At 54.2% G+C, this 137,231-nt stretch overlaps 6 protein-coding genes, 4 non-coding genes and 1 pseudogene across 17 annotated transcripts in view; 3 read left to right on the forward strand and 8 right to left on the reverse strand.

Moving 5' to 3' along the window:
• Positions 1-2,145: 2,145 nt before the first annotated feature.
• On the reverse strand, positions 2,146-57,366 carry PLXDC1 (plexin domain containing 1). Its single transcript, XM_037494295.2, has 14 exons — positions 57,270-57,366; positions 50,280-50,458; positions 32,064-32,207; positions 31,721-31,790; positions 30,992-31,114; positions 30,272-30,390; positions 29,282-29,381; positions 18,369-18,464; positions 14,163-14,244; positions 10,968-11,028; positions 9,219-9,354; positions 6,846-6,881; positions 4,750-4,910; positions 2,146-3,523 (listed from the first exon to the last, which is right to left on the reverse strand). The coding sequence occupies exons 1-14, from the start codon at positions 57,343-57,345 to the stop codon at positions 3,404-3,406; spliced, it is 1,503 nt and encodes a 500-aa protein (XP_037350192.1). The 5' UTR covers positions 57,346-57,366; the 3' UTR covers positions 2,146-3,403.
• On the forward strand, positions 32,785-32,955 carry LOC119233216 (U2 spliceosomal RNA; annotated as a pseudogene).
• LOC119233194 (small nucleolar RNA U13) lies at positions 36,291-36,394 on the reverse strand. The gene has a single exon (XR_005122341.1). It is a non-coding gene; the product is annotated as a small nucleolar RNA U13 (small nucleolar RNA).
• A 2,001-nt stretch (positions 57,367-59,367) lies between the features above and the next one.
• TRNAC-GCA (transfer RNA cysteine (anticodon GCA)) lies at positions 59,368-59,439 on the reverse strand. The gene has a single exon. It is a non-coding gene; the product is annotated as a tRNA-Cys (tRNA).
• Positions 59,440-60,122: 683 nt separating this feature from the next.
• Positions 60,123-60,194, reverse strand: TRNAC-GCA (transfer RNA cysteine (anticodon GCA)). The gene has a single exon. It is a non-coding gene; the product is annotated as a tRNA-Cys (tRNA).
• A 622-nt stretch (positions 60,195-60,816) lies between these two features.
• ARL5C (ADP ribosylation factor like GTPase 5C) lies at positions 60,817-66,763 on the reverse strand. Of its 4 annotated transcripts, none has more exons than XM_037492349.2 (6): positions 66,684-66,763; positions 66,002-66,062; positions 64,754-64,901; positions 63,355-63,438; positions 62,730-62,881; positions 60,817-61,668 (listed from the first exon to the last, which is right to left on the reverse strand). In XM_037492349.2, the coding sequence occupies exons 1-6, from the start codon at positions 66,727-66,729 to the stop codon at positions 61,620-61,622; spliced, it is 540 nt and encodes a 179-aa protein (XP_037348246.1). In that variant the 5' UTR covers positions 66,730-66,763; the 3' UTR covers positions 60,817-61,619. The 4 variants fall into 4 exon arrangements, with proteins under 4 accessions (XP_037348246.1, XP_054544858.1, XP_037348245.1 ...); XM_054688883.1 differs by having other exon boundaries at positions 63,355-63,456; XM_037492348.2 differs by lacking the exon at positions 60,817-61,668 and having other exon boundaries at positions 61,686-62,881.
• A 4,905-nt stretch (positions 66,764-71,668) lies between these two features.
• On the reverse strand, positions 71,669-88,924 carry CACNB1 (calcium voltage-gated channel auxiliary subunit beta 1). 2 transcript variants are annotated; one of them, XM_037491806.2, is made up of 14 exons: positions 88,633-88,924; positions 86,168-86,254; positions 83,207-83,326; positions 82,386-82,508; positions 81,418-81,554; positions 81,156-81,232; positions 79,795-79,814; positions 79,459-79,539; positions 78,990-79,048; positions 78,696-78,805; positions 78,402-78,553; positions 75,671-75,766; positions 75,071-75,256; positions 71,669-73,455 (listed from the first exon to the last, which is right to left on the reverse strand). In XM_037491806.2, the coding sequence occupies exons 1-14, from the start codon at positions 88,714-88,716 to the stop codon at positions 72,991-72,993; spliced, it is 1,797 nt and encodes a 598-aa protein (XP_037347703.1). In that variant the 5' UTR covers positions 88,717-88,924; the 3' UTR covers positions 71,669-72,990. The 2 variants fall into 2 exon arrangements, with proteins under 2 accessions (XP_037347703.1, XP_037347705.1); XM_037491808.2 differs by lacking the exons at positions 71,669-73,455; positions 79,795-79,814 and adding an exon at positions 80,598-80,752 and having other exon boundaries at positions 74,862-75,256; positions 88,633-88,774.
• Positions 88,925-92,670: 3,746 nt separating this feature from the next.
• RPL19 (ribosomal protein L19) lies at positions 92,671-96,671 on the forward strand. Its single transcript, XM_037491809.2, has 6 exons — positions 92,671-92,736; positions 93,504-93,610; positions 94,835-94,957; positions 95,512-95,632; positions 95,964-96,074; positions 96,428-96,671. Exons 1-6 carry the CDS (start codon positions 92,732-92,734, stop codon positions 96,549-96,551), a joined length of 591 nt encoding a protein of 196 aa, XP_037347706.1. The 5' UTR covers positions 92,671-92,731; the 3' UTR covers positions 96,552-96,671.
• Positions 96,672-101,933: 5,262 nt separating this feature from the next.
• On the reverse strand, positions 101,934-114,991 carry STAC2 (SH3 and cysteine rich domain 2). Of its 4 annotated transcripts, none has more exons than XM_037493843.2 (11): positions 114,832-114,991; positions 107,740-108,046; positions 107,287-107,384; positions 107,034-107,124; positions 105,985-106,097; positions 105,824-105,896; positions 105,674-105,735; positions 105,025-105,122; positions 104,618-104,669; positions 104,112-104,249; positions 101,934-102,282 (listed from the first exon to the last, which is right to left on the reverse strand). In XM_037493843.2, the coding sequence occupies exons 1-11, from the start codon at positions 114,919-114,921 to the stop codon at positions 102,019-102,021; spliced, it is 1,386 nt and encodes a 461-aa protein (XP_037349740.1). In that variant the 5' UTR covers positions 114,922-114,991; the 3' UTR covers positions 101,934-102,018. The 4 variants fall into 4 exon arrangements, with proteins under 4 accessions (XP_037349740.1, XP_054545418.1, XP_037349741.1 ...); XM_054689443.1 differs by lacking the exon at positions 114,832-114,991 and adding an exon at positions 112,643-112,810; XM_037493844.2 differs by having other exon boundaries at positions 102,240-103,567.
• A 2,149-nt stretch (positions 114,992-117,140) lies between these two features.
• Positions 117,141-137,231, forward strand: part of LOC119231564 (transcription factor CP2-like protein 1) — a 20,239-nt gene continuing 148 nt past the window's right edge. Inside the window, exons 1-15 of the mRNA XM_054688616.1 lie at positions 117,141-117,199; positions 127,126-127,210; positions 127,697-127,848; positions 127,921-127,994; positions 129,011-129,116; positions 129,212-129,318; positions 132,917-133,069; positions 133,300-133,657; positions 134,065-134,311; positions 134,448-134,544; positions 134,804-134,897; positions 135,287-135,377; positions 135,818-135,885; positions 136,391-136,536; positions 136,769-137,231. The exon at positions 136,769-137,231 is cut by the window's right edge and continues 148 nt beyond it. Of these exons, the coding sequence (XP_054544591.1) occupies positions 127,128-127,210; positions 127,697-127,848; positions 127,921-127,994; positions 129,011-129,116; positions 129,212-129,318; positions 132,917-133,069; positions 133,300-133,657; positions 134,065-134,311; positions 134,448-134,544; positions 134,804-134,897; positions 135,287-135,377; positions 135,818-135,885; positions 136,391-136,536; positions 136,769-136,909 (1,917 nt within the window). The 5' untranslated portion in view covers positions 117,141-117,199; positions 127,126-127,127 and the 3' untranslated portion in view covers positions 136,910-137,231. The remainder of the gene's footprint in view (positions 117,200-127,125; positions 127,211-127,696; positions 127,849-127,920; positions 127,995-129,010; positions 129,117-129,211; positions 129,319-132,916; positions 133,070-133,299; positions 133,658-134,064; positions 134,312-134,447; positions 134,545-134,803; positions 134,898-135,286; positions 135,378-135,817; positions 135,886-136,390; positions 136,537-136,768) is intronic.
• LOC119233135 (small nucleolar RNA SNORA62/SNORA6 family) lies at positions 124,032-124,196 on the reverse strand. Its single transcript, XR_005122287.1, has one exon. It is a non-coding gene; the product is annotated as a small nucleolar RNA SNORA62/SNORA6 family (small nucleolar RNA).

The following is a 137,231-nucleotide window of genomic DNA, read 5'->3' on the forward strand; positions in this document are numbered from 1 at the left end:
TGTAGGGGAGACAGAGAGAGAAGCAGAGAGACAGAGAATCTGTTCCAGGACCCAGAGAAGATTAGATACAGTTCATACAGACCAAGTGCAAACAATCTGCTATTTAAACAGTGACGTTGGCAGGCAGCTTGTGGCACTGTCTTAATTAACCCAGACTACAGATTCAGTCATTGTTTCTAGCAATAAAATGCAAATGCATGTGCACATGTATGTGTACCTAAACATAGATACTCACAAGGATACACTACAAAGGGGAGCCCTGGTAAGACATGTGAATTTAAAAGCATGTTCCATAGGACCATCAAGAGCTTCTAAAGGCCTCCCCAGTGGCACAGCAGTTGCGCGATGGGCTGTGAAGCTGCCCGCAGCCTCTGCAGTGCCGGTTTGTTCCCCGGCTGCCAGCGAGGGTCCCACATGGCGCACAGACCTCTCCTGCCGCGCCCGCTGCTCCCCTCAGCAGTGTATTTCGTCAGTCTGCCTGCTCTGCTCCCCGCTCTGGCTCTGGTGAATTCTCTCACCCTCCTGCACTCCTGACTGTACCCAGTGCTTGTATAAATAAATAAATCTTTAAGAAAAAAAAAAAAAGATCTTCTAATAGTGACAAATGGTCATTTTCAACCTCAGAATCCAGATCTGAACTGGTCTCTAGGTCAGAGGCCTGGTGGGATGAGCGGGTGAGCAGGTACCCTGACTATGGTAGGAGGGAGATGACTGGTCAGACAAGCTTGGAAACCCTACTGCTTTACCTAGGGCATTCCTAGGTGCTGGGATTGAGGGCTGGGCTCATATATGCACTCAGGTTCTAGAATCAGAAACCCCAGGGTCCTCACTGGGTAAATCTAGAGTGGCTGATCTAGGAGAACGAGGCCGTGTTCACAGATTGATCCCAGGGTTCCCTCTCGTCCTCGACTGCCACATTCCTGTTCTCGTTTTCATTTTATTTTGGTTCTCTTAGGAGTTTTGGCAACTCCTTTGGCAAAGCCCAGGAAAACAGAGCTTTCCTGAGAGTATTTTCCTGGTATAACACAGACAACTCCTAGAACCCCGTTCTATAAGTTCCTGTCACAGGGATGAGCTTTCAGGGCTCCTACGCAGCCCCCTCACCCCCGCCTCCTAGCGGTCGATACCTAAAGATGCCACATGGGGAAGGTAACTGGAGAGGCACGCATGGGCAGAGAGGGCAGAGAGGCGCGCATGATGTCAAGTGCCACTATGTCAAGTGCCACTTTGCCTCAGTCAAATTTGGGGGCTGTGCCTAAGAACCCTCTGTCTCATTCCAGCTGTTCAACCCTCTAAGTGGGTCACTCTCCTTAGCTACCTAACTAACCTGCTGCACACCTTCAAATAAAACTCTGGCTCTATCTAAGAAATGCTTGTCTCGTCAGCCACCCTAAGGAGACCTGGGAATCAGCATTTGTTCTGTAAGCAGCCTGTCTGTCCTGGGAGCCCTGGGCTACACGTTTTGGCTGGAGAAAACCAGAGGCTCTTAATCGCCTCTTAGTGACAGATCTTTAGTTGTTTTTGCTGTAAACAAACTAGGCTACCTGTTGCCAAACTACTCCTCTGCCTTCAGCCCTGCCTTCCAGGGGTCAGCTGGTCTTGCTCTGGCCAGCTGGCTGCCTGAGGCATCTCAAACTTTCTTCCTCCTCCTGCAGCGCTTACCCTTAGAGGCCTCATTGCATTGCCTCCCCTCCCTGCACCCTCGGTGTTCTTTTCCTGCGGGAATCCAGAATGGTTGGCAGGGATCCCCTGGGGAGGAGTGAGCTGGGATTTGAGAGGGGGACAGAAGGCGGCGCTGGCCTCATCGGATCTGCCCCGCTGGCTATTTCACACACATGAAAGTCATAGATGCTTTTGCAGAGCAAAAGTTCCCCTCCTACTAGCCAGGAGTGCCCGGAGCCCAGAGAATCTTCTCTCACAAAGAGGGCTCCTGACAGAACGCCAGAACCTTGAATGAGCCTAAACTGTGCTGCCTTTCTTGGTTTTAAATTCTGACCCTCCCCACAGTGCTTCCGAGTCTGGTTTATGGAGATACGTGTTTACAGCTGAGGTCCATATGTCCACCTGATTGTCATTAGATCCTCACCGAGGATAAACGACGAGAGAGTCCAGTTAATCCTGACCCCCTCCTGTCACCTCGGGGGGCCTGTGCCCCTTCACAGCAGCCTGGTGACATGCACGAAAGGGCGTGACCATGCAGAGAATGATTTAACATTTATTTGTTGCTGTTATTTTTTTACTTTGAATGAGGGTGAGTTATGGTTTTAATTTTAAATCATCTTCAGGTACAGGCCCAACTCATCCCTGGCACAGAGTCCCTTTAAAGCCAGGTGAAGATTGGGAGACTAAGTCATCTGCCCCCCAAAACTTCTGGCAGATCTGGAGAAAAGGAAGCAACTTCCCAGGTCAAGGTTTTGTGTAGCAAGTGCCTCCTTCTCATGACAGCTTCCTGCGACCTGACCCCCTCTGGCGGCTTTGCTTCTCAATGGAATCCAACTCAGGTAGCCAGAAGCCCTCTTGCCACCCAGTTGATCTTGAATGGCAATAGAATCCAGCCAGAGGGAGTAAAAACATGAATCAGGTAAGCCCTGCCTTTGGAGGTACTCACTGGCACTGACAGAAGGGCAGGCCAGTGACTAGAAGGGACCCTTAGTGTGCCATCAGTTAAAGACCCCATGGGCAGGTGAGGCTGCCCACAGCACAGCTGGCAGGTCAAGGTGGGCTCAGGTGGCACAGAGGCTGGGTGGCGGGCAGCACACATGTTCCATGCAGAAGAGTACTGGTTCTTAGCAGAATCGGCAGGTTGGGGAAGCAAAGCCTAAAAATGCAATTTTCTTTCCTCCCATTTGACTTCCCTCTCGTGACACAGGCCACTCAGTGGCTGGCGTAAGTGCGAATGCAGTCAGGCCTGTGGTTACAGATGGAGGAAACTCCTTCTCCAGACTTCCAGAGCCCAGAAGCTGTGACTAAATACCCCGAATCCATAGCCATGAGCACCAGCTCTTGAGTCTATGGAGTTTGGACTGCGCTGTCCCAATCTAGAGCTTAGTCCTCTTGTGCCATAAGCAAGGGCACTGGGTGGCCGGGAACAGAGCATCTGGCCAACTCCAGGTGGGAGGGGACCTCTGGGGTAGCTACAGAGTGGACCATCGAGAGACTCACAAGGGGGCACCTCTGGCACCAAAACAGGATGAAATTAGGTTATTGTTCCTTAAAAACTCAATATAGTTGCTTTTCTGTCCCCACCTCAGTATCAGGGTGAGCTGGCCACCCTATAGTTCTGGCAACACCAGCTACTTGCTCATCTTCCCAGCCAGGGTATGTCCCGAGGGGGCCACTTTGCTTGGACTCATCTTTTGGGGGGTCATGGGCCTTCCTACCCTCCGAGGGAGGCCTGGCGCTCTCAGCACTGCTCGGCCTCCACGAAGCCCTCCTTCTCGTGGCCCGAGGGCTCAACCTCTGTGTAGGTGGAGTGGTTGGGGTGGTTGCGGAACTTCATGGCAGGCCAGTGGTGAGGTCTCCGCTGTGGGGTAGGGGCACAGACACAAAGTCAGCAGCTAAACACACACACACACACACACACACACACGCACACACGCACACACGCACACACATACCCGCCACCACTGAGGGACAGTGCTGGCTTTTTCATAAGGACACTGGGCACGACTGTGAGGTGGTGAAGTTCAGAGCCCCCTCCCCAGAAGACCCCCTACTACGATCCTTCAACCACTGACTGGGAAACCTGCTGGGAGCCCAGGAGTTTGGAGGAAGGTCATTTTAGCCCTCGGCATGTGAGGACACAAAGGTGAGGAGCTCAGCCTCAACCGAGTGGAGCCCTGATATTGTGGAAAGTGGGGGAGTGGGTAAAAGAGGGAATGCTCTGGAACGTTCTAGAAATGCCGACAGGTCCTCATCAGAGTCATCTGGGAGCTCATTAAAATGTAGATTCCTGCCCTGCCAACACCCTTGTGGTCTGGGAACCTGCCAGGTGGTTCCAGGCAGGCTAAGGCAAGAATGACAAGACAAGGCAGGAGGGGAACCTAGGTAAAGAAGAAGGAACGAATGAGGACTCTGGGTAATGAGGCCTGAGGGGTCATGACCTATGTGGGGTGACTGGTCACAGAGGTGCCACTGCCATGCCATGAGGAAAGCCAGTGCGAAGCTAAGCGTGGAAGGCGGCCAAGAGCCGCTGAGCTGTGGCCCAGGGTGGAGGCGGCTGGCCTTGCTTCCCACTCTGCACCCCAGGGTGGCTCTTCTGGATTCTGAGGCATACAAATCCATAGCATCCTCAAATACAACTTCCAGAGAAAGCTACTCGTTAACGTTACGGTTTGTCAATTCAAATCTGAAAAATCCTCATGGCAGACAAAGAGGCAGAGACCATGGTTCGGTCATGGCTCTGCATGAGTGCTGCTGGTCAGCAGGCGTTGGCTGCACAGCCACTAAGCAGGTTCCGTGTGGCACTGCAGCCTCCTTTCCTCTGGGGGCTCTTCTCATTTCACAAATGGGGCAGGAAAAGCAGATGGACTATTCAACAGGATGGGGCTTTGGAGGGGTTCTGAGGTTCGGAGCCCTGGGGGTTAGGGAGAAAGGGAGCCGGCCAGCGTGAGACATGCCAGACGGAGAGCGGGTGGGAACAGGAGGCAGGCATGCGGCAGGTGAGGGATGAGACAGAGAGGGAAGCACCGAGGGCCAGGAAACACAATTCAGAAGCAGCGTGGCGCTGTGGCCACGTTCTACACTGACCTCGATGAGGAAGAGCGCAGCGTTGGAGGTGGGGTGGCCGTTGATGTAGATTCCAGCCAGGATGATGACCGCCACAAGAAGGACTGCCAGCACGATGCCCACAATGGTGCCCAGGTGCACTGGGGGGCCCTTGGCCTTGGGGGACAGGTTGTTTTGAAGCCCTGTGGAGAGACCTAAGTTAGGGCAGGAGAGAGAGAAGGTGGGGTGGTGGATTCCTTGGTTCTGACAAGGTCCCAGAGATGAAAGCCGACAGTTTGTTCTGGTCTACTTATCAAATACACGAGTGTGGTGCTGATGTTCTTAGCACAGTTCAGGTGGTTTTGCAAAACCACTTAAAAGTTGCCCAAATACCTAAGAAGGACCATAAAAGTTCTCTTTAATATGCATGCCACATAGTGCTTTTAAAGAATTCACAAAGGGCATGTGATGGGAAAGATTTGGGGATTTGGTATCTAGCTACTGGGGTTCAAGTCTAGGTTCTACCACTTACTAGCTGTGTGACCTAGGGGAAATTAATTAACCTCTCTGAGTCTCAGTTACCACTTCTGTAGAAACAAGGATAACAATAACTACCTGAGGAGGTTACTAAGGAGTTTAAGACATGCTAATTCAGGTCAAGTTCTGAGGACCATGACTGGTGTCTCGGATGAGAAAATATTAGCTGTTATGGTAGCAAAATGACCATGTTTTCACCTGTCACTATCACTAGATTGTGACCTCCTGGAGGCCAGGGACAGTGTCTTATTCATCATTGTGTTCCCAGCGCTTTAAAAAAGCAGACCCAGGAGCCCAATAAAAGAAATGAACTAAGACTGAAAACCAGCAGGTACTTGCTGAGAACATCCCAAGTGTTTGAAGGACAGCCCAAGGAGGAGACTGAATATTTCCATAGACCAACAAGCTGGCAGCTCCTGCAGTGCCTCCTTTCTTGTACGGCTGAGGTAATGGAAAGATGCAGAGCGGAATGATTTGCTAAGGACACAGCGCCAACCGCTATGAAGCCTGGTTGTCTGGTATTACGCAGGGTTGCTATTTGCGTCTTCTCCCTACTCTAAAGGGATGTGGGATAACGCAGCAGAGGAGATCAGCACACCTCAGAAATATGGATTCCTTTTTCTATGCTAGTGGGGACATGGGGACCAACAGCGGGTGAGGGGTTTTAATAGGGAGTCACATGCATCCCAAAGCTTTGTCTCTGTCCTCCCCTTGTCTGCAAGCAGAGTATCCCAGAGAGAAATTGTTCAGGAGAGAAATGTCCCAGGGCAGCCAGCCCAGTACCTGCTTAGTGCCTCTGTCTGTCCACAGGTGGGAGAGCTGACATGACAAGCCCCAAGCAGGGCTCCCCTGCCCTGTCATCAGCATGCAGCCTGAAGTGCCCCGATGATCTGAGGGTCAGGCCTGGGCTGATGAACTCATAGTGTAGAGCAAGGGGAACACCCCATTCATACCTGCTACAGAGGAGTATGGCTCCGTCTCTGGGGGGAGACCCCAGATAACAACCTCCCAGGCTCTGGAGTTAGAGGGCATTTCCAGCTCCCCTTTATGTTGGGAACTGGCTCAGGCAAAGGGCAGGAGAGGTAGGGCCACCTCATATCATCAGAGACACTATCCTCCCAGAGGACCCTGGGGCCAGGGTACCCCACCTTCCGGTATGCTGCAACAATTGTGGTGAGAAACTTTTGTGTACTCTCTGCCAACACAGTTTGGGCATCAAAGGAAACCTGGTATGAGACGAGTTGCTCTCACCTCTCGCTATGAGGCACGTGGGGAGGAGAAGCCCGAGACCACTAGGCAGCCCCTTCTTCCTCCTTCATTTCTTTCAGGGCCGAGAATGTTCAGGAGCAGGGAGGCCAGGGGAGGTACTAGAGGAGACTCCCAGTTGAAATGACAAATGTGCGGATGCAGAATGTTCCTTTACTCTAGGGGCCTGTGCCCAGATGCCCCCTGCCTTCCCACCCAGAAGGAGGTTTGGGGAGCTCAAGCTGCTGTTGCTCCCTATTGCCCCCACCCCACTTGGAACAAAAGCAGAGGCCAGGGGTCTGCTGCACCTCGTTGGGGTGTGTCGAACCAAGAGAGGCAGGTTGCTCCGTACTCACCTTCCCCTCCCGCATACAGGTTCACCTTGGTGTCATCTTCAGGGAGAAAGGAGAAAAGGTGCGTGGTTAGTGGAATCATGGTGGCTGTTGCTCTTTAGGTCCAGGCAGACTTTGGAAAAGCTTAGTCAACCTCCCTAGCACAGAGCGGAGAGGTGACTTGCTCAAAGTCACACAGCAGTGTGATGGTAGAAGGCGAGGGGTCTGCTTAGTTACCTCAAGGTGGAAGTAATGAAAGTAATCCAGAGTAACTCTAAACATCTGTGGACAAATTAACTGGATTTAAATCAACTTGTTTAGAATCCAGACCATTCAAGATCCACTGGAGCCCAGTCCACCACTGCCACCAACACCGTGGCCACTGCCTGCACTCAGGGGACGTTCTGGTTCAGTGCAGTGGTGAGTATTTGATTGCAGGTGCCCAGCTCTTAAAATCTAGTTCCCATAACCCCCGGTCCTCTGTGCTCCTCTGCCTGGCTGGTGCCAGGGGGGTCACCCCCTCCAGAAGCCTGTCCCCACTATCTGCTCTGCTCCCTGCCCTCCAGAGCATTGGCAGAGTGGCTGGAGCATTGTATCCCCTTTGTCTTCAGCGTCTCCCTGGACCCAAGACAAGTTTTGTGGGGTACTCTTTATCTGGCTCCCATAGCTGCCAGTCTCCCTGAGCAGCTGTCATGGTACAGGCAGGAGGGTGACTAAGTCCTCCCATCATGATGCCTTGAAAATTGGGTGTGGGGGAAGGCAGCCTTAATTTTATATATGTGAGTATGAGCCTCCCCTGGTGGCGCAGCGGTTGAGCACTGGGCTGCGAAGCTGCCCGCAGCCTCTGCAGTGCTGGTTCGATCCCCGACTGCCAGCGAGGGTCCCACATGGCGTGACAGACCTCTCCTGCCGCCCGCTGCTCCCCTCAGCAGTGTACTTCGGTCCTTCTGCCTGTTCTGTTCCCCGCTCTGACTCTGGTGAATCCTCTCACCTTCCCCTGCTTCTGACTGTACCCAGTGCTTGGATAAATAAATAATATATATAGATAGACAGATAGATAGATGGCTAGGTAGGTAGATGGATGGATGGATGGACAGAAGGATGGATGGATGGTTGGATGGATGGATAGGTAGGTAGGTAGGTAGATACATACATACATACATACATACATACATACATAGACAGACAGATAGAAGTAACTTGAACATCTTTGCCACCTCCTCCAGGACCGGGAAGACACGGAGCCATAATGTCCCCACTTTCTCTGATCTTCCCTGTTGGGGACTAGTGTGCCATAAACAGAAGTGAGACACCTTTCTGACTGGCAGGAGATGCACAGGTAATAAAACTGGCAAACAGGGCGCTCCTGACTCTGTATGGGGGAGCCTACCATGCATCATTACGTGGCAGGAGTTGAGCCGCATCCCCAGATGCAGAGGGCTGGGTTCTCCGCACCCACCACAGCTGTCTGCTGGCCCGCTCAGCTCTGTGGCTCCCCAGATGGTAAACCCCCAAGCACAGGGCTCAGGACATGCCCTCAGTAAGCACATGGGGTTAACTGAGCAGTGACTGGCCAGGGAGTTCTTCCTTCAAATGGTTCCCTTTAACAGGAAGGTGACCCTGGACTCCCCGAGGGCAAGGGGTCCCTGCATTGTTAGGAGAACTGAGCAGTGTTAATGCCCCATGACAGCAGCAGCCTGCACAGCAGTGATCCGCCCCACCATGTCACCTTTCCTATCATTCATTCACTTTCCTCTACAAGTTCCCTTCAATCAGACCCATGGGTTCCTGTTCTGGTTGTCCTGTTCTAGTCTGCTAGGCCACATTTGGAAAGACAGGGAACCCATGGAAAGAACAGTCTACCACTTAGCCTGCATGCAACCCTGAGTAACCTACTTTGTCCTACAGGCACTTCTCCGTAGTTATGAAATGGAACAGTTGCTAAATAATGTCTTAAAATATCAGCTTTTTCTTCTCTCCTCCTTTCCATTTTGCCTTTTTTACGCAAGTATCTGGCTCAGGGGAGGCAGCAAAGAGCCCACAAGTGCCCTCACCACTTCAGCTGACCCAGGGGTGAGAGCCAGAAGCAAAGTCATAAAAAAGGATTTTGCTTTCTCTCACATCTTAGTGCGTGGACTGAGTTTGTACCTGCTACAGGGTGATAAGACCCCGCAGGTCCTGTGAGGGATGATATGGAATACCAGGTATTGAGCAAGGACATTAATTTTCTAAACCTGACTCTGCTTCTCACCAGCAAGTGACCTGAGTTCTGAGCCTCAGGCCCCTCATCTGTGACAGGACAGGGAGAGCCTATCCTTGGAGATAATCCCTGTTGGGGATGGTGACTACTCAGGGCTCTTCCCTATGGGGGGCACATACCCACACCTCAGGCCTCACCTTCTGTGGTGAGGCTGTCAATGAAGAGGGAGGAGGAAGTGGTGGTGAGGTCTCCGTCAGAGGGGCCAAAGGAGCTGTCGGGGGAGGACGAGTAGTGGTCCTCATCCTGGAAGTCCTCACACGTCCTGCCCTCTGCCTGCAAGAGAGACCAGGCGGTGCCCTGAGCAGAGGCCTCGCCTGCAGGCTTGCCACACAGCAGAACCCTCAAACGGGAGGATGGAGGGGACACCAGAAAACTTAAGGTGCCAGTGTGTGGTCTAACATGGTCACACCAGAGCTGGGCCTTGAATGTCCCTAGGCCTTCCGCTCCATTCTTTAAGTGTCTTATCTTGCAGGACAGTTTCTCTGTCAACTTGTTCTCAAGGAAGGAACTGAGATGTCAGTGTTAAATATACAGAGCAGGGCATCCCCAGTGGCGTAGCGGTTGAGAGCTGGGTTGCGAAGCTGCCCACAGCCTCTGCAGCGCTGGTTCCATCCCCAGCTGCTCCCCGGCCACCGGAGGAGGGTCCCACATGGCGCGCAGACCTCTCCTGCCGCCCGCTGCTCCCCTCAGCAGTGTACTTCGGTCCTTCTGCCTGCTCTGCTCCCCGCTCTGGCTCTGGTGAATTCTCTCACCCTCCCGCGCTTCTGACTGTACCCAGTGCTTATATTATAAATAAAAATAAATAAATAAATAAATAAATTAAAAAAGAAAAAAAATATATAGAGCAAACCCAGACCCTTCTCTAAGAGCCAGCATTAGATGGGGTCTGTGGACGAGATTTTTTTAAGGCCAGAAAGACAGCTCACCTCGCCTTATAGATGAAGAGATGTTGGTGCACGCACAGAGTGGGCCTGGGGGGTACCTTTAAGTGCTGGGCCTGGCACCTTCACCATCTCACTGGCCATGAGATGCAGGTCAAATCACTTGATTTCTCTGAGCCTCAGTTTCCCCACTCTGATCAGTGGGGACACTGGTTCCCAGCCCCTAAGGTCATGTTAAGATTAACAAATGCAGGGCCTCCCTTGGCGGCGCAGCGGTTGAGCGCTGGGCTGCGAAGCTGCCTGCAGCCTCTGCAGTGCCGGCTCGATCCCCCACTGTCAGCGAGGGTCCCACATGGCGCGACAGACCTCTCCTAGCAGTGTACTTCGGTCCTTCTGCCTGTTTTGTTCCCCGCTCTGGCTCTGGTGAATCCTCTCACCCTCCCATGGTTTTGACTGTACCCAGTGCTTGTATAAATAAATAAATAAATCTTTAAAAAAAAAAAGATTAACAAATGCAGGGCAGTGGTGATGTGCTTGCGATGCAAAAGGGATGAGAGAGGAAGGGGTGGGGGTAGGGGAAGGGATGTATGGATGAAAGGATCTGTGTTAGCACAAGTGTGAGAACAAGAAGCTTCCCACCCTGTGTTAAGAAATTTCTAGAAAATTCCAGCAGTGGGAAGGCACCTATATGGCATTCTAAATGTGGCAGGAATAACCCTCCTCAATCCCAAAATGACTGCTACTACACACAGACTCCCAGAGGATCCAGCTGCAGCTGAGGTCCCAATGTTCCTTTGCAAGGACCCAGGATTCTTAATGCTGAGTCACCAGAAGTGGACCCACAGAGCCCGTAAACCACCACGGCTGGTCTAACTGCCTCTGAGCAGCCTGAGACCATCCCAGGTGGAGGGGGACTTCACCAAGATCTCTTCCTTAGAAGAGCTACTGAGAAGGGCCCGGGTATTAGTCCAGCTCTTTCCACAAGCTGGCTCCCTGAAGCCTCACCTCCTGGGCACAGCCGTAGGTCAGCCACTCTTGGCGGTAGCGATCAAAGCCACTGGAGCATCTGCAGGGAACCAGAGAGTCAGATGTGTAAGGGAATTGAGAGAGGAACCCTCCCCCCTACGACCCCCTCTGCAGTAACATCTCTCCAATGATAGTGAAGAGGGAGCTAATGTTCAAGGGGGTCAAGCTCCCCAAGATCACTGGTTAGGCGCCCTGGCAGGGGCTGTGGGATCAGGACTCGGGCCCTCCTACCCCCTCTACTCCTTATCCAGAAAGAGCGGAAGGGGTTTGTGGGGTTCCCACACTCCTCCTGACCCAGCTCCCAGGACTAAGGCCACATCTGCCTGGATACGTGTAGGGTTAGTCGGACTGCATGACCTCTTATGACCTTTAAAGTCCCTTGACTCTCAGCTGTGTGAAATGGCTGAGAATCCAGGGAATTTACACAAATGTTCTCATCTGGAAAAATCTGGCTCATCTACAGAACCCCCCTTCTTTGTGGAGGGGCCTAAAATTGGCAAGGAGTGGTAGGGCTGAAGGTGGACATCAGCAAAATTAGCCAAAACCCTTGTATGATCATTAAAGGGTAGAGGCTGGGAGAGAATAAAAACTGCTGACAAGGGGCCCAGAGGATACTGTGCAGCTCAGCCGGGCTGGAAGCTGCCAAGCGCTCCCCTGGGGAAGGGTGGGGGCACAGGATGGACCAGAGAATGTTTTCCGCAGCACCACGATCACTTTTCCATTCATCACTCTTGGTGCCAAGAATCCACCAAGCTCTCCTCCAGCCTGGGGACAGCGGTCTGGGAAGAATAACATCCCAAGCCACCAGAGCTGAGAAGGAACCCGTGGCTGGTTAACTGTCTGCACCAGCAATCGCCCTTCATCTGCCCAAGACCCAGTAGACCGAGGACCAAGGCTTTCCAGGGATTGTCCGTGTTTCCTTTCCAGATGCCTCCTCAGGCTGCAGGCTGCTCCTCCTGCAGCAGCGATGGCCAAATCAAGCCATCCACACTCCCCACTCAGGTCCTCCGGGCCCACATGTGGGGGATGGAGTATTAGGGGGGCCATTGGGAGCTGGGAACTAATGCTTCCAAGGATGGAGCCTTCAGTGTAAGTCTAAGAGCATCACCTTTGAAACCTGAGCCAGCCAACCCAGATTCAGAGGAGGAGGGCATGAGAAATGGTCACTTATTGAGCATCTCCTGAATGCAAGGCACTGCCCCAGCACCCTCATGCTACTCCTGCACATTTTCGCCAAACCCTCACAACTGTTAAGGCAAGGATTCTGACCCCCATTTCCTGGATCAAATCCTGGTGTTGAGGTCACCCTTAGACTTCAGAGTAGGCCATTAGGGGGCCATGAGGGATGAAAAGCAGATACCTGCTGTGCTAGCAGAAACTGTCTCCAATGCAGGGAGGGGAGCACTCCAGGAATGCAGCAGACAGAGCAGGGGGAGGGAGAGACCCCACGTGGTGATTTAAAGCAGCCATTGGTGGGAGAGGCCATAGTAGCCTGCCCACTGCACCTGACCTGCCATCTGCTTTTTGAGGCCCTGATGTCAGTTCTCACTTGGAGCTGAGGCTCCAGAGAGGTAGGAAGGAGGAACCTGCACTGGGGGGAGCCAGGCCTGCGGGCCTCTGAGACGGGAGGTCCCATCTCGGCCTTGCAGCTCTCTGAGGGTGCTTCTGCACCCTGTAGCTAACATAAACACAGCAAGGCCCTCCCCCATGCAGGCCAACTCTCATTAAACTGTCATAGTTTCGGGGTTTGGGCATATGCCTTTAATGGGGTGTGTCAAGGCGAGGGCTTGCTTTCATCTGCTCCATTTGGCGTGGCTCTTGTTGGCTGTGGAGTCATGTGGTGGCAGCCAGTCCCAGGATTCCAGGGCTTCTCCGAGGTTGTGTGGCTCATCTCCCCACACCTAGACACTGAAAATGCAGGAGGGTCCACAATGCAAGCTCTGGCCTCGGCAGGACAACCTGGGTTCTGTGCCACGCACGGCCTCTGAGGCTCTGAGCCTTCTGTGTGAAGGCACTTGAAGGTGCTGTTGGTATTTAAGGAGTAGGAAAACTGGGGTGTTCCTCACCTACATCTCCTTGAACCCCAGCCCATTTTACAGTAAAACAAACTGAGGGCCCAAGAGAGTGACTAAGAGCACAGCTTGTGGAAGAACACTTGGGAGGCCTGGGGGCCTCTCTCCTCCTGCCCAGCTGTGTCTTGTGTGCCAGGTGGGTGGAGGGTAAAAGCAATGGCCACTATCTCTGAGCCAGAATGTTGGAAAGGAGCTAAGGAAATACTGATAAATGCAGGACAGCTTCACAGAACTCAGGGACTCTGACTTCAAAATCGCTTTAAAGGCTCCTGGAGTTCAAGGCTTCCCACGCTCCTGGGGGCCCAAGTCTCTAGAGACATTTTTTGTTTTGCCCCCTGCCATTTATTTATGTTGGACAGAAGAACAGAGCTCTAATTCTGAGTTTAATTTGTGAGGAAATGATTGCAGAACAAAGAGTAGGAGATGAGTTGGATTTAAGAATTTTCTCCCTGAATCTGAATCTCATCCAGGGTTTTCTTTGCCTCCCAAACCAAGCAGCTTTCCTGCCCCAACTTTCCATAGGTGCCTGCAATTTCCACATCCTGGGTTTTCAGGAAACTCTGTGGCAGCCTGAGAAAGATCTCCAGGTGGTATGCTGGGGTCACAGGGCTCTCACCCAACAGCCATGGCTCTTCAGATGACCTGTGTCTCTGAGCCAGTAGATCTCATACTTGTTTCCAGCACTGTGTTAAAATACAGCTCCGGGGTTTATCTCCCAGACCCCGAGGGAGGAGCCCAGGGTGGGTCCAGGACCCTGCATGAGTGACTTGAGCTCTGGCTAACTGTGATCCTCACAGCTCTGGACCACTCTCAGAGAAACTGTCCTAGGATGAATCAACCCTTGCCAGGTGTGAGGAGGCCGCAGTAGCTGGAATCCCAAATGGCCTTCCAGAAGCCTATCATCACCACAGAGCCCCTGCATCCAGCCCCCTTGATTGGTCACAGGCCTCAGGGAGAAATGCACTTCTGTGACACACTTGTCCTAAGGGTCAGTGTGGCCAGAGACAATCTCATGGTGACAAGGAGGCCTGAGGCCGGGCAGGCCATGTGTCCCGTCACCATACTCCGCCTGCGGGACTAGGGGGTCAGTGTAGGCACAAACCTCTGCAGGACATGGCACCAGCTGCAGTTGAAGGTCAGGTCCGAGGACACGCAGGCATCACAGCTCCGATGCTGCAGGCAGGCTGCAAGACAACAGTGGCCCTCAGCAAGGCACAACTTCCCGGATGCTGGGTCCTCTCAGAAGCAGGGCGTCTGACCAGCAGGGACCTGAGTCATTGATGCCACCTTCACGAGTCCAGCCCTGCTTCCTCTCTCCCGGTGCCCTCCTTCTTCCTCCCCCCATCTCTAGGGGGTCAGGGCCTGGACTGGTGCTGGGGGTTCACCAGTGAGACCTGGTCCCTGCTTTCTTGGATCATACACTCCTGTAGGGAGACAGACACTAAACAGATCAACTAAATAGCCACATTATGATCAATGTAATGAGGTCTAAGAAAGAAAATTCCAGGGCACTAAAAGTGGGTACAACAGATCTCACCTAGTTTGGGAAGTTATACTTCTGAACTGTTTGTTGCCTGCAACTACAGGGTTGAAAAAAGGTTTTTTGTTTTTTTTTTAAAAAATGATTTATTTATTTATTTATACAAGAACTGGGGTATAGGCCAGATTCGCGGGAGGGTGAGAAGATTCACCAGAGACAGAGTGGGGAACGGAACAGGTAGACTGACGAAATACACTGCTGAGGAGAGCAGCGGGCGAGTCAGGAGGGTCTGCCGCGCCATGTGGGATGCTCGCCGGCCGTGGGATCGAACTGGCACTGCAGAAGCTGCTGACAGCTTCACAGCGCTGCGCTCAACTGTCTGTGCCACCAGGGGAGGCCCCGAAAAGAGATTTTAACATTGAAATTTATTTGACATACAACACGGTGTAAGTTTAAAGGGATCATGCAGGTTTGATGCTTTTCTGTTGCAGTAGCATTGCTACTGTAGGGTTAGCTAACTCCTCTATGGTGTCACAAAATTACTGCTTCTTAACAACTGAAATCCAGTCCCCACTGCTCTTGAGATCCAGTTTCTTAGCAGGTTTAATGTTTATAATACCCTCTTGTCTACACTCTCTGAGAAGCATTTGTTGAGCTGTTCTGGTTCGAACCCTCTCCAGTGCTAGCTGGGAGTACTCGTTCCCACTGGCATCCTGCTCCTGCCTCCTCCCCACCTCTTCCTCATCCTCCTCCTCCTCACCTCCTCCTCCTCTTCACTCAGCTCCTCCTCCTCACTCACCTTCCCAGGGAAGTCTGAGTGCTGAGTTTGTGAGGATACACAAGCAGAGAGTACACCCTCTCCCTTTCCCCTTGGAGTGAGCCACCTGCTGTGGGTGTGCTGACTCCCCTGCCCAACTAGGCTTAAGTCTCTCTTGGGAGGCTAGCAAACCTTGGGGTGTCCCAGCACTTCATTTGTTTAGGAGGGATGCTCTGGCCAACCAGCTGTAAGGACGGACCGAGACGGCACCCACAGTTGTGGCAGTGAGGCCCCCTCAGGACCCAGGACAGCACGTGTCCTTGATGATGGTCTTGTTCACCACCCACAAACCTGTCAGCTATTTGTTCACTCAGTCACCCGTTCATTCTTTGCTTCAACAAATGCTTCTGGAGCTCCCATATGACTGGGCACTGCGGCGTCTGTGGAGGGGCAGGGAGACGGGGAACGGCGGGCTCTGCCCACGGGAGCTGCAGTCTAGCAGGGAAAGCCAACACACGAATCCCACGCTAGGGACTCGGTGGAAAAAGTGAGGGGAACAGGGCGGCAGAGGGACAATGGGATGTGGGTTCTCCCTACATGGGAGGTTGAGGAAGGCCTCCGAGGAGGGGACATTGGCTAGAGATGGAGAGACAGAGGGTGGGAGGAAAGAGGAGTGACAGCTGGGACCTGCCGGGCAGGGCAGGAAGCAGAGCAGATGGTGGGGATAGGCTGCTGGAGACCACCCCACCCCCGGCACCAGCCAGGCAGAGGAGTGCAGAGGAGCAAATAGGACCAGGGGTTACTGGGGCTGGATTTTAAGAGCTGGGCACCTGCCATCAAACACTCCCCACTGCACCAAATCAAAATGACCCCTGATGCAGGCGGCTGCCACAGCGCCCTGGCATTGGTGGCAGGGAAGGACAGGCGCTCACCCGGAATAACTGCATATGCGGAGAGCAGACCAACATGCTGGTGGCAGCAGGAGGTGACGGCAATTCAGAGGAGTGAGGGCTCCTTCAGCAAATGTCACACGCATCCCCTCACTGTGTGAGTTTCATGGGCTCCACCACCCTCCATGAGGGAGGAAGCCAACATGTCCTCCGTGGACCCCAGCAAGATGGCAGCTGGGGGCCAGCCTGCAGGTGTGGCACCTCCAGTGGCTTTGGGAGGGACTGACTGGTGGATGCCCTTTGGTCTGCCAGAGCTTTGCAGGCCTGAGGGATAGCTGGAAAGCCATCAGCAGGGCATAAGCAGGACTGGCTGGCACAAGATTGAGAGCTCTCTGGTTGTCTTGCTCCTCGGTTTATCCAGAGCACCTAGTCAGAGCCCTGCACGTGGTAGGCAGCTGAATGTGTATAGATCCATAGATACATGCTCCTGTTATCCCCACTCTACACGGGAAGAAACTGAGGCTTGGAGAGAGTCACAGAGCAGGTCTGGGTTTGAATTCAGGTCTGACTGAGTCTAGAACCTGAGTTCTTATCCCTGAGGTCCCACTGGGGGTCCCTCCTGCCCCACCTCCCTCCCTCTCCCCAGCTACCTTTTGTGGCTCTGTTCTAGAAGAGGGACCAGTCATGCAGGTGATGGCTTGGAATTAGGCCACCCTCACCTCACCTAAGCTGAGGGAAGAATCTCGGCTAAGTCCTCCCCTACCAAAGATAAGGGAGAAAGCCTGGGGGTGGGGAGTGCATAGATTTCTCAGGACAAAGCTAACTATTTCCCAGGGGCTCAAATCACAGTCTCAAGTTGTGCCCTGCTCCACCAGCTGCACCCACTCCAGCACCCTTGTGGGAGCCCAGCCTGGCCATTCCCAGTGATTCTGGAGGCCTCTTTATGGACCCTGGTCAAAACCCCCTGGGAGCCTTGCAGTATTCAAAACACCCACTGACCTTTACTTCTCATCTGCATTTCAGATGTCCTGTGCTGTTAAATGCTCGCCAAATTCACTGGAGGGGTGGGAAGGGCTTAAATGTACAGACAGTGTCCCAGAAATGCAGCCCCAGGACATTTTACTTCCTCTGCTGAGGCAGCTAACCTGCCCTTGGATGTCCTTGCTCTGACATGCAGCTTTGTTCCAGGCCCAGGACGTGAGGTTTGCTCTCCCATTCCTGGAGTTCTCAGGCCCCAAGTCTCTCCTACTTAGATGGAGGGTGATGGGGGAAGGGTGGGGCTGTGATCTACTAGTTGTCCAAACCCTAGGACCCAGGGTGTCTGGGCCCTTCCCCTTTTCCAAGGGAAATACCCAGAGACTCCACATAGAATTCTAGAACCTTTCTCCTCTTCCTCTACTTTCTCTACCTGTAGTTCCCAGAATCTGCAGAGAAGAGGGAGGGGGGAATGAGAGACAGAAACACTACAGACAGCAGGGAGAGGCCATGATTCAGAGTGAAGCTGGGAGGTAGGAGTCAGGAGAGGAAACAAAACTTTGTAAAAATACAAGAATGGGGGTGCTTCTTCCTTCCCTGACTGTCCCCAGCTGCCCTGGCCTTGTCCTGAACAACACCCAAACCCCAATGTTACGGGATCTTCCACAATAGCTGGGACAAGGCCGTCATGTGTGTTCAATTGTGGGTGAGAGGGGTGCAGAGGGGGAGAGGGCCAGGCCCGCCTTCTTGGGGGTCTGCTGGCTAAGTCCTTTCATTGCCTGCTGCCTGTGGACTCCAGCATCACCCTCCTCTAAGGAAAATACAATGACAAACTTATGCATCAATTTAGTTCCAGGCTTGACTTTCTGTGGGCTCAGTCTGAGGGTTCTCAGGGGAACACCACTCCTGAGTTTCCGTGAGGTGTGAGCAACACTGCCACACATGAGCACCAGCCCAGGCCTGAATGTGCAGGCACACGTGAGAGCTGCCATGGGCGTCCTCAATGCCACTGCTGGCCCAGCCCTCACCTTAACTGGCATATTCCATGCAGGTCAGGAGTGAGAATGGAGGCCCAGAAAAGTCGAGTGGCTACACCCACCACAGACCTGGGGTGGGCTCAGTCAGTTTATGGGCTTAGTCTCTGCCAGGTTGTTACCACAACGGTGAGACACTGCTCTTATGTCAATGAGAAGGACCCCCACTTACTTGGCAGTGGAGTGAATTCCACGGCTGACATGCTGGCGACTTTGCTGGAGTCCAGTTCCACACGGTGGTATTCGAAGATGGTCCTCCGCCGAGATTCTGAAACAGAGGCAGAGCCCGTCGTCAGAAGTCTCATGGCCAGAGGCCTCCGAGGCCTGTGCCTGGGCCCTGACAGGTGGGCTAGTGATTGCTGGACCAATCAGAGACCCTCCTGGGATTTTCAACTGTCACCAAGCGGCCCTCTCTGGAGAGTAATGAAGCTGAGAAGACACCAGCTCAGAGTCAAGTGATGGCCACGGTTCTCTCGAGGAAGCCAGAGCATGAAACTGGGGGCTCTGGGGTCTTGCGGGCCTTCACGTTGTCAGCTCTTCCTTTGGTTCTCTGGGCTACATCAGTATCCCCGGTGCATCCCCTTTTCTACTTAAGCTTGCTTGAGTTGGGTTTTGTCACTAGAAGCCCAAAGTAGGCGAGGATATCAGCTTCTCACTCAGCTGAAGGTGGCTTGGAGGAAAGTCTCCCCAGGTGGCACAGAGCTCAGTAGGGCCATCCGTGAACTGCTCGGTGCCCCATCCTCCTGCTCCCCTTCCTGAATGAAAAATCTAGGGTGCATCTGCCACTTAATTTTTCAGATACATTTCTGTCATTTACTGATCCCCAACCTTGGATGTGTTCCCTCCTACTTAACCAGGATTGAACTCCCACAGGTCTGGCACCAAAATTTGTTCTCTTCCCACCTTACCACCCTGCCTGCTGTAGGAAATGGGAGCTGCCTCAGCCCCTGAAACACCGGCCACCACAGAACGTCCTCGAAATGTATCTCATTAGGGACAAGGAAACCTTTCTGGCATCGGTGTCGACACTACACAGTCAGATGTCACTGGGAGGGCCAGGGCCTCCCCCGAGCCACTAGGAAGGGAAAGAAGGTGGGGAGACTGACACCAGGAAGGATGGATGAGAAGCCCTGAGTCAGGAGGGAGACCAGAGAGAGGGGAGGCCCCAGAACAGGTTCTTCCCGGGGTCTTTGGTTTTCTTGTGACTGAATCTCTAGGGTATTTTCAGCCTCTCCTAACCCCTCAAATTCTACCCTTGTCAAAGTTTATAAGCTTGAGCATGAAGAGGAAAGATGGCACATTTCTTTCCTTCCCTCTCCCCCCCCAGATGGCATATTTCTCATTAGTGTGTCTCTAGCAGGTTCCTCAGCCCCTTGACAGCTCCTGAGGGTGCTGGGATGAGCCCAGGCCCTGGGAGAGGGAGTCGGCTATCTGGCCCTCCTGGTCCCCCTACTTTCACCTCCCACCCCGCCTGTAGTGCTACCCAACATTGTTCACTGCGAGCCTCGCCTTTCCTGCTACTGCCCCCAGAGCCCAGGCTGCTTTTCTTCCACCCCCAGCCTCGGCCTATTTTCCCTGGTCCAGATTGGATGCTGTTTCTTGCTTCCGCCACTGCTGGGGAATCAGGTAGAGGCTTGAGGGGAGGTCTATGCTCAGGCTGTGAAGCACCGGAGACTCTCCCACACCACCTGAAGGCCTCTCAGAGTACTTTTCACAGGGTGCCCCCATCTCCGCCTTCACCCAAATTACTGGCCCCAGTGAGGAGAGACAGTGGGAAGACTTTGGTCTCGACCTTCCTTTCCTGCGAGGAAAGATGACCACTCCAGGCCTGCACGCCCTCCCGCCATCTGGACTCCTGAATTGGAGCTGGTGGCTTGTAACAAGATCCAGGCCTCCTTCTGGTATTCTCCCTTCCTTCCACAGCAGGCAGGTCAGGGGTGTGATGCCACAGGAAAACACTGGAGAGAATGGGTGGGATGAGGGGGTCTGGGTGACCCTGAAGGGTGTTCACCAGGTAAGCACTGCCCAGGTGTGGACTTGGTGGGCAGTGGGCCACAGCTCTGGGCCTGGGCCACAGGTGGAGGGCCATGGTAAGTGTTCTGCCATTCATCTCCAAGTGGGAAGCCGAGGCTCAGACCAATTAACCCCTAGACTGACAAGTGCTGTTTGACACTCTGCAATCACCAAGCCTATCACCACGCCTGCAGCCACACACCATTCATCCACTTGTTCAACACACAGGATCCACTGTGCCAGGCCTGTGCCAAGTCCCAAGCACTCAGTTCACACAAGACAGACCTGGTTCTGCCCCTGGGTTCACATTCCCGGAGGACACCTGGATCTCACTCCTCTCATTTGCTTTCACAACTTTCTGTGGTACACAGACCTCGGAAACTGGCTCCCAGCCTGGGGGGAGTCCTGATGTAGAATTTGCCCATTTCTGTGGTATAAATACTCCCGTGGCTCGTTTCCAGCTACTAATTTGAGTCCCTGAACATGGAGTGGGTAGCAATGTGGTGGCCTGCTCTCGTGGGCCTGCACACACACCCCGGCACTTACTGCTTATGGGTCTTCACTTGTGTTGCTCAAAGAACTGAAGGGAAACATCTACAACGTTTCCTTCCAAGACATAATTAAGCCAGTGCCTCCAGAATCGAGTGGCTTGTGTTTGTTTTTCTCTGAAGTCTAAAAGAGAAGAGGCCCAGGGGGCAAGTCTCATAAGTACTGGACAGTAACAGCCAGATGTCCAGGGGCTACTGCATCCTAAGGAGGACAGAGCTCTCCATCAAAGTTGAGGAGTTGAGGTGCGCAGGGTCCTATACGATGCAGGCGGGCGCACCCACAGGGTTTTTGGGTTTTTTTTTTTCTGCTATAAGAAGACCCGTTTACCAAGCAGGAATGGGTCTGAGAGAGATGGAGATGACAAGGGGCAGGTGTTTGTAATTCTATGCCTCCCAGTGTCACCTGCCCACCCACCCCCCAGGCCATAAGCTCCTCAAGGGCAGAACCAGCAAGTTATTTGTCTCCAGCCCCCAGTGGCTAGCACCTGGCCCTGCACAGAACAGGGCCTCAAGAAATGACAATAAATCAATGAGCAGGTTACAAATTGTCATGACAACCTCAACAACGTATAACTCCAGCCTGCAGCCCAGCGGAAGAACAGCCCTTCCTCCCTAGTGCACCACAGACTATGGCCTTTCTCAAAAGGGAAGCCCCCACAGCACCACAGAAAGTCAGATATACTCTTTCCTAAGTCAGAAAGAAGAGCTGGTGCTTAGGATCCCTCCATTGTGAGATGGAGGGGAGCGGTTTTCCTTGGTGAAAAGGAAGGTAAAATGAAAGGGACTGATGAACTGGGGTTGGGGCACCGGTGGAGACACGAATCTGTCAAGGAAGCTCCGTTCAGGGAGAGGGACACAGGAGCAGCCATCAGGGATGTGAGGGTCTTGGGAAACCTCACACCAAAACCAGGGGCTGGGTATCCCCACTATTGGGACTGGGAGCAGAGCAGCGGCCCAGCATGGAGGCATAGCAGAGGCCTCCAACACAATTCTAGACTTAAATCTACCTCTGAAAGGAAAGTTCTGGGAAAGGAGAAAACCCAGGGGGTTAGGGCCACCCAAGGCCATTCTGGGGCCAGCCCAGGGCCTCAGGTAAGGGGACAGCCAGTGGTGCCCTCCAGAACTCAACACTGCCTTACAGCGGCAGGGGTGGGTGGGGGGTATGTGTGTGCGCGGAGTAGAGGTAGGCAGGGGGCGAGGGCCAGTATGTGAAATAAATCTCTGGTTGAAAATATTTGTTCACATCAACAGCCAACTTGTAGTTGTTTGACTGTACGGCTTTGGCAATATTTTAATTTTTCTGTAAACAGAATCCTTAGTATCCCTGTCTGAGTTATTTGCTTTTGAATGATCTTGCCAACATCTGGGGCTCCCCCAAGGATGATGAGGTCCAGATGCATGACCCACAGATCCCTTCCGGAACCAAGAAGGAGGCCGCCCCCAGGCCACATTTCTGGCAGTTTGAGACATTCTGTTTATTTTATCTCTGCTTCCACTCATCAAAGCTTCAGAAATACTCAAGTCCAGACACAGAAAGAGCCCTGCCACCCAATCAGGAAATGTCAATGGCTCAAAAAGGTTTTCCTGTCCTGTTTTGTTTCAATAGCAGACACCAGTGGGCGATGGCTGGGGTGGTCAGGAAAAGGGAGGCTGACAGGTCCAGCCACAAACGCCCCTCCCAGACTCTGGTCATGACATAAAATATATAAGATGGTGGAAAGGGGATGCCAGAGATAAACACAATGAGGGTCCTGAACCCCGGGAGCTTTCAGGCCAGGAGGGGAGGCAGGAATTGGAAAGGGACAGAGAGAGAAAGAAAGGAGATATTCAGCAACAAGATTCAGGGGCAGAACAGAGGGGAAAACAACAGTGTAAAGAAGAGGAAGGGCCCCAGTGGACAAAACTCCAGTAAAGAGCACTTTAAAGGACCCTCTCTCGGAGGGGGAGAGAGGGGCAGAGAAGCCAGGCCAGAGCTGGTGAGCACATCCCCCCATGCCCTCCCTTGGCTGAGCCTCCTTACCCTTCTGCAGCCAGTTCTGGGGCCTCCCACCCACCTCCTCCACCCAGCAGCCCCGCACGGAGGTACAGCACAGGCCTCTGACACATTTCTGGACTCAACTCTGCCTTTGAAAGGAAAGGAAAATTCTGGTAAAGGAGAAGGCCCAGAGTATGAGGGCCATCCGAGGCCATTCTGGGGCCAGCCAAGGGCCAGGCTACAAGCTGGAGCCCTTTATGATGAAATCTTCATTAGGTGAGTCCACTAATTCAGAATCTCTGTCCATTCTGATGTTGGCTCCATTAAAGTTGCTTGTACACTGTCTGTGAAGTAAAGGGCTTCTTGAGGAAATTATATTGACTTTTGGGAACCCCTCCCACCAAATGGGGAGTGCTTAAGCTATTCTATATTCTTTGTGTGTTTCTGCAAAAAATGCTGATAACAGAATCTTTTCAGCAAAGCATGTTTTGCAGGCCACCCCCCCACCCCAGTTCCAAAGCCCAGGTAGCAGTTTATAGAAGGAAGTGATGACAAGAGAAACTGGCTGTTTTCAGCACCTTCTTCCCTGAATGCCAGGAGTGACACTGCAGAACTCCCTGCATCAAGCAGGGGCGGGGGGGGGGGGGGGGGGGGGGGGGCTCAGTGTCTGGGGAAGGAGAGAGTCCCCGCAACAGGATTTAGTGACTGGGGGATTATCCCAGAAGAATGGGAAACCAAACTCCACTCTTTACCATGCTCCGGGCAGCAGGGAGCCTGGCTTGAGTGCAGGGACAGTGACACCCCCATCTGTAGGACCAGGTGGGCTGAGACAGAGGCAACAGTCATGGTGAAATAAGGTCTGCAGACCAGAGGGCCCCCCCACCCCAAATCTCTGTCTCGTTTAAGCCACAGTTATTTGGGATTGAGCTATTTGCAGCTTGACCTAATCCATACTTACTCCCTACTTCTGGGTGGAAGATCAGACCCAGTAGAATCTGAGGTCTGAGTCACATAAAAACTATTGCTCGCTCCCCAAAACAGAGGTCATGGCCCAAATTAAAATCCATGGAAGGCCATGGAGACCGTTTCAGAAAAAAAGTATGCATATGAATATGCTCTACCTGCACCTCAATATTTCTCCCACAGCTTGACAAAAGGAGATGCAGTTGCCAAAATACTTGCCCTCCAACTCAAGGGGTATCAGGCCCCTATTCCACTTAGGGTCACCTGGGAGCAGGAGACAGGTCTTTGCCACACCATTCCTTCAGCAGCACACTAAGACTGTTTGTTTGAGTGCCTGCCCTGCCCCAGGAACTGGGCTAAGTACTGGGGCCACAATGAACCCCCAAGGAGCTCACAGCTAGTTGGGAAGAAGGCAGATGAGCAGGGTGGTGCTGGGTGGATAGAAGGGGGGAGCATCAATTCTGCTGTTGGGGGAAGCAACTTTTGAGCTGGACCAATGAAGTATAATTTTGCCAAGTGATAAAATGGAATTTTATAGATGTAAATTTATAAAATTATAAGTATCATTTTATATATAAAATATACTTTTATACAAGGAGCTAAATCACAGCGATGTAGACCTGTTTTGGGAACACAGGGCCTGCAGAGCAGCGCTACCAGGTGGAGTGGCAGGTGGAGGGAGAGTTTGGAGCTGTACCATAAAGGTAGGTGGGCCCCACCATGCAGGGCCTAGAAGGCCACACTGGGAATTTTGACTCGATGCTGCAGGCAACAAGGAGCCTGAAATTGATTAGGTCTGGCAGGGACCAGAGGGAATAGGGCCAGAACTCCATTGCCTGCAGCATCGAGTCAGAATTCCCAGTGTGGCCTTCTATGCCCTGCATGGTAGGGCCCACCTACCTTTACAGTACAGCTCCAAACTGGAGGGTGGGGGTTGCTGGGCAGTGTTCTGGGGGACAGACTCGAGCTTTCAACTGCTAGTGGCCCAACGCCACAGCAAGCTGCACCTGGAGTCACCCAGGGACAGTGACTGGGGTTACTGTCATCCAGCAGCTCCCACACTGGGCCCTTCGGGCCTGCTCTGCCTCAGGGAGCAGGCGTGGCCAATCTCCTGTTATTTCAGGTGGGTGGATTCCTCCCTGCCACTCTTTATCCCGCCTCACACATCTCCTTGGCTTGCTCTTAAACAGACTTTCTTTCCAGAGTCACAGAAGAGCCTCAGATAGAGACACTCCCAAGGGATCTGACTTCCTCTAACTCACCCTCATGTAAGGGCTGCATCCAAGGCACAATTTCCTGCGACTCCACCCGTGCACAAAGCCCAGGGTGGGACGGAAGCTCAGGAATGCACGAGATGGTGGACCAGACACCAAGGACTGTCCTGCAGAACAGTCCAGGGTGGGTACGCCAAGGGCTGTGGATGGGTGCCTGGCAACCAAGGAGGAAAGGATTCACCCCTCTGGTGGAGGGGGGAGGCAGACTTAGAAAGTCTCAATGATAGACTGTGGGTTTTCCAAAAACAGATTTGGGTTTTAGTTTTCCCTTTCACAGCTGTGTGACCACAGCAAGTCACTCCATCCCTCTGAACCTCTGCGTCCTCGTTTTGAAAGGGACATATGTACAGATTTCATTACAAGGCTGGGGGGACGATCCACTGAGAACTGTAAAGCTCGGCATGGCAGGCAGCCCAGGCCCCTATGTTCCATGGTGGGGCTGCATTAGTGACTAGCTAACAGCAGCAGAACATGACATCGCTGGGGAGATGGCACTAAGACTAGGTTACAAACCCCCTGGGCTTCTGTCTTGCTCCCCAATGCTGCTCCCTTGCCTGCCTGCTCTGATGGAAGCCAGCTGTCAAGTTGTGAGCTATGGGGGGCAGGGGAGTATGGCAAGAGGTGGCCCTTGCAGAGCTACTTGCTACATAGAGCATTGGAGTGGGGGGTTAGGGAGGGACAGGTGGGTGGTGGGGCTTACACAGAGGGCTCAGACCAGCAGCTATTTGCTGACAATTGGAAGCATTTAGTATTTTAACTGATACAGTCATAGTGGGGCAGACAGGCTGACCCTCAGCCCTGGATCCACTATGGCAGGTCTGAACTGGGTCTTTGAGGATAACGTGATATCCACAGGGCCTTGCAGCACAGAGCAAGGGAAGCCACACATTTGCCCTGAAGGAGGAGCTTTCTGCAGCATGCCTGAGTGTAAGTTCAAAGACTGAGCCACACAGCAAAGACAATAGTCCTCTGGCTAAAAACAGTCCCCAGTGTAGCGGCAACATAACAAAAGGCACTAAAATACAAGGAACAGGCAGAAAAGCTGAGGTGTGTTTGATAAAGGGAAGGAGGGAGGGAGGCTAATATGGGGTGGCTGCCATGTGCCAGGCTCCATGCAGGGGCTTCTAGCAGGCCCTAGGGGGACTAGACAAGGGGGCTCCGGGGTGGGGATGTGGCGTGTCTAGCAATGGCTACATTCCGTGATCCTAAGACAGTGTTGAAGGAAGAGATGGGGCAGAGGGCACTGGGCTCTGAAAAGGAAGGAGGGATGGGAGGGTGAGGTTGGGTCTGTTTCCTCCCTCCTGCAGCAGGCCGGACCTGGGTGCCACCACCAGCCCACTGGCCCGTGGGCAGCTCACGGGCAGGGAGGACCTGGGGCCGATTTCTCATGGGCGGCCCAGTGGTGGGTGTTTTGCCTTTAGGCCCACTAGAGTCATTTCTTCCCAATCATTCCATCCCATGGGTCAGGAACCAGTCTAGTTATACTGAGGACTAAGGCCCAAGGAGAAGCAGCAAAGGCTTGACCAAAAAACCCACCAAAAAACCCACAACATCCTTTATAGGTGTATAAGGGCACTGGTTGAATGAAGCCAGCCTCTAGGCAGGGGACTCTCACAAGGTCATTTAAAAGAGTGAGATATGGGCTGAAGTGGCCGGTGGGCAGGACAGACTGTCCAAGGACAGAACAGCGATGGTCAGCTCGTGCCGTGGGTTAAGTGTGTGCACGAACATCTATACAAAGGCTCAGCTCTACAAATAACCTGGCAGCCTGGGTTGCCTCCAGGAAGGGGAATGGGAGACGGGGGGGCAGGGACAGAAGAGAAATCTGTTTGTCAATACATCCTGTATCATTTGAATTTTAAAACCAGCTACACTCATTTGTGAAAAAACAATCATTTTACAAATGAGGATAAGAAGAGCACTAGTATATAGTAGGACAGTCATTGACGTTGACAGCAGAAACCTCAGAGGTGATGGGTGAACAAGTGAAGTCTGGGAAACTGCCACTAGAGCCTGTGACTTCTGCTATCAGCCACAAAAGCCACTTCAAAGTGCTGTGGTCGGGCCTCCCTGGTGGCACAAGGGGTTAAGACACAACCTTGGGCCTCCCCGGTGGCGCAGCGGTTGAGCGCTGGGGTTGCGAAGCTGCCCGCGGCCTCTGTGGCGCCGGTTCGATCCCCGGCTGCTCCCCGGCCACCGGAGGGGGGTCCCACATGGCGTGCAGACCTCTCCTGCCGCCCGCTGCTCCCCTCAGCAGTGTGCTTCGGTCCTTCTGCCTGCTCTGCTCCCCGCTCTGGCTCTGGTGAATTCTCTCACCCTCCCGCGCTTCTGACTGTACCCAGTGCATGTATAAACAAACAAACAAACAAACCAGCAAACAAATAAATAAAGCATGCCTCTATTAAAAATAAATAAATAAATAAATAATTAAAAAAAAAAAAAAAAAAGACACAACCTATGAAGCTGTCTGCAGCCACTGCAGCACAAGTTCGATCCCTGGCCAGGGAGCTACCCACATGGCTCAGCAGACCTTTCCTGACTTGCCCGCTGCTCCCCTCAGCAGTGTATTTCAGTCAATCTGCCTGTTCTGTTCCCTGCTCTGTCTCTGGTGAATCCTCTCTCACACACACACCCCCGCCCCGCACCTCTGGCCAGTATGCATAAATAAATAAATCGCTAAAAACGACAACAACAACAAAGTGCTGTGGTGGTGCATGGGACAGATGACACGCCAGCACAGGACACCCCCAGCTCCTATTTCGGGACTGTTTGCGACAGCACCATGTGTCCTGCTGGTAATAAAACACAGAGCTGCATGCCGAAGGCTAGCATGGTGAGGCACTGTGATGTAGGATTCCCTGAAAACCCGGTGTGCCCAGCACTTCCTGGACTGGTACATCCACCCTCCCATAACTGCAAGGGGCAGACACCACGCACATCCTCAGCTACAGATAAAGAAACAAACGTAAGTGACTTGCAAGGTCCAAATTCCACCAGGCTTCCAGCTCCAGGGCGGAGCCCCAACTCTGTGCTGCCACCTTGCACGTAGAAGGTGCTGGAGAAAGGCCTGTAACTGAGCCCTGGTCCTTGCCACAGGCTTCTTTAGGGACAGAGGTGCTGCTCAGATGATGAACCCCTCCATGTCCTCCTCATCATGGGGTCTCAGCAGCACCAGGAACTGAACTCACCCCAGAAACGTAAGGAAAGATGCTTGCCCTGCCTCCCCGGTGGCGCAGCGGTTGAGCGCTGGGTTGCGAAGCTGCCCGCAGCCTCTGTGGCGCCGGTTCGATTCCCGGCTGCTCCCCGGCCACCGGAGGAGGGTCCCACGTGGCGCGCAGACCTCTCCTGCCGCTCGCTGCTCCCCTCAGCAGTGTACTTCGCTCCTTCTGCCTGCTCTGCTCCCCGCTCTGGCTCTGGTGAATTCTCTCACCCTCCCACGCTTCTGACTGTACCCAGTGCATGTATAAACAAAAACAAACGAACAAACAAATAAATAAATAAATAAAAACATGCCTCTAAAAAAAAAAAAAAAAAAGATGCTTGCCCTGGAAATGCCTGACTTTCCAGAAGGGTGATCTCTGTTCCTCGATAGGCGAGCACCTGAGTGACTTCCAAGCACGTTCTCCCATGCAGCTCAGCACAGCTGGAGACTGTCCCCAGGTGCATCAAACACATATAGGGTAGAGAAGAGTGGACAGGGGCCCTTCAGGTGACATGGCAGGATTTTTGCACCCAGTGGAAGAAGTCAGGTTCAAAGTTTCCGGCCAAGGGTCTAGGAGCAGTGGACGGCACACCTGCAGCCCCCAGGAGAGTGAATCCAGTACAGCCCTCGAGGGGATGAGCAGGTGGTTGGAAGGAGGAGAGGAAGAGCCCTAAGTTATCTGAACTAGAGAACCTGGGAGGAAGAGGCAACCCTCCAGGCACTCCCCCACTTTAGAGCCAAGGCAACCGAGGCTATAGAGAAGCTGAGGTTTGTCAGAGCAGCTGTGATGCTCCTTCTATGGCCCGGGGCAGGGAGGGAGGGGGGATGTCTGTGATTGTGCCTGGAAGGGCTCAAAACCCTAATTTGGTGTCTTCAGAGGTTTTCTAAATGGCAGGGGTACCGAACATAAGGGCCCTGCCTTATGCCAGAGCAGTGAATCCCACTAGAGATTATATTGGTGGAAACAGTCCCTCTACTTTAAAGGAGAAAAATTGCAACTCACTATGCCCCACTCAACCCCCACCGCCCACTCCCAGCCACTGCCGTCCCCGCCCAGCCCAGGCCAGTCGGAGCTGAGTCGAGGACTCTGCTGGGTTGCTGGGGACTCACCGGGCACGTCCGGGGATGGATTGAGAATCATAAAGGCGTCTGACAGGCCTGATTTCACAGGGTGCTGGGAGGAGCTGATTTCCAGGACAGACATAGGGATCTGTAGCAGGGGAAAAGAGGCTCCATCTGCACCCCAACATTCTTGGGCCAGCCTAGAAAGCCCTGGGAGCCCCAGACCCGTTTGTCTTCCCAGTGTCCCCTCTTGGAGGAATCCAAGACACCTCACACCCATAGACCCCCATCCGAATTCCAAGCCTTCCCCACACACACATACTTCTCTCCTTCCTAACGGATGGCACCACCACGCAGGCCGGGAAACTAGGAGCTACCTTGGTGCCTCCCTTTCCTTCTCCAACGCCTGGTATTTAGTCTGCGAACTAGCTCTCCAATCTGTCCAATTCTCTCCCACCACCCTGCCCCAAGCTGGCAACACCTCTCTCCTAAATATTCTCTCAGATGCCCTCTGAACCTCCAACAATCTGTTCCCCACTCAGACACCACAGTGGCCTTCTCCAAAGGGACATCTGGTTCTTCTCCTGCCCTGTCTCATCCCTCACTCTCTCCCCCATGATGCTGCCTTCCTTAGTGCTTTTCGCACTGGCCTTGCACTCTTGTGTCACGTGACCTTTGCACACATGCTTTTCTCTCCCTTGGAACACACTTTGCGCCCCACTCTTTGCTTTGTTAACTTCTCCGCACCCTGCAGATCTCAACTCTTGCCCTCAGGGAAGACTTCCCTGACCCTGCTCAGGTAGAGAGCCCCGGCCCCGACACCTCCCCTGAGGAGCACATGTCACAGCAGTGATTCTGCCTTTGTCCCTGCAACTGCTGTCTGTCTGCCCACGCAGACTCAGGCTCCCCGGCGCAGCCACGCCACTAACTGCAGTATCCCCGCACCAAGCCCATGCCTGGCACATTGCAGCTTCTCTGCAGATATTTGTTGGATGAAGGACTCCAAGACCAGTCATCTCTACAGCAGGGCTCACTCACCTCTTTATAGCCGAATACAATGCGGCCATCACGGTGCAGAGCTGCCTGGAAGGTGAAGCTGCCCCTGTTCTCCCGGCCTTGGAGATAGACGTGGTCCCACTGAACAACAAAGACCGTCCCTAGGGAGAAGAGCGGAGCCCTGGCTGCACAGGCTGTTCGTGCATGGCCCCCACTGTGGGCAGGCCGCAGGTTGGGTCCCTTGGGGTGATGGGGCAAATCTGGCGGGAGGCAGGAGCTGGCAGCCCACAGACAGCTAGAGAGGAACCCGAAGGCCCACTTCAGCCCACCATTCCCACAAGAGACTAGCTTTGGCATCTCCTAACCAGGCACCACCACCCCTTTCTCTCCCATCCTGACCCCTTGAAATAGAAAGGAAGAGAGATAGCTGTTCTTTTGGGTGGGGAGCTTAGGGGGAGGGGAAGAGGGGTATTCAAGGCACAACCAGTTGAGAGTGAAAGCAAGAAGGGCCCCTCTTATTTATTTCACCTTTACTGAAAGCCAAACATTTCATTCTGTTAGCGCATCAGATCCTGCTGGTTATGGGCACTTTGTCCCCATCTTATAGATGAGGGAACCAAATACAAAAACGGTGGGGCAGCTGCCTCACTGTGTGACTGAGCAAGTCCTTGCCCTCTCTGGGCCTTTTGTTACTCTAAAGGGGATGGACCACAGGAGCCTGGAGCTGGATGACTTAAACTCTGGAGAGGATTCTGGCCTCACCATTGTCAAAGTAGGCAACTGTGGAGTTGTCGGAGTAGCCAGGGTTGAAGTTGGCCATCAGAGGGGCCACGTACTGAGTAGCTGTAAGCATCCGATGGATCACGTCCCCCATGAAGATGAAGCCTGGGGTGGGGAGAAGTGCAGAGGAATCACCAGAGGTAGACCAGCAGGGTGGCTGCCTTGGGTTAGGTCCCCAAGTTGGAAGGGGCAGTGCAGATGGTGTTGGGCGAAAAACCTCAAACCACCTGCTGGGCTCTGGGTCCAGGGTATATAGGCAGAGGGTCCCAGACCACAGAAGCTTCTCCCTGCCCCTCCAGGTGGGCACAATATCCCACCTCTCTTTGTACCCGGGAAAATGCACGGGAATCAAAAATGGACCCCTCGTGTCACCAGGGACCCTGGTCCCAGCACTCAGGCTCTTAGCAGTCTCCGCCTCCCTTTTATCCACAGACTCAGAAACACAGGGCCACAGGGATTGCCCAGGCTGGCCTAAGCTGGCCCAGAAGGACACACACACACACACACACACACACACACACACGTCAGCCAATGTGAGGGAGGTGGTCCAACATACCCCCTGACTTCCCTCCTGAATGTGGGGTCCCAAGAGTCAAATATGGGTCCCTCCCAGTCCATCTATACAACCCTATCACCCGTGAGCCTCCCCACATAGGTCCTCCAAGTTCTAGCTGAGATCTCCAAATCTCAGCCCCGCTGACAAGGCCTTACCTCCGGTTGCTATGGTGATCTGCCGCAGAGGATGCCCGTAGAAAGGGAAATCAAAGGACAAGACCACTCTCTGCAGGAAACAGAGAGTCAGCATGGCAGAACTGCAGGCCAAGGGGCTGAGCACCCACACTACCCCACACCTGCCTGGACAAGGTTTGGGGCAAGCATGTCCAAGACAGGCCCTCAGGACCACAGCCCCACTCTGGCAAAACCCCCAGGCCCCTCTAGAGGGCACCTCCCAGATCACAGACCTTAGGTTACAGTCGTGCCCACTGACCAGCTGAGATAGCTGGTCCCCAGCCTCCCGGCCCAGGGTAGTGCTGCTGGGGACCAGGGCACTCACCGAAGCCTGCCGGTGAGTGTTGGACAGGATTCTGTGGACCTTCACATGGCTCCGGTTGGCCTCGGCCACATCCACCCACAGTTCCCGGCTTCGGGGCTCACTGGGGCCGTACAGGCGGGACACATAGTAGCTGTGGTTGTCCTCCTGCCACCACCCAAGACAGAGTCCATAGGAAGCATAAGGAGTCGGGCATGCCAGGAACCACCCTTCCCCCCCACCCACCCCAGGCTTCTGACTACAAGAAGTAAGTCATGGCCTTCCCAGGGTGCTCGCTGGACCTGTGACCCAGAGGGCTGGTTGATACCTGGAGCTACTGGGTTCCTCTTGGCCCCAGACAGCTCTGCACTTGGCACCTAGTCATACCCCAGTCAAATCCCAGCCATATCCACACCTGCTATACCCAAGCTCAGCCCTGCCATTCCCAGACAGCCAGGAGGTTTCCCTGCAGCCCAAGTCCCCAAGGAGTCCACCCATGGCAGAGCTCAAGGGGCACAGGGAGAAACAGACAGGGTACTGTTCATAGAGAGCTCCAGACTTGGGGCGGGGGGTAGGGGTGGAGAGACAAAGTCCCTGCCCAGGGGAGTGTCCTACATAATTTCCAGAAGAAAAAAACTGCCAGTAGAAGTCATTCTAAAGGAGGAGGTAGATCCTTAACCTGGGGGGGGGGGGGCAGGAGTCTGATGGAGGAGGGACTGACGCAAGCAGCTCCCAGGGACACAGTCGCCCCTCCTCGCCTCTTGGCTAAGATCAAGTGTAGCATCTGTTCTTATCAGCTTAGTATCTGCTGCATCCTCTAAGGACGATAGAGCAGGGAGGTGGAATAGGAGCTTGCTCTATCCACCCCACACATCGACCTGAAGCAGAGAGAGAACACCAGGCCCATGAGACAGTGACTAGAGAGCTGGGGAAGGGAGAGGAGCAGATGGGTCTCCTCGGGTGATATCTAAACTCTACTGAGTGCCCAGGGGGGATAAAATAAAGAACAAGCAGAACACAAAGAGCAGGGAGTTAATTCTCTGAAACCTCTCCTGCAGAAGAGCACTTAGGGTGCAGATTTAAAGGAGGCCATGGAAACAGGTGGCACAAGGGTGGAAGAACCTGGGGAACAGACGATGTCTTAGCATTTATGCTCACCCAGGAGTGCCAGTGCAGGCCCAAAGAAGGCAGAGCAAGGGGCAGGTTCACTGCTGCAGAGATGGGGTTACTGACCCATGAGGAGCCCTGGGCATCGTGGCCATTAATCAGGCTGTCCAACGGCAGTGGCTGCAGACACAGCAGCGTGGGCCATGTTTTCCCTGCCAACCTGCCAGCTGCCTGGCCAGCCCTTGCCCTGGGCCCAGCATGCTCAGAGGCATGCGTGCTCTCCACACCCACCGAGAGGCAGACTGCTTTTCTGACAAGTGACACACTCGGGGGACCTGGTGGGGGGCAGGGCTAGGAAGGATGAGCAGAACACTGCAGGGAGGGCGGGTGCAGACTTCCCTCATTCTCCCCTCCAGGCCAGGGGCTGCCCACCTCCCACCCAAGCTCAGCCGGGAAGTCAAGCAAATCTAAAACATGTGAGGCCCCGTCACTCTGTTCCTGAGCCATCTGGGGCTCCCACTGCCCTCAAGCCAAAACCCAAACCTCAGCCTGGCATGTGAGGGCCCGTCATGTGAGGGCCCAGCATGAGCCAGCCCCGCCTCTCTCTGGCTTCACTTTTCTCTCCTGTGTTCCCCTGTGCACCCCGCCCCCCACCAGACCAGGCTTCCCTGACAATCTCAGGCCACCAGCGAGCACTCATGCCTTTGCAAAGGCTGTTCCTCTGGCCTGAAATGACCTTCCTTGTCCTCACCCCAGGCAGATCCCTGCTCCTCCGATGCTCAGCTCAAACGTCACCTTCTTGTTGACCTCCCCCTACGTGCCCAGTGAAGACCGCCACCTCTTGCAAATGACCCCCACCATCCATGGGTCCTTGAGGGGTGACCCAGGTTCACTATTTGTGAGAATCCCATGGGCCCACCTTGTCACATTTCTGGTTTTACTCGTGAAGCTACCCTGTGGCTGGGGAAAGTACCCACGCCAAGGACACTCCCGTCCACTGCCGCAGCCACCTGCCCTGGGGCCCAGAGGAGGAAGTGCCGATGCCCAGCTCGGCTGCAGCCACAGAGCAACCATGTTTATGCCCAGAGCTCAGTTTCCCTCGGGGAAGCAGTTCCTTCAGCTTCTGCTTTACCCCACGCCCCAGAAAATCGGATGGCAAGTCCCCTCCTGACCCCCATCTCTCTTATCTCCACCCTTCTCTACTGGGGCCCCCCACCTTGACCAAAACAACAAAAATCAAAAACAACCCCCAAAATCACCTTCCAAGAAACAAAGCTCTGTGGGCACTGACCCAGGCGAAGGGACGTGCACAAACTGCCTGGAAGAAGAGCCCCCCTCTCCGCCCCCCCACGCCCCCCGCCCACTCCCGGGATTCACAGGGCCAGTGGCTTTTATGCCACTTCAAAGCAGAAAAACTAGGAGCCCTGGACAGGCCTCAACTCCAAAGCCCTTTAGGTCCCTCTGTGACCAACAGCCCCTGCCCTGCTCGCCTTTCCCTCCCCTCCGCCCCTGTTCAAATAAACAAGTGGTTTATTAAGGGACAACAGTTAGCCTGAAATTTTGCTTGAAGGAAGGAAACTGAGTTGAAATGCCATTCAGTCATCATTTAAAAGCCTGCTCCTCGCACCCCATCTCACCGGCCTGCCCAAACCATGAGCCCCTGACATGCAGGCATCCGGGTGTTTGAATCCTCACCACCTCACTGCTTGAGTTTTGCTGAGGTGAGAGATAGTGGGGAGACCCTTCCTTTTACCCTTTTATAAGAGGAGAAGGAAACTGTGCCTCACACTAGGTTGGAATTTTGGAAAAAAGCCTGCCTCCCTGGGCTGTCTGTGGCCCAGGAATTTTTTATGATCTGTGGGTGAGGGGGAAACGAGGGCACAACAGAGCAAAACCACTGGGTAGTACTTTGTGTGCAAGCACTGAGCTGGCCAAAGCAGGTTGACTGTGCCCCACAAAAAGGGACCCTAATTCCTAGTCCTAACTCCTAGCATGTGTGTATGTGACCATATTTGGAAGTACAGTAAGACCCCAATGTGATAAGTTCTTGGAAATTGCAATTTTAAGCAAAATGATGTATAACAAAACCAATTTTGTCACTGGTTAATTGATATAAACAAGAGTTAAGTCCCCGTGGCAGATTTCTGATCACAAAAACATCATCAGACCCCTGAACGTAGATCCAAAACACTTCAAATATTAAACAATCATTCACATTCATTTGTTTTCAACTCATATTCCAGTCACGGGCGGTCGGCGCAAGGTGCGACCCAGCCCTGGACAGGATGTGCTGCCATCGCAAGGCACACTCACACCCACTTGGGCCAGGACAAGAGACATAGCCGTGAATCCAACTTGCACACTTTCTGATGCAGAAGGAAAGCGGAGGACCTGGAGAAAACCCAGGCAGACACAGGGAGAAGTGTCAGCTCCACACACAGGCCGGCCGGGGCTGGGAGTCTGTGGTCTTGGTGAATGAACGACTCATCAACTTTATCAGGAAGCAATGGTGAGTGAGATGACCACGTTATCCCAGGACTGTTGTCGAGTCTTGGCCAAAGTTACTGAGTTAAGATCACACTGGGTTGTGGGGGCTCTAACTCCAGTGATAGGTGATGTTTCAGAGGAAAGCTGAGGGAGATTTGGGTACAGAGACAGAGGGGACACAGGGAATGAGGCTGTGCGATGACAGAGGCAGAAGCTGGAGTGAACAAACTCCACACACCACACCAAGGGTTGCCAGGAGCCACCAGAAGCTGGGAACATGCACGGGAGGATTCATCTCTGGAGCCTTTGGAGGGATTATGACCCTACTGAGTCCTTTTTTTTTTTTTAAGATTTATTTATTTATTTATACAAGCAGTGGGTACAGTCAGAAGTGCAGGAGGGTGAGAGAATTCACCAGAGCCAGAGCGGGGAGCAGAGCAGGCAGAAGGACCGAGGTACACTGCTGAGGGGAGCAGCGGGCGGCAGGAGAGGTCTGCACGCCATGTGGGGCGTGGGACCCTCGCCCGGTGGCCGGGGATCGAAGTAGCGCTGCAGAGGCTGCGGGCAGCTTTGCAATGCAGCGCTCAACCACTGCGCCACCGGGGAGGCCCTGCTGTGTCCTTTTTTTATTTTTTTTTATTTTTTTTATTTTTTTCACGTCAGAAGGGTAATGTGCCGACGTCGTAACAAGGTTTGAGGGAGGCACATCTCACACAGCCGCGTGAGCACCCAATCATCACGCTTATGAACCGGAAAAGGATCTGTGTCCTTTTTTTAAACTTATGGGATGATCACTTTTATATTTTGACCCAGGCAGGCAGGCAGGTAGTTAGGCAGGATGGATGCAGGGATGCATGGATGGATGGATGGATGGCAAGGGGAAGGAGGGAGGGAAGAGAAAGGAAGGAGGGAAGGAAGGAAGGAGGGAAGAAAGAAGGGAGGAAGGAAGGGAGGGAGGGAGGGAGGGAGGGAGGGAGGAAGGAAGGGTAGACATGAATGAAAAGCATATCCAATTTCACAGCACTTGTACTATGAATACAATGTTCTTTCTTGAATCACTCAGTTCTTTTTTTTTTTTTTTAGATTTTTTTTTTTTAAGATTTATTTATGCATACAAGAGCTGGGTTGCAGGCCAGAGACATGGGGGGTGACAGGGTTCACCAGAGACAGAGTGGGGAACAGAACAGGCAGACTGACTGAAATACACTGCTGAGGGGAGCAGCGGGCGAGTCAGGAGAGGTCTGTCTCGCCATGTGGGTTTCTCCCTGGCTGGCCAGAGATTGAAATTATGCTGCAGAGGCTGCGGTTTGCTTCACAGGTTGCATCTTCACTGGTTGCACCACCAGGGACGCCCCACTCAGTTCCTCTTTATGAGAAAGTTCCTCTCTCTGGGGCAGAGAGTATGAGCATCTTTCACCGAGATCCTGAAAGTGGGCAAAAGGCATAAAAGATTCGGGTTTCCCAAGAAAGTGGGCCCACCACAAGGAGCCAATCCACATGCCAGAGGCCCCTCGTGGAGTAAGGCCGATCTCACTCCTTGGCACAAGCCTTCAGGTGTCTTTGCTGGGCTGGCCACCAAGTGTGCTTTCCTCCTGAGCCAGCGAGGGCATTGATCTTTCTCACTGAGGTGGTCCCACCCCCACGAGTATAAGCCCGGCTGGCTGGTCGACCTCAGGAACTGCCAGGCTGAGTCTAGCTCCACGTCTGGGTCTGGCTAGTCAATCAACCAAGGACTTGTAGCCTCGAGGCCTGAAGACCAGGTCCGGGTCCAAATTGAGACTGAGACCCAAGACCAGATCCTGCCCCCCGACTCCTCTATCAGACTTCTAGCCTCTAAAACTGTGAGAAATAAACTTATGCTATGTTAAGCCACTAGGTTTGTGATCATTGCCATGGAAGCTTTAAAAACAAATCACTTCCCCACAGATGTGTGCCACTGTGGCCCAAGTGAGGAATCCCTGAATTGTTTTCCTCTTGCACGTCACCACCCTGCTTAGAACATTCTGCGGCTCCCCAACTGTGTATAGAATCAAGACCACACTCCTCACTTATCATGACCAACAAGGCCCGGAGGGCCAGATGCTGGACACTGCCCATCCCTCCCTCCCTCTTCTTTACTGACAAAACTCATTTTGTAGCAAAGGGTAACATAGCCAGCTAAAAAATCTCACCCCCTGGATGTCTTAAGGGTTACCATGTGACAAAGGCTGACTAATGAGATAAATTGAAGGTTCTAGTGGAGTCTTTTGAAAGAGATGAAGCTGAACGACTTGTCCCTCTTGCCTTTGTCCTTGTCTCCTTCCTGCCTGGAAGCAAAAGATGGTTGGGATTTTAGCAGCCATCTTGTGAGAGTAAAGACAAGAGCCACATCCTTAAGATGGTGGAAGGGTGAGCTACACAGGACTTGGGCTCTGATGATGTGCTGGAGGGGCTCCTGTTGTGTCCTCAGATTCAGCCCTCTGTTACACGAAAGCACAGACCTGCCTGCTGCGTGGTCACCCGGCCCCTGTGCCATCTCCTTCTGCCCCGCTCTGTGCACACCAGTCCTGCTGGGCGTCTCTCAGTTCCTGACATCACCAAGTGCCTGTCTGCCTCAGGGTCCTGGTACCTCCGGTGCCTCAGAAACTGACTCCTTCTCATCCTTCAGGCTCCGGCTCAGAGGTCACTTCCTCAGGAGAGCGCCCGCAATACCACTATCACCCTCTCGGCACCACCCTCTCAACACACTGTGCCTTGTGGCCATTTACTTGGCTTTTAGACTTGTTGTCTCCACACCTGCCTTTCCTATAAGCCCACACATCCTCCCAGGTAAGGTCAGCCTTCATCTAAGGGTGGGAGCTCAGAATATGTACGCTGTGGAGGGACCTGCTGATGAGTGAGTGACCACAAAGCATAGCCAGTCAAAGGCCTGCCTGTCTTTTGTTTTTTGCTACTGTTAGAGGAACAGGGCTGGGTTCTGCTGCCTGTTGCTACCAAAAGCCAATAAAGAGAGACAGGAATTGAATCGATAAGCACTTTTATTTGTCAGATCGCTGCCTGTTGATGTGCGAGCACGGCAGGCACAGCATCGAGAGGCCGTGTGCCCTCTCATCCCGGCTGGCCTTGCTACGATGAGCTACGCAGACAGCCATGAGCAAACAGCACATCAGAACAGCGTTGCAGTTGATGTTTCTGGTATTTTGTCACCTTCAGCCCCCAGACCTTGTTATCCATTTCCCAGTAATCTTGACGCTGGTACACCTGGGCGTCAATGTCTGGCACCCCTTGGGCGTCACTGGGGAAGGATTCTCAGTTTAAAGCAAGAGTTTTAGTTTAAAGCAAACAGACTGTTAGCCGTGTGCTGTGTGCGCAGCCTATGCTCTGCGTGATGTCGGATTCCCATACCAGCTATGGCGCCCTTGCCTCCCCCAGGCCCCATCAAAGCACCACACGTGCTGGTTACCCACAAAAGCATGTCAGCAGCAGGCGGCGGACAGGTACTCTCGGGTTTGGTGGGAGTCACTGAATACAGAGCCCACCCAGGGAACCCAAGCAGGCCAATATTCAAGCGCCTGCTGGGCGGCCTGCAGAGGGGTCTGGCTGCCATCACCTGCTTCCTGGGATGCGCATGGTGGGAACTTTTGCCAAACCTCCAAGCACTAGAAAGGCAGGCCCTGGTCAGAGGCCACACTCTGCAGCTGGGAACCCAGACAGGTGCTGACCTGTCTCCTGCTGCCTCAACCAAGAGAGAAGTTGGGGGAGACTGGGGGCACGTGCCGCCGGCCATTGCTTCAAGTTCCCTGTGCCCATAAGCACACACATGCCCCAGCCAGCGCTGCTCCGCCACACAGCCGGGCCTGTGCAGTGGGGTCCTTGCGCAGAATCTCGTCTCCCTTAGATTCCTGAGGAGCACTCCAGAGGTACCTCTTAACTGACGCCAAGTTGTCATCTATGTTGACTTGAAGAGAATCAGAAATCAAAGGACCTGCAGCCTGCAACCAACTCCGAAGCAGAGAGACATTCTCCACTTAGCAGATCCCAGGGAAAGGGAGGCCTTCATGCCCATAATCCCTGCCCAGGCAGGCGGGCAAGGCTGAGACTCTGCTTCAGGCCTCAAAATGCAAGTGTGGCAGCCTACCAGAGCAGGGCTCCTCAGGAGGCAGCCCCTTGCAGAATGTGCAAGCCCCACAACCACCTCTCCCACACATGGTGACTGAGCATTCCCAGGATGCCAAGTTGGAGCTGCATCTCTTCAGAGTCCTGGCCTGGGGAGGTTCTGTGGTTATGGTGCTGCCAAACTGCAGCCTAGAGAGGAGGGTACTTGGAGTTGGGTCACTTGTGGGCAGGGCCAAGAACAAAGCCCTAAGTCTGGGGGTATTAGGGGGAAATGATGTCCTGCGCTAATCCCATACAGGCTTTGTGGACCCCACCCCCACTCCAGACCAAAGCCATGAAGACATTGGGAAAGACAAATCCCGTCACCACCAAAGGGAAGGTGGCTGGGACCTGAGGGTGGAGTTGGGCAGCCAGGTTGGGTATAAAAACCAAACACGTGGGCCTTGGGGTCGCTCGCTGTCGCTCGCCTCCTGGCTTCACGGCTCCTGGCTCGCGGCCAGCTCTCAGAGTGCCGTTTGGGATTCCAGATCTGCGGATCGGGTAGGACTCATTTAAAACTTTGTCTCCCACTTTTCTCCCTGAGCTGTACATTTCCTCATTTCCCCTTCCCTTGTAAATAAACCTTTTATTAACCTTTCGCGTGTACCTGCAGTAGAGCATTGATAAGTCCTTTTAAGCGCGCGGGTGAGGACCCACAGTCAGGCACCCCGTTTTGTATTGGGGCTGACCTATAACAGGGGGAGTTTGAGGAAACGGGAGGAAGGGGAAGAGAAGCTGGCATTTGGACGGTTGTGCCTGGCATTTCAAATGATCATGGTATGACAACTGGGGAGGTAGGTACTAGAATTATTCCCATTTTATAAGTGGAAAAACTAAGGCCATGTCTCCATCTGAGAGCCTGTCAATCCCACTCAAAGACTGGCCTTTGGTCTGCCTGCTCTTACGGGGGTGACCCGACATCACAAAGAGGGTCAGGACGCGTGGCACAAGTCAGACCACTTGGCAAGTCTGCCAAAGGGAACTGTGTTTCCCTGAAATGTGAGCAAGAAGCACTGCTCAGTAAACCAGTTGCTTGCAAAGAAGGTGACACCATGTGGATTTCAAACATTTTTGACCATGAAATCCTTTCTTCCAGTTAATCTTCCAGGAAAGCTCAATACATAAATCCCATCAAAGGCCATTCCTGAGGAACGAGAGAGCCCTGGAGCCTGGCCTGCTTGCTACTTCCTCCTGTGACCCCCCCATCCCACAGCGTGAAGCCCTCTGGGAACCCTTAGTGTTCTGTGGGGTGCAATCTGAAAAGCAAAGCTCCAGGATCAAGTTGCAGGAGCTGTGGAGTCACACAGACCCAAGTTCAAAAACTTGCTGGCTCCACTATATAATCGTTGGTTAGGATTTAGCTGCTCTCTGAGCTAGTTCCCTTGTTAGGAAACTTTCTTGCAGAGTTCTTGAAAGGATTAGACAAAACATATCAATGGAAAAACTCTCTGCCCAGTGCCGAGCCCACAGTAGGTGTCTGATAAGTGGAAGCTATTAGGATGATTTGAGGGACCTTTACAGGAAAGGTCTTGATCATGGAGTCAGCATCCTCAAAACCATCCCAGCTCCAACCTGAAAGTCTGTTGTTAAGATGTCTCTTTGGCCTCAATTATTCATGCCTGGAGGCCCACCTGGCACTTCATTTCTGACAGCAGGGCAGCATTTACCTTGGCAGAGCTCAAGACATTTCTGGACAGGAACTCCGGCTAAGCTGTCACCATCAGCCCGACACCTGCCAGCCAACTGGCAGGTGGAAACGCCGGGGCAAGCAACCAAGGGCACCCTGCAGCGAGGGCTGGGGAGGCCTGGCCTGTGAGGCCTGTCAGGAGGACACTCCTGGCAGCTGGTCCAACCTAGGAGATGCCATTAGATGAATGGGGGGGGGGGCAGCCTACTCCCCCACCACCCCATTCTAGGAAGCCTTAGGAGACCAACAGGAATGTTGTCCAGATTCCTACTGCTCAAAGTGTGCCCCCGGGGCCCAGCACCCCTGGGAGCTCATTGGAAATGCAGGTTCCAGGGCCAAAATCAAAATCCTCAATGGAACAACCTACCCAGGGATTTCTTTTTCTTTTTTGGTCCACAATAAATTTTGAAAAGCACTGGTCAAAAAACACCCTCTGTCTGGGGGCCTCCCCAGTGGCACAGTGGGTTGAGCACAGTGCTGTGAAGCTGTCCACAGTCTCTGCAGTGCCGGCTCCATGCCAGCCAGGGAGATTCCCGCATGGCGTGGCTGACCTCTCCTGCCTCGCCCGCTGCTCCCCTCAGGTGTGTACTTCGGTCCTTCTGCCTGTTCTGCTCCCTGCTCTGTCTCTGGTGAATTCTCTCACCCTCCCGTGCCTCTGGCCTGTACCCCAGTGCTTATATATATATATATATATATATATATAAATCTTTTAAAAAAAATTTTTTTAAAAGGTTTATTTAAAAAAACAAAACAAAACCACCCTCTGTCTGAACCAACATATCACTCATTTTCACCCACAAAATAAGGCCAGCAAGCACAAGGAAGGACTGGTTTAATATTACCTGTTATTATTTTCCCTGACCTTATGCAACCACACAGTAACTTCCAGTTACCCTCTGAAGTTTTCGCATCTCGGGTTAAAATAAACCCACACAAAACACTTGTCATCACAGAAGTGATGTCCAAGGAGAGAACCAGGCCAAGGGGAGAACCAGGCTAGGAAAAGGGGCACTTCATCAGTGTTGTGTCAGGGTAGGTGAGCTAAGAAGGCCTAGGAAACAGGCACTTGAGTGACTGAATGAGGAAGTCAGAAATGGGTACAGGGGTAGTCACTTAGGAACAGGGTGCCCCGAGCCCCAAGCCCATTTATCAATCTGAACCATCAGTGGGAACCAGGAAGGTGTGCCCGCTGCAAGCCCAGGTGTCTCAAACCATTTATCTGCATGCCCAGGTGTCTCAAACCATTTATCAAACTAAATGGGGAACAGTCGATGGGAGTCAGGGTGCCCCCTAACCCAATTAAAAATGGAATGTTCAGGGCCTCCCCTGGTGACGCAGCGGTTGAGCGCTGGGCTGCAAGGCTGCCCGCAGCCTCTGCAGCGCTGGTTCATTCCCTGGCTGCGGGTGAGGGTCCCAAAAAAAAAAAAAAAAAAAGGAATGTTCAAAGCACCAGCAAAATTACACAACGCTAAAGCAACAGACCAAAGCTGGTTTTGGGAAGACAGGTCAGGTAAGTGGGAAACTCAGTGGGGCTCAGTAACCTGGGAGACCCCACAAGCTCCAACCAATCAGCAAGAGACACAATGCAGAGACACCCAACAGCCACACATACCCCCACTTCTATATAAACTCCTGCTTTTTGGCCCCTTAACAGCTACCCACTCAGGGCTCTTCTCTGTTCAGACAGCTTTCCTGTCCTTCCTCATATCGGTCAGTAACACTCTTGCTTTGCTGCCTAACTCTGGTCTCAATGTTGAATTCTTTCCTCATGGAGACAAGAACAAAGAGGAGCCATGGCAGGGGGCGGTGGTGTCCCCAGGCCCCTAAGTCTGATTCATTACTGATCCCATAGGGTTCTTGTTTGGCTTTTTTTCAATTAATTTCTCACAAATTTTGAAAGAGCCAATAACTAACTGGTTTCAAGGGAGGAGCATTTACTGTGGTGCACATAAAGGGGGAGGGGGTGGCAATTGCCCAGAAACACACTCTTGGCTGGGGGCAGCATGGGGTGGGGTGGGGTGGTCTTGGCTTTATGGCAAGGCCCAGGACACAAGCAAGGACTGTAGGGTAAGGTAAAAAATCAGGCTTTTCTGCCCTCCCGCCATCAGGATAGATGAGAGAACCCTGTGATCCTGAATGCATGCCTGATGGCGGGCACCTGAAGTGGGTACACCTACACTAAGACTGCTTTTTAAGGGTGGCGTCACGGGGACGCCAGTAGCAGCTGAGAAAGAAGGCGAAGAGAAGCCGATGAGAGAAGCAAAGAAGCAGAAACAGAGAACGCCAGAGAGCCCAGAGAGAGTGCAGATTTGCTGGGGGCTGGGAGGACTGCCAGCCTCCCGGCCCCCCAGCACCCCTGCCTGCCATATGCCTGGTGAACCCCAATAAAAGACCTGCAAAAGCCACTGAGGACTCTGACTCCTCCTTTACCCGGTCTGCATGGGATCAGAAAACCTGCACAGTGTCCATTCCTGCCCCTTACAAGGACTAAGCTAACTCAGTAAATAAACAAGCATCTGGACCAGGCTTGAAAGGGGTGTGGGATGGCCCAGAGGACAAAGTATCTCTGAAGGCCCTGCACCCCTTGTGGGAATGGAAAAATCATCTCGTTCTGGCACTGACTGGACGTGTGGGCTCTTGGGGGAATATCAGCCAACTAGAGATTTTGATAGCATAAGTATATGTTGAATAACCATAGAAAATTAGTACTACAGGGAAAAAGCAAAAACACACCTCCCTCTTCCCTCTCTGGTCTCAAGCTGGCATATTCCCTTCCAGATATTTCATATGTATATAATTTCACATGGTTACAGTCCTGCTGATCATCCAGTTTTATAAGCATCTTCGGTCACGTTTCACAATATCTAAAGCAGTTTTTGACACTGAACCTAGTCTTTTCACCATCATTTATAATGACTTTGTGGCAGACTACTCAAGAAATCCCACAATTTTCTTTACTCTTTCCCTACAGTTGGGCACTTAGGTAGTGCCCAATTTTTACAGTCTCCTCAATTCTACTGTGCTGAGCATATCACCATCTCCCATATCCCGGATGATGGCCACTGCTGCACTGCTTTTGGTGCCCCTCAAACTTTACTGTGCATGTGAATTACCTGGAAATCACACTGCAAATGTGCAGACTGCAAATTTCCATGAGCTCCCAGGTGCTGCCAGTGCTGCCGGTGGGGGCACCAGCTTTGAGGGGTAGCAAGGATGTGAGGAGGAGCACTTGAAGCTTCAAGGCCAGGAAATCCTTTTTTGTTGCTGTGTTTTTGGACTTTCAGGTAAGACCTAGGGGGTGGGTGTGTGGGGGTGTTGTAGGACTACCCTTTTTTTCCTAAACCTTTTGTTAACTTTCTCAACCAAGTAACACAACCAGTTTTTGTAATAATTCTATGAGAACTTCTCAGTCTTCCTTACCTTCCTCAGGTGAGGAAACAGGTTTAGGGTGATGATATGGCAGGATACACACTAGTTAATGTGCCTGGCACTCAAGCAGGGTGACCAATCATCTGGTTTACCTGGGGCAGTTTACCTGGTTTACCTGGGGAGGAAGGGCTTCCCAGTATGCTGAAGTCATGCTAAAATCAGAACGGAGAGAACTGGGCAAGTCGACAACCCTAGGCAAGAGCCTAAGTCAGTCTGCCGGGATTCCTCCTTCCTGACCCTGGGCCAGCTGTGTGTGCATTAGGGTAGAAAACCTTCACAAAAACACTCAGATGATGGTTCCTCCATTTGAAGAAGTGTGTTTAAAGGGGCTAAGAGAGCCTCCCTGGTAGCACAAGGGGTTGAGCGTCAGCATTTTGAAGCTCTCCGCAGCCACTGCAGCCTGAGTTCGATCCCCGCCAGGGAGGTGACCCACATGGCACAGCAGACCTCTCCTGTCAATGACTCCTTCCACTGGCCTGCCTGCCACACACACACACAGCCCGCAAAAAAAAAAAAAAAAAAAAAAAAAAAATTCACAAGCATTCTCAGGGCCTCAGGCTTGGTCTTGGTGTAAAATCTCTGGAAAACTTGAATCCAAGCAAGAATCCTATTTCCACTGGGAAGTGGTGGTAGAGTGGGTGTGAGAATCAAATCCAAGGAGATGGTTCTGGCCAGTGGGTGGGAGCTGCCAGCTCACCCTGGGGGCAGGCTGGATGCCTCAAGGCCTCCATAGCAAGGGGTATGAGCTAGAAGGAGCACTTTGATGAGGTGGTCAGGCAGGGGCTGAGCAGAAGGGCCAGGCAGAAGGGACTGGGAAGAAGGGGGTTGGGTCAGAGGGGAGCAGAGGGGAAGCTGGTCAGAGGATTGGGCCAGAGATCTGCTATGGGGCCGTGTGGTGGGGCTGGGCCAGAAGGAAAGTCCACAGCCAAGAGGGGGACTGGGAAAGAAAGGAGGAAGATAAGGGGGCACTGGGGTGGGTAAAAGGGATAAGGCAAAGGAAATGGCAGCCCACCTGCCTGGCACTCAGCCCTTCCATATGGCTCCAGAGCAAAGGGACCCAGAACCTGGCTCCTATTGGCAGGAACTAGGCTGTGATGTGGATAAAGAGCAGTAACATTTTCCTGTTGAGACCCAAGCAAACTTTTTTTTGTAAAGATTTTATTTTATTTATACAAGAAGTGGGGTACAGGCCAGATGCTTGGGAGGGTGCGAGGATTCACCAGAGACAGAGTGGGGAACAGAACAGGCAGACTGACAAAGTACGCTGCTGAGGGGAGCAGCGGGAGAGGCAGGAGAGGTCTGCTGTGCCAGGTGGGTTGCTCCAAGGCTGGTGGGAATCGAACCGGCACTGCAGGGGCTACGGACAGCCTCACAGCGCTGTGCTCAACCACCTGCGCCACCAGGAAGGACCACCAAGCAAATTTTTTGAGACTAAACCAAACTTGCCAAAATGACCTTTCCCCCACTTATCTCTTATTTGGCTTTTTGCCACCAAGCCATTGTCTGGGTCAGGTTTTCCCAACTCTCGGGGACATAGGAAGTGACACGTATTATGGAGCAAAATAGTCTACTCCTTGGGCCCCAGTCACAATTATGAGAAAATAGCCATATCTAGATCCTTCTCTATACCAGGCCAAATAGCCCCAAGCTCCATCAACCACTTTGGACTCCTTTGATTTCTAGATCTAAAAGGGGCTTCCCCTTCTAAAGGGGCTTCACAGAACGAGACTTCCAGCTGTGATCAAGCCCAGAAACACCCCACAGGACCCCTAGAGTCCGAGCCCTGGTCCCTGAGTTTCCACCGGTTTCCATAAACCAGCCGACTCTCCCCCCTCCATCCCTGGCAGCCACTTCATGCTCCTGACTCATCCCCGGCCCACAGGCAGTGAGTAGCCCCAAGTCTATTCGTCATGAACTGCTGCTAAGCCACATCTCTCCCACCTTAATTCAAACCTAAATGCCAGGATTTATATTTATCCCAGTAGTTTCATCTGGTGTGAGGCCAACTATCATTCAGCCTGCCCAAGAGGTCTTCGGTTCCGATCTGAAATCTGAACTCTCCCTTCAGCTAAGGCTGAGTCTGATCCTCCTATCTGCTGGACAGTCAGAGAGGATCCAGCCAGGGTGGACTGGCTTCTTCATGCGAACTCTTGATGTGTGGTTCCCCAGGGCCCCCTGCCCCAAAGCCCCCCAGTCGGTGGAAGTCTTGTGATCAAGTACAGCCACATGAGCCTGAGAAAGTCTCAGTTCATGCTGACAGATCCAGTAACCTATTTTCAAACTGGGTTTACAGTGTCACCGGTGAGTTTCCAGGGGGAAGTTTGAATGAAAGAAACCCCCAGGCTCCTCTCTAGTGTTTCTGGACCCACCCAGGGTGGACTCCAAGAATTGGTGGTGTTGTTTTTTAAGCTCTGGGGTTATTGACTCCATACCGGCTCTTAGCGATCCCTGCTGTCCTTTCCACATGCCCACAGTCAATCGCTTCCTTAAGTTCCAGCCTCTGTGATTCTCTTCTGCAGGGTGCGTGACTCAGAGAAAGTTTCAGTACTTTAACCCAGAGCCCAACAAGGCTGGGGGCGAGGACTACAGATGGGGTGAGCCTCCCCAGGCGTCCCCTCACTCAGATAAATTCTCTCGACCTTCCATTGCATCATCCCCCCACAGCTACCTGGATCTCTGCAGGATGGAGAAGACAGGGCAGAGCAGGATCATCATGTCAACACGCAGTCATGCAGATAGAGAATATTTTCATACAATATATTTTTAAGTCAAAATTAATGTCAAATGATACATGATGAACAAAATATCAAAATTTTAAATACAGGCTCAGTAATGATGCCAAGCCATGTCGGAGTCCGAGATAAAATCAGTAGCAGAGGGGCCTCCCTGGTGGTGTAAGGGGTTAAGTCGCAGCACTATGAAGCTATCTACAGCCACTGCAGCACGAGTTCAATCCCTGGCCAGAGAACTGATACACATGGCGCAGCAGACCTTTCCTGTCCCACCCGCTACTCCCCTCAGCAGTGTATTTCAGTCAATCTGCCTGTTCTGTTCCCTACTCTGTCTCTGGTGAATACTCTCACCCCCCACACCTCTGGCCTGTACCCCAGTTCTTGCATGCATAAATAAATAAATCTTTTTAAAAAAATCAGTAGCAGAAACAGGGAGAGCTGGAAGCCCCTGTTACCCTATTCCCTCCAGACCAGGCTGCGGTGGGCATGGCCCCTCTCTCACCCCCACTGCCAGGGCTCTTGTCCAACAGCCCCTTCTGAGAGGCAGGCACAGCATACTGGCTGGCCGGTGACCGCCCACCGGTTGCTCAGGCACAGAGGCGTGGGCTGCTCCCCGCCACGATCTTTTTACACGCTTCACCACCCCTGTTGTCTCTGGCCGCCCTGCCCACTCCTGGATGAACTATTCCTGCCCTGAGCAATCACCCACTTCAAGAAAGAAAGGATTCTGGGCCTCCCTGGTGGCACAAGGGGTTAAGTCTCAGCACTATGAAGCTATCAGCAGCCACTGTATGAGTATAAAGTAAAGGCATTTTCAGACATGCAAGTTCTCAAAAGAAGTTTCCACCTGGTAACCTTTCTCTGGAAGCTAAACAAATAAGGGGTAAGGCAGGGAAAATAAGAACCAGCGTCAAGGGAGTTGAGTGTCCACCACAGTAGACAGATAAAGAGGGTTTCCAGGAAGGCTATAGGCCAAGCAGGGGAGCAGCCAGTCCAGGCTGAAGCAGGAGACAGAGAGGTTTCTGAGGGAGTGGGTCATGGGGAAGAGAGAACTCCTCATAAATTTACCACAAGTGGAAAATACCATTAAATCGAAAAGACATTTAAAAGACCTACCCCATGGAACATCTAACTTAGCCTTTCCTACCTAAAATGTGCTCAGAACATTAACATTAACTGCATAAAATCAGCTAATACAAAGCCTATTTTTTTTTAAGATTTATTTATGCATACAGGCCAGAGGTGTACAGGGTGAGAGGATTCACCAGAGACAGAGTGGGGAACAGAACAGGCAGACTGACTGAAATACACTGCTGAGGGCGAGACAGGAAAGGTCTGCTGTGCCATGTGGGTAGCTCCCTGGCCGGGGACTGAACTCGTGCTGCAGTGGCTGCAGATAGCGTCATAGTGCTGCGACTAAACCCCTTGCGCCACCAGGAAGGCCCTAATACAAAGCCTATTTTATAATAAAGTATTGATTCCTCATGTCATAGGAAGTTCACTATATTGCCGGGCTTGGATTAGTGTGAACAGTATTGACATGATCATAATGACATATGCAGACAGCGCATAGCATCTAACAAAAATACTGAGAGTGGAAAATGAGGCATAGAGAGTGTATAAAAAGCAAATCTTCATCAACACAACAAGCAGTCAACAGATAATGTCCAAAGGGGTGAATCAAGAAGCAGCAGGATAAGCAAATATTCAGTCTCCAAGTGGAGACCCAAGTGGGGTCCCAAGCGGCACCTGCGGGAGCGGGGTGGAGGGGGGACCTCTGTGTTTTGTTTTTTGATTTCAGTGCTCTTTGACCTTTTGACTATGCTCTTCTTGGAATTAAAAAAACAGTTCTCAAAATATTAAAGAAATTAAATATATGCAGAGGAGCACATCTTGTTTCTTCTTGTTTTATGGTTTCCCTGTGCTCTGGGAATCCATTCTCTCCCAGCCGTAGGCTCCTACACTCTGGTGCAGAAACTCACACTCGCAGACACAAACAAACAGCCCACGGAGACAGACACACAGGCAGACATACATGATGCACAAGAACCTTCAGACACACGTGCAAACACACTCCCTCTGGCACCCACACGTGGTACAGATTCACCCCCAGCCAGAGACCGCCATTAGCCTCCCAGAAAGCTGGAGGCTGCTGAGCAGAGCAGAGCAGAGTCAGACACTGCAAGGACCGCACCTCCACCACCTTGAGTCCCTGCTCCCGCCCCGCCCCCAGAGTGCCCCAGGCAGAGGAGGCTCTCACCTGGAGCTTCACCCTAATTACTTCTCTCCTCAGCCACCTTCAAACTGCCCTGTCAGACTGAGCCTCTCCAGTCATTAACCCTTTGGGGTCCCATGGTCTGCGGGTGGGCAAAACAGCGGGTGGGCCGCGCTAACAGCTGGAATGTAACGGATAATGCCAGCGCCAGCTTTTGCTGGAGGGAGAGCTCAGTGGTAGGAAGCCTGTGTCACATGCTCTAGGTTCACAAGGAAAGAGGCAGCCTATGACATTTTGAGATGCTAAGATTTTATGGTCCAGGCTGGGTCCTGCTTTCATCTCCTGCCCTGAGATCGCTCTCTCCATGCTGACCTGTCAACCCCAAAGGACATGTGATTTATGTGCCACCCCCACTACTTCCGGCCCCTCCACCATCTTCTGGCACTTACCACCACCCTGGTCCCGTTATCCGGCAGTGTGTCAATGGCCAGGGTGTCCCCACCCAGGTCCTGGCTCAGCTGTGTCCTGTCCGGCTCTGACACCTGCGCAGGGCTCTCGTGGGCTTTCCGGTTCCAGCCCTGCGTGGTCCCTTTGCTGCCCCATCCTGGGCCTCGGCCTGCATCCTGACCTGGGAGAAGGGGACAGAAAGCTGAGCCCTGGCAGTTCAGGGTAAAGGAGGCTTCCCATCCCCACCCCATCCTTGACCTTGGGGACACTGACCGCCCGGCTGGAGACATCCAACTTGTGTGGAGAGCCTCAGGCCCAGCTCCCCACCAAGCACTGTGCTCACACAACACTTCCAGCCCTCGCCCAGCCCTCCATGGTGGAGATGATGCTCTCCAGATTGTAGACAGGAATCAGCGGCTCACAGAGGTTATGAGCCTCACGTGGCAGCGGGTTAAGGAGGGAGATAAGTCTCAAACCCAGGTTGATCTGCCACCCAAAAGGGTGATTATTCTCCATCTCATCTGCACACTGAAATCATTGCAGGAGTTTTAAAAATTTCTGATGTCTGGGTTCCACCCCGGAAATTCTGGTGTAATTGGTCTACAGTGTGGTCTGGACATAAGGATTGATTTTTTTTAGATTTATTTTTATTTATGCATGCAAGAACTGGGGTGTAGGCCAGAGTTGCGGGGGTGAGAGGTTTCACCAGAGACAGAATGGGGGGGAAGAACACATGGATCTACTGAAATACACTGCTGAGGGGAGCAATGGGTGAGACAGGCGAGGTCTGCTGCACCATGTGGTCAGTTCCCTGGGGGAGGTGGGGGGGGGCACTGCAGGGATCAAACTCATGCTTCAGTGGCTGCATAGTGCTGAGACTTTTAACCCCTGTGCCACCAGGGAGGCCCAGCATTAGAATTCTTAAGTGATCCGCAGGGGAACTTATGAGATGAAGCCCTGGACTTAACCCTGCAAGCAGGGGTGAGAATCACTGCTCTGGAACCTTCCAAACCTGTTCCAGAAATGGGACAGAACCCCACCCTCCAGGGGACTCAGGGGCCTGAGAGCAGAGGACTTCTTGACCACCGTACCATCCATATCATGGACTGGATAATTCTTTGTTTTGGGGTTTGTCATGGGGATTGCAGGATTTTTAATTTTATTTTATGTCCACTTATGCCTGTTTTTGTCAGTGCCTACCTCCCCTCCCCCAGGTGGCCACCCACCATCCCTTGTGTCCTTTCCCCTTCCCCCTCCCTCTTAACCTCAAAGCCCTCTGGATGTTTATTAATGCCCACTGGCTTTTGAAAGTGTTTTACATTATGAAACTGTCTGCGCTGTAAATGTCCGGTATTTGTTTTTATCATTCTGACTGACTTTGCCACTGCAGGATTTTTTAGCAGCATCCCTGTTTTCTGGCAGAAATGACAGATGCTAGTAGTATGCCCTCCTCCCCAACCCCCCTCCCCCGTCAGGGTTTGTGACTGTCACAGACGTCACCATAGTGGGGACGCCTCTTTAGTCCTATCACTACCTTCACAAGCCACTTTCCCTACGAAATGAGGAGCTTGCACACCGCCAGGGATGGCAAAAAGGCTTCATCTCAAGAGCCACCTCTACTTAATCAGTGGCAGCCAGGAGCAGGCTAATGAGCAGCCTCCTGAGCTCTGTGTGTGCTTCGCAGGCGAGCGTCCCGGCAGATGTCTGCCCCGGCTCAGGTCTGCTAAGGGCGGCTCAGGTCTGGTGAGCAGCCACTCGCAGGCCACTCAGCAGCCATTGTTGGGCCCCACCACCTCCCCAGTTCCCTCTAGGTCGGTAAATTAATTCTAACACATTCATGACACAAAACCATGCTTTTCCACTTCAGGAAGGTTTATGCCCCCAAAGAGGTGTCATATATCGTCACTCCAATTGTCACACCTACTATGGTGTGTATGTGGGGCTCAGACCACCCGGCAGGTGGGTCTGATCTTCCTTGAGCTCCAATTTCAGGCCCATCCTGTGTCAGAGGCTCTCTCTCCTCTGCCTGCTGCCACTCACCCCCAGAGCTGCTGGATGTAGCTGTCTCTCCTGGAGCACCCATGGGTAACTATGAACCTTTCTCCCTGGTAGACTTGAGTTCCCCAGGACTCTCCCACCCTCTACTGCAATTATGTATCCTCAGGAGTGCAAACAGTAGGTGCTCAATCATTGCATAATTGAGAACACAATGCTGGAGGTAACTTTGGGAGCCGGCAAGGACAGAGGCTGAGACAAGGCTTGGCCAGGACTGGACCCGGGGCTGGGGCCAGGACTCTGCTGTGGGGCCCTAGTTTGTCATTAGACATTTTATCCAATTAAGTCATTCTTGGCTGCTGGCGCCTGCTGGACCCTTGCCGGCCCCCTCTCACTTCTCTGCCTCTAATAGTAAACAGATGCTCTGGAGGTGGGGAGAGGGGTGGTTCCCAGACCCCTTCCCCAAGATGCCCACTAGCTGCCCACAAATGGACCTGAGCCAGGCTGGGAAGCCAGCCTGCCCACGGCCCAGACCCCACGCCAGGGCTGTCCTGCCCCTCTCGGGTGGGGCCTGCAGCTGCCTCCAGAGACAGAACTGTTTGTGCCAGGCTGGCCTCCCTGGTTCCCCGGGTCCTCCTGCAAGCAGCCCTCGAGCCTGGGCAGGAGCCAGGACAGGGAAGGCGCGTGTGCAGAGCAAATGGAGGGGTTCAGCCTGCCTGGAAAGGGATGCTGAGGTTCTGTAGACATCACAACCCCGCAACTGAGGCAGGAGGGTACCCGGATGGTGAAGGCCCGAGGCTAGAGGACAGAGCAGTGAGGACAGACCCAGCCACAGGGGGGCAAGGAGGAGACACCCTAGGTTTCCCTCTTAAAGCTGCTTTCTCATCACTAAAGTGGGGGTGACCAGCCTATGGCTGCCATGAGCATCCAGGGGAGACACAAATGAGAAGCTATAAATAGGAGTCAGGGCCTGGGTCAGCAGCAGAGTCCATAAAAGAGATCAGAACAAGAGAATGAGAGGCAGGTGTTTGGGGAGCACTGCCTAGCCCTGAATGGTCCCCTCTCAACCTACACCACATCTGTATCCCTGCCACCCTTCCCCTGCCAAGTTGGCTAGGCCAGAACATACCCCCCTTAACGGGCCCTTGCACATACAAGAAGACTTGCCTGAAGGCCTCAGTCCTCCTGCCTGTGTGCTCACACGTGAGTTGCACACCCACACAACCCTTGGCCATGCCTTGCTCAACCCTCTGCCGGTGCAGAGATTCCATCTTCCCAGCACCCTCTCTGTGTGTCTGCCTGTGAGTGTACCAGCCTATGAGTGATGGCAAGAAGCTTCTAGAGCACAAGGGGTTCCTCTAGTCATCCACTCATTCACCCATGGCCCCAAGTAGCATTCGACCTGGTGGAATGTCACAACAGCAACAGTGACAATAAAAATGATAGCTGACTTTTAGAGAAGGCTTACTCTGTGCCTACACTATGCCAGCGCTCAGCACATCAATTTAACCGATCCCTTAAAGTAACCCCAGGAGATAATTCTGGTTTTCCATCAACCTTACAAATTGGAAAGTCGAAGCACAAGGAAGTTAAGGACTCCCCCAAGGTCACACTATGAGCCCAGGATAGTCCAGGCAGGATTTACCCTCAGGCCAAGTGGCCCCAGGGTGTGCTCAGATCACAGAACTAAGGAGAGGTGAACTGTACTCCCAGCCTGCTTCCTAAGGAGCAGGGGAGCCCCCACCCCCAGGTGGGGTTGGTGTATGGGCAGAGCCCTGCACTGATGCTACTGAGCCTGAGCCTGAGAGCTGCCCTGGGAGACCATGGGCCCTGCCAGATAAGGGGAGCCCCGGGGCAGTGGCACGGCCTCCACACATGCCACTGCCCTGCTCCGGGGCAGGAGGCAATGGGCAGACTTCAGGAGGCTAGGTCTTGCCACGCTCCAGTGCCAGGGTCAAGCCACCCTCGTCCCATCCATCACCCAAGGGTGTCATTCCAGTCCCATGGCCGCCACTCAGTTACGGCCACCACCTCCTCTTTCCTGGTAGCCACTCCATCCTCCGCCCTCAATGCCCACTCACCCCTGCCTAGAGCATCTAGAGCCTGGAGGATGGACTTGATCCAGCTCATGCAGCCCTGAGCCCTTCAAGACCGGATCCTGGCACCCCACCCCCAGCCTCCTGTCGCCCTAAGGACTTCTCCAGGACCCAGCCCCGCCCTCTCTGGCCACAGAGCTTCACACAAGCAGTTTTCTCAGCCAGGACCACTCTGCTCCACAAATAAACCTTGCTCCTGATGAGTTCTTGCTCATCCTTCAAGTCTCGCGAGATGTCACTTCCCAGAGCCTCCCCTGACAGCTCTCCCCCCTCACCCCAAATGTTAGACACACCATGCCAGCCCTGATGCCACATATCACTGATACCGGTGCACCTATAGGCTCCAGGTGAGTGACATAGAGCAAATGTTCAGTAAGCAGACAAGGATGGTGGATGACGCACGAAAGGCAGAGAGAGGGAGAGAGGGAGGAAGATCCCCAGACCTTAGAAGAGCCTCCCCTTGAGGCACAGCCCCTGGAAACCCCTACTGTAATATCTCAGCAATAAAAGCTCACACATTTGAAACCAGGCCAGCTCAAGACTCAGCCACTTGCTGGCGGCACCTCTGGATAAATTGCACGATCCCTCTAAACCTCAGTCTCTTCATCTGTAAAACGGGAATGATAAAAGCTGTATTTGGTAGGTGCTCCTGCCTTTCCTGCGTTTCACGTGAGGACTGACTTTCCACAGCAGGGGAAGTGATCCAGATCCTGAGTTGAAACCCTGCCCCCCAGTCACAAAGTCCCCAGCCGCACCCGCTCCTCTCCTACTGGCAGGCAGGGGCCCACCAAGGACCCTCGTCTGGGGAAAAGAATGGAAGCACCAAGAGGTGGCAGGGAGAGACCGCTGATCAACTCGGAAGAAAAGAGGACAAAGGAGATCAACTCGGGAGCAAGTGGGATCTGTGACCACCTCTCATTCGCTCACTCATCAGCCACAGTACTGAGCCCCTGGTGTGTGTCTTTCCATAGATGGAGTTTCAAGGCTCCAAACAAGCTCACCTATCAAAAGGGAAGGGTGGTCTCAGCTCCCTTCTGAGGCTCCCTGGGGCCCAGAGGACTCGCAGGCTTGGGGCTGGGTGGCTGTACCCCATCAGGTCCAGCTCCTGCTGCCCTTTCACTGGCCACAAGGACTCCACCACCCACCAAAGTCAGACTGTGTCTCCTGAGCAGCCCTCCCCCAGGATGTCCCACCACCACATCTCAAACACAAAAGACATGCGCCTGCCCCCACCCCAGTGCAGCCTGGTCCATGGACAGAGGCCTGGTCTGAGTCAACAGCTGCCCCTCTGGCTTCCTTGGGTCTAACCAATCTCCTGGAGGATTCTCTGTCAACATCCAGAAGATAGGGTGTCCTCTGCTTAGAAATGAGATTCAAGTCTCTGCCTGGCCCCTCTTTCTGGCCTCCCCAGTGTCTACCTGACTCTGAAGAGGCAGTGCTCAGCCAGGTCTGGACCAAGCCACTATGGCGAACCTTCCAGAGCCCCTCCCGGCCCTTTCACCTCCCAACTCCATCAGGGGCTCAGGGCCCTCCCTCATCCATCCTGTCACATCCTGAGTTCAGAAGATCCTCCTACCGGGTTGAGGCTGCAAAGGACCTCAAAAATGGACCTGCGCAACTGTCTCCCTTTTACATGTATTTTAAAAATTAACAATTACCCACACATCATTTAAAAAAACTGAGGTCTGTCTAGAAAAGGAAAGACAAACATAACAGAGAAAAAAGACCTTTCAGAATACCATCACGAGTCAAAGATTTGGCTCCCAGCCTCACTGTGTAAGTGAGGAAACAGGCACAGAGAGGGTAAGTAACTTGCTCAAGGTCACACAGCAAGTGAAATGCTGGCACTAGAAGCCAAGTCTCTGGCCACTCTGTGGGGTCGCCCTAAAAACGGGTGGTCTGGCACCAGAAGCCTCCTCTTGCCACGTCAGTGAACACTGCCCTCTGCCCACATCTCCTCCACCAGCACCCTTCCCTTCCCTCCTGCTCCACACTGCCACCAGCAAAGTCAAGAGCACTGGAGCTATGCCTGATGCCAGCACAGGCTGAGACATAGCCTCCCATTGCCAACCCTCCACACCACTCCTGCCAGCCAAGGGGCATCCGTGCCAGTGAGGCGTGGAGCTGCATCTTCCCAGTTCTTCTGTCAAGAGATTTGCCTGCAAATTGCCCACCTCCCCAAGCCCAGAGAAAGTCTGGGTGCATGAGGAGAGAGGGGACTGTAAAGTGACAAAAGGGACTCTAGGCAGACCTTAGAAAGGACTTCTAGGTGGGAAAGGTGTAGAGGGATAGGAGCCCCTCTGGGCCAGACCCCTTAAAGGTCACAGGCCACCAGGGTGGCGCAGAGCAGGTGACGGGGGTCCTGGGGCTGGGGATAGGGGACAGCAAGTTGCTTCTCCTGTGCCCAAGCCTCTCTCCAGGTGCCAAACAGGGAGAGGAAGGCGGCGGGCGCCACTGCCCTTGCAGGGGAGAGAAGCTGAGTCTCCAGCAACCCTCTGGCTGCCCCCACCCGGGTCAGCTTGGGGATGGAGGCAGGGAAGAGAAAAAGGAGGCAAGCCCGGGGCAGGAGCTCCCACCTCGTCGGAATTCCGGCTGTCCGGGTGTGACCAGGGTCCCTAAGACTCCCGCCGTCGCCTTGGGGGCGACAGCCCATCGCCGTTTGGAACCCCTCTCCCGGGGTCCCTCCCGTGTCCTTCCAGGAGGAAGGTGAGGTCGGAGCACGCACACGCCGCATGTGTTTAGCAAAGTGGGGTGTCTGTCCACCTGCCACAGCCCGCAGGCTCCTGACCTCCCGCGGGCAATCCCGCACCCCGCCGGCCCATCGGTGCGGCCCCCACCCCCGCCTGCCTGCCGGCCCCCCAGCGCCCCGCGCCCACCTGGGCCAACTCCCGCCCGTCCTACCTGCTCCGGACTGGGGCCCGAGCGCCCGGGCCGCCTCCCCGAGCGCCAGCACGAGGAGCCAGAGCTCGCCCCGCATGGTGGCGGCCAGGACCCGCCCCCGGCCCCTGCAGCCGGGCCGGGCGAGGGAGGGGGCCGGGCAGGGGAGGGGGCCGGCGTGGGCGGGGGCCCGGCGGGCGGCGAGGGGCGCGCGCGGGCGGCGAGGGGCGCGGGCGGGCGGCGAGGGGCGCGGGCGGGCGGCGAGGGGCGCGGCGGCGGGAGCCGGGCAGCTTCGCGGGTGCCTGCGGGCGGCGAGCAGCGCGGCGGCCTCGGAGCGCGGCCGGGGAGGGGGCGGGGCGGGGGGCGCGGCGCTCCGCGCTCTCCCCGAGGCTTCCCCGGCGCTCCCCGCCTCCCGCCCGCTCCCCGACAGCTCCGCCGCCGCTCCCCGTCGGGGGGCGGGGCGGGATCGGGGACCGGGCGCGGGACCCGGCGCTGGAGGGCCGCCCGGAGCAGCAGCTGCCCCGCACCTCGGCTCCAGCCCCGGCTCCCTCCTCCCCGCGGGGACGCCGCAGAGGGGGGCCGGGGACCAGACGCCGCTCCGGGCCCTGGGTGCTGCCCTGCGCCCCACGCCCGGCTGCCCCAGGCTTCTCCGCTTTCTGGGTTTGTTCCTCGGAGTTGGGCGGTTTCTGACTCCCGGTCCCCTCGCCCCAGGCGTTTCCCCTTGCGGCCGAGACCCCCCGCTTCTCTCCGCCGCAGAGAAGGCTCCGGGTCCCACCCCCACCCCAAGCCTCCACTCCACTTCGTCGCGCCACCCCCCATTTCCAGCACTGCCGTGCCCTCCAGCCCAGCAGACAGGGGTGCCTGGCTCACCCCTTCTTTGAAATAGCCCGGACCTGCCCCCACCACAGAAGGCAAGGGAGGACCCCCCCTCCCTGGGGGCCCGGGGCCTGCCCGGGGGCCAACCCAGTCACTCTTCAAAGCCGGCCCAGATCCAGGAGACGTCTCACCCCATCTTGTACCAGACTCTGGGGAGAGAACATCTTTTTTTTTCTTCCAGGACAGAATAAAAATACCCTCAATTGAAGAGATTTAATAGACGTCAGGGAATCAGGTCAGGGCCGGAGGTGCCGCTCCCCTCCCCTGACCTACTTGGGGCGACGGCAAGGAGCTGGAGCTCTGGAGGGTGAGCGAGTGAGGGGTGAGGGGGCTGGAGAGCTGAGCGCCCTGGGGGGACCCCAGGAGTAGGGATTTGCGTGGGGATAGGGGAAGGCACAGTGTGGGCTGAACAAGGAGGGTTTCTGGCGCTCAGTCCCAAGAGGGGACCTGACAAGAAACAGGAACTAAAGATTCTCAGATCTCTCAGGGTCCCGGCTCCTCCCTCCTCACGCTCCAGGGTCCCAGAAACTACCCGGGCCAGCCCTCAACCCGCTAGTCCTTTCCCTTGGGATAAGGCAAGGCCTGTCTGTAAGTTCTTCTCGGTGTCTAATTTAAATCCCAGTTTTGTCGACTCTCAAACAGGATCAAATCAGCTGCTGCTCTCAGGGCGGCTCCTGTTGCCCCCAAGTGGCCACGGGGTGCACCGCCGCTCTCGTTTGGGGGGTTCGGGCTTCCCCGCACCTACCCGGCGCGCCCCGCAGAAGGTCTGGGTGCGGGCGCCCAGGACGGATTTCCAGCCGCGGCCCCATCTCTTCGACCCCGTTGGAGGTGCCCTGCGGGCTGTCACTTTGTAGGGTTCGGGCTGAAATCGCAAATTGAAAACATCAGAAGACAATGACGTGTACAGTTTAGGTACGTCAGTCTAGAACTCGAGCGTCCACCAGTCACCTGGAGCGCTTATTAAAACACATATTCCTGGGCACTACCCCAAGTTTCTAATTCAGTAGTTCTGGGGTGCAACTGAGAACAGACATTTCTAACACGTTTGCATGCAGGTGGTGGTGCTGGTCCGGCCACCACATTTTGAGTCACGGCTGCAGAATTCCCTACTTTCTTGCGCTCTTTCGCCCTTCCTCAAGTCGCCCGAAAGAGAGGTGGCAAAAGGAAACCTAACATAAAATTAGGGAAGAAAAAATATGAAACAAAAAATAAAGAAAAGAAATTGGGCCCCACCAAAACGAGACCCAGGGGGCACCCGGATTTGAACCGGGGACCTCTTGATCTGCAGTCAAATGCTCTACCACTGAGCTATACCCCCTCTGCCGGGGAGCGTCGGCTGATAGTCTTTTACTGTCATTGCCGCGCAGGCGCGGTGACAGGCCTACTTGAAGACGTGAGATCCACGGTTTACCAGAAATAAAGAGAATCTAAACCTCAGGAGATTATTCGTCGGGGAGCAGCTTGTTTCTCAAGCTCTGAGCTAAATATTTCAATCGCTATTGTCAGCAAAATGCAACGTGGGATGTGGGCGTGGAAGCCTGTCGAGCCTCCCTTCGGGGGCGGGGTCCCCTTCTAGGCTGGGATCCTCCACCCTCCACCATCCCCCGCCCCCGCCGGAGCCTCTCACGGAGTCTCGGCTCCCCAGTCTCCACACCACGCGTCCACGCGAGCTTCTCCGACCTCCATCCTTGGAAATTCAGCCTCCCTCCCTGAAAGCAACCGCTGGGGTTCACTGACGGGCTGGGCCGACCTGGTGGTGCTCCTGCCTGCGCCGTGCAGTGACCAGCCGTCCACACCGCCTACCAACCGATCGACCCGGAGCTCCTGACCCTCGCTTGCACATACACACGCTGAGCGCAGGGCCAGGCAGGGCCCGGGTCTCCATGCCCACTCGACCGCAAAAGAGGTTGGCGAGGGCCAAAGACCCGTCCACACTCCAGTTCGCAAGGGGGTTCAGAGGTGGGCGAGTGGAACAAGAAAACAGGAAAAACCCGGTGCGCGAGGGGGCACCCGGATTTGAACCGGGGACCTCTTGATCTGCAGTCAAATGCTCTACCACTGAGCTATACCCCCAACACGAGAAGTGTTTTCCATTAGAATAAATTTCTATGAAATAAGGAACTGCTATCAAATTTCCCTCACTACATTATTTGTAAATTGTGCCTGAATAATTTGATGGGAAGAATACAGAAGCTGAGTGGGCACGGGTAGAATTCCTGGGTTCTTCCTCCACAATCACACCTGGGGACAACCACAGCATTAAGGATTTCTAAACCCTCTGTATCTGTTTCTAGAGAGGCCCATTGCTTGCCTTGTGAAGGAGACCTCAGAACCTCCCAGGTTTTGTGGGGTAAGAGCACTGTTCCCTATATACCAGATGGGCAGCCTGGGTTTCCAGCCCATCTTCTTTTCCATCTAGAGAGAATTCCTGGGCTTTTCCAACCTCTAGGGTTCCTACTCCATGGAGTCAGTATCTCTCCCACAGGCCCAACAGAGCCCAGAGTCTCCCAGTCATGGCTAGCCAGGCAGAGCCCAGGACTAAAAAGCTAGTTCCCAGCCAAATGGACTGGAAGCCCCCAACCCTCCATTGCCAAAGCAGATTTTCCCCTAGCCTCAGAGCTTTGTACAAAAACCAAAGCCAGGCAGAAGGAGCCTGGCAGAAGGCGCAAGGAAAAATAACAAGTGAGCAGTTTTTAATGGCATTTATTAATGCTATTTATTTAATGGCATTTATTACATTTATGAAAAATCTGAATACATCGTGAGAGGAAAATCATTACAAAAAGACACACAGTGAAGAAGAACTTTTAGGTATCTGGGCCATTTGGGAGGAGAGGGATCCCACTGCAGGCCAAGGATGGAGGGACTAACACTCAGAAGCTGTAGTCAGAGCCAGCATCTCCCAGGGTACCAGAAGGGGAGGGAAAGGAGCCCCTGCAGGCCATGGACATTCCCCTCTGGAATGTCACTCCTCTCTCTTGCCATCCAGTTCTTGACTCTGCCCTCTTATCCCTGAGCCCACCAGATTTCTGGAATCTTCTTTGCCTAAAGGCAAAATATGGAATAAAGATGAAAGAGGGGCAAGAAAATGGAATGAGGGGTGAAGGGAGCTGTGGTAAGGAAGGTGGAGGTAGGGTTCTAGGAAATTAAGAGCAATCCCAGGAGTCTCTTACTCTGCCCCCCCCCCCATTTGTCCTACAGAGAGGTTGAGGGCTGGAGGGAGTGGGCTCTACTTCCTAATCCCACAACATTGCAACAGCTTCCCTAGTGTCTCCAAGAACACCTGCTTCCACGGAGTGAGGGACAGTCCTTTCTGTTGTCCTGTCTGCAGCAATTCCAGGTGTGTCAGTTTCTCAGTGGGGGGCTAAGTGGATGCTGGCAAGCTCACTGTCCATAGCTGCCCCTGCGCCCTCCAGAGAACCTTAGGAAGGTAAGTCACTTGAGCATTCCACCAACGTGATCCATGCAAAGTCCCCAAAGTTTCTGCTTGGCCTCATGTCAGCTGGCAGTGGCCTGAGATTGCAGCCACTGTAGCCCGGCCGGCAGCCTGCAGGGAGGGAGGAACAGCAAGGTTCAGCATATCCCAAGAGGATGATGGTCTTCAAGACCCTGGGCCCAGTCCCCAGCAGACTGAGAAGGAGACCTAACTTACATCCAATCTTTCAACCAACAAATATAAACAGGTGGATGCATACAATGCATTGGGCACTGTGCCAGGGGCTGGAGATACTGGTGGAAAAACAGAAACACCCAGTAGGGCATACAATTGCGCTGCTGTGACAAAGGTTACAAAGGAAGGGTGCATTAGCCTCTGGGAATCAGAGGACACACCTTAGCAGTGTCTCTGGGCAAGGCTGTGATGCCCCCTTTCACCGTCTCCATCACTGGGGGCAGTGCCAGGGTGACTCCAAAGTCCTGAGGCTTCATAGCAAGTTCCCCCATTAGACTGTGAGCCAGTGTGGGGTGTTGGTCACGTCAGCATCACCTGACTCAGCATGGGGAGCGGGACTACTTAGGAAATACTGGTTGAATTGAACTGACTGTGGGTTGGGGGATGAGGGATCTTCCTGAGCCAGGGGGTGGCAAGGTCACTGCCATAAATGGGTGGTTCCTTGGGCTGGACGTCACAAGCTCCTGGCAGCAGTGTGGGCCTGCTTGCTGCTGAACTGCCTTTGTTCCACTCACTATAAAAAACCAACTGGAAATGAAATGCTAAGGCAGTTCCTTTAGGATGTTAACCCTCCATCTTCCAGATTGGTGGCTGTCTGAGTAATGTGCACCTTAAAGATTCAATTCCCGTCCCTATTGGCGTTTGATGATGACAGATAGTCTGAGCTCCAGTCTTCCAGTTACACCACCTCAAATGTTGGGGTTGGGATTTCAGTGGATTGTCACCTCTCTCCCCACTAGAGTAAGGACTTTGTCTTCCCTTTGACAGCAAGAACTCTGCCTTGCTCACCGCTTACCCACAGCACCTCAGCTGTGGGAGGTGCTCAAGTTACTTGACTCAGGATCTGTGAGCCAGATGCTGACAGGAAAAGGTTCTGGTGGTCAGTTGTCCATTGGTTGGAGCGAGCCCAGGTAGGCCCAGGTAGGGCAGCCACTAACCCTTCTCCGGTGAGGGCACAGCAACCCTGTATGTGCCAAGGGTGGTCTTTGATGTTACTGAGGGTAAGGAATTGGGAGATTTCCACAGTGGTCATAGAGTCCTTCATATCTTGCTTGTTGGCAAAGATCAGGACAGAAGCATCTCGCAGGGCCTGTGGACAGAGGATCCCAGTCCTGATCAGCCTGCCGGGGCCCAGCCTCCCTTCTCATAATCCCGTGAGTCCTCCCTGACTGGCCTGCAACAGCAGCAGCCACAGCAACTAACACCATAGCTGCAAGATGCCTCCCAACCAGCCCAGGGGTGTCTCGAGAATGCCAGGTGGTGGGAGTTTGTTGATCTCCCTCATTTTATACTTGTGGAAACCGAGGCATAGAGATGCAGTGACTTGCCCAGGATCCCCACAATAAGTAGGAGGTAGAGTTAGGACCTGAACCAAGCAACTCTGGGCTCAATTGTGCTGAGGGCATCATTGTCCTTCATCTGGGATAAACTAGCCTGGTCCACACTAATGAGAGAGAGGCTTTCAGAGATTGGGGCATCAAGGATGAAGCTCAGAGAGGTTGAGGGAGTAGGCTGAGGTCACACGGCTAGTACACTGGGCCCTCCTGACCCCCAGGGGCTTACCTCATGGGACAGCATCTTATAGAGCTCCTCCCGAGTGGTCAGCAGTCGCTCCCGGTCGGTGCTGTCAATCACAAGGATGATGAACTGGCCGGCAGAGGGCAACTGTGAGTGATGGGCTTTCTCTTTGGTGAAGGGGTCTCCTGCCCCAGTGCTTCCCCACTGGCCTCTGCACTGCCCATAAGTAAGCTCCCCAGAAAACCACTGTCCCATCTCAAGATCTCAATGCTCTAGCTCCCTTCCCCCCCGCCCCCACCTGGGTACAAGCACAGACTCTGCTTGTTGCCAGAAGCAATGCTTAGCACCAGGGCATAGCTCCATAACCATGTGAAGTGGAGCCATATTGATCCCCATTTCACAAATGAGGAGACTGAGGTTCAGTGAGATGACTAAGCTTGCCCTCAACCACACAGCTGGTGGGTGGCAATGCTGGAATTTGAACTTAGCTCTGTCTGACTCCAGGAATTAAAGCACTGAATTCTTTTTTTTTTTTTTTAATTGACTTTTTTTTTAAAAGATTTATTGGGCCTCCCCGGTGGCGCAGCGGTTGAGCGCTGGGTTGCGAAGCTGCCTGCAGCCTCTGCAGCGCCGGTTCGATCCCCGGCTGCTCCCTGGTCACCAGAGGAGGGTCCCACATGGCACGCAGACCTCTCCTGCCGCCCACTGCTCCCCTCAGCAGTGTACTTCGGTCCTTCTGCCTGCTCTGCTCCCCGCTCTGGCTCTGGTGAATTCTCTCACCCTCCCGCGCTTCTGACTGTACCCAGTGCTTGTATAAACAAAAAAACAAACAAACAAATAAATAAAAACATGCCTCTATAAAAAAAAAAATCTTAAAAAAAAATTTATTTGTGCATACAAGAGCTGGGGCACAGGCCAGAGGTGTAGGGGTGGTGGTGAGAGGACTCACCAGAGACAGAGTGGGGAACAGAACAGGCAGACCAACTGAAGTACACTGCTGAGAGGAGCAGCGGGCTAGTCAGGAGAGGTCTGCTGTGCCATGTGGGCAGCTCCCTGGCCAGGGGATCGAACTTATGCTACAGTGGCTGCGGACAGCTTCATAGGCTGCGCCTTAACCCCTTGCGCCACCAGGGAGGCCCTTAAAGCACTGAATTCTACCACTGCCAGAGTGGGAAAGTAAGCCCCAAGGCGATGAAGGACCTACCCAACCATTGTGTCCATCAGAAAGAGGCCAGCGAGTATTCAAAAATGTTATCAGGCACTGTGCTGGCTGTAATATTTGACACATATACAATTACTGTTGTTTTATTTTTTAATTTTACCACCACCAAGGGAGGTCATGATGGAGCTCCACCTCACAAGTGGAAGACTCAGAGAGGTTAAGTAACTGGCTAATGTCACACCCGCTGCCTTGGAGGCCCCTCCAGGCCAAGTGCCTCCTCACCTCCGTGTTGGAGTAATACGCAGTCCAGGCAGAGCGCAGGGTTTCCTGCCCCCCTAGGTCCCACATGAGGAAATGGGTCTTCTGCAGGACAATCTCCTCCACGTTGCTGCCGATGGTGGGATTTGTATGGACCACCTCGTTCATCAGGCTGGGGAAGGAGAGTGTGCGAAGAATTCATCTCAGTCCATTGCCAGCTCTGCTCCTAAGTCAGGCTGCTCCCAAAAGGCTGACTCTAACTCAGAACAACTCAGTCCAAGTTCCCTGAGCATCTGCTGGGCACAGGGGAGTGAGGAAAGGAGACCAAGTCCTGCCCTGGCTCTACTGTGGGTAGAGCAGTCTCCCCAGCTTGAATCTGCAGTTGAGTCACCTGGGGGTTGCATTAAAATGCAGTTTCAGTGGTTGGGGCCCAAAGTATTTGCCTTTCTACAATGTCTCCAGATAATGCCAGTGCTGCCGGTCCCAGGACCACACTTTGAGTAGGAAGGGATTAGGGAAAAAGGGATTAGGAAAAAAGGCCATTGCATAGGTATTTTGTTTAAAGCGACACAAACCACAATGTACATGTCACATGTCAGGAATGTAAAGGCCTGGGGAGTACAGCTAGGAGCAAGGAGTGAGAGGGAAACTTACTCTTGCATTGTGCGATATTTTTTCTTTTTTTTTTTCTAATTAAAAAGAAAAAAATGAAGCTAGTTACACACATTACTTCTTCAGGAGGGAGTCTGTCCTAATGGTCTGGAGGCTCCAAAACAGGAGAGCGAGGCGCAGAGTGAACCTCAGGGAGGCTGGGAGGGAGGTGCCTCGCCCGCGTGCCTGCCTCTGCCGAGCCAGCTGCGACCCACCCAGCCGGACCCACAGCTGGGCCCTCGCCTTTGGGTTTGAAGAAAGGGGGAGAAAATGAAGAGACAAAGCGGGGTGCAGGAGTTAGAAGGGAAGACCTGCCACGAGGGGCAGCGAAGAGCAGGAAGAAGAGGCGTCCAGCCAGCCACCGCTTTGGCGCTGCCGGGGGTGCACGGCGCGAGGAGAGGGGGTCCCCGCGCCGCGCAGGTCTCCAGGGCCAGGCCGCGGGGCCGCGGGGCAGAGCGAAGGTCACACCCGCACCCCACTCTCTCTCCTCACTGCGGGGAAACCCGGGAACCCAAGAAAGGGCTCCGGTGATGGGTCAAATGCTTGTCGGTCTGGTCGGAAGCCCAGTCCCTCCGCCCCCCCCCCAAATACACACACTTCCCCCACCTGAGAGGCACTTACAGCTGGTAGAGGATGGTGGTCTTCCCCGCATTGTCCAGGCCCACGATGATAACTTTGTGCTCTGGGGGCATCCGAGGGAAGGACAAGGTCAGGGCCAAAGCCGATGACCGAGGGACCGTGTGCCCCACCAGGCCTCCCCGGAAGGAGGCAAGTGTCCCCAGCAGGCTGGGGGACCTCTGCTCCCCACCCCACCCCACCCCACCCTACGCCACCAACACACACACAATACCAGCAGGACAGGCTTCCTTCCCTCGGGCCCGACACCTGCATCATTTCGCAAGAGTGAAAACCAGCGCAGAGCCCCTCCGCCCCGCTCCCCATTTCCAGAAAAGTGAAAGTGCCAAGGGGCTCAGGCGCGCGGTGCCGGCCAAGCCAGAGCAGGGCGGGCAAAGAGCAGAGCGAGCAGAGCGCCAAGTCACAGTCGCGGGGAACGGATGGCGGCTTTAGCAGGAGGAAGGAGACTCGCTCAGCCCCCGGCCCGGGGGCGCACTGAGACGCGCCACTCGCGGGGCCCTCGGGAGGGGGCCGGGGAGGCCGCGGAGCAGGCGAGGAGCGCGCAGGCAGGACCCCCCAAGCCCGAGGTCCCCCGCCTCAGCGCCTCTGCCCCGACGACTCCAGATCAGGGGAGCCCAGGAGAGAGGAGGATTAAAGCGGCCTCTTGGAAAATCTGTGCGCCCCTTACCCTGTTTCACGAAGACGCCCATTAGCTTAGCAATCAGATGGCCCATGGCGGGCCCGGCCCGGCAGAGGCAGGGACTCCGCGGCCCTCGCCCACCGGGGTCTGACCCGAGGCTCGGAGCCCCGCCCCGGGGAGGATCGGGCAAGTTTTGCCAATGAGGTCACGAGGCCCCACTTGTCACCAAAGGCTGGGAACCCCCTGAGATCGCTGGCCCCTCCTGGGCCCTAAGATGACAGCAAGCTGCCTGTCCAGAGAGGCACAGGAAATGGCATCCAGACTCCCGTATTCCCCATTAACCTGAGAACATTTCAGAGTTCTCTGGGCACCTGGTCCCCCACTGCAAATCCAGGATACTGAGCACAGGGACCCACAATCCCATCCCAGCTTCCCCTTCTTCCGGTGCCTTGTCTGGGGCACTAGACTGAAGCAAAAAGTGAGACCTACCGTTGTACCTGGCAGCTGTGTGAGCAGATGGCTCAGGGTCCTCTCTGAGCTGGGGAAATACCCTAGACAACCCATCTCTAGTTGTTTCACAGAGTCTGAACTCTGTCAAAGTGAGCTCCCTGGGAGAAGGCACGCCCTCCTTTTGCGGGTCCCTGGGTAACAGGCAACTTCTGGGAGCAAAGTTGTGCTGCGTCTAGCAGTCACTGGCAAATGGGCGGCTCAGAAACAGCTCCTTGGCTCCCGAGGGTGGGCACCAGAAACAGGCGTGGAGCAAGGAGAGCTGGCTCAGCCAGAGAACGTACAGCAGGTCCCGATCTCAGGCAGCAGAGGAGAATCTGGACAAGGGCATGGGGTGGGGAGACAGGACGGGGAGCCTGTTGTGGTTTGTGAATTTCCTTCTTTGCTTCAACTGGGGAAAACACAGAAAATGAAAAGGGAAGTAGGAGAGGCAGACGAACCCCAGGCCGAGGGGGTGGTTAAGAGACGCCAGTCATCACACAGGAGAGCCTGCCTCTTCCACCCCACTGCCCCCCTGGAGCCCATGTGTGCTCCCCTCCACTAAAGGATCAACCCTTGAACTGCCTACCATTTACCCAGGGCATCCTCACCGCCCCATCAACCATCTTTAGCACAGCTCAACCTTAACTGGTTTCCCAGCATCCACTGGCCTCAGCTGTTTCCTCGCCTGACATTCAAGAATTTCCATGAACAGCCCCCACCTGCCTTTGCAGGTTTGTCTCCTGGGTTCCGCATCCACTGGTCCTTGCCCACATGGGCCCAGCTCTATCCCACTGTGCTTCTGCATCTGCATTTCCTCCACCTAAATGCCCTTGACTTCTGAGGAAGGAGAATTCCCGAAACCACGTAGCTGCCTGCCATGAAAGCCGTTTACTTCCCAAGCTCTGTCCTGGGTCTCCTGTGGTCTCCAGTCAAGGGAGTGGGGCTTGTCCCTACACTGAAGTTGTTGACCGGCAGGTCTGTTTCCTCCAATCACCAGTGAGCTCAGGAGGTGGGATCATGTCTTGTTCACCACATCTGCCCACTCTGGGCCAGGTCCAGTGCCTGGCACTTGGTACTTGGTAGGAGTGTGTTGCAACTGGACTGAAATACAATGAGTAAGCTACAGTTTGAGAAATGATGTAAAAGTATTAAAACAAGGGATAAGTACAAGTTAAAGAGGATTGAGGAAGGGCCTCCCTGGTGGTGCAAGGGGTTAAGACGCAACCTATGAAGTTCGCCACAGCCACTGCGGCACGAGTTCGATCCCCGGCCAGGAAGCAACCCACATGGCGCAGCAGACCTCTCCTGTCTCACCCGCTGCTCCCCTCAGCAGTGCATTTCAGTCAGTCTGCCTGTTCTGTTCCCCACTCTGTCTCTGGTGTACCCGCTCACCCCCCACAACTCTGGCCTGTACCCCAGTTCTTGTATGTATAAATAAATAAAATCTTTAAAAAAAAAAAAACAAAAGAGGATTGAGGAAGACTGGGAAGTGTGTTGGGAAAGCAGAGAAAGAAGGGAAAGCAGTTCCCTAAGTACAGAATTCTCCCCGCTCCCACCTAGCTTGGCACCTAGAGTCAGAAGGAAGGAGAATCGACAACCAGAGTTTTGTGGGCCCTAGGAAAGGAGCAGGTGCGGTAGGACGGGGACACAGAAGGGTGCTGGAGGAAGCAGGAATGCTTTAAGCCTTTTTACCATCTGTTTCTGGGGGACAGACGAGGAGAAGGAACCTCTCAGTGCATCCTGCCCCGCACCCCCATCACCAATTACAGAATTGAAAGTGACACTCCACTAGCTGGAGCACATTCAGCAAATAGACAAGAAGAGCAAGTGCAGTCTCCTCCATGAGGCCCTGGGTCTTAGGGTGCATTCATTCATTTATTAGCTTATTTGACAAATATGAGTGAGGAAACATGCCAAATTGATAAAACAGACCCAGTCTGGAGCTGATGGAGCTTACAGAACAAAGAACCCTGAGAGACAGTAGGGTGGGAAGGCCTGATTTGGAAGAGAGCCGAGGCACACTGCTCTGAGGTTGTGATTATTGGGGCTAAGACAGGATTTTTCTCTAGGCTGCTGGATGGGAACATCCCCCTCACTCCCAAGCCATGATGGCCCCAGCTTAACTCACTTAATGCTGGAAGCCTTCAGCTACACTAGGACCAAGGCTTCTCTGGTCTCAGCTCTTTGTGGGATAAAAACAGAAACTGTTAGGGAGGATGAGGGGTACCAGGTAGGAGGGGCCCTCAGTGCCTCAGTTCCCGCCTCCTCAGTGACTGTGGTAGTACCACCAATCTCTGGCCCTAGCTGACTTCGTGGTTGATGAAATCCGCACTTGTTGACAGCCACCAAGGTCTAACTATGCATCCGTTGAAGGCCTGTGGTTACCCAGAGATAAGAATCTCCCTCCACCTCTCAGTATCTCCAGTCATCTCGAAAAGTCTCTGCTTGCAAGTTCTGGGCAAAGACAATTTCAGGGAGAAGGCATGTGGGGAGACAGAAATATATCCAGACAAGTTTCCTTTTCCCTGGCCCTCCTTCCCCTTGTAGACACTGAGGCATCCTGGGGCATGAGAATTAACACTTGACTTGTGGGATCCCAGGCCCCACAGAACTTGAAATCCAAAGAGCTCAGTTCAAGTTTTTGTTCCATGGCTTTGTAATGATGGGTAAGTTTTTTAACCTCTCTGAACTGCAATTAATAATCTCTATCGGGCCTCCCTGGTGGTGCAAGGGGTTAAGCACAGCACTATGATGAAGCAAACCACAGCCACTGAAGCACGAGTTCGATCCCCAGCCAGGGAGCTACCCACATGGTGCAGCAGACCTCTCCTATCTCACTTGCTGCTCCCCTCAGCAGTGTATTTCAGTCAGTCTGCTTCTTCTGTTCCCCATTCTGTCTCTGGTGGATCCTCTCACCCCCCTACACCTCTGGCCTGTACCCCAGTTATTATATGCATAAATAAATCTTAAAAAAAAAAATCTATCCCCAGGGTCTCCCTGGGGAGTGCAGAGTGCCCGCCCGGCCTGGTGGGTGGCTGCTGGGGTAATGGCCTTGGGGCTGGCCCAGCTCCCCGGGGTACTCGTGCACTCTGGTGTGCTCCCCGGTGGCCCGTTCCAGCGACTGGTCCCCGGAAGCAAGGTAGGGTCCCTGGGGTTAAGCACAAGGTAGGGTCACAAGGAGTTAAGCACAGCACCGTGAAGCTATCCACAGCCTCTGCAGCATGAGTTTGATCCCCAATCTGCCAGGGAGCTGACCCACAAGGTGCAGCAGACTTCTCCTGTCACGCCTGCTGCTCTCCTCAGCAATGTATTTCAGTATATCTGCCTGTTCTGTTCCCCACTCTGTCTCTGGTGGATCCTCTCACCCCTGGCACCTCTGGCCTGTGCCCCAGTTCTTGTGTGCATAAATAAATAAATCTTCAAAAAAAATAGTAATTTCTGCTCCCAAATGGAGATCTCTGCAGAGTGCCAGACCAAGCACCCAGCTGTCTTCTATTTTCTGGGATTTCCTCTCACAGTGACCATAAACCCACCTAGTCCTAAGCTAAACATGGTTTCTGCCTTGAACATGGTGCTCCATCAAAGTCATCTGAGATACTTCCTCCCCCACTGGCCACCTCCAGATGCTCTCCAAGGGCTCTGGATTCTAACAGCTAGATGTCTTCCGGCTCCCCTGCTGCGGCCTGGTGCAAACCTCCCTCATTCTCTCCTGGAGTGTTGCAGCCCTTTCTAGGCAAGCCCTTCAATCTACTCAAAACTGCAACCAAGGCAAGACATGTGACCTGTGGGCATGCCTCTTTCCCTTGTGTCTGCATGTCTGTTGCCCTTCACACACACACACACACACAAACACACCTGGGGCAGAGGCTTTCAGGTGAAGCAGGAGCTCTAGTCCTTTTGGTCCACCACCCCAGAAACAAGAACCAGGGAAAAGTTTGTGGGTGCCATGTGAGGCAGCATACAGTTGGCAGTGCTAACAAGTCAGAAGCCCACTTCCTGCCAGCTGGCAGAGTCTGGCAGTCACCTGCTCTCTCCAGCACCTTTTCTCCCAGACTGCAGCTGGGGGAGCATCCAATTTTCTCTGCCCTGTCCTACCTAGTAGGCCCTCCCTCCCCCAGGGCTGGGACTGAGTGGGGGGTGTTTGTGAGGACATCAGTGGAGGAAGAAGCCAACTCAGCCTCTCCCTCTCCTGAGGTGTGGGGGAGCAGCTGAGCCCAGAGGAACAGAAAAATAGGGGCATGTTTTGACCGTGCCAGTGGGGGTGCATCCACTCACTGACTTAGTGACAATCCACGTCCCCACTGGAGCTTCCCATTTTTCCCTGGCTCTACACCTGGGGAGGCAGGTAAGGCGTGGGGCTGAATAGGGAGATGAGGTTGGCCTCGCAGCTTCTGCCACAGAGCCTCAAAGTAAAAGCACCTGCTCTCTTGTTGAGTGAACAACTGGGGGCGCTGCTTATTCCCCACACCCCACCCTTCAATGACCCTTGCATGTCAGCAGTTCCCACATGCTTCGGCTGGCAACCTGTGGCAGAAACAAAGAAACAGACTCGGGAGGTGGCCGCAAAGGACACAATGGCGGTTTTATATGTGGCAAAATACTTCTAGGGGAGTACAGACAGACAGACAGACGGGGGGGCACAGGACATCAGACAGAGAGGAAGGTGGGCAGTGGTGTCTTCTAACTAGTAAGTGGAAGCTGCGCCCCACTCCCCAGGTGGGGGAGGGGGGAACAACATTGGCACAGGAGGTGGCGAGACAGGCATGAGGAGCCCACCCCTGAGGTGGGCAGCCGGGCAGGGCCCAGTCCTCGTTGGCACAATCGGCTCTCTCTGGCCCAGCTGGAGGCTGGGGAGGGGCAGGGCTGCTGGGCTATAGGAATGCTAGGCAGGACACTCCTGGTGGGAGTGGACATGGGTGAAGGACGGGATCACAAGAGGCAAATACAGAGCAGTAGCAGCAGCAGCAGCCAAGCCCCCCGGGGGAGACCAGAGGTCCCGAGGCAACCCCTGAGATGGTGCTCACCTCCTGGGCACCAACTCACAGTGCCTCTCCCCTGGGGCCTCAGGGTGAGAGTGAAGGAGCAGTTTTTTGGTTTCAAAATGAGGCGGCGGACCAGTGTTCGATGGGATCCACATCCAGGTGACAAGTAGATGGGGGCCTCAGAGGCAGAGGGTCTCCCTCTTCTGATGGCAGCAGGCAAGGGATGTTGGAAGCAAAGCTCATTCCTGGGGTAGGTGAAGGCTCAGGCATGGAGGTGGTGGGTGGGTAGCAGCGTCTGGGGGCACCCGCCTCAAGATTCTGGGCCCCAGGCCACTACGGCTGAAGTCTACCACTTCCTGTGTGGACCCCTCCCCTAGACAAGCTCCCCGCAGGGCACTCTGCTGTAGCTTTCACTTACCAGACAATGCTGCCAGGAAGTTGGGGAGAGGGGTGTGCATGGTGAGGGACCCTGGATCTGGGGATTGGGGAAGAGGGCCCTAATGGGAAATAGTCTGTGGTCTCCTGCAGGAAAAGGTCCCTATCGTCTCCAAATACTCCAGGTTGGGAAAAGAAAGGGCCACCCCATTTCAGACCCAGAATAGTATAGGAAGTGCACCTTTTCTCTGGGAGAATGAGGGGAGAGCCCTCTGAGGTGGGGAAAGGGGGACATAACCCCCATCCATCCATAGCAGTTAGCTAAAAACCCACAGCTGAGGCTTAAGGGAGCCCAGGAGCTGGGCTGCTACCCTCAAAGACCACATTGAGCAAAGGCATCTGGAAGGAGACAGCGCCCCCTGGAGGCAAGATGCAGCCCAGGCGGTGAGCCCCTCCGCCCCTCCTCTCTCTGGGCTTAGCCCTTCTGCCCACTGCGCGGCCCTTGGCTCTCAGCGGATGTAGACACCTCGCCCCCATCCCTCCAGCTCATTCTTGTTGCGCCCCAGAACTGGACCCCCACCCTCCGTGCAGTAGCGGGCCTTATTCCGGCCACGGTTCTGGTTGTCGGTCAGCTCCTCTTCATAGTCTTCTTCCTCATCCTCCCAGGAGCCCTGTCGAGCTGGTGGGGTGCTGCCCCCTGCAGGGTCTCCAAGCCCTGGCCCCTCTGAGGGGTCAGTCTCCATATCCACACACGAGTCTCCCAGCTCCGTGTAGGCAGAGTTTCGGTTGCCAGGGGTGTCGGCATCAAACGTGTCTTGGCGGGACAGTGCCCGCAGAGTGCCCGCCCGGCCTGGTGGGTGGCTGCTGGGGTAATGGCCTTGGGGCTGGCCCAGCTCCCCCGGGTACTCGTGCACTCTGGTGTGCTCCCCGGTGGCCCGTTCCAGCGACTGGTCCCCGGAAGCAAGGTAGGGTCCCTGGTTAGCAGACAGACGGCACACACCATGCAGATCAGGCAGGGGTGAGAGAAACACAACAAAGCAAGGCAGGTTAGTGACGGCACCAGGACACCCAGCCTGGCTGAAGGAGGAGGCTGCTGGCTCTAGGGGTTGCCTCTGGCAAGTGGCTCTATACCCCAGCCAGAGGACAGACCGCAGGGCCTTCGCTTTTCTATTGGGACAGAGGGCCCCCAACCTTCCTAAGATGAAGAGGCATGATGGCTCCTGGTACCCATAGAGAGCCCATGAAGTCAGTCATCACTTCCTCAACGCTCCTTATTAAGGCTGTCTTGGGGCAATCATCATTAGTAGCTCGTTAGTACTGGGTTAGTTGTTGCCCTAATTTTCCAAATATACTAAAGGTGGGGTTTCAGCTCAAGTTCACTAGCCCCAGCTCAACCCAGACCCTGATTACAGGTTTCCAGAACCCCCCTCTGCCCCGTCCCAACTCTCTAGTCAGAAGATAGTCTCTGCTGGGATTTCTCCCCTGCCTGCAGTAAAGACTCACAGCAGCAGGCTGGGAAAGGCTGATGGGTCTCCAAGCCCCACTGGAGACAGTGAGGTGGCCCAATGCCCTCATCAAATGCCACGTGAAGGTGAACTAAATAGCCACTGCACCACAAATGCTGCAAAGAGGCAGGGGTTCCGGTCCCACTCCCGCCACTTCAAACTGTGTGACTGAGCAAATGACTCCCCTCTCTGTCACCCAGTTTCTTTGCAGTGTGATGGGGACTGAACTAGAGAACGAATATCCCCTGGCCATCTGCAGTGGGGTAGGGAGGGCAGAGAAGCGTTTCAAGCGTCCCCAGGGCAGCACAGTGGAGACGAAAGGGAGGCCAAGTGCTAACTCCTGAGCAGAGGAAGGACGCCTTGTTTACATACTGAGCTTCATATAAGAGTCCGTGAATAAATGGGCTTGCTCGCGGAAAACAAATTTGAAAAGCAACATTCTAGAATGATTTTTTTTCCCTTAGAGTGATTTCATGGGTTTCTTCTGGCTCTAATCTAGAACCAAATACGTAATGGTATGATCTCAGAGATGGGCCATAGCTCCCAGGGGAGAAGGGAAAGTTTGGGTGGGGCACCCACAGGCCTTTCCTGGAATCAGCTTAACTGGGAGATTCTACATTCTGGGCTACTTCAGGACCCAAGGGTCTGGGGGAGGGGCAGTCTCTGGGCTTAATGGCCCCTGCTCTATTGCACTTAAAATGGGCTTGAAGTCCAGCAAATGAATACATCAGTCTTCCTCGTGTTTTCTCCCTAGTCACTTGTCTTATAAGATCCCCAGGCAGGCCTCATATCCAAAAGCCCCCAAGGCAGCAGCTCAGGGTGGCACCGCCAGTCAGCCCCAACCAACCCCATCAAAAACCACAGACACCAGAAGCTGCCGCTCACCACATTTTTTACAAAATAAAAGTTCCCCCCTTCCTTCCCCGTGTTCCCTGCTCTCCAGTTCCGAGCCCTGGGCTCAAGGGAGAAGGCAGGGCAGCTACATGGCGTGTTCCTGCTGCTGGGGCACTGCCCCATCCTGCTGCGAGGCCTCCAGCCCGCCCCAGAAGCTGAGGTTCCTCCTGAGGGAGGTGAGCACCTGTACCTGGAGGTTGGAGACGGGGGCAGGGCTGGCAGCCAGGGCTGCAGAAGCCATGGTGCGGTTCAGCAGCGGATTGGGTGGGGTGCTGCTGGGCGGGTGTGTGGCCTTCCAATAGGCTTCCAAGTACTCCGCCAAGTGCTCGCAGGCATCCTCCAATTGGTTCTCGTCCAGAATGATGTCAAACATTTCCTGTGGGGCGGGGTTAGGGGCGGGGTAGGGGTGAGTCAGGCGTGGCCTAAGGGGTGAGGGTGTGGCCTGGGTGCAATGGATGGAGCCAGGGGGTTGAAGGATGAAATTAAAGAGAGACCTGGATCACCAGAAAGGGGAGATGCTCAGATATATACATTGGCACCCAAAGAGCCCAACTCCCTCTTTCTAGATCTAACGCAACCACGGCTTGGAGGGGGCCCTAACTGCCCGTGGAGAAGTGGTGCTTCTGGGGTTTGAACCCAACCTCTGACACCGTCTAGCGCTCTTTCCCAGAACACTAGCCTGTACCTGCGTACCTGGCTCAGGTATGCCTGGTCACTCTGTGCCCCGTGAATATCGGAGGAAATCAGGAGGACCCAAATGCCCCCCCTTCCCCTTGGTCAGAGCACTCACAGGGGGACACTGCGCCAGCTTCTCCGAGGCCGCTATTTGGACATTGAGGTGTTTGGACTGAGACTTCCCTCGAGATTTGATGAGCCTCTGGAGTACCTGGTTTGGAAAGAAGAGGAGCTAGAGGGACCCCACGACATACCAAGCCGGAAAGGCAGGTCCTAGTTGGGGCCACTTTGGAGAGGCAACGTTGGTGAGGCGGGGGATTTCAGTGATTCCAGCCCCATCTCCTCTTCAGAAATGACCTCCTGTGTCCCTCCTCCACAATGTTCAGGCTCTCCTGGGTCTCATGCCAGGCTCTCCTGGAAGCTCTCTCATCAGAGGCTGTATGAAGGGCAGTGATTCTCCTTGCCAACCCCTGGCCTTGTTTAAAGGCTCATTCTCCAAGCCAACTTCCCCTCCACATTAACAACAGCCACACTCTGGGACACGTGCTATATGCTGTGATTTTCACACAAGCCATTGACTTAGTCTTGCCCATAATCCCATTAGTAGCTACTATTATCATTCTCATCTCAATTATAATGATAATGATAATAATGACTAAAACACAGAGACACGACTTTAACTAAGAGATCAAAGCGAACATCACCCGCGGTGTAACAAACTCACGACACATGCTTCCTGATGCTGGGCACTCACCAGGACACATTGCTTTGGTGAAATTCCTACCAAGAATGTAAGATCCAAATCTAGCCGTAAGGAGACATCAGACAAATGCAAACTGAGTAACAGTCTAGAAAATAAGAGCTCTGTACTCCTCAAAAATGTTCATGTCATGAAAAACCGAGAAAGGCTGAGGAACTATTCCAGCTTAAATGACAACTCAATGTAACACATGATCCTGGATTGGTTCCTGGGTGGAGGGGGAAGCTGCCAATAAAGGATGTAATTGGGACAATTGGTAAAAGCTGTACATGGAATGATTTTAGATAACATTCCTTGAATTGGAAAATTGTACTATGGTTATGTAAGTTAATGTCCCTGGTCTTAAAAAATACTTGTTTAAAAAAAAATACTTTGTTGAAGTATACAGGGGTAAAAGCATACAATATCTATAACTTATCTCAAATCGTTTGGGGGGAAAAATATGTGTGTATGTATTTTTGTGTGAGATGTACATGGACATACTTACACACTGACATAAAAATAGATAGTAAATGTGATATGTTCAAAATTAGTGAAACTGGAAATTATTGAATTTTATACTTTAGATGACTTGAATGAAATAACTCAATGAAGGTGTTAAAATGAGTGAATCTAGGGCCTCCCTGGTGGTGCAATGGGTTAAGCACAGCACTATGAAGCTGTCCACAGACTCTGCAGCACGAGTTTGAGCCCTGACCTGCCAGGGAGCAAACCACATGGCAATGCAGACCTTTCCTGTCTCGCCCGCTGCTCCCCTCAGCAGTGTATTTCAGTCAGTCCGCCTGTTCTGCTCCCCACTCTGTCTCTGGTGAATCCTCTCACCTCCCGCACCTCTGGCCTGTACCCCAGCTCTTGTATGCATAAATAAATAAATCTAAAAAAAAAAAAAAATGAGTGAGTCTGAGTGAAGAGCTTGTACTATTCTTCAGCCCATTTGAAATGATTCCAAAATAAAAATCTTCTAAAAATTAGTGAAGGGATGTAGTGCTTAGTAGCTATGAGGCACTTTGCATGATTAATTAATTTCATCTTTACAACCGCCATTTGTAAATGAGAAAACTGGAGCACAGTGAATTCACTATCAGAGGAACCTGGAGCTGGGAAGTGGCATCTGGCTCTAGACTCCCCACCTTAAGCTCAGTCTCATCCATGGGGAAACGGAAGTATGTTACTTTCTAGTGTAAGTGTTTTTGCATCCATTGTTTCATTTGATCCTTTCAAAAACCCTAGTACCTAAGCCCCATCATCTCCTTCACACTTGTGAGAAACTTGGCCTGAGAGGTGCCAGCCCAGGGTGCCAGCCCACGGGTGGATCATGAGGGAGCAGTCACCACCACTGGCTGCATCATAACTCAGACACTGGGCTCTTCATATTGTAACTTCCAGTCTTCTATACAATCATACAGTCTTCTATACAATAATCCCCATTTTTTAGGTGCAGAAATTGAGGCTCAGAAACTAAATAATGCTCTTCCCCCAAGGGCCCAAGTCCAAAAAAAAAAAAAAAAAAACCCAACAAAATTTAATTAACTGATTAATAAGCAACAAGAGCTAAGATCTGAAGCCTGTGCTGTCTTCTAACTTCAAATCTTTCACCTAAACTCACTCTCCATGTTTGTCGAGCCCCCACTGGTGTCTGAGGGAAAGCTAGCTGTGCTGCAACACAACAACAAGTACATCGGCCTTCCTCCTGACTCCATCCCTACAAGGTGCGAATGAGGACGGTGCAGCAAAATGGGCTAAAATCAAGACAGGAAAGACCTTCCAACTGCCAAGTAGCTGGGTGACTCTGGGACAAAAAGCAGAGAATTCTTTCAGTTTTCTAGACCAAGGATGAGAGGCCAACCAGATAGGAGGCGGGACTGGCCAGGTGACCCTCATAATGAAGATGAGGCCCATTATACCCATACTTTGCTGAGTGCCCCGCACTCCTATTAGGCTGTGTCTTTACCATTTGATGGAGTTTCACAGAGAAGAGAACTAGGGTTCAGGGAGACACGGTTAGTAAGTAGTAGCTGGAATTTAATCGCAGGCAGCACGACTCCAGACCACTCCTGTCTCCTCCGAGTCAGGCTCCTGCACCCACCTTTGGAGAAGTGATCTTGATGTAAACAATGATGGGAGCCAGTGAGGTCTTGGACAGTTGGGCCGGGTGGTTGATGGTGTCAGCATCCAGGGCAACCAGCTGAAGGGTCCGGGCCAGCTCGAAGATCCGCTCAATTTCACTCTGTACCTCAGCTAGGAGACATGGGCCATGGGGATGTCAGGGTACCCCTGGAGGCAGTGGGCTGAGAGAGCACATCTGGAGAAGCTTCCCCCACTGTCCCCTCCCACGGCTTGCCCTGGTGGACAGAGAATGGCTTGAAGGGGGCGGGCTTACCCAGGCTGGAGCGTGTGTTGGAGCGCTCGATGATGATGTGTTTGCTGGGGTTGTTGAGGACCGAGCGCTTGGCCAGGGAAATGTCTGCGGTCACGCGAGTAATAGAGATCCTGGAGGGTGGGGCCAGGGGGTGGTGGGGGTCAGGGGAGGCTGGAGTGTCCTATTCACTCTCCAGGCCTCTACTAATCCCTCAGTCTAAGAGCACCCCAGGATTAGAATATAATCATCTTGCCCACGCCCCTACCCACACCAGCAGAGAACCACAGGACAGGGAGCCAGCTCCCAGGGCCTTACCTCCCATCAAACCGATGCTTCAAAAAGTCAAATAAAGCTTTCTGCATCATGTCTGTAACCTGAAGCGGGTAGGGAGGGAAGTCATGTGTTTAGAGCTACTCAGGGGTGTGGGTTGCTGGGGGATTATACTCTCAAGTTCTATTTTCTTCTAAATTCCCAAATGAATGGGCCCTTAGGGGGTAGGGCAGTTCCTTCTGGGTCTGAGGGGCCTCTGAGGGGGTCCCTGGTTCCAAAGGTCTTTCTAGGTGATATCGCTGGGAGGATTTTTCTGGCAGTTTGGGGACTAGGGGGTCTGGACCCTTCTGTATAGTCTCCCTGTGGGTCTGAGGGGATTCTCTGAAGCTCTGTCACCCTCTAGGGAGGACACTCCAGGAACCTGGGCTTTCTGGGGGATCTCTCTGGGATCTTTCTATGGAATCTCTCTGGAGGGCTGGACCCCTCTGGATCACTTCCCTCTAGGGGCTCCTACCTCATAGCCCTTGAGCGACGGTCCCACCAGGATGATGGGCCTCATGGAAGGCACCACGTCATAGGGGGGCACATGCTCTGTCTGGGGGGAAGCAGGGAGGGGAAACCCCAGAGTGGAGATGGCATTAGCCCCTCTCCCCCAGCCTCCCCCATGCATCCTTTCCTCCCCCTGGTCCCAAAACCCAAATGTGGGGATAGGGTGGGGGTTGGGAGGGATGGCCAGGGAGAACAGGAAGGGTGGGGAAAATGGGGGGCAGAGATGGGAGTGGGTGTTAGAAGGTCCCCCTAGCTCATCCCAGGGGATGGGGAGGGGGACACAGAAAGCTGTGATACTCACCGACTTCTGCTTCTGTTTGGCTGGATCCAGAGATTGCCAAGAGGGGGGAGGAGGAGGAGAAAGGGGCGGGTACCCAGGCAGGGGCAAAGGGTAAGGAAGGAGCCAGGACAAGAGAGGAAGGGAGAGCGGCAGACGAGGAGAGATAACAGCATGCGTGTTAGTGACAGACAGAGCCAGAGAAGGGGAGGGGACCCCGTGCCTGATAGGGCTGGGAGCAGGACTGACATCAGTCAATAGTCTTAGCAATGTTCAGACACACCCTGCCCCATTGCTGGGTCTTGGAAATGAGCTGGGAAGGGTGACAGCTCCTAATTTGGTGCCCAACTCCTGCCCCCCAGTGCAGTGCATGCCAACTTGCCCATTTAAGGGCTTTCATAACTGTCCTACTGTGTGGCCAGTAGACCCCACATGCCCACTCGAAAAGGGCAAAGAAGGGTCCCCATTCCGCTCTCCCCTTCACTTGCAGGGGTGGGGGCAAGGGGAATATTTCAAAGTAGTGACTGAAAAGGTCAGGTTTTGTTACCAGCATCCTTGCTTAGGGGGGCACTGGGGAAACTTCCAAGGGAGGGGTGCTCTGATTGTCAGAACCATCCCCTTTTGGGGAGTGGGCCAGGGCAGGGGTACAGATGAAGATGAATGTGCCTGTTCTCAATGCATCCTGCCTACCCCTCCAGCCCCCTCAGCAGGAAGCCCTGATCCCCCGCAGAATCAGTCTGGAACCACATGTGAAACCATTCCAGCACCCCCCTCCCCAAAGAGCTGGGCCCTACAGACCCCTCCCCATCTAGCCCAGCAAGAATTACCTTCTTGAAGAAGGGGATGCGTTTGCCCTGGGGCGGCGGGGTGGTGACACTGCTAACACTAGTCTTGGCAGAGCTGCTCTGCTCCCCCAGCTCTGCCTCCTCGTCCTCTAACTCTAGGGGGTCTAGTTCAAATGCAAAGTTAGTCATTTCGTTACCTGGACCAGAGAGTCAGGAGAGAGGGGAGAGGGAGGCCGAGGTGGGGAGAAGGAGTAAAATGGACATGGAGACACAAATACAGAACGCAGGGATGGGATGGGAAAAAAAGAAAGAAGAAGAGGTGAATGGAACAGGACTGGGAGAAATGAATGGGGGGTGGGGAGGGGGTCAGGCAGAGAGATGGAGCTACCAAAGAAATGGGAAGGAGAGACATGAGAGGATGGGCGCTGATGGCCCAGCTTGTGGGGTATCCTACTCTTCGTGGAGGGGGTACCACTGGATGTATTTGGAGGTCTCAGGATTGGGGTATCCCTTACTGCAGGGAAAGGAGGGGACAGGCAGTGGGGAGACCACCCCACCCGAGAGTCCCTCCTCACTCCCTGGGAAGGCAGCAGCTCTTACCACTGGCAGGGGGCGTGGGGCGGCGGGTGCCAGTCACCACGTCTCCCAGACTGGAGCTGGAATTGTCACCTGATTTGCTGTGTGGGCAGAGAGGCAAATGGAGCTGTGAGCAAGGGGTGGGCGTGAGGGTGGGAATCTTGTTCTCTCACAAGCTGCCCACCCTGCCCACTCCCCTCCATTCTCCTGCCCCCTGCTGATGCCACAGGGACTTAGTGCCCTGGGGCAAAGGGGTGACTCCTGAAGCCCCACCCCAGCCAGACACCTGGAGCTGAGGCGATTCTGGCGCAGCTTCTGTTCCTGCAGCAGGCGAAGACTGTCCAGTTTGACGGGGCTGGGGATGAAGCCAACCTCACAGCCCTCCTTCACCAGCCGCCCGATCCACCAGTCGTTGTTGTACTTCTGCAAACAGCAGAAGGTAGGGTGGGAGACACCAAGGGGGAGATTGGAAGTGCAAGTCAGCGGCCAACCTCCAGGCATCATCATCACCGTGGACTTGCCCACCACAGCCAGGTGATAGCATCCCACAGACCCCACCCCTGCTCCAGTCTCTGAGCGCAGCCCCCAATTTTCAGGACTACTCCAGAACCAGCATTATCTTAAGCCATGGACCTCCCATCCCCAGCACACCCCTGCTCTGAGACTCTTTCCTCCCCTCCTGTGCCGACCCTACCCTGGAAAGTTGTAAATGCTTGTGCCTGGCACGTTGCCACTCCACTTACAGACCCTGTCACAAACTCTTCCAACAACCTGTGACCTAGGCATTACACCCTCTGTCTTTTTTTTTTTTTTTTTAATTTATTTATTTATACAAGCACTGGGTACAGTCAGAAGCACGGGAGAGTGAGAGAATTCACCAGAGCCAGAGCGGGGAACAGAACAGGCAGACTGACGAAATACACTGCTTAGGGGAGCAGTGGGGCATGGCAGGAGCAGTCTATCGGGCCATGTGGGACCCTCGCCGGTGGCCGGGGATCGAACCGGCGCTGCAGAGGCTGTGGGCAATTTCGCAGACCAGCACTCAACGCTGCGCCACCAGGGGAGGCCCATTACACCCTCTTTCACCAATTAAAAACTAGAGGCTCAGAGAGATGGAGAGATTTGTTTATGGTCACACAGCCAACTCAGCCCAGCTCTGCTCGGCTCAGAAATTGTTTTCCACTAGACCTCCAGGTACCCCTCTGCTGACACCCACTCCTCTGCCTCCCTCCAGATGCCCAGCACTGTCCCCACCTCTTTGATGTGCAGGAAGTCCTTGGGCTCGAAGGTGATGGCCACTCCATGAACTGGCACCTCATCCCCTGGAGACGGGTTGTAGCCGACATTTGTCCGCACAGCAAATGCCACCGGCTTGGTCTAGAGAAGTGCACCCAGAAAATAAACCACAGTGTGACACACGACTGCCTGAGCGGGGAGGTGAGAATGTGGACATCTGGTTTGCAAATTGTTCATTAAAATGTGCACTGAATTGTTTCTGTAGTTTTTTTATATATATGTTGAATTACATCATTAAAAAAAGAGAAAGCAAAAAATAGAATTCAGGCTTCTCAGGTAGGGGGAGGGCATTAGGGAAGAAGTATCAGTGGTGGGTGAATCCAAAATAAGACCCTGTAGGAATAACAATGACAGCAGCCAGGTACCGAGTTAGATGTGCTTCACGTGTTAGCTCACGTGTTTCTCACAAAACCCTATGAAGTTCAATACTATTATTATCTTCATTTTAATGGACGAGAAGACTAAAGTTCAGAAAGGCTAAGTGACTTTTCTAAGATCACTCAGCTAATAAGAATTACCCCAGGAAGTGTGATTTCAGAAAGAAGTGGAAATTTTTAGCACTTCCAATGCTATATGAGGAAGCAGGTATTAGAGCCCATATTTTACAGGAAAATGCTATAAAATATTAAATGCTCATATTTTATTGGAAAAACAAAGGCCCAGGGGCAAAGACCTAGGAAGTGGCTGGGCCAAGACTTGACCCTGGGTCCACTCAGTCTTTCTCTAACATCTGGGGGTGGGGGCAATAATGCCAGGAGAGCCCCTCCTGTCTTTCTCACCTTGGCTTTCTCGAGCTGGGCTAATGCCTGGCGCTCTGCCTCCTTCCTTAAGGCTTCCCGGTCCTCCTCCAGAGACACGTCAGAGTCTGACGGACGGCTGGTGTAGGATTCCGCTGAGCCCTGAAGACAGAGAGAGGCCACTGCCTCCTCAGTTCTGGGCCCGGAAGGCACCGAGGTTCCACCTATCACAGGTGCTTCAGTCCCAGCCCGCGTGCCAGAGGGTGTATTAGATTGGAGGAACAGGGACTGAGGCTTCGGACCCTGGAAAGAGAGTGGCCCCAGAAAGGTGACAGAGGCAAGCGAGGGAGTTAGGCTAAGGCAGGTCCAAGGACAGCTGCTTGGAGCCTAGGGAGTGTGGGAACCTGATAGGGCTGAGCGCAGAGGAGGAGTGCCAGGTGACAAGTCTCCACTCCAGACTCCTCCATCCCTCCTCTGGCCCCAGTGCTGGCCGAGGGAGACACAGCAGAGGCCCTTCTTGGGACTGCAGCCACCAGCTCAGGCCCGAGCTCACTACAGTGCTGGCAGTGAGCAGCCTGTGGGGCATGATGGAACCACCAAAAATTTTGCTATCTTCTGCTTAAGGCTGAGGACAATAAAAATCCTACCTCCTCTGTCAGAGTCAGGAGACTCTCAGCCCTCAGACACTCATAAGATACAAAAGAGAAACCAAGGTTCCTGGGATGGTGCAGGCAGAAGAGGCAAGTGACGGGGCAGGCCTTCCCCAATACTAGGCCGCTGGCGGCCAGGGTTAAAGCAGCCTCATGAGTTCTGACTGTGCCAGGAAGCTGGCTTTGACCACAATGACCATCCCAGGGCACGAGGAACTCCTCTGGGGACAGAGGTACAGGAGTAAAGACTCGCACAGCCTGTCCAGACCTAGAAGCGAATGACAAGCTTATTCAAGGGTATGTGCACGTGCCACTGCAAGGATTTCTAGGAAGGTGTGTCTAGGCTATGCGCTGGATGTGCACACCTGAGCACATTCAGGGGGATGCCCCAGGTGACCCTGAGGTTGAGTGGCACATGAGGGCAAGAGCCAGGCAGCGTGGATGTGTGACCGCGCGGCAGTGGCATGGCTACGAGGGGCAGGCAGCAGCATGGGGGAAGAGCAGCACTGCAGAGATGTGAGGGTGCTTTCCTGAGGGCATGGAAGAGTCACTTGGCCGAGACTGCCCACGAGCTACATATAGCGAGACCCTGGGAAAGAGAGAAGACAAAGTCCCACCTGCCCCCCGAGGACCCTGACCATTAGCCAATGCAGTTGTCCATCCCTTTCCCAGCCAAATCCTGAAAATGGGAGGAAAGGAAAGAGGAGGAAGGGGTCACTAATAGAAGCTGGAAAAGAGACACCAAAGAGGAAGAGTGAAGACCAGCTAATGCGCCACTCTCCACCCCACCTCACGGGGCACTCAGAGTCAGGGAGACAGACGCCCGGGAAAACCGACCCAGAGTGGCAGAGGTACTCAGGAACCCCAGCGCACACATGCACATGTCCCCGGACATGTCAGAAATGACGGGAACCAGGGAAACAGCGAGGAGGCAGGCAAGGAGATACGCTAGAGTGAAGGCCCCCCTACCAGCTTTCCACCCCCCCATCCCGCCCCCTCCCCAGCTCACCACCACGAGGGTCCGGCTGGGCGCCTCCATCCCGGAGCCCTTAGAGCCTGGCCCTGCTGGCCTAGGGGTGGCCCAAACTGTCCGTTCCCCCAGGGGGCTCAGATTACAAGCAGAGTTGCTACATGTGCAAACTGCTAGAGTATATTTAGCTCAGAGATGTGGCAAGGACTAATGCCCCCCCGCTCCACACCCCGCCAACTACTGGGGAGCTGAGAGGAAAGAGAACTATAGGCTGGGGTCTGCCCCCCCTGGTGGGCACACAGTCAGGGGGCTATTCTGTTTTTCTTCCCAGCTCTGACCCAGCCCAGTCATGCAACAGGAGGGATGAGGGCGAGGCTGAACAAAGGGCTTCCTGTCTGTGTTTAGGGGGACACTGGGAACAGAAGAATAAAAAAGAAGGACCTTCCTCTAATAAGGTGTGGATCTGCCTTAGCTCCTCCCTCTCTCTCCTGCCCAAGAAGGCTGACATGGCAGGGAGAGGGGCTTCGCCTCCCTATCGTCCTCTGCCCTCACATACCCAGCCCTTGTCCTCCTCTCTAATGTACTCCTCTTCCTTGTCTTATCCCAAGTCCCTCTCGCCATTTTTGGGTACCAGGCTTTGTTGAGATGCTCCGTTTCCATGGCAACCACCTGCCTCTCTCTCTGACTCTCCCTGAACCTGAGACGGCCTGGGGTTGAGTGTTAGAACAGAGATGAGAATGACATCTTCCTCGCTGTGCACTGACGACCCCAGAAAGCTATTCTGTGATCCCCCTCCAGTCAGGGGTGCTGGGCTAAAGGTCCCTCAGATCAACTCCCTCCTGTCTCTACTCCAACTCCCTCAACACACCTTTTCTCTGCATATTAAACAACAGTCATATCTGGAGATGAGGAGGACGTGTTCCTGACCCACACCTAACCAGGGGTCCAGGACTCAAATGTCCTGACTCCTCTTTTCTTAAGACCTGCCTCTACCCCCATGCTGTCACAGATTCTGGGGGAGAGCGTGGAAGCAGACAGCCGGCAGGGGGAGTGGGTGACAGCCCCAAGCAAACTAGGAGGCAGGCCAAGCTGTCCCTGAATGAGATGACGCAGGCAGGCAGGCAGGCAGGCAGGCAGGCAGGCAGGCAGGCAGGGGCTGGTGCCTGGTGCTGGGGGAGGGCCTGGGTGGGGGCGGGAGCTGAGGGAGAGATGCAGCTGACAGTACATGCAGGAGAGGTCATGGGGTGTCAGAGTGATGGGGTGGTTCCAGGCAGGTGACAAATGACATGGGGGAGGGTTCCTGGGGAAAGCCTCAGGCCCAGCTCACCAATGCTAGTCTCCACCAACCAGCCACCTCCCTCCTCTTTCCAGCCCCCCCATTACCTGGCGGACAAAGCTGTTGGACGTTGTATCTGAGGACGTGCTCCCATCTGACCGTTTGAACCGCCCTTTCCTCTTGCTGTATTTGCCCTGGAGAAGCCATGAATGGACAAGAGCAGAATCAGAAAGGACCTTTCCCCCATCATCACCCCATCAGGCCCAGGGCTATAGCCAAGCCTTGGAAATTTCATTCCCTGATGTGAACAGACCCCCCCCCTCCATCTCAGATGGTACAGGCGAAGGGAGGGAGGGCCCAGACCACATGGGGTGGGGGATAGTGGGAGAGAGCCCCAGGAAACCCCCAAATCAAGCCAGAGGGGCTGGGAAGGGGGCGGCACTGAAAGCTGGAGGCTCATTAGGCAGCAAAGATAATTAAGAAGCTGGGCAGGCTGCAGAGGCCTGGGGGAAGGGAGAGGCTGCCTGCAGTGCTGGGGGGCGGAGAGAGCCAGGGAAAGTGCCCCTCCCTCTCCCCCTCAGATGGAGCTGAGTGTGCCAGTGGCACCCAGGGAGAAGAGGAATCACCAACCCTCGGCCCGCTTTCCTTCTGCCCTGAGCCCAACTCTTGCCTTCGTTTTTCACAAAGTGGGGAGAGGATTGGCAGCTCTCAACAACTGGAGACCCCAAACTAGATTTCTGGGAAGAAGGGGAGCATGGAATTGTATTTGGAAAGTAAACATGTAAACTCAACTCCAACCCCAGCACAATGCCAAGCATTTAGCTATGCCTGTCATTCCCCAGGAGCCTCTCCTCACAATCACAGTGGTCACACCGCTCCCCAAAGGGGCAAGTGAGATCAAGCATCCACACTCTAAATCCCCAGCAGCCACTACCCAGGCCTTGTGTCCCCATGGTATCCACCAGGTTGTGTTTCTCTAGATGTCCCTTGCCCAGCCCCAAGATGAGCCCAGGACACAGTCCCACAGGTCCCTGGGGCAGGCTGGCTCAGTCTCACTGGCCAGGTTCATTCTTTGGGTGGAATGGACACAGCTTGACCTCTCAGTGACTCACGTTCAGGTATTTCCAGGCCACCTATAAGGGGGCTTCTTGGCCCTTCCCAACTCACATCTACACGCTGGCCCCAGGCCAGTCCACTATAGGAAGGGCCCATTGAGGATTCAGGCCCTCCAAGGCCCTGCGCCCAGCTTCCATCCTAGAGTTTCTTGGCCAAAGACGCTACATAAACCACGGCAGGACCAGAGGCTCTGGCTCCTAGGCCTCAGCACAAGCAGAAGGATAGGCAGATGGGACAGAAGGGTACCTAGGAACCCTTTGAGAATCCTTCCCTCTTCCCCTCCTCTCAAACCAGAGACATATATTCAACCTCTAGGACAGAGGGTCCCTATGAACTTAAGAGGGTGCTCCAGCGGAGCCCCAGACTCTCTTTCACAACACCACCACCTCCCCAGGCTGGGAAAAGGGAGTGGCACCCAGAGAGACAAGGGACAGCTGAAAGGAAGGCCCCAGTCAGCTGCCTCCCAGACTCCAAGGGGCCTGGGGTGAAGAAGGGAGGTATTTTTAGGTCTGACCTGACCCCCTACATGCCCATCAACCACATTATGATGATGGTCACAGTTGCTCCAGGCTGGCCACAGCAAGAAAAGACTTAATGCTATCCCAGCCTTGAGGTGCTGCTGGATTGGAGGACATGTCCCAGAGAAACCCCCTGGCACCTCCATCCCAGACTCGGCTGGTGGCTGGTCGCTGGTCACATCCACCACACCCAAGAACGTCCCTCTGGAGAGTAACCCAGGGGAATCCAGGAAAAGTGTGCATGGGGGTGGGGCAGCGGACCCCTCCCCAGGTACCACAGCTTCTCCCCGCCAGGAGAAAAGTTGGCATCCATCCAACTTGCCAAACTTCGAAGCCTTGGGGGGTGGGGGGAAGGGAGATAAGGGGGAAAGAGGAGTTGGTCCAATATTGGGGTGGAAGGGAGGTGGCTGGGATGTGGACCTGACCTGGAGCCGATCCCTTCCCCGACTTCGGCCCCTTCTCCACCCTGGAGGGTTAGCGTCTGGCTCCGAAGGCCTGCTGGCACCGCCCTCCAACCATCGCCTCGGCCATGTCCCAGTGCCACCCCCGCCCCACCCACACCCGCCGGGGCCCCTTGAGCGTGCTCTGCGTCGCCCTTTTGCTGGTTCTCTACCCTCCCTCAACCCCGGTTCTCCCGTCTGTACCTCCACTCTCAACCCCCCGGAGCCGGCACCCGAGCAGCAGAGACCCTGACGCGGGGGAGACTAGGAACGAGAGAGACAGGCGACCCGCCGCCCCCTCCCCGCTCCGCAGCACCGCAACCAACTCTGGGCCAAGCGCCCATCAATCATCAACCGGTAGGGAACGGGGGGCTGCAGGCGCCCCTCGCCCCTCGGCGCCGGGCATATAACCCCTTCCTCCCCGAAGCCCCTCAAGGCGACCCCAACAAGGCGCGCGGGGGAGCCCCCTCCCCCCTCTGGCCCGCCAGCACGCCTCACCTGCGGGCTGGGGTCGAAGACCTCCATGGGGATCTCCTGGGAGGGTGGGTAAGGACCCCGGGACATGCCGGTCTTCTGGACCATGGAGAGGAGCCCCCCCTCCGGCCGCCGGCCCGGCCCAGCCGGGCGCCCTCAGCGCATGAGAGACCGTCGGACCCGAGCGCAGCGCAGCGCCGCCGGCGCCCGGCCCAGCCGCCCGGCCCGGTCTTCCGAGGCCCCCTCGCCGCCTTCCCTCCCTCCTCGGGCTCGCTCCTCTGCCGCCGCCGCCTCCGCCCCGGAGGACTCAGCATCTCCCCCCGCCCCCCCGTCCCCCCGCCCCTCCCTCCGCCCCGCGGCCCCGCCCCCCGCAGCCCCTCCGCCGGCTCCGCGCAGACAATGGGAGGGCGGCTGGCGCGGGCACGCCCCTCCCGGCTCTCCCCGGGGCGCGCCGGCCTGCGCCTGGCCTCGGGCGAGGGCGGAGGGGGAGGGGCGCAGGGCGAATGGGGAGTAGAGACAGCCGGGGCTAGGGTTGGGGGTGCAGTGTACCCGTGGGTGCCAGTGCTGATGGAAGTGAACCGTGGACTGGCAGAGCTGGCACTGGCACTGCCTCTCTCCCTTCGTCCCAAACCGCTCGTCTTAGTGGGTCTCCCTATTCCACTCCTGCTTGGGCCACCAGAACTTCCTGCACCCGGACATCCTGGGAGGCCCGTCTCCCCGGTGTGGGCCCAGGCTGCCTGGAGCAAACAGAGGCCTCTCCCCCTCCGACCTGGTGTTGCTGCCTGCTTGGAGGGAGAGGGTATTCAGAGACAGTCCCGAAAGAGACAGCAACAAGAAAGACCTGGGAGTCCTTCTAACCTAGTCGCTAGTATCCCGCCAGGAGTGGCGCTGGGTCCCTATTCCTTGGAAAAGAGAGAAAAGAGGAAGAAACAGAGCAAAGAGAAGAAAACTGGCTAAAAGCAGATCTAATGACCTTTGACCCAGATTTGTGCCCCCCCCATTCTTGATTTGGGGGCAAATATCCAAGACCTGGACACCCCCCTCCCATGACTGTAGAGAGAAAAGTTCTGAGTAGGGGTTTCTGGTTAAGAGAAGTTGGTGCCCATTTGACAAAGGCTCTCTGGTTGTGTGACCCTGAACAAATGACTCCACCTCTGTACAGTGGGATCACCTGTACTCTTTGTCACCTGGTATTATTGGGAGGATGAAGGACAAAGAAATTAACTAATAGGTTGCTGGGGTGTTTAGAGGAGCTGTAAGATGCTGTGCAGAGGTCAGTCATGACAGGGGGCCTCCACCCCTTCCCCTGCTCCACAGAGGAGAGATGAGAAGTAGAATGAAGATCTGCCCAGGTCCAGCCTATGTGTTCTGACAGAGGGAACACCACCTCCTCACCCTGGGCTCTCTAATTAGGTAGCCAGCCTAGGTGGATTGGTGGGGCACTCTGGAGGAGAGTGAGGTGAGGATGAAGCATATTAGCATCTCTTCATTCCATGAACAGATTCTTGGGTACAAGAGAAGTTGGTATGACAAAGAATATAAGGTTTTTGCAGTCAGAAAAACCTTTTCAATCCTGGCTAACTCACTCAGTTATAAATTGAGAATGACATTAATTGTATTTTGAGAAAGTGCATACACATACATGTGACTTCTCTTTTTAACTTTCACAACTCTAGCAGGAAGAAAAGCTCACATTGTTATAGGACAGGGAGAGGGGCAGCCCAAACCCCACAAACCTGCCTATTCTAAATGGGTTCTGCCATCCGCCGCATCAACACAAAACATGAGACTTTTTAATGGGAAGGAACTTTAATACAACTAGGAAACAAAACAGGTAAGGCAAAGAGTCTAGTTTTTAAATGAAGCACCCAAAGTTACCCGTCCCCTCGTGGGTAAAACTCCATCCATATGGGATCGGCCCAGAGCAAGGCCCCAAAGCCTGCCACAAGTCTAAAGCATCTTCCAGTGGGGACCCACAGAAAAGGGTCAGAAACAACCGGACAAGCCCAGAAGGAAAAGAGCAAAATCAACATCAAAATAAAAGCTGTAGGGCCTCCCCTGGTGGCGCAGCGGTTGAGCGCTGGGTTGCGAAGCTGCCCGCGGCCTCTGCAGCGCCGGTTCGATCCCCGGCTGCTCCCCGGCCACCGGAGGAGGGTCCCACATGGCGCGCAGACCTCTCCTGCCGCCCGCTGCTCCTCTCAGCAGTGTACTTCGGCCCTTCTGCCTGCTCTGCTCCCCGCTCTGGCTCTGGTGAATTCTCTCACCCTCCCGCGCTTCTGACTGTACCCAGTGCTTGTATAAATAAATAAATAAATAAATAAATAAATAAATAAATAAATAAATCTTTAAAAAATAAAAAATAAAAGCTGTCATTGTCACCTCCCCACGGGTCTCACCCACATCTGTGTCACCCAGTCCACGACCAAAAGACAAGCACAGTTTCTTCACGTGTCTCTAGGCTCCATGCGCCTCCTCCAGGTCTCCTGGCTCCATCCTGCTTCCTTCCTCAGTCTCTTCTGCAGCTTCTCCTCTTCCTGCTCAACTCCACCCTCCCTTGGGTGGGGCAGGGAACCTCCCCCTTTCCTGGGGACCACCCTGTTACAACTTGACTGCGATGGGCTACTCAACAGGAGTAAATCAAGAAGTTGGAGTCACAATTCAGATCTGGGTTTTTTTCTCTCTTTTTTTTTTAAGATTTATTTATTTATACAAGAACTGGGGTACAGGCCAGATGCACGGGAGGATGAGAGAATTCACCAGAGACAGGGGAGGGTGAGAGAATTCACCACAGACAGAGAGGGGAGCAGAACAGGCAGACGGACAGAAACACTGCTGAGGGGAGCAGCGGGTAAGACAGGAGAGGTCTGTCTCTCCATGTGGGTATCGCCCTGGCCAGCCGGGAATCAAACTGACGCTGCAGAAGCTGCAGACAGCTTCACAGCACTGCGCTCAACCCGCTGTGCCACCGGGAAGGCCCTTTTTTTAAATCTAAGATTTATTTATTTATGCATACAAGAACTGGGGTCCAGGTGTGTGTGTGTGGGGGGTGTGTCTGAGCGGATCCACCAGGCACAGAGTGGGGAGCAGGCATGTCTACTTAAATACACTGCTGAGGGGAGCAGCAACGTTGAGGTCTGCTGTGCCATGTGAATTAGCGCCCTGGCCTGGGATTGAACTTGTGCCGCAGTGGCTGGCAATAACTTGGTTGTGCTGAGACTCTAAACCCCTGTGCCACCAAGGAGGTCCAGATCTGGATTTCCTGGACCCCAAATTATCTCCTTGGGTTCTTTGCTCTGAGGGCTTCAAAGTAGGAGGAAATGGTCCACCATTAGATTTTTCTTTTAACTTTTCACACTCACTCACTCAGCCAATGCACTATTTCTCAAGTGCCCAGTATATGAAATTCCATGCCTCTGTCGGCCAGCGCGACCCAAGGAAAAGACTGGTTCCCACCCACAAGGATCTTGTCTTACTACCTCTCTCTTTGTAAGTTGCAAACATCATGTCAGGCAGTTTTCACAACTGAATGACAAAAATAATAGGATTAGGCGCCCTTTACGGAGGAATGATTTAGGGCCTGTGTGCCCCCACCAAAAGTTTTGTTGATCTAATCTGCACTCCAGGGGCTCCCAATCCACAGTGGGGGGAAGAGGCTGCTTTTGCTTGCTATCTTCCCTCATTATTCTCTCTCACTTCACTAATTTGTTTCCTCTCGCTAATAAAACATTACTCCAGAGGACCCGAAACGCCAACAGGGAGGAGGCCGGCGGCTCTCCTCAAACGTCCCCATCCGCCTGCGCCATTCAGCGTGACTTCCGGCTTCCACTACCCACGTGATCGGGGTCCCTTACTGCGCATGCCTGATAGGAAGTCGGACTACACCATTTTGCCAAACCCAGGGGGTACATTTTTCTAGCTTTTAAATTTAAAACCTGTTGTCATATTAGGCTTCTATTTTCCCGAGCTTTTAAACAGAATATAAGTAATTTTAGGATGGGGAAGGTAAAAGGACTAGAGGGTTACACGGCCGAAAGCAGAGCGCGGGCTGGGCTCTCCCCGTCACAGATAATGGGAGGAGCCCGGCCCCACCGAGCCCTTTCCTTTCGGCGCTGCGGCCGCAGCCATGAGGTGAGGGCGCGCGGGGCTCCGGTCTTGGTGGGCCCGGGCTGCTGCGCGGCGGCGGGGCACGGTGTCGCACGCCCGGGAGGGGAAGCTAAGACGGGAGCAGCCCTGATGCGGCCGGTCCCGGAGCGGGGAGTAGGCTGGAGCCCACTAGGCCCCGGCCTGGCGGGCCTGGGGATGGAGGGGCGTCTCGGGAGCTCTAGGCCCAGGGGAAGGACGGGCCCCGCGCCCCACCTGTGTCGGGGGCCCCCATGTACGCAGAGCACGGGCAGCGGCGGGGGCAGGCCGCGGCCCGCGTGCTTGCGGGGCGCCCCTGGAGCGCGGCTGATCTCTGCGTCCATATGACGTAGGGCAAGGCCCCAGGCCTCCGACGCCCGAGAGGCGCCCTCCTGGGTCTTTGACGCCTTCCACTCGTTGAGAGACGTCTAGGGGTAGCCGGACGTCATTTGGTGCTGTGACAACGTGAGGATAAAGAGCCCAGAAAGCAAATGAGGTCCACTCATCTCGGAATCGTCACTGTAACCATTATTTTTAGAGTTGACTATCAGAAAAGGCCATCTGCCCCCTCTTCGTCACAGTTTTAGTTGTGGATCTCATTTCCCCGTGGAGGAAACTGAGGCACAAAAAGTTAAGGGGTAGTTTTCGAAGATACCCACCTTGCTGTGTGTTGTTTTACAACATAGGAAAACTTTGGAGGGTAGGTTTTTGGGAAGACGCCTGTTCTTGCCCAGGAGTGGCTTCCAGGGCTTGATAGTGTTTTCTGTCTGTTACAGTATGCTCAGGCTTCAGAAGAGGCTCGCCTCCAGTGTCCTTCGCTGTGGCAAAAAGAAGGTCTGGTTGGATCCCAATGAGACCAATGAAATTGCCAATGCCAACTCCCGTGAGTTTTGGGGGCTATATCCTTTCTCCCTCCTGCCCTTTTCCTCACCCTTTGTCATTTATCATATCAACAGTGTGTTGACACTTAGCAGACTAGGAAAAACTCCTAGTCTGGGAGGCGGGGATCCTATGTAATGAAGAATCAGAAATAAAGGAAAGGCCAAAAGTACTTATTTGTTAGAATGATAGTGTAGAAGTCTATTGGGGTCGCCTATTACATTAACTATTTTTAGAGTAGCTATTTTGCTTTATAGCTGTGTGAAGGGCTTAAGTGGTAGTATGTTGCCTCGAAATGAAGATGGCCAGGAAAATGGTGAAGGGGTCAAGAACTTCCCTGGGCCTCCCCTGGTAGCGCAGCCGTTGGGGCCTGCGCTGTGAAGCTGTCCGCAGCCTCTGCAGCACCGGTTCAATCTCCGGCCCCCTGAGAGGGTCCCACATGGCACTACAGACCTCTCCTGCCACGTCCGCTGCTCCCTTCAGCAGTGTATTTTGTCAGTCTGCCTGTTCTGTTCCCCAGCTCTGGCGAATTCTCTCACCCTCCTGCGCTACTTACTATACCCAGTGCTTGCTTAAATAAATAAATAAATCTTTAAAAAACAAACAAACAAAAAACCTTCCTGAGACAGTGGGGAGCAGCAGGCTGGTGAGGCTGGGAGGTCTGCTGGACCATGTGGGTTAACTCCCTGCTGGAGATCAAACTCTTGCTGCAGTGGCTGCCTATAGCTTCATAGTGCTGTGACTTAACCCCTTGAGCCACCAGGGAAACCCTAGGGCTTCTGTTTTAAATGACTCATCTGAGGTACACATGGGCCTAGAAAAGAGCCTAATGAAAGTTTTGTCAAGCAAGAAATCTTTGTCATTATCAGGGAGTTTGTTGACCTATTTGGGTTTGTGGCATTATAATGTATTCTCAAAAAACACTAATTTTAATTACTGAATACCATTAGCTAATAGGTGAGGCATTTAACAGGCTGTAAAGGCCTAAGCCATACAATAATTTGAACATACCCCCAAATACACTTTTTCAGTGTACTGTAAAATGGCTAAAAGTAGAAGTGTTTTTTAAAACACTGAGGGAGATTTTCCAATACTTCAGCTGTTTTTGAGACACTGGGTCGGGAAAATGAGCGATGCCTCTGATCCCTCCTGTTTGGACCCTGAGTTGTGGCTGGTGTTCTTGGGGCAAGACTCCAGCTGACTAACCAGGTGTGTCTTATTGTCCCAGGTCAGCAGATACGGAAGCTGATCAAAGATGGGCTGATCATCCGGAAGCCTGTAACTGTCCATTCCCGGGCTAGATGCCGGAAAAACACCTTGGCTCGCCGGAAGGGCAGGCATATGGGCATCGGTAAGTGCATTATTCCCATTAAATACATCTAGAGCTGAGATACACTGAGGATCTTAATGTACCTGCCCCCAAGTCCATCTTGTTACATGGTAGTTGATGTTTTCTCCTGTGTGCACATCAGACCTGTGGCACGTAGTGGGAGTTAGATATTCTTGGTTGGAAGAGGTCACATTTATGGAACCTCTACTATGCTGAGGATTCTAATGGATCCTTAAAAATGTCCTGTAAATATTTTCTAGGGTCAAAGGTGATTTTTAAGGCCCCTTCCAGCCTACCATACTGCCTAGGTGCATGCCCTGTCATACCTGCATTCCACATCAAGTAAATGAGAAATAATTGCTTTTTTGTACTTTCTTTAAAACTGAGTAGATGGAAAATGAAATATTTAGAATCAGTAAGATGGGAGTCACGTTACTTAAAATGGGATAAAGCCCTTGGTAAATGACCCAGCGAATTGGTGTTCAGAACTTTGAGGGTTTCATCATAACTGATGCCTTTGACAACTGACTTGAAACCTGGGTGCATTGCAGTGACCTAACGCATCTTTCCCACAGGTAAGAGAAAGGGTACTGCCAATGCTCGAATGCCAGAGAAGGTGACCTGGATGAGGAGGATGAGGATTCTGCGCCGGCTGCTCAGAAGATACCGTGAATCTAAGAAGATTGACCGCCACATGTAAGCACGCTGCCCTGGCCCACCAGGGTACATTTGCTGCTTTGGTGTTTTTTTTGGCACAACTACTTCATTGGCCTTGGAACCATGTGTCTTAGGCCTTTCTAAAAAAGTTCTGTTTTTTTTCCTTCCCACCCCCATGTCCCATTAGGATAGTCCGGGAATCAAGTTTTCCTGCCCACCTAACTAGTCTGTCTAGAAACTGCACAAAAAATCTTGGTTTGGGAGAAAGTAGTCTCTATAACAGTGGGGGATAAGAGCTTACGTTTAGACCTCTTGTGTTGAGAAGCAGATCCCATTGCTGACCAGAACCTCTTCCCCCTCTGCCCTGCAGGTATCACAGCCTGTACCTGAAAGTGAAGGGAAACGTGTTCAAAAACAAGAGGATTCTCATGGAACACATTCACAAGCTGAAGGCAGACAAGGCTCGCAAGAAGCTCTTGGCGTAAGTTTCTTTGGGAAATTGACCTCCATGTTAAGGGGACAGATTCTTTGATCTGTACTGTAAGGGTTCCTGGAGAAATTTAAAATGTGCTGATGCTTGATCTTGACATACATGTGGTCCAGAGTAAAGTGTTGCTTCAGAGGTGAGTTGTATGTCCCTCTGAGCTGTACCCACTCTCTGGTCGTTGTCTAGGTAGGGACTGTAGGTTTGTTGAAGTAGGTGTTCTTGATGGTCCCAGTAACTCATTCCTCACACCAGTGAGGCTCAACAGGAGAGGTCTGGGGTGTACTTGTCTCTCTAGCAGCTCATTTATTCCACTAATCCTGACCTCTCTTCTCTTTTCCTCTATCCAGGGACCAGGCTGAGGCCCGCAGGTCTAAGACCAAGGAAGCCCGCAAACGCCGTGAGGAGCGGCTCCAGGCCAAGAAGGAGGAGATCATTAAGACTCTGTCCAAGGAGGAAGAGACCAAGAAATAAAACTCCTCCCTCTTGTCTGTACATAGTGCCCATGGCAGTTGTGTTGATCAGTTCAGGGAAACTCCGTAATGAGTTCAATAAAAGTCAAGTTGTCTGCCTGACTCTCTGCTTCCCAAAGTTTCTGACTGCTGCTGGATCTAAGCCGTTCACAGGGCCAGAACAGGCCACACTGAGGGCAAGGATCTGGGCCTTTTCAGGCTGCCTATTTCTTGGTTCTTGGCCTCTTGCTCAGTTTGATGCCCCATCCCACACATGGTGGACAGTTTTGTTTTGCTTTGTTTTACCTTATTTCCGTTGGGGTGCTGGACCAACTTGGAAGGGAAGGGAGTAGCTGCCCAACCATCTAAAATTAAAATTCTGTGCTTGAAAAATACCCTTTTGGGGGCCTCCCTGGTGGCGCAGGGGGTTGGGACGCAACCTATGAAGCGCCCCGGCCAGGGAGCAACCCACATGGCGCAGCGAACCTCTTCTGACTCGCCCGCTGCTCACATCAGCGGTATATTTCAGTTAATCCGCCTGTTCTGTTCCCCACTGTCTCTGGTGAATCCTCTCATTCCCCCCCACACACGCACACCTCTGGCCTGTACCCCAGCTCTTGTATGCATAAATCTTTTAAAAAGTTGGAACGAGCTATTAAAAAAAGGAAGAAAAATGCCCTTTAGGGCCTCTCTGGTGGTGCTTGGGGTTAAGCGTCAGCAATATGAAGCTATCAATAGCCACTGCAGCACCAGTGTGATCCCTAGCCAGTGAGCTGAGCCACGTGGCACAGCAGACCTATCCTTTCTCCCTGCTGCTCCCCTCAGCAGTGTATTTCAGTCAATCTGTTTTGCTTCCCACTCTGTCTCTGGTGAATCCTCTCACCGCCCCTTGCTTCTGGCCTATACCCCAGCTCTTGTATGAGTTAATAAATCTTTTCTTTAAAAATGCCCTTTACAGCAGAGGTATCAAATGTTGCTTGGGAACCAGTCCTGGTGATAGCAGTTGAGTTACGTTTTTTAAAAAGCAGCAGAGGGCCTCCCCGGTGGCGCAGCGGTTGAGCGCTGGGTTGCGAAGCTGCCCGCGGCCTCTGCGGCAACGGTTCGATCCCCGGCTGCTCCCCGGCCACCAGAGGAGGGTCCCACATGGCGCGCAGACCTCTCCTGCCGCCCGCTGCTCCCCTCAGCAGTGTACTTCGGTCCTTCTGCCTGCTCTGCTCCCTGCTCTGGCTCTGGTGAATTCTCTCACCCTCCTGTGCTTCTGACTGTACCCAGTGCATGTATAAACAAAAACAAACAAATAAAGAAAGAAAGAAAGAAAACATGCCTCTATATAAAAAAAAAAAATATTTAAAATAAATAAAAAGCAGCAGAGGGCCGCCCCAGTGGCATAGCAGTTGAGCGCTGGGTTGCGAAGCTGCCCGCGGCCTCTGCGGCGCTGGTTCGATCCCCGGCTGCTCCCCGGCCACCAGAGGAGGGTCCCACATGGCGCGCAGACCTCTCCTGCCGCCCGCTGCTCCCCTCAGCAGTGTACTTCGGTCCTTCTGCCTGCTCTGCTCCCCGCTCTGGCTCTGGTGAATTCTCTCACCCTCCCGTGCTTCTGACTGTACCCAGTGCTTGTATAAACAAATAAATAAAACATGCCTCTATTAAAAAAAAAAATTAAAAAAATAAATAAATAAAAAGCAGCAGAAAATAGAGTGCTTGCACTTCACAAGTGTGCTATAACCCAAGATTGAAATCTGCCCTAGGACTCCAGAGCTCAATAACCCCTGTAAGGGAGTTACCATACTACTTGAACTCACTACTACCCAAATTGTCTTTTTTTTTTTTTTTTTCTACCCAAATTGTCTTAAAGGGCCTATTGAGGTGTGAAAGCCCAGGTTCTAAACTTGACTGCCTTATTTTTGAAAAACGTGTTTTGGTTTATGCCCAGCACATGGGGCACAGAAATTGGAATAAAGGACAATACACAAAATCTTGGCCAGGTATGCTCTGTGAGCCAAGTACTGTTAAACATGGAGTGTGTGGGGTGGCTTGAATGTCCTGTCCGGGTGGAAGGGGACAGTCAAGTACCGGACTGGCAATTCTGGGGAGAGTTCTGCTCAACTACCACTAGCATGCCCCGCCCCCGGTTCCCTCCCTGCCTTCCACCCTTTTCCGGAAGAACTCTGGTTTTGGGGTGAACAATGCAGAGACTAGTCAGGGGCATTCAAGAGATGTACTGAGCACATGTTCCCATCTGCACTTGTGTGGGAAAGGCAGGCTTAAGGTGTTCTTGGGGCAAGATCAGGCAGCAAAGCCAGACTCAGAAACGTCCAGCGACCCTCCACCACACCCTTGTGCATCAGAGCCTGGGTCAGAGTCCAATTTCTGCAGTTGCTGTCCACTTAGCGGGCTGTGAGCATTTTATCCCACAGCCCTGCATCTAACCCTAGAAGCTGGTGGGGAAGCTGGAACCTGGAGGGGAAGGAAGAGTCTTGGTCAAGCCCCCAGATTGGAGCATGGGCTACCTTCTTCCCAGACCTGGACCAGAGGAGGAAGGACATGAGAGGCCACCCACCTGCAGCCCCTCCTGGCATTAGATGGAAGGACAATAACGTAACCCAAGCAATGGCCCCTTCCCTCCCCAGGGCTCTTGTGCCTACAGCACAGAAACTGGTTTCCACCCTGGACCAGAAGATGGTGCTGTTCTCCCACGGGTGACTGCAGGTATAGGCAGCAGCCTTGCTTTCTTTGCGGGGTGTGTGTGTTTGTGTTGGGGCGGCGGGCAGAGGAGCGTTATAGGATTGTAGAAGCCTATCTTGGGAAGGCTTGGGTTTAGTCACTTCTTTCTGAACCTCACCCAGGCCTGGAGGAGGTAAGCTTTTCTACCCTGGATTTCCAACTTCTTTTCAGGGCAGTGCCTGGGAGGGGCGCCCTGAGCAGGCAGATCCACAGGAGTAACTGCTGCTCTCTTCCACGTCGTCCTGGAGTCTTGTGAAATTCTGATTAAAAGATGTGCCCATTCTCTCATGTGCCTACAACTGGACCCTCCCTATAATGTTGCGTACCCTGTCCCCAGGTAAACTCTGTCTCAGCTCTTCATTTTCTGGCTGAGGAACTGAAGCCCAGAGTGGCCAATGACGCCCCATGATCTCAGCATTGCTTGAGCCCCAGCACCCGCCCCACTGTTGATTCCTCCAGACGTGGGAGAGTATGAGTCAGAGTGGGGTGCGGCAGAGGCCCTGAGCACAGCTGCTGCTGCAGGGCCATGAGCCAGAAAAGGGGTACAGGGTCCCTGGCTTCTCTCCCAGTGCTCTCCCTCAGACCAAGAGAGGGACCACCTAGGTTGGTCCCCACAGCACAGAGCCCTAAGGCTTAGCCCTAAGAGAGGGTTAAACATGCTGCTGCCCTCCATTTGCTCCTCAGCAGGCGCCCCCAGCCTGGGGGGAGAGGGTAGGATGAGGGTGCAGAAGGCACAAAGAGCCAAGGGAGTGTTGCTAGCACGATGAGGGCTACTCAGAGGGCCTCACTCTGTCTGTTCCTCCCCCAACTCCACCCCTGGTATCCATCTCTCTGCCTTTTAAGACCTCCTGTGACTAGCTCTCATCTCCCATAAGCCTGGATAACCTTCATCCCGGAGTGGGGCATGCTGGGCTAAGCGCAGACTGAGGTGAGGGTTGGGAGGGCCCGTGGGGGGTCAGAAATGAATGAGCCAAATGGTAGGTTGGCACTACCAGCAGGCTCCTGGACATCCTCTACCCAAGTCCAATGGTGCTGCTGTGCTGGTCCAGTCACCCCCAGAGAGGCACAGAGGGGAGGGCAGAGGCTATAGGGAGGGCACCAGCTGTTCCCAACCCCTAGGCTGTGAGCATACTGTCAGTGGTTCAGCCACCCGAAAAAAGCTGCTGTGCTCAGCAGCGTGGCAAATGGGCTGGGGAGAAGGCGGGAGTCCAGGCCAGCTGCTGGCTAGTGGCAGAAACAAGTGGGGTGTGCAGGATTGGCTGCAAGGCTCCCTAGCTCCAGGACGCGTGTGGGTGTGAGGCCTTGATCCCTAGAGCCCCAGGCCCAGCCTCTCGGGGTATCTTTGTCTCTGTTTCCATCTTGTTGGTTCAAGGCAATGAGGGCTCCACGAGGGGAGAGGAAAGAGTTGTAGAGTCAGGATCACCGGGGCTGACTTGACCATTAATTTGCTGTGTGACCTTGAGCAAGTCACTGGCCCATTCTGAGCCTCTGCTGCCCCATGTATAAAAGAGACAAGGCTGGATTGGGCAATCATGCTGGCCAAGCCACCTGACATCTCTGGGCCTCAGTTTCTGTGAAAAGGGGATATCACCACCTCCCTCACTGGGTCACTGAGAGGATTAAATCAAACTAAGCTTTTGGCACGGTTCCAGGAACACAGGCGCTGCCTATTTATGTGAGTTTCCCTGCCTATGAGCCTCTGGACTGGGTTTGTGACCCTTTTTCTCCTCCCAGCAAGGATCTAGGAAGAGGATGCCTTTCCTCCTATCAACCCCCTCCAAGCTCTAGGGCCTTCCTGGGGTAAGGAGTCCCCCCAAAAGCTCAGGGAGGGTGCCCCAGGGGTGGCCCCACCTGCCCTTCCCTGCTTTTGGGGTGGAGGTCTGGTAGTGGGGACCCAGCAGGGGCACCCACCCCCTTGGCGTTCTGGCAGCACCAGCATCGCCCAGGCACCCCCGCAGCAGCCCGCCTCTCCCTCCCTCCCTGCTCCCCTCTGCCTATAAATAGCACGGGACGTGCTTGTCGTGGTGATGACGCGGCCGGGCAGAGTGGGGGCAGGCGGGGAGCGCTGCCGGAGCAGGTGGGCGGCAGGCTCCGCCGCGGGGGGGGGCAACGCCGCGCCGCCCGCCTCCTTAGTGCCGGGTCCCAGAGGGCGGGCGCGCCTGAGGCACCCCAGGGTCCCACTGTCCGCGGCCGTCCCAGCCCCAGCGTTTCTACCTGGAGCTTGGGGGGGCTGCGGGGCGAGGCTGCTCTCGAGTGGGCACTGAACCCCCCAGGCCCTGCGCAGGCTGGTCTCGGAGAGCCCCGGATGGACAGCGACGGTCCGGCGCGCCGAGGTGTGTGCCCGCCCCGCGCGCTCAGGTCTCAGGTGTGCCCGGAACCTCGGGGGACCACAGCCCCGCCCTCTCGGGCCTCCGGCCAAACCTCCTCCGCCCCTCCCCCCGAGTCCGTTCCAGGTCTTTCCAGGCTCTGGCGCTCCCCTGCCCCTTCTCAGCACCTCCCAGCTCCCTCCCTCTCGTCTCCCGCGGCTGGGGTGGGAGGGAGTGAGGGGGCTTGGGGCTCTCTGCTTTGTCAGGGCCAGCCCAACACCCCTCCTCTCAGAAATCAACAAACTCTTCCCCTCAGCCTAGTCCCACCTCAGCAGCTCCAGGCCCCGCAACTCCTCCCACTTCCTTCCTCTATTCCAAGCAGACACAAGGGACAGACAGGTTGGGACAAGAAACATTTATTTAGGAGTCTGGGGGCTCAGCCAGGCCCCAGCAGACCCTTCATGCAGCCTCATGTACAGTGGGCATTGGGCCCGCCCCTGGGACATTGCTGGGGGGCTCATGGCAGCAAACAGGGCAGTGTGACCTCTCCCTCTGCAGGGAAGAAGTGGGGCCAGGCCGGTGGGCAGGAGATGTGTCACTCCCACCGCATGAGAGGCTGTGACTGTGCCCAGGATGGGGGTGGCATTGGCTGGCACGATCAAGGGCACAAGAGGAGGCTCTGAGCTTGGGGGAAGAGGGAGGATGGCACCAGAGAAAAGCAACCTGCAAGGGAGGAGTCCTCTTTGTCCACTGCACCCCACTCCAGGGTGCCTACCCCCTTCCTTTCCTGGTGACCAAACAGAATTTCCACTTTCATTTTCTGTCTCCCACTCCCTCTTCCTCCCAGGGTCCTCTCTGTCCAGGACAAGGCTGCTGATACAGCCAGAAAAGGGGTCCTTGCAACAGCAGCCCTACCCCCAGCAGAGCCCGGAGAAAGGGGGTGAGAGGAAGGGACACTGCGAGGTCAGCCCAGACCAGACGGTGGGGCTGCTGGGGTGGGCGTGCCCAGCAAGCGAGGCCTGGGCAGGAACTGAGACACACGGGCTCCCCTGGCTCATTGGCGCTGGCACTGGGGGTTTTAGTCCTGACAGTGAGCAGTGTTTTGGCCAAGCATGGATTAATTTTTTTGTTCTCAGATGGGAACAAAGTCAGGCTGCTCTTGGGCATCCTTTTCCAGTGGACGGGCGTAGGAGGAGGCTACTCTGGGGCGATAGTTCTCTTGGAGGGGACAATCTCTGATGTGCCACACCCTCCCTGACCTCTGCCCTCCCCTCCTCTGTCTGCCCAGGTTTCAAGTAATGGGAGAGATTCCCACAGAGCTTTCCTGAGAATTGATGGAGTGACAGTGATGGTGGGGCCAGGAGGCAGATTTGGGATCCTCCCGCAGCCCTGCATCCCATCCCAACCCGGAATGGTGACTGTGGGACCCAGGAAGGCACCTTCCCATGTACCCACTTCCCAAAGGGCAGCCAGGGGTGCTCACACACAGACCAGAGCAGAGGCTCTGTGGGAGAGGGGGTGTCAGGCATGCAAAGGCAGTGCTGGCGTGGGGACGGCTCTCTGGAAGCAGCAGCAGGGTCGTTACCCAGGAACGCCCCCAGGGCTGGACTCGGCATGGAAACTGGACTGGGGGTACCTGGGCCCTGAGTGGACCTACCTGGAGCTTCCCCATTCCTTCCCATTTTCTCCTCCCCCACCCCCAAGTCCCAGACAAGACACCCCTTCAGGGCACCCCACTCAAGAAATAAGACCTTCCTTAGTACAGAAGCCTCCCAAGCCATGGTGAGTGGCCCCCAGGAGAGAGCAGAGGGAAGAAGTGTGTTCAGGTGCCTGCTCCCCTCCCGGGGCCAGAAGCAAGGGCTGGGCATGGGCAGGAGTGGCATCTGGGTTCTCTTGGCTCCTCTCATATCTCAGTCAGGGCATCAGCTGGCACCAGGCCTCGCTTCTTGCCACTGCTGACGCGGATGAAACCGTCAGCATCCTTACTCCTGCCCACACCTACACAGATCTGCGTGGGAGAGACATGGTGCTGAGGCCTGGCGCGGCCTGCAGCCCTGGCCCAAGTCCGAGTCTGTCCCGCTGATGGGTCCCGGGGCCCACCCCGGGGATGACAGGACCAGCATCAGATGTGGCTGGAGCCCTCGGTTGAGATGACGGGAGCAAAGCCCAGGAGGGTGTACGGCAGCAAGACCAGGACATCGGCGGTACCGAGCAGCATTTCAGGACTGGCCTTCAGGATCAGCCAGCTGACGCTCAGGCCCCACTCCCATTTCACGCCAGGGAACAGGGCAGAAGGACTTGCCTACACTCACACAAGTCAGAGGCAGAGCCAGCACTCAAACCCAAGCCTCTGGACTCCTCACCCAGTGCTCTTCCCCTCTCCTAAGCAGTCCCTGCCAGTGTTGGCCACCAGCCCCAATTCCCCAGCTGAGGGCCACAGGAGGGCCTACAGTCCCACTGCTTCTAACCTGCCTTCCCTCAGCATCCTCCTGGGGGCCCTCACCTCTCATCCACACCCAACATCTCTGGGCACTGCCAGGCCTGCCACTCACCTGGTTCTCCTTGAGGCTCATGTAGCCCTGTTCCTTGTTCCCAGAGAAGGGTTGGCAGCAGCGCCAAACATTTTCACCTGGTCTCACCCGCTGCACAAAATTGGCTGGGAAAAAGCCAACCCGGTCGCCAATCTTGCCCTGGAGGTGAGGCTGGCAGTGAGCACCTGTGCCTCCCGACCCCACCACTTTCTCTACACCAAATTCCCACTCAGAGCAGAGGCCATCATCCTCCAGACCCTGAGCTTTCTGTATTCAGGCCCCAGCCTGGTGGCTCCTGGGCTGGGAGGTCACGAGGCAAGCAGCGAGACTAGGGCAGAGCAGGGAGCAGCAAATTGAGAGCCAGCGCCCCCCACACACCCCCACCCCCAGTTTCGGGCTTCCTTAGGGTGGTGGCAGGAAGAGAGGAGGTCTTTGAGGCCTGGAGAGAAGGGGGGCAGTGCCCATTGAAGGTAAGGACTGCTAAGGTGCCTACCAGGGCCCTTCCGCTCCCCACCCTACCACATCACCTTCCACCAGTCCTCATTAGAGTCGTCCACGAGCATGATCCGGTCTCCAGGCCTGGGGAGGAGACAGCTGTGGAGCACGTGTGCAGGAGGAACCCGCCCCTCCCAGACAGTTCTGGGCACCATGTCCCCTGCATGCCCCTCTCAGGCACAGCGGCCACTCCCCAGGACAGAGCCCGGGAAGGGGACAGGAGACATAAAGTGGTGGGGTCGGGAGGCAGGGGTGCTCACTGCCAGCCTCACCTCTTGGCCGCTGGGCAGCTCTGGCTCCTCTCTGGGCTCAGCAGCCTCAAGTGTGCCAGAAAAATCCTGAAGCGCCCCCTCCCACTCACATTCCCAGGTGTGGTGGGTGAGGCCCTGAGGTTGGAGCCAGGTGCTGCCAATGGGGCGGCTCCACAGAGGGGACTTACTGCAGAGCTAGGTCGTTGTTCTCCTGGGGCAGAAACTTGTAAAGTGCGACGTAGGAGTACATGGGCCCCACATCCTTCCGCAGGAGGGCTCTGGGGGGCTGTGGAAAAGCTCTGGGTCAGTGATGAGGAAAACACCCCACTCACTGACCCACGGCCCACCTTCCAGACGGTGCCAACCTGGGGGACTAGGAGGTGGGGCACAGTGAGTCCAGGGTCAGTGATAGGGGGTAAGATGTGGCTGGAACCCTCGGTTGAGATGACGGGAGCAAAGCCCAGGAGGGTGTACGGCACCGCAGCAAGACCGGGACATTGGTGGTACCGAGCAGCGAGCAGCATTTCAGGACTTGCTGTGTCCACCCACCCCGAGGGGGACTGGGCCAAGGATGGAGGGGGACATGCTCTTCCGCCTGCTGTATCCTGGAAATGCCCACCCTCGGAGGAGCACTGTGGGTGCAATAGGTGGTAGGAGAGATAACACCCCTACCCCTGGCATATTCACCCTGGCATTGTCCAGCCCCGTGGCCTGAGGATAAATGATGGGGCGCTGATGTCCCCACTGACATGCTCTCACCCACCTATGGACCAATGACAGTGAGAAGTGACATTCCATTCCCTAGCCTGCCGGCGCTCAGTGTCAGCGTAACCTCACCTGCTGTCCAGGGCTCTTGTCCTCTGGTCCTGACCCTTCACTCTCAGCTGGGGCTGTGAACACTGGAGAGATTGGGGGTGGGGGGCCGGAGTGTGAGGCAGCAGGGAGCACCCACTCTGTGCTCCATTCCTGCCCCTGAGCCCCACTCACCACTGTCGTTCGGGCCCTCTTCTGAGCTGCGGATGCTGCCTTCCCCATCCTCAGTCAGCTCGTCCCGCTCACTCTGGGGACAGAGAGGGGAGGGTTCAGCCTCTGGACTCTTGCCTTCAGCGCTCCCCACTCCTGAGGCTCCCCTCTGGTGTCCACCATACCAGGCTTCTTGTGGGGGACTCGGAGGTGCTGCTGAAGCTGGAGCGGTTCATCAGGGCCAAGGAGGTGCCATAGCGTAGGGTCTCGTAGACGGGGTCTACTTTCCCGCTGGCCCCTGCTGACAATGCACCCTCAAGGCCGGGCACCCAGTCGCCAGTTCCGAATAGCAGGCTCTGGCTGTCCCACTGAACTCCCCATGTCTCCCTTGCCTGACCTCCGAGGTCTCCCCTCCCAGTGAGGATGTGTGCCCATCCCTGTTGCCCTGCAGAAGTTCAGAGCAAGCCTGACTCCTCTCCTCATGCCCACACCCATCACCTAGTCCCACTTCGCAACATTTCTACAATCTGCCCAACTTTTCGCCATCTCCACGCTCCCAGCTGGGGCCAAGCTACCAAACTCTCCCAGCAACTGTCACGGCCTCCCAACTCGCCTCCCTGCTTCCACGCCAGACCCCCCAATCCACACAGCAGCCAGCATGCTCTTGTAAAAACACAAAAAAATTTCCCTTAGGATGCAAATCCTTGGACAATCTAAAGCACAATTCTACACTGGATCCCAAGACCTTGCACCCATGTCCCACTGCTCCCCTTGCACCCTCACTCCTCTGGCCCCACATGTCTCGTCCTTCCTGCCCCCTCCCTGCCTTGGGCCACCCACTGCCTGCCTTGCCCTCCCCTGTCTAATGCCTCTTCCTTCAGCATCAGGAAGCCTTGCTGACTCTGCAGATGAGGGCAGCGCCTGCTGCAGACTTTCTTCAGTCCCGCTCCTTGTTTGAGGCATTCCCCAAATGATGATTCACTGGTGACTTGTGCTATTATCCGTTTCACATCTACCTCCCTTACTAGACTACGACTGCAGACTGCACCTTCCCCAGTGTCTAGCAGTGCCTGTGCTTAGTGGGTGCTCAGGAAATAGTCTGTGAATGGATGAAAAACAAACCCTACATCAGGACAGGAGCATCCACAGGAGGGAGCTCAGGTCCCATCGAAGGAGTGTGGGGTTTGCTGTCACATCACAGTGGGTCAGGGCAATGGGCGTGGGGGACACTCACCGGCGGGTGGAGACTCTTTGCTTGTGGCGCAGGCTGGCAGCGGCTCGTGCACCAGGAGCGGGGAGCTGAAGTTGCGGCGGAAGGAGGTGGACTGTGGCAGGAGGGGCAGAGAGGGCGTGGGCGGGTCACAGCCCGAGAGCTCAGTCTGCCCCCAGCCCAAGGCCCACCCCACAGGGAGACCCAGCCTTGAGGGCCACTCCCCACTTGCCAGTCCTGGGGCACTGAGCCAGGGACTGGAGTGGTCCCCACTCACCGTCTTGCCTGGGCACTGCTGATGGGAGATCTCCTCAGAGCACCAGAGGTGGACGCTGACTTTGCAAGTCTTGCACCGCAAGCCCTGCTTGGAGTTTCCTGGGGAGGATTTGGTGCAGCAAGAGAGGTTGGTCATGTGAGGATACATCCATGGGTAAGGACCAAAGGAGGCAGGCAGAGATATGGGGGAGAGCAGGGGTTTGGGCATCGCACGCCAACCTTGGGGAGCCAGTGCCTATCCCTCCTACAGCTGACCCCAAAGGCTGACTTGTTAGTAAACACAGCAAAGCTGACTACCTCCGCCCACCCCAAGGGCGTTCACTTGTCTGCCCAGGGTGAGGGGCACAGCTGGATTAGAGGTCCCTAATAGCAAGAGCCCAACATTGAACAGGTGCACAGGCCCTCTCCCCACACACGCTGTGGACCCCGCCCTTGCCCCGGGCCCGGCACTTACCCACGATGAGCTGGTGGCACAGCTCACAGGGGCTAGCCCGCTTGAAGATGTGTTCCTGGAAGCTGTGCAGCCTCACTGGTTTGAGCGGTGCCAGGGGGCGAGGGATCAGGCAGGGGGAGGGAGCCGGGGTGGGCAGACGGCTGTCTGTGGATGCTGGTGGTGGGGAGGGAGGGGGCAGCGGGGTTGGGGGCGTCAGCAGCACCTCGGTGGGGCACTTGAGCTCAGAGCCCGAGCGAAGGAAGAAGTTCTCCACACTCTTACTTCGGAGGATCGTCTTGAGGGAAAGTGAACGCTTGAACCGCTGGAGCTGTGAGAGGAAGAGGGGCTGTGATGGGGCATCGCCAGGGGACTATCCCCTCTGCCATGTCTCCTAGGTCAGAGGCGTGTGGGGACTGAGGGCCAGAGGTGAAATGAAGTACTGAGAGATTGGATACCAAGTTCCAAAAAGTAGGTCACAATCCCAGACACCTATAGGAGCCAGGCAGATAGCTTCTGTGAGGGAAGTTCTGGTTGGACAGACATCAGTTAGGAGTGGTGGGGACTGTGGCAAACAAGGAGCAGCTACTACTGCTGGTCTCCTCTAGCCAGCTGAGGTTCATTCATATGGCCAGGTTTTCCAAATTATCAAAGGAAATCTAGAATTTTATGTGAAATTGAATAGAAACAAATTCAATTAAAAAATCTGCCTAATATAATATGTTCATTTGAATCTAGGACTAGACAATGTGGGCTCTTTATTTTAAGCATTTTAGTTATTTTTTTGTGTGTAGAAGAGCTGGGGTACAGGCCAGAGGTGTGGGGGAGGGGAGAGGATTCACCAGAGACAGAGTGGGGAGCAGAACAGGCAGATCCACCGAAATACACTGCTGAGGGGAGCAGGGGAGCAGCGGGAGAGATAGGAGAGGTCTGCAGCATCACATGTCGGTCAGCTCCCTGGTCAGGGATCGAACCCAGGTTGTCACGGTGACAGCACTGAGACTTAACCCCCAGGCCACCAGGGAGGCCCCAAATTCTAAATATTTTATTTCTTTTTTATTTGAGGAAATGGTAATATTCTATTTTTCCTGCCCCTTGTTTTTTTTTTTTTATATATATATAGAGGCATGTTTTATTTATTTATTTGTTTGTTTGTTTTGTTTATACATGCACTGGGTACAGTCAGAAGCGCGGGAGGGTGAGAGAATTCACCAGAGCCAGAGCGGGGAGCAGAGCAGGCAGAAGGACCGAAGTACACTGCTGAGGGGAGCAGTGGGCGGCAGGAGGGGTCTGCGCGCCATGTGGGACCCTCCTCCGGTGGCCGGGGAGCAGCTGGGGATCAAACCAGCGCCGCAGAGGACGCGGGCAGCTTCGCAACCCAGCGCTCAACTGCTGCGCCACCGGGGAGGCCCTGCCCCTTGTTTTTTTCACTAACAGAAAATCTTGGAAATCAACCCATACAAATGCATAGTCTCATCATTCTTTGGCCATTTTGGGGGGCCAAGCAAAACATGCAGGGCCTCCAGTTTTCCACCTATGTTCTTGAACAGGCTGGGAGTGGGGGGTGGTCATCCAGGACCTTCACTCTCAGGGATAAGGCTCCCTCCAAAACATCTCTGGGGCCCATCCCTTACAATCACCTTGTCACCTACCCAGTCTTACCCTCCTTCCGGCCCCAACACACTCCCTCTGGCTCAGAGCCACAGCCCCCTATGTCTACCTGTCCATTCCCATCTGCCCTCCATGCAGATGCTAGGGAGGTGACCTCTGATCCTCTGACCCTGCTAAAAGCACTTCATGGCTCCTAAGGACACAGCCACAGCTCTTGCCCTGGCTGAGACTTCCTCTGGGCCATACCTGCCCTTCCCACCACGCCTTCCACCAGCAGCCAGATGTGAGGATTCCTGAGCTATCTGTTTTTGTTTTATACCTCAGAGCTTCTGATGGTGTGTCCCCTTCTCTGCTTCATCCCGTGAACACCCTCTGTCCATCAGGGGTTCCAGTGACCCCTCCTCCTGCTGGAAGCTCTCTTGTGCTGGAATTTCATCTAATGAAACCACTCCCTCTGCTTGTGCCCGCTGTAGACTGCCACCTTTTTAGCTCCAGCCAGGTCCATGTTATCATGGCTCACACCCACAGGAGACTGTGAGCCCCTTGAGGGCAGGCATGGTGGCTTCAAACCTCCCCGCCCCATGGGGTCTCCACACATTGCAGCTTCTCAGTCAAGGTTTGCTGAATAGATGATAAGCAAGTGGCCAGAATCCAAAGTGGAGCCTTGTTCTGGAGCTGGAATTCTACAGGGTCACACCCTCACGGAGTCTGCCCAGAGTGAGTTCTGGGAAACCCTCTACCTTGGCCCTCTCCTCTCCCACTGAGAGCCCCCTTCTCTCTGACCACTTCTTTCCACCAGTGATAGAAAAAAGAGGATCAGGGGCCTCCCCGGTGGCACAAGGGATTAAGACGCAATGATGAGGCTGTCTGCAGCCACTGCAGCATGAGTTCAGTCCCCGGCCAGGGAGCTAACCTATATGGCGCAGAAGACCTCTCCTGTCTCGCCCGCTGCTCCCCTCAGCAATGTATTTCAGTGGGTCTGCCTGTTCTGCTCCCTATTCTGTCTTTGGTGAATCTTCTCACCCCTCACCCCTGCCCCACATCTCTGGCCGGCACCCCAGCTCTTGTATGCATAAATAAATAAATCTTTAAAAAGAAAAAAGAGGATCAGTGGACTGGCTTCAGGCAGAGAGACTTGGCCTGGGTTCTCAGCTGGCACACCTGGTGGCTTGTATTCTGTGGCTGCCAGCCTGGCACTCAGTGCCAAAGGGATGGAAGTGGTGCCCGCTCCCCCCAGCACCAGGGAGTCCAGCAGAAAGCCAGAAGGAGGGAGCAGAAAGGGAAATGTTTGGGCACAGGGCAGTCCCTGGTGTGCCAGCAGGGAGGCCAGGGCCCTCGGGTGTCTGGCAGCCTGAGTTGCCTAGTTCCTTCCAAATGCAGCTTCCTGGACAGCACTGTGGGCTTCTTTGTGTACATATGAGAAGTAGGGTCCCAGATGCCTGGGAGTTGGGGCAGAGGTGGGGGGCCAGAGGGATGATTACTTGGAACACAAATGTGTTCTATGGGCCGAAGGTGGTTCTGGGAACTCTGGTGGACCCAGCAGCTGAGGGCAGAGAGTGCATGCAGTCTTTGGCAGGATGTGCTGGGGATGGGACAAGGCGAATCCTACTGCCTGAAGCCAAGTCACTTCCTCTCTTTTTCAGCCTCAGTTTCCCCACAGCAGAGAGAAAGGAGGCAGACTCTCTGAGCAATACAAGGCTGAGTCCAAAAAACAAAAACATAAACTCAGAGCTACAGCAAGGGGTGCTCCATGCCAGAGTACTAGAACTGAGCTGCTATGAGCTAGCATGATCAGCATCTCATTATCCTGAGGTGGCGACCATTACTGTCCCACTTTTCAGATGAGAAACTGAGTCTCATGGGGGTTAAGTCACTTACTGATCATGAGTCCAGCTGGTAAGTAGCAGAGCCAGGACCTGAATCAGTGGCTCTGACTATTGAGCCCAAATAACCAAGAGCAACTTGCTGCTCTGGGCCTGCCTTGGCCCTCAGCTGTGTCCTGGGCCTGCCCACCAGGTCAGTCACGCAACTGAGGGTTAGAAGGGATGTGAAAGACTGGACACCTAGAGAAGTCCCCCCATGCCCTGGTCACATCCCCTAGGCATGGCGACCTGACTCTGAGGGTCACCTCCTGTGACCGAAGCACACCCTCCCTGGGACAGTCACTCCATCTTTGGGCAGCTGCACTAGCTGGCTGGAAAGTGCTTCTCTATATAGAGCTGAAACCAGCCTCCCTGTGATTTCTGCCTGTCGGCCCTTGTCCCTCCCTTAGCTCCAGAAAAGGCAACTCCTTCCTTACATACATCAGTCCTTCAAATATTTGAAGACATCAATCATGTCACCTTCTACCCCCCAGGCTGTTATTTCCATAATTCTCACAGGGCGAGATTTCAAACCTCCCTGCTCTCCAGACTGTGCCCTTTCCAGGTCCCCCCTGGCCTCAGTGCCAGAGGCACTAAAGGCCTCTGGAACAGAATGTTCCCCAGCACCAGGGCAGCCCCGATTCTGCTCACTGTGAACCCCAGATCCCAGGAAGGTGGAGAAGTGGGAAGGAATAATATGCCCTCTGGGGTGACTGGCAGATGTAAAGGACTACGGCTGGGAGCACTTGCTAAATGACTCCATGCCTGCCCACTCTAGAGACATTTGGCTTGGCTACCCAAACCTCATCTAGGTTCAGCCTGGCCAGGTATTCCCATCCCTAAGGCTCCTCGTCCCCAGAAAGGACCTTTCCTCAGCTCCCCTCTGCCCCGCTATCTTTTGGGTGCCCCTGGTGTCCTGGACCCATTCCCTGGCATGGGGAGAAGTTGCCACGTGCTCTACCTCCTAATGTAGCGGGGAGCTCCTCTGGCTTCAGGCCTGGACCACCAGCTGCTTCTTCTGAGTCCCCTCCCAGAGGCAGGGCCGGGCCCACGGGCCCTCCCACCTGCCCACATCCTGGATGTCCCTTCTTTCCTCCATTTCCCCTCACTGCCTGCTACTTCCTGAAAGGGCACAAGCCAGCTGTGGTGGCGGATGTGGCACATGCCCAGGGCAGCAGGTTGCTCTTGGTCATCTGTGGCCGTGGCAGAGCTGGCGTGGCAGGGTCTTCCCAAGGATGGCACCAAAGGGAACAAAAGAAGACTAGGTGTGGCGGGATAGGATGGGGACCGAAACGGCAATGTCGGTGTGAAAAGGGTTGCTGAGTAGCTTGGGTGCACGGGTTGAGACCCGGCCTTAGGGTGGTGAGCAGGAGGCTGGACTTGGGTTGCCAAGAAATGTTTAGGGGCCCCAAATGCTGAGGGAATATTGGCTTCCCTATGTGATGGGTACCAACCTCCTTTGCCTGATGATGGGTATGGAGTAAGCACTCTCCTCTCCCTAGCCTCACCCCTACACTCGGGTCTGGAGACAGACTTCTTTGGGACAGGATGAGGTGGGCGATGGAAGGGTCCTGAATTCTCTCTCTGTGCATCTCTGCCCTCCCCTGAACTGCCCCTCCCAGACCCACAGTCCAGCCTGTGTGGTTACTACTGACAGTCCTTTACTTGACAAGGCTGGGGTGTGGGGAGGGGGGCAAGGGGACAGGGTTCTAACTGGCTTGGCACAGAGCACCCTGGTAAAGTATATACCCCCTTCCCCCTGCTCCTGGGATCTCCTGGGCTCAGACCCAAGGGGATGGCATTGGAGGGTCCTTGGGCTGGGAGGAGGGAGGTACAGACAAGCAAGATCCTGACCTCCTCCTCCTCACACAGCTGAGCTGGCAGCCTGCTACTTTGCTGAGGCAGTACTGCCCAGAGCGAGCGCCTGCTGGCACTCCTGCCTGCTTTTGGAGCGCTCTTAAGGAGGGGGGCCAGCAGCCAGACCTGGGTACAGGAAGCAGGGCAGGTCCTGGGAGGCCCCCCCAGTCCTTGGGAAGCAAGCCGGGGGTTGTGTATACTGTCCAGGGTGACTAGAAGGCAACTGAGGTCAGAGGCATTGGAACTCAGGATGGGACCCTCTGCTTGAAAGAAGCTGTCCCACAGACTCTCTGTGATATCCTCCCAACCAAGCCCTTCATTCCTTTCCCAGTAGAGTCTTGGCTCTCTGAGGGGGGAGTTAACTCTGTAGCCTGAGAGGCCAGAGTCTCATCTCAGAAGGGGGCAGCAGAAGGTCAAGTGTGACCCATTGCGTCCCTCTGGGGTAGAGATGGGAAGCCACCAGGGGTGCCTCAGTAAACCCCCACCCTGGTCCTCCTCACCTGCCCCTGGTTGCTCCCAGATGACCTTGACCTTGAATTAATCTCATAACCTGGGGGGGTGGGTCAAGATGGAGTGAGGATGAAGAAGTGCACTGAAAAGACCTAGAGATGAGCTAGTGATACCAGAGGACACCAGAGACCCCCCCACTCTAGTTCTCTCTGCCCACCCCCCACCCCCACGGGGATAACAGGAGCAGGGTGGAAACAAGATACCAGGGTAGAAGGGAGCAAGAAAAGATCTTGGCCTGGCGTCAGGGGAGGGGGCAGGGCACACCCCTAACAGGGCCCCTTCTTGCCCCAGCCCCCTTGGCCTCACGAAAAACTTCTTGCCGGTCAGTCCTGAGCACCTACAACTTGGGGAGGGAGCAGACAAATTAGAGGGGGTGGGTGGGTTGACTGTGAGCCGCGGCCTCCCCTCTCCCCTTTCAGCGCCGGGAGTCTGGGCCCCGCCTGCCTTCACAGGGGAATAATTTATTCATTGTGACTCCCGCAGGAGTAACAATCATACATAATTAGGGTTAATTATGACATTCATTAATGACGATGGCTTCTCCTTGCTTTTACCCGGACCCTCACCTCGCGCGCGTCCCGCTCCCGGGTGGGTGCTGGGGCTCCGGGTCCGCCGGCTCCGGAGCCCCAACCACAGTCCGCTGCCCGCGCCGGACCGCGCTGCCGCAGCCCCCGGCGCCAACTCCAGAGCTGCGCACCCCGCCGCGGCCTCGCGTCCCGGAGCCTGCCCGGTTGCGAGGCAGGGAACGCAGGACTGCGGCGGGCTGGAGCGACAGCCGGAGAGTCAGCGATAAACACTTAGAGCCGCCGAGAGCCCGGGAGGGACGCGCCCCGCGAGACAGCGGCACAGAGACAAACAGGTGCAGAGACACGTTCGGAGAGACGCGGGCGCGCAGACCCGGCGGGGCGGGAGGGCGCGCCTGGCACGCACCCCGGGCGCGCACCCCGCCCCGCACCGCCCCACGCGCCTCCGCCCGCGCCGCGCCGCTCCCGCCAACAAAGCCGGGCGCCAGCCTCCCCGAGGGTCGCGGCGGCGCGTCCGCCCGTCACGCGCGCTAGGGCGTGTCGTGCCGGTGCGATGGGGGCGCCTGGCGGCCCCTCGTGACCAACTCGCTGCCCCCCGGGCCGCCGCTCGGGACCTCGGGGATCACGCGGATGCCGCTGCCGCGACCCCGGGGCGCCCGCGCCCACGGTGGCCGCCGCGCCAAGAGGGGGCTCCAGGGTCAGGGGCGCGTCGGGCGGCGGTCCAGGCCTCGCCGCTCCGCCCCCCGAGTTACCTTGGTCTCCGGGAGGGCAGAGACGGCCTCCGGGGGGCTGGGGGTGGCCGCGTCATCCGGTTCGTTCTCCTTCTCGCTCATTTCGGTCATGGTTGGGGGCGAGGGGGCGAGAGGGTGCCGACACCCGACGGCGGGCGCGCGGGGCGCAGGCTGCGGGTGACGCGCGTGTCTCCGGGACCCTGAGCCCTTCTCCAGAGACTGCCCCCCAAGGAGCCCCAGGGGAGCCCCCCCAGGCAAAGCAACCCCCCCTCTCCTGGACGCGGATGGAAAAAAGTTCCGGGCTTGGCGGGCGCGGGGCGGGCAGCGCACCCAGCCGCGGGCGCGGGACGGCGCGGCGCGCGGGAGCCGAGGGTCTGCAGAGGATGCTGCTCGCCGCGAGGGGAGGAGGGAGGTGGGGCGCGAGGATGAGCCGCGGGAGGGAGCCGCGGAGCCCGCGGTGTCCGGCGGCCGGCTCCGCCGTCCTCTGCGCCCGCCCCCCATCTCCTCCCCCTCCCCCCCGCCGGCCCCAGCCCGGCACCCGGCGGCCCCTCCGCCCAGTCCCCGCCGCCCAACTTTGATTTAGGAGGTCGCCTGGTCCCGCCCCCTCCGCGCCGCGGCTCCCCCGCGCCGCTATGCAAATGAGCTTCTCAGCTATTGGTTGCTGCGAGGGCCGAGAGGCGGGCTGGGCGGAGCCTGGGGGGGCTCGCCGAGATGGGGCGGGGCTTGGAGCGTAGCGAAGTGGGGCAGTTTTACTCCAAAAAACCCCTCCATCCCGGGTGGGGCATGACAGGTAGAGGGAGGTTCGGGATGTCGTTTTAGAGTCTCAGTGGGGTTAAGGGAACAGAAATAGCTTGATCTACAGAGGAATAGTTGAGCGTGAAATCGAAGTTAGGGCTTGAAGATTGAAGATGCCCAAGGTTCGGGCCGAAAGAAGGGGGACACTTGTGCCCCATTAAATGCATGTCTCTTTGCCCTGGAGAGACTCTCTCCACACATCCTTGGACTATGGGATAGGGTTTCCTCAAGCAGAGAAGGGTTGACTTATCACCATATGTCAAAGGCCAAGCCTGACAATTCCTCCTTTGTGGATGGAAAGTACAATTATATTCTGGTGTCTGGACTTCAGCAGAAAAGGACCCTCAGTCCCCACATCTGAGGTCCCCTCTCCCTGACACCACCCCCTCCTAAAGACCCTACCACAAATGGAGCTAGGTCACAGGATGGGGAGAGGGGAAGGGGACCTTCCAAGGTGCCTCTTGTGCAGCTGGTGTGAAGGTGCACACTGCGTCCCTGCTCTTCCCCAAGTCCCCCTCCCTCACCTCCAGTCCTCTTTGTTCCTGCTTCTTCAGGCCCTGACCAAAAGGTGTAACCACATCTTGGTCTACCCAAGGAAGGAGCGGTAGGTCTGGGGTTGAAAGAATGCTTTCCTGGGTATGAGTGGAGAGACTTCTGGATCTAAACTTCCCTCAGAAGTTGTTGTGTTGATGAGCTGGGGAGGGTGTGGCACTCAAGATGGCCCTCCTGCCTTTATGCCATCCTTGGAGTGCAGGGGCTGAGCATTGTGCCCCCCCTTTCCTGCCTGCCCATGCACAGAGCCATTCATGCAATCTCTGCCTCCAAGGATGAGCTCAGCCTTGGAGCACTGCTCAGGTTACTGTGTCCAGGAATAGAGATGTATTTGCCAGTGGCAGAAGTAGGACAAGGGCAGACGTGAGCGTTTGTGGTTGTGGGGACTTGGTCATCTCCCCCTCTAGATCAAACCACTGCAGCCATGAACTGACTGTTAACTTTCCCGAAAGGAGCTTCAATAGAACCTGGCATCAACCCTCAAACCCATTTCTCCAAAGTCCCATTCATTGCCAGCCTGTTCCCAATCCATTCTGAGGGCAACCTTCCTCCCTTCTGCCCAGTCAGTGTGCCCACTCTGCCCCACCCCCCAGGGCAACTCAGACTTAGGGATGCTTGGAGCACAAGGGATTTTTGTGTTTGGAGACTCCTTGGGGGGCACCCCTGTTTTCCCCCAAAGAGCAGAGGCTCTGGGTTCACCCCTAACTAACTGTGACCTTGGGCAGGCAACTAAACCTTCTGGAGTCTTGAATTCTTCCTCAGCAAAATGGAGCTTCACCTCATGGCGAGGAGAATGAAGGAGGCCATGTGATTTGTCACTTAGTCCAGGGAAAACAGTCAGGGAAAGTTCATTTTCTTCTTTCCCTCCTTTCTTCAGGGAGATTTATCCCTTCCCAGTGTTTCCCCTGAGGCAGAAAGAAGAAACAGCTTCCCTCCCTCACTTCTCTCTGCTGTTGGAGCCTGCTAGTCCATGGGGGCCAGGAGGAGATTCTGACAACTCAGGGAAGAATTCCCAGGGGAATCAGTGGTGCCAGTGCCCGAGGTGAGTCAGGGAAGTTGGTCGACCCTGGGCCCACATAGCCTTGACATCAGAAGCCTGAGCTGGAGACAGCTGTGAGGAGGTGGGGCTGGATCCCATGACCTCTGGATGTCCTCTCTGGCCCGCAGTCTTTGTGCTCCCAGGATCTTTCACCAACTAAGTCTGAGTCATTTCTCTCAGCGTGGACAACTCCCACTGCAGTGGCTCAGGGGCAGGGTAGGAGCAGCCTGGCTAGCTTCTCCTGGAGAGGAGAATGTTGCTCCATCTCAGATTCATCTGGGCAGAAGTGAGGGGTGGGCAGAGCCAGGGCCGCAGTGCTCCAGCAGGGTTAGCGACCATCACGCCCACCCACGGGCTCCCAAGCGGCAGCCACGCAGGACCTAAGGGATGCCTCTTACTAGAACTGAGTGGGTGCTGATGGGCTCTGGGCCTGCGAGAGTCAAGGGGCAGAGGGATAGCCCAAATGACTTCAAATCTGCATGTGACAATGCCCAGCACAGTGACAGAACCTGGTCTTCACCTTGGCCTGCCCTTTGCATCCTGTCTGTGACCTTGGGCAGAGAACTGTCCATCTCTGGAGGGACTGTTTTCTTCTTTTTAGATTGGCATAATTGGACCAGGCTAGGTTGAAATGGGGAGTTAGATTAAAATGGGGACAATAATATCCCTCACTGAGGACTAGATGAGTTGGTATGTATGACACCTGGACAGTGTAGGGGCACAACAGGTGATGATGATAATGGACCCTTAACTTGGGGCTTGCCAGTAAGCTTCAGGGAGTTCATGAACCCCTTGAAAGTGTAAGTTTTTGGAGGATTTTCTAGGGGAGAGCCCAGGGCTTTCATTTGCTCCTCAAAGAATCAAAGATCTTTCAGATGAAGAACCACAGGCCCGAAGGAGCCCCAGGGTCCCTCTAGTCTGAGGGTTTGAGAGTCTGAATTGAGGGACTTCTCCTTCCTTCCATAAGGAATGACTTATTTTCTCCCATTACCCCCTTCAGTTTAAATCCCTCCGTTGTGCCCTCTGTCTCTAGGGGTCGCCAAGGACTGCCCAAGCTGAACAAAGGAGTGGCTTGTCTTTCCCTCCAGCTGTAGGATCAGGGTTCCTGGGCAGGGGGCGGATCCATCATGGTTGAGGCCAGGTCTGGGTCCTCATCTCTCAGCTGGGGACAGGAAAAGGGCCAGACTGGCAGGGCCAGAGAAGCAGTGAGAGGCCTGGCCTCGTCCAGTCGCCTTTACTTTTCCTAACCAGCCCACCTGGGGCCCCAGAGGCAGATTCCGTTCTAATGAGCTAAGGCGCATGGCAGGCATCAGTAATTAAGATTTTATGGAAATATGGAGGGCTCTTACGCAAGTGCCCAACACACTTCCCGACTGGCATCTGGGACAGCCAGGTCCCCAAGGGCTAGAGGAGGCCCCTCCACCTCCTGCTGCCGCCAGCCCCTGAGCCCGGGACACTGGTATACAGCCGCCCTCCCACTGCCTGTGGCACTGTCCCTCACACACCCTAGGTGCGCTGTTCCTTCTCTGTGCCCCAGGCTCCCTTGAGAACAACGTGGGCTCCAGTGTTTACAATCCTCACCCCACCCGGCCAAGCTTTCCAGGAGACCTGTTCTTACGTGAAGGGGATTTGAGTTTGGGGCTGTCCCTTCTTCATGAAGAAAACGTTTTTCCAGAAGACATTCTCTTCCATTCCGCTCTTTTCTCCTTGAGGTTGGGGATACAGGGCTGTACGGGGCAGCAAGCACAGGGCAGTTTATCGATTTGGGCAGGCGGACAAAGGAGAGGCCTCAGTGGCTTTTTCAGGATTTAATGGTCTTTCTGTGCCAACTGTTGTGGGGCAAGCCCGCAGGCTGGCAAGGCAGGGAGGCCCGATAGGCCAAGCAGCTGGCAGGCCTCCAGCCCCCAGCGAATCTTTACTCTTTCTCTGGGCTCTCTTGGGCGTTTCCTCATGGTCTTGCCTTTCCACAGTCACACAGCTCATCCTCTCGTAGCTGCTTCGCTGTAGCCATTCTCCTGTCTGAGTGATGCCGCCCTTGTAGCCTCAGCCTCCTGGCTCAGGTGTGCCCACTTACACATGCCTACGCCATACTCCAGGTGTCTACCATTAGGCATGCGTGCTTCAGGCCCATGCTCCCAAGCGCCTTCTGCACTCAAGGCCTCAGGTGATAGCCACCCAGGCCAGCAGCGTGAAAGCCTGACCAATTCATTTACCCTACAAGGCTGACAACAAACCTGTGCATTGTGCGGTGGCTGCCGGTGGAGGGCGTGTGGCCACAGCCCCTGGTTGCCTCTCCCCAGGCCCTGTGCCATTTTGCCTACCCTTATCTCTCAGGCCTCTCAAACTGTCCTGAAGCCATGGCTTTCTTTCTTTTCATTTCCCCACCCCCTCACAAAACATCTGTTGCCAAGGTAACAGCAAAGCCATCACCTTGGAGTGAGCCAGGGGGTGGAGCCCAGAGGGTAGTTATCAGGGGTTAAATTTTTGAGAGGTGAGCACTCAGAGTCCCAAACTCTGAATGAAGGATCTTTTGCTGGAGAGGGCCCCTGGGGCAGACTGGAGTGGAGACTGTTGCTGAGAGCTGGTGGAAAATAGGGAGGTTGAAGTCTGGAAGCAACTGGATCAGGTGTTAGAAGAGAGGGTGACCCTGCCCTACCACCTGGGGGAAGCATGAGGGTGGAGATGCCAAGGTGTTGAGATTGGGAGGATGGAGCCCTTAACTCTTCCCTCCAGGTCAGCTGGGTCACTCTTGCTAGGGAGGTTTTCTAACTGACTGAATCTGTACTCTCTGATGCAATAGGGGTTACTGGGGCCAGCCCACACCACCCCCTGCAGGCTGCACAGAAAGCAGCACCAGATGTCCCTCAGGCAGGGGCCACTAGGCCAGGCCCTTGAGGGTCTCCATTTGAGACCTGGAAAACAAGAGCTCCTTACTAAGTACCTTCGTGGCTCTGAACACAGAGAGCTCCTGATCCCTGCCTTGCTCAAGTCCTTCCTGTGACTCCTGATCCAGAAAATGCAGCCCTATGGAGGGTCTCTCTGAGCTGACCTGGGGAATTGGAAAAAGTGAGGACAGGAGAGGTGGGTTCCTTACTGACAGAGGCCATCACGCAGACCAGAAGGTGGTGGGGCCAGAGTGTTCCAGGCAGAGGAAATAGCCTGGGCAAAGGCACAGAGGTGTGAAGCAGAACAGTCTGTTCTGAAAGCTTCAGGTAAGCAGGGGGAGGGGTGAGACTGAAAGACAGAAAAAGTGGACAAAAGGCCTTGAAGGCTGGGCCAAGAAGCTGGGTGTTCCTGGAAGGCTCTAGATTAAATGTTTGTGCAAGTTTCAATTTGACTCAAGAATACCCATGTGGGGAAAAAAGTATAAAGAAGAATTTCTAGGGCCTCCCTGGTGGCACAGTGGTTAGAATCCCAGCGCTATCAAGCTATCACCAGCGACTGCAGCATGAGTTCAATCCCTGGCCAGGGAGCTACCCACATGGCACAGCAGACCTCTCCTGTCTTGCTCGCTGCTCCCCTCAGCAGTGTATTTCAGCAGACCTGCCTGTTCTGCTCCCCACTCTGTCTCTGGTGAATCTTCTCAACCCCCCGCATCTCTGGTCTGCACCCCAGTTCTTGCATGCATAAATAAATAAATCTTTTAAAATAAAAAAGAAAGAACATCCATGTTGATTTTCCTATCAAAGAAACTATTTTAAGTGCTAACTATTGTGTGCCCCCAACGTCCTGGAAGATGGACCATGGTGACACAGGGGACCTGTCCTCCAGTGGAGGACAGTGCTGAGAGCAATGGGACACAGAGCAGTGCTCCCTAGAGCAGGATAAGGTCATTCCCATGTCTTAGGAAGATCTCTTTGGCTCCCAAGTTCAGCAAGTTGAAAACAGGGACCAAGTCAGCAGACTTTTAAGAATCTCTGGTTTTGCTGCAGGAATGGACAGGACACTGTCCTCTGTCTTGGCCTGAGACCTGGGTGGATAGCAAGTGTGCAGGGCAGTGAGGTCATTCAGGCTCCATCCCATGCCTTACAAGCTATGACCTTGGACAAGTTGCTTCCCTGTGTATTTTTTTTTTTTAATAGAGGCATGTTGTATTTATTTATTTGTTTGTTTGTTTGTTTTTTTGTTTATACATGCACGGGGTACAGTCAGAAGCCAGGGAGGGTGAGAGAATTCACCAGAGCCAGAACGGGGAGCAGAGCAGGCAGAAGGACAGAAGTACACTGCTGAGGGGAGCAGCGGGCGGCAGGAGAGGTCTGCACGCCATGTGGGACCCTCCTCCGGTGGCCGGGTAGCAGCCGGGGATCGAACCGGCGCCGAAGAGGGTGGCAGCTTCGCAACCCAGCGCTCAACCGCTGCACCACTGGGGAGGCCCTTCCCTCTGTATTCTTGTCTGTAAATGGGACTGTCCTATCTCATTGGGTGGTTGTAATGTGCAGGGTCTGGGCCTCCTCCCCATCATACAACCCCTCAGAGCAAGCTACCTCCCCTGCCTAGCCGCCTTTTCCTCCCTGCTGTAGCCTCCATGTGCTGCTCATCCCAAGAGCAGCCCGAGTCTAGCAGGACTCCTGTCACAGGCAGGACTGTTGAGACCACCAAACCTTTCCTGTCCCTCCTGCCCCATCTCTAGTCCCCCCCCCCCTTGGTCATAATCTCAGTAGCCCAGCCGATATCATTCATATTACTCATCCTCAGGGCTCACAGCCCAGAAGTGCAATGGAAAGTATTTGTTCCCATTTTGCAGAAAGGCCTGGGGCCACTGCCTCTGCTGTCGGAGGAAACCAGCATCCAGGGTTTGATATCTCTTTGGGAGTTATTGAATGAATGTACAGATGAGGAATGTTTTCCCTTTCAGCCTTTTTCTTCTGGGGAAGGGTAGACCTTATTCTCCTACTCTCCAGGGTGGAATGTTGCCTGGAGATTCATTTTTAAATTCTTTGCATATTTATCAGGCAGACTAGGGCACAGTACAATGATTAAGAGCAGGACTGTGACTCCGATGACCTGTCTTCAAACCTTGACTTTGTCTCTTCTGTGTGATCTTGAACTAGCCACTTAACCTCTCTGGTCCTCAGATTCCCCATCTGTAGAATGGGAGGCAATAATAGTAGAGGGAAAAAAAATCCCATCTACCTCATAAGGTAAACCGAAAAGCACTCTGAAGTCATACGGAGCACTGAAGAACTATTTCTTAAATAAATAGACTCTTCTAGGGCCTCCCCTGGTGGCGCAGTGGTTGAGCGCTGGGCTGCAAGGCTGCCTGTGGCCTCTGCAGCGCAGGTTCATTTCCAGGCCACCGGCGAGGGTCCCACAAAAATAAAAAATAAAAAAAAAACAAAAAAAACCCTCTCTACTTATAAGTATTATATAAATAAACCTGTGCCTTTATTTTATTTTTTTTCAATTCACATAGCACACTTCAGCTTTGTTTTTTTTTTTAATAAATTTTATTTTTATATTCCCCATACAATTGCAACCCCCCCATTCTGATCCCAATCCCTCCCCTCCCACCCCCCACCCCCCCAAAAGTGTCTCTGTTTCATAGTTTTTTGTTGATTCTGATTTTCACTTTCTTATAGTTATTCATTTTCCTGGTCCCTTATTTAAGTTTTCTAGATTCCTGCTATGAGTGAGACCATCCGGTATTTTTCTTTTTCTTTCTGGCTTATTTCGCTGAGCATGATCCCTTCCAGCGCCATCCATGTTGCTGCAAATTGCATGTTAAACCTGTGCCTTTAAGTGTTTTTATTTATTTATTTATTTATTTATTTATTTATTTATTTTTTGAAGATTTATTTATTTATTTATACAAGCAACTGGGTAGAGTCAGAAGCACGGGAGGGTGAGAGAATTCACCAGAGCCAGAGCGGGGAGCAGAACAGGCAGAAGGACCGAAGTACACTGCTGAGGGGAGCAGCGCAGGAGAGGTCTGTGCGCCTTGTGGGACCCTCCTCTGGTGGCCGGGGAGCAGCCGGGGATCGAACCGGCGATCGAACTGGCGATCAAACCGGCGATCCAACCGGAGCTGCAGGAGGCCGCGGGCAGCGTCGCAACCCAGTGCTCAACCGCTGCGCCACCAGGGAGGCCCTGTGCCTTTAAGTGTTAAATAAATCCATTATGTTCTAGGCACAAGGGATACATGGAGAAAAACACACCCACACTTACTAAAGACCCAATAATAATCTCATTTATTAATAGTTTTTTACTCTAGCCCTATGGGAGAGAGGCTCTCATCACCCCCTTTTTATTTTTTAAATTTATTATTATTATTTTACATTTTATTTCAGTTTTTTAAAAAGATTTATTTATGCATACAAGAACTGTGGTACAGGCCAGAGGTGGGGGAGGGGGTGAGAGGATTCACCAGACACAGAGTGGGGAGCAGAACATACATTGCTGAAATACACTGCTGAGGGGAGCAGTGGGGAGACAGGAGAGGTCTGCTGCACCATGTGGGTCAGCTCCCTAACCCTGGCCATGGATCTAACTCGTGCTGAGGTGGCTGTAGATAGCTTCATAGTGCTGAGACTTAACCCCTTGCCCCACCAGAGAGGCCCCCTATTTTACATTTTAAAAGGACAGGTTTATTGGGAAAAGGAAGAGGCCTGCATAGTCACAGGTGGGCAGGGAGGAGAGCTGCCTCCCGTGTTTCGTTTTTTTTTTTTTTTAACAGTTGTAGTTTGAGGCTCTGAACAGTTAAGTCACTTGTTCAAACCCGCACAGCAGCACTTGAACTCAGAGTCCGTGGCTACTCCTCGCCCCGTCACTGGTAACCCTCTCTTAGTCCGTACTTCTACAGGACTTCTACTCTTTTCATTAAAAAAAGAGATTTTGTACTTGTAGCAAGGATTGTTATCCAACTCCAGTCACCGGGCCAGAGACCCTTGTGGTGATATTGAAAAACTTGCCCCTTGTGGAACACTTCCTGCACTTGCAAGTTCATTTTGTGGGGGGTCGGGAGGGGGGAGCTTCCACTCTTGATGACAAAACAACGTACACAAAGAAACAAGCTTCGACTGCTACCTGCTACGAAGGAATCTGGGAAGGGACAGAGACAGGAAATGGGGAACGTAAGTGTCAAATGACTGGACTGCTGGAAGGGTTCAGAAGCTTGGGAAGAAGCACCTTCCCTGGGGGGGACTTCTGGTGCTGGGGGCCCCTCAGGCGCCTCGGGACGCGAGCGCGGTCAGGCCCGCACGCTGCCTGGCGCTAGAGGGCGCTGTGAGCCGGGCCGGAGCCCAGCTCCCGGGCCCCAGACGTCTCGCTGGGCGAGGGAAGCGCCTTCCGGAGGTGCCTCGTTTGTGCCACAGACGCACAGACCCCTCAGGCACATCGAGCACACATTGTGGGATGAATGCACGAGAAACACTTCTCTTCTTGTAACAGGGGGGTCCCCAGGAAAGGGGGAGGTTCCAGGTTCCCTGCCCCACCCAAGGGAGGGTGGAGCTGAGCAGGAGAGAAGCAGCTGCAGAGGAGACTGAGGAAGGAAGCAGGATGGAGCCAGGAGACCTGGAGGAGGCGCGTGGAGCCTAGAGACACGTGAAGAAACTGCGCTGGTCTTTTGGCTTTGGTCTGGGGTGGGGGTGGAGTCCACAAAGCCTGTATGGAATTAGCTTTAGGACAGCCTTTCCCCCTAACAGTCTCAACCCTCTTTCTTTGAGGGAGGCTAGACCTCGCCCTCCAGCTCTCCAGGTTGTGATGTTGCTGGAGGACGGACACTGAATTGTTCTTTCTCAGCAGTTTTTACAGATCACAACTTTCCTTCCTTGGCTTCGGGAACCCCAGTGGATATTGTTAGGGTTGGGTTATGCCATGGCCTAGAAAGTGATAGAGAACTTTGGGTGGGGAAAAAGCCCATTAAAAAAAAAATTGTCCCTGAAATGACCTGCATGTGAGGATGTTTCTGGAGTGGTCATGTCTTTACCCCCAGCACTGGGAGGAGGCACGGTATCTTTGGTGATGCTCATGAGCATTAAAAGCTGGAATGAGGGCCTCCCCGGTGCCTCAGCGGTTGAGCGCTGGGTTGCGAAGCTGCCCGCAGCCTCTGCAGCACCGGTTCGATCCCCGGCTACTCCCCGGCCACCGGAGGAGGGTCCCGCATGGCGCGCAGACCTCTCCTGCCGCCCGCTGCTCCCCTCAGCAGTGCACTTCGGTCCTTCTGCCTGTTCTGCTCCCTGCTCTGGCTCTAGTGAATTCTCTCACCCTCCCGCGCTTCTGACTGTACCCAGTGCTCGTATAAATAAATAAATAAATCTTAAAAAAAAAGCTGGAATGAGATGCGACTCCACAAATTCCCTTTAGTCCTCACTGCCACACTGAAGGGGAGGAGGAAGCCTTGTTCCCTTTTATAGATGAGGAAGGAAGGTTCAGAAAGACACAGGGTGGATGTGGGTCTTGCCCCTTCCTCAGGGCAACTCTGAGAGTTGGAGGGCTATACCAGAAGTTTCCTAACCTAACACCTCTCCAGGCCTGAGGTTGAGCTGTGCAGTCCCTACACCTCGACAGACACCTGGCAAGGGAAAGAGCTAGGCCAGGCTGTCAGGGGCCAGGGGCTACCTGCCTCAAGTCCTGGCTTTTCTTCTTTCCTCAGAGAGAGACTCGAAGAAAACTAGCAACAGACACAGCAGCACTGCTTAGGGACAGAAGCCCAGAGACTTTGGGATGAGTGGGAGGGGAAGCAGTGAGTAGGGGAGGAACTGACTCCAGAGGAAGCAGAAGTGCACAGCTTTGGAAGGGGAAGGTGAGCAGGTGGGGGGCTGGGTTTAGGAGCGGAAGTCCTGCCCAGCTCCTGGAGTATCCTCAGAGAAACCTTTCCTACTCCCTGCCTACTCATCTATCAGCCCCGTAGTTCTGTAGTTCTTCCTGACACACTCCTCCCAGGCCAGGGCCATGCCCCCCAGGACCCCTCCTGTTTTTCCCCTCCCCTGTCTTTGCTGGGATCGTGCTCTGCCAGATCTTGGGGAGGTCCCTGGTTGCCTCCTGGTTTTAAATCAAACTTTGGGCAGCAGGTGGTTTCTTGGCCCCTGCTGGCTAGAATGTTCCCTCACAGTTCCTCCCTTTTCTTCTCACTTTCATTTTGCTGGCCTTGCAGGAGGGAGCAGGTATAGGACCAAGGGCCAGGGGCCCTGCCTGGAGTGTGGGGATACTCTTTCCATATCCTTTAGACAAGGCCCTCCAGAATCATGAAGTCTGGGTATCTAGGGTCACATGTAGTAAGGTCAAGTCGTTAGGGCCCTAACTCTGCTCTCTGCAAGGTCCTATTCTGTTTATACAAACACAGTAGTGGGGATGGGGGGTGGGCAGGGAGCTGGGGCTGTCTGTGTATGGTGACAACAGGGCCTGAGTACTGGGACAGAAGCCCTCCCCAGGGCAGACTGTATTTGTCCATAAACATAGTCAACCCCATGCCCCAGGGTAGAGGAAGGGCAAAGACACCAGCCCTACTGCTGGACCTCCTCTCTTTCTAAGGCCCCAGCCTCACCATTGGCTTTCCCCCAACAGTACCTCTCTACCTCTCTCTGCATTGTTTCCACAGCAAGCTCAACTCTGTTCTGTAAACTCCGGTCCCCTAAACAGGCATTACAGCACGTGTGTGTGTGTGTGTGTGTGTGTGTGTGTGTGTGTGTGAGAATAGCTGTCCATCCCTGACTTTGTTTTGCTGCACTGCCATCTCCCCTTCAAGTTCACGATTGGTGAGAAGTCCTGGGGACACCATTTCTTGACACCACCCCTCCCAGCTTGGGCTGCCTAATAGACCCCAAGGTTTCCAGAGCCCTGGGTGCTCAGCCAATAAGAGTGCCAGACTTTGCCCCACCCTTTTGTGGGGAAGCTTCTGTGTATAAAGGCTGAGGCCAGTGGTGGCCCAGTGAGTCCAGCCCAGTCCGGTGCTAAGGTCTGCCACCCACGCCGTGGGCCCTGCTCCCTTTCAGAGATGCTGTTTTGGCATAACCAACCAGAGCACCTTTGGGCCAGTCCTGCAGAACTGTGCCCCGGGCCTCCAAGCAGTCTGCTCAGGTAAGGGCTACATTCCTTTCCCCTGCCTTCTCTAGAAGGCCCTCATCTGAGTGGGGGTGGACCAGGCAGGGTAATCTGTTTCAAGCCAAGGGGGTGGCCTCACTGTTCTTGGCTTCCTTTGGGAGTGGGGAAGTGGTAAAATGTACAGGAATTTAGTGGGTCCTGGGACATTCAGGTAGGTGAGCTCACCCTGACCATTCACCCATGCAGGACATTTTGGGGAGCATTTACTGGGTATTAGGCAAGTGCAGCAACAAGTAGTTGCTGGCAAATACAGGTATTTGGACCTTGCACCTTGAGAGAGTTCTTCTGTTAAGGCCCTGGAGGCCAGAGGGACTGAATGAGAGCCCCTTAGGCCCTGGATAATGCTGGGGTACCTGCTACAGGAGACAGGTTTCCTAGAGGGAGGATCTGGCACAGAGTCAGAGCCCCTTAGGGGAGGGGGTGGACAGGCAGACACCGGAAGTGCTCTTCTTTCCCCAGCAGGGAGTCTCTGCCCTTGCCCTACCTGAAGCAGGAAGAGCTGCCCACTGTCCCCAGCACGGAGCCACCCTACCCCTCCTTCCAGTATGTGCTCTGTGCAGCCACCTCCCCGGCAGTGAGGCAGCAGGAGGAAAGCCTCACCTACCTGAACCAGGGTATGCTGGGCCAGGGGGAGGAAAGGGGCCTATGGGCAGCAGGCTCACTTTCCCTTTATCCCCCCTCCCCAGGCCAGTCCTATGAGGTTCGGATGCTCTGCAACCTCAAGCTGGGCAATGCTACCCAGTGCCCCCAACTGCTGAAGGTAGGTGCATGCACTCCCAGACCTGCAAGGGCTGGGTTTAACTGCCTTTCTGCACAGGAAGCCAAGGTCATCACTATGAAGTCATTGTCAAGTGGCACCCTCTCAAGTCCCTCTTTTAATCTGGTCTTCACAACATCTCAGTGGTGGGTAGCGATTGTTGATGAAACAGGCAGAGAGGTTAAGTGTTTTCTCATGGACACAGAGCCAGTAAGTAGCAGGCCTGGGGTTTAGAAATACATTTACACAGCATCATTCACACACATGATTCTTTGTCTCAAAAAATTGCTTATTTGCTGCCATCCTTTTCTAGAAGCTGTTCTACAAACTAGGAATTCAGCTGCAAAGAGGCAAATGCAATCCCTTTCTCAGGGGCTTGCATTCTACTGAGACAAACACGTGATTGTACAGGTTATATGCCGTTGCAAACTGACCTACAAATTGATAAGTGCTGCAAAGAAAAGAAAGGAAAAGGCTAGAGTGAACAAAAGTGGGAAGGAACTGTCCCATTTTTCAGATGAAAAAACAGGTTTCAGGGCCTCCCTGCTGGCGCAAGGGGTTAAGTCTCAGCACTATCAAGCTACTGGCAGCCACTGCAGCATGAGTTGTATCCCCAGCCAGGGAGGTGACCCCCATGGCGCAGCAGACCTCTCCTGTCTCGCTCGCTGCTCCTCTCAGCAGTGTGTTTCAGTAGATCCTCCTGTTCTGCTCCCCACTCTGTTTCTGGTGAATCCTCTCACCCCCCACACCTCTGGCCTGTACCCCAGTTCTTATATGTATAGATAAATAAAATTAATCTTAAAAAACAAACTGAGAAAAAAAAACAAAACAAACTGAGGTTCAGGGTTTCTAGATTACTTCCTCAGTGTCACAGCTTATCAATGTCAGATGAGCATCAGGACACTGCACTAGTGAGTCTCTGTCCTTGCGCCCCCTGGTGGTGGGAAACACGGTTGGGGAGAGGCCTACCCTCCTTGTGGGACCTGGTTCTGGAAGCCCAGCACTGTCTGCCTGTGCAGAGCGTGGCACGGGTGGTCTTCCATGACCGGCGCCTCCAGTGCATGGAGCAGCTGCAGCTGGATGGGTGGAGGTGGAACCGGCCTGGGGACCGCATTCTGGACATCGGTGAGTGTGGAGGGACTCGGGACATCTTAGGGACACTCTCTGGCAGGGATAGGAGGAAGAAGCCTTGCTCCCTGCTTGCCACTCTGTGCCTGCAGATGTGCCGCTGTCCATAGGGGTGCTCAACCCCCAAGTGCTGCCGTCACAGCTAAACACGGTGGAGTTTCACTGGGACCCAACCAAGAGGACCTCCCTCTTCCTGCAGGCAAGTCTGGTGCTGGGGCTGGAGAGGGTCAGAGGTGGCACCATCTAAATGGGAAAGGAAGGTGAGTTTGGGTGGGAGGGACAATGAATCATTTTTTAAAAAATTTTATTTTTATTTATGCATACAAGAACTGGGGTGTAAGCCAGAGGTGGGGGTGGTGGTGAGAGGGATTCACCAGAGACAGAGTGGGGAGCAGAACAGGCAGACTGACTGAAACTCACTGCTGAGGGGAGCAGCAGGCAAGATAGGAGAGGTCTGCTGTGCCATGTGAGTTAGCTCCCTGGCCGGGGATCAGATTCAAGCCATAGAGATGATAGCGCTGAGACTTAACCCCTAGGCCACCAGGGAGGCCCAGGAATAAGTCATTTCCAGAAAAGACCTGAGGAAAGAATATGGATAAATGGCTTATCAAATCTCACGATAGGGAAGGACTGGTTAGACAGTAAAGCAAGGGGAGAAAGTACAGAACACAGGGTAAGGGGTTAAGATGCAACCTATGAAGCTATCCACAGCCACTGCAGCATGAGTTGGATCCCTGGCCAGGGAGCTACCCACATGGCGCAGCAGACCTCTCCTGCATCGCCTGCTGCTCCCCTCAGCAGTGAATTTCAGTCCATCTGCCTGTTCTGCTCCCCACTCTGTCTCTGGTGAATCCTCTCACCCCCCGCACCTCTGGCCTGTACCCCAGTTCTTGTATGTATAAATAAATAGATCTTTTATTTATATATATATAAAAAATACATATATATAAAACACTGGTCTGTAGTACATGGTGAAATTAAAAGGAGACGCCAAGTGGGAAAAATAGTTTCCACATATGACATATAATGTGTCATATCCTTGACACATAGAACAAGTTCTTGTATTTCAATAAGAAAAACTAGATGAGAGCACAATAATAAATCGGCAAATGGTATATGTAGACAATTTATATAAGGATCCAATTGCCAATAAATGTAAATAGTTCAGCCTCATAAAATGCAAATGATAAATGTATATATGTATATAACTGGCAAAGGCTTAAAAAAATATTATTGGCAAGGTTTGGAGAAACAGACATCCTGGTAGCCCGAGAATGCAAATTGGCACCCCCTCTCTGTAGGAGGGTGGGACTTGGGCAAAATGTATCACATTTAATTTTCATAGTCTTTTCCCCAATGGTTCTACTTCAAAAAATTTATCCAAGACATTTGGACTTTGTGTTCAGTAAGCACACAATGATATATTTATCAGCACTTCCATGGAAGTATTACTTTTTCTGTTAAAAGATTTTAAGCAATCAAAATGCCATCTGATGAGGATAGACTTTTAAATAATTTTTTCTTAAAGATTACTTATTTATGTGTAGAAGAATTGGGGTGCAGGCCAGAGGTGGGGGGGTGAGGACCCACCAGAGACAGAGTGGGGAGCAGAAACAGGCGGATTGACAGCAATACACTGCTGAGGGGAGCAGCAGGGGAGACAAGAGAGGTCTGCTGCGCCATGTGGGTTAGCCCCTGGGCCAGATCGAACCCAGGCTACAGTGCAGGGGTGCTAGCACTGAGACTTAACCCCTAAGCCACCAGGGAGGCCCATTTTAAAATAATTTTTAGTGCAGGCTTACCATGGAAATTATGTAGCCATTAAAATGATGTCTCTGAGAAATGTTTAATGACAGGAGAAATGGCTTACCAAGAGTAAAAGACAGAACATACAAGTGTATTTAAACTTTGATTTCTATTTTGAGAGCTTGTTTGGAGGTTCTAGCAGGGGAGCGCAGCTACTCGTATACCCTCGACCGAAGACCGGTCCGTCTCTATTCGGGGAAGGCCGTCCTCTTCCACCGAGCGCGCAGCTTCGGGAGGGACGCACATGGAGCTGTGAGGGAGGAAGGGGACACCCGCCTAGCCAGCCAGATCAGCCGAATCAACCCTGGCGATCAATGGGGTGACAGATGTCGCAGCCAGATCGCCCTCACATCCTTGATTTCTATTTTGTACAAATTAAAGTGAGTGTTAAATTAAAATATAATGTCAAAATTAGAGTGATACACAAGTTGCTTCCCCCCAACCCCTTTTCCTTGTCCAGAGAAAAGACAGGAAGACACAATTCTTGAGTGTTAACTGTCTCTGTGAGGTGGCTCCATGGGTGATGCCTGTATTACTCCTTGTACCTTTTTCAGTGTTCTTCACATTTTCTGTATTGAGTACACTTCCCTTTATAACCAAACATCAAGTCCCCTGTGTGTCCTTTATTTGATTGCCCACCATGGTCTAAGCATGTGACAGATGTGACCCAATTTCAGTTCCACCACTTTCTAGCAGAGGTCTTGCCTACCTGTAAGTTAGGGCGTCACAGGACTGTGGGATGCCCGCTACGGGCAGTGGGTAAGAGCAGAGGTGGAGACCCTGCCTGCCCTGGGGGGTCCCACTGCTAGGTAGAATACAAAGGCTGCATGTTATATGGGGTGCAGGCCAGGAAGCCTTCTGGAGTAGACTGCCAGGTTTAGCAAAAACAGGACACACAGTTAACAATTTAAAATTCAGGGCCTCCCGGTGGCGTGGCGCAGCAGGTTGAGCACAGTGCTGTGGAGCTGTCTGCAGTCTTGGCAGTGCCGGTTCGATTCCTGGCCAGCCAGGGAGATTCCCACATGGCATGGCAGACCTCTCATGTCTCACCCGCTGCTCCCCTCAACAGTGCCTTCGGTTTGTCTGCCTGTTCTGCTCCCCACTCTGTCTCTGGTGAATCCTCTCACCCTCCCGCGCCTCTGGCCTGTACCCCAGCTATTGTATAAAAAATAAATAAATACATCCTTAAAAATAATAAATAAAATTCAGATACATAATTTTTTAGTGTAAGTATGCCCCCCAAATACTTGGGGAATTCTTATACTAAAACCTTATTTGTAGTTTATCTGAAATTAAAATTTAACTGGGTGTTCTATATATTTTTTTGAGATTTATTTATTTATGCATACAAGAAATGGGGCACAGGGCAGAGGTGTGGGGGTGGTAAGAGGATTCACCAGAGACAGAGTGAGGAACAGAACAGACAGATCAACCGAAACACACTGCTGAGGGGAGCAGCAGGGGAGACAGGAAAGGTCTGCTGCCCCATGTGGGTCAGCTCCCTGGCTGGGGATGGAAGTCATGCCGAGCCCAGAGGCTGCAGATAGCTTCACAGTGGGGTGCTTAACCCCGTGCACCACCAGAGAGGCCCCTGGTTGTCCTATATTCTAATTGAGAAGCCTACCTTGGAAGGTGATGTCTGTGTTCAGATGTGAGCAGGGGGAGCTTTCATGTAGGAGATTCCAGGAAGAACTCAGGCCCAATGGTGGGAGTCCTGGTTAGGCTGGAGGGTGAGAGCCGCCCAGGAGGAACCGCCCCCAAGGAAGATGCAACTTGATGCTTTGCAGTGCTGAAGGCCAGCATGGGGAGCTTTGCTTCTCTTCCTGTAACCTTGGGGAGCCACTGGAGGATTTCGAACAAGGGAAACAACCTGATAAAGTGACATGTTAAGAGACGCTGGCTGGAGATGGAAGTTGCTGTCGGAAGGAGTGGGCAGGTAACAGGTTTTAGGGGGAGTCACCCTGCCTTCTCTTTGCTTTTCTTCACCTCAGGTTCACTGCATCAGCACTGAGTTCACTCCTCGGAAAAAAGGTGGCGAGAAAGGTGTCCCCTTCCGCCTTCAGATTGACACGTTCAAGCCCAGTGACAAGGAGCCTCCTGCTGAGCGCCTGCACTCGGCTGGCTGCCTCATCAAGGTGTTCAAGGTACAGGCAGCCCCTTCCCCCTCTTTCAGGGCCCTCGCCCGCCCGGCCTTGCTGGCTGTGTGGAGTCTGGCCCTGCTTTGCTGGGGACCCTAAGTGTGAGGTACCCCATCTCTGGGACCCTTTCCTTCTCTGCACAGAGGGATGGAACTCCATCTTTCTTAGAGCCCCTTCAGTAAGGAGAAGTGGGGAGATGAAGAGGGGACCTCTGAGGTTTCCTTGTCACCCTGTAGCCCAAAGGAGCTGACCGGAAACTGAAAACAGACCGGGAGAGGATTGAGAAACAGCCCCAGCATGAGAGAGACAAGTATCAGATGGCCTGTGAGAGCACGGTCTTCGTGGAGGTGTGTGTGCCGGGACAGTGGGGCAGGAGGGAGGGCAGAGAAAAGATGCTCATTGTACAGATGGGGAAACTGAGGCCTCAGGGCTGCGATACTCCAGAACATCATCACAGTCCTCAGTTCCCCGCGGGGACAAACGGCACAGACTTCCGGGACCTGAGCCTTCCAGGGCCTCTCCCGAGACCTGCCAGTGCTGCCGCCACCTCATTTCTGCCCTCTGCCCGGAGCACCCCCTTCCTGCTGCTGCTTTAAGCTAGCTCCTCAGTGAGAGGTCCATGCAGGAGGCCGGAATGCAAAAACCCACCAGGTAGCCCACCTGGGGCCAGGAATGTGGAAAACCTGCCTGGAGGATTCAGACAATGAGCCTCCCCCTCCCTCCACGGCTCTCTTCTCAGACAAAGAAACTCCCCCCACCCAACAAACTTTTTCCCGCCGTAGGAGCCCAGTTTCCCACCTGACCTCTCCTCACCCTATAAAACCCTGCTTCCCCCTAACAACGTGCGCGGCTTCACTGACCCTCACCTTGGGTGCGTGAGGTCCGCCCGGGGCGCAATAAACTTTCCCTCCCTCTAAGAGATTTAGCCTGGCTCTCCTTTTCTTTCCCGCGCCGAACCTTTCACTCAGGAACCCCCGCCCCCCCCAACCCGCCTTCCCCAGACACACCTGCCAGCTCGTTTACTCTCCTCCTTTGTCTCTGTGACTTGGTCTACTCGTCACCAGGTCTGGTCCAAGATGGCAGATGGAGGTGGCCACCCCTGCCCTCCAAGTCCCGGCTGACCCGCTGGCCCTGTCATGTGTTCCCACAGTGCTCTCCATGGCCAGAGCCCAGTGCGGGCTCCCAGCCCTCTCTCAGCCCCGGAGCTCTGACCCTCCCGTTTTCCTGTAAGCTCCAGTCTCCAGAGAGGTGAGCCCTCTCCTGCCAGCCCCTCAGCGAGCCTCAGCGCAGGCATGCGGGAGGGCGGGGCGGAGGGCGAAGCTGCCTTGGGGAAAGCCCTGTGCCTTCCAGGGAATACCTGGACTGACATAGCTTTGCACCCCAGGGCCGGCCTGATTGGGGTGACCCTAACTCTTCCCAACCCCAGGCTTTGCTCCTCACCCCCATTCACTTTGGACACATTGGGAGGCAGTGCAGCTGAGGTGAGTCTCCCCCCCCCCCCCAACCTCTTCACTGTCCCCAAAGCCTTTTCAGCGGCTGGATCTCACTCTCTGATACAGGGTGGCCCTGCCCCCTGGTGGACAGAAGCAACCATTCCTCGCTAGGACTGGACATTTCCCACTGACAGACCAGTCCCCTGTCAGACTTAGAGCCCCGAAGAGCATGGGCTGTATTTCCCCTCCCACCTGTTCTTAGCCCATGGTGTTTTCTGTTTTCTGGAATGGCCTCTTTATGCATCAGGATTTGAACCCTGGAGCCTCCATCTTAGAGACCCAGCAGTGGTTGTACCGGCACCGGTTCTCCAGCTACTGCCGGATTCTGGCCAACTTTGCGGGTGAGGCTGGGGACTGGCAGGGGCCAAACCTATTGGGGACTGAGGGCCAGGCCCTTGGGAAGGAAGCCGGTCTCTGTCCTGGCTTGCTCTGTGCCCTTCAACTAACCCTTCTTTAGGACTAAGAGTTGCCAGGCGCCGTGTTTGCTAGGCGCACTTCCTGAGTATTATTCCGTATAATGTATACACTACCCCTTTAGGACACAGAGAGGGTAACTTGCCCCAGGACACACAGCTGGCAAGTGGCACAGCTGGGATTTGTATCCATGTATGACTTCCATGTCCAGATGGACACACTAGGGCTATCTGTAGACTAACTTAGTTGGACTATGTCCCTTGCCACCCTGGACACCAGGCCCCTCTTCTCAGTCTGGTGCTGTCCAACTCTGCAGGCACGGATCTGCTGAAGCTCACCCGGCAGGACCTCATCCAGATCTGCGGGGCTGCCGACGGGATACGCCTTTTCAATACTCTTAGAGTCAGGTGCTGGGCACTGCCGACCACAGTCCCCTTCCTACTGCCGGGGCACCCTTCAGCCAGCAGTCACGTTCACAGTGTTCAAATTGCAGGCACCTTAAGGACCACTTAGTCCCAGTCCCTTTTTACAGAGGATGATACCAGGTCCAGGGACGGAGACCTGCCTGAGGCCACAGAGAATGGCTGGCAGAGCGGGGTAGAAAGTCAGGCTACTCTCACCTCTTCTTCCTGTGGCCATCCCATCAGCTTTGCTCGCCTTTTGGGGACACAGAGGGGTTTTCCTCATCTCTCCTCCCAGTGTTCAACGTTCATCAAATGCCTCAGAAATGCTCGCCCTCTCTCCCTAGAGGCCCAGGAGGCGGCGGGGTCTCTCCCGGGTGGGGCTAACGTGGGAGTTGCTAGCTCAGGTAAGGAAGGGTCCACATGTGGACTGTTCTCCTGTCTAGACCCATCCAGCACCGGCTGACTTTATACGTGGCTCAGGAGGTCTCCGGGCAAGCAAAATCTGACTCAGGTGAGGTTCAATCCTCTCTCCTCAGATGAGAAATTCAGTTGTGGCTGCTAGAAGCCTCTTCTGGCCTGGGGAGAGGGTGGTGCCCCTGAGTTCCTGGGACTCAGAATGCCTTCCAAGGCATTCTCCTGTCTTCCATGACCAGATTAGTCCTCTCTCCTTCCACCACATCCTACTCCCTAACTCCATCTGCTTTCAGTATTTTATTGGTATGTGGGATTACAGCATTTGTATTTTGTTTGGGTTTCAATCATTCTTAGGAATCCCCTGTCGTCTTTAAACTGGGGGCTCCCCCCACCCCTGGGTCTGAAGCTCCCTTGCCCAAAAGTGAGGAATAAGAGGCGAAAACTAAGTAGACTTATAAACCTTTTGTCTTTTTTCCTTCTCTCCCCACCTTGACCCTGCCCGAGGCTGTTCCTTTGCCCCCCGCCCCTTCTTCCTGGCCTCTTGGGATCCCTGGGCACCTGCCCCCCACTGAACCCTGCCTCTGCGATGGCCACACTCCCAGGCTTTTATCAGGAAATCTCTCTGGATGAACTCAGTGCTGGGGAGCTGATGGGGAAACTGGCAGAGCTCCTGGCCCTCCCAGCCAATCAGATTCACCGCCTCTTTCACCAGGGCCCTGGGGGCATTCTCATTCTCCTCACTGACCAGGTAAATGGGTAGCAATCCCCAGGCAAGACCCCAGTCTTCCACCTCAGGTCAGTCCCCTCTTCCTGCTCTAGTCTGCTTGGCTCTAAGAATAGAATTCTCGGGGGGGGGGGGGTGGGGCGGGGAAAGGAGGGATTGGGGTCAAAATAAGGGGGTTATAATTGTATGGGGAATATAAAAATAAAATTTTAATTAAAAAAATAGAATTCTCTTAGTGACCCCTTCCCTCTTGCAGGTGGTACACAATCTTAAGGATGAGTCATACTTCGTGGTTGTGGTAAAAAAAGGTAGGGGCTTCAGAAGGGGTCTGGCAAGCCCTCATAAGGACAGGAGGATGCTTATATTGTCTCCTAAAGGGGATCAAAAGGTCCCTTGAAGGGGTGTCTATTGGAGGTGGGGGCTGTGTCCAATCAACTGGTAAACATCTGCAGAATGCCAGCTTCGTGTCAAAGGGAAGATTCATAAAGCCGAGACAGCTATTTCTTGCTCATGAAGGTGACTAAGCGTATTCTTATGTGGGAAAGTGTCCCAGTTTCTATGTAAGGGAGTTTTTTTTGGGGAAGGTAAGATGGTTCTGGTTATTCAGATGCGTGTCCCCTAGCACCCATCTCTCCTGCCATGCTAGTGATCTACCTAAAGAGGTGGATTTGAAGTGTGGTTGGAAGCACACTCGGTGTAATGGGTGCATCACAGGCTGT

This window comes from Talpa occidentalis, unplaced genomic scaffold, assembly GCF_014898055.3.
Source record: "Talpa occidentalis isolate TD23 unplaced genomic scaffold, MPIMG_talOcc4v2.1 talOcc4.7, whole genome shotgun sequence".
Taxonomy (NCBI): Eukaryota; Metazoa; Chordata; class Mammalia; order Eulipotyphla; family Talpidae; genus Talpa; species Talpa occidentalis.

Bases quoted from the DNA above. Each gene is read 5' to 3' on its own strand.
- STAC2 (XM_054689443.1), bottom strand. From the start codon at position 112,780: ATGCACAGAGAGAGAATTCAGGACCCTTCCATCGCCCACCTCATCCTG. The intron at 105,123-105,673 runs GTGAGGTTACGC...GCTTTTCCACAG, and splicing joins ACAAGAGCCCTGGACAGCAG to CCCCCCAGAGCCCTCCTGCG. The intron at 104,250-104,617 runs GTGATGTGGTAG...CCTCACCTCCAG, and splicing joins CTAATGAGGACTGGTGGAAG to GGCAAGATTGGCGACCGGGT.
- ARL5C (XM_054688882.1), bottom strand. From the start codon at position 66,729: ATGGGCCATCTGATTGCTAAGCTAATGGGCGTCTTCGTGAAACAGG. The intron at 66,063-66,683 runs GTAAGGGGCGCA...GGATGCCCCCAG, and splicing joins GGGCGTCTTCGTGAAACAGG to AGCACAAAGTTATCATCGTG. The intron at 63,457-64,753 runs GTGAGGAGGCAC...CATCACTCACAG, and splicing joins CGTATTACTCCAACACGGAG to TTGCCCTCTGCCGGCCAGTT.
- PLXDC1 (XM_037494295.2), bottom strand. From the start codon at position 57,345: ATGCGGGGCGAGCTCTGGCTCCTCGTGCTGGCGCTCGGGGAGGCGGCC. The intron at 31,791-32,063 runs GTGAGTGCCCTG...TGTTTCCTGCAG, and splicing joins ACACTCACCGGCAGGCTTCG to AGAGTGGTCTTGTCCTTTGA. The intron at 6,882-9,218 runs GTGAGGCCTGAG...TTCTCCCTGAAG, and splicing joins TGACAGCCTCACCACAGAAG to ATGACACCAAGGTGAACCTG.
- CACNB1 (XM_037491806.2), bottom strand. From the start codon at position 88,716: ATGGTCCAGAAGACCGGCATGTCCCGGGGTCCTTACCCACCCTCCCAG. The intron at 82,509-83,206 runs GTGAGAAAGACA...GCACTTCTCTAG, and splicing joins CCCAGCTCGAGAAAGCCAAG to ACCAAGCCGGTGGCATTTGC. The intron at 78,806-78,989 runs GTAAGGCCCTGG...CCCACCCTCCAG, and splicing joins AAGCATCGGTTTGATGGGAG to GATCTCTATTACTCGCGTGA.
- RPL19 (XM_037491809.2), top strand. The intron at 93,611-94,834 runs GTGAGTTTTGGG...TTATTGTCCCAG, and splicing joins AATTGCCAATGCCAACTCCC to GTCAGCAGATACGGAAGCTG. The intron at 96,075-96,427 runs GTAAGTTTCTTT...TCCTCTATCCAG, and splicing joins GCTCGCAAGAAGCTCTTGGC to GGACCAGGCTGAGGCCCGCA.